This window comes from Chroicocephalus ridibundus, chromosome 1, assembly GCF_963924245.1.
Source record: "Chroicocephalus ridibundus chromosome 1, bChrRid1.1, whole genome shotgun sequence".
Lineage (NCBI taxonomy): Eukaryota > Metazoa > Chordata > Aves > Charadriiformes > Laridae > Chroicocephalus > Chroicocephalus ridibundus.
The window spans coordinates 10,727,297-10,839,902 of record NC_086284.1 but is presented as its reverse complement, the minus strand read 5'-3'; the positions used below and the strand labels follow the sequence as shown (position 1 = coordinate 10,839,902).

At 55.6% G+C, this 112,606-nt stretch overlaps 2 protein-coding genes, 1 long non-coding RNA gene and 1 pseudogene across 3 annotated transcripts; 1 reads left to right on the top strand and 3 right to left on the bottom strand.

The window, feature by feature from the left end:
- Nucleotides 1–2,063: 2,063 nt before the first annotated feature.
- On the bottom strand, nucleotides 2,064–5,075 carry LOC134512666 (neuronal acetylcholine receptor subunit alpha-10-like). The gene is made up of 4 exons (XM_063328242.1): nucleotides 5,052–5,075; nucleotides 3,222–3,373; nucleotides 2,651–2,858; nucleotides 2,064–2,543 (listed from the first exon to the last, which is right to left on the bottom strand). Exons 1-4 carry the CDS (start codon nucleotides 5,073–5,075, stop codon nucleotides 2,064–2,066), a joined length of 864 nt encoding a protein of 287 aa, XP_063184312.1.
- Nucleotides 5,076–24,133: 19,058 nt separating this feature from the next.
- On the bottom strand, nucleotides 24,134–34,582 carry LOC134515064 (neuronal acetylcholine receptor subunit alpha-10-like; the record flags this gene model as incomplete). The annotated part of the gene is made up of 6 exons (XM_063333664.1): nucleotides 24,134–24,618; nucleotides 24,775–24,952; nucleotides 26,687–26,771; nucleotides 28,716–28,720; nucleotides 33,801–34,065; nucleotides 34,431–34,582. Coding segments are annotated over 6 exons (1,170 nt in total), but the record flags the coding sequence as incomplete, so codon positions are not given.
- A 9,135-nt stretch (nucleotides 34,583–43,717) lies between these two features.
- On the top strand, nucleotides 43,718–87,656 carry LOC134512654 (F-box only protein 39-like; annotated as a pseudogene).
- On the bottom strand, nucleotides 79,474–80,612 carry LOC134515023 (uncharacterized). The gene is made up of 3 exons (XR_010070862.1): nucleotides 80,324–80,612; nucleotides 79,987–80,190; nucleotides 79,474–79,828 (listed from the first exon to the last, which is right to left on the bottom strand). It is a non-coding gene; the product is annotated as an uncharacterized LOC134515023 (long non-coding RNA).
- Nucleotides 87,657–112,606: the final 24,950 nt, after the last annotated feature.

Sequence of the window (112,606 nt, the reverse complement as noted above, 5' to 3'; positions counted from 1 at the left end):
ATTCTCTCAGGTACTGGATACCTCTTTCCATGGTAGTCCACTTGCTTGGTTGACATACAACATCTTCACTGAAGGGGTACCTCTCCCTCACGCCTGACAGGAGTCGTTGCCAGAGGCTGAGGGCTTGGGTCTTCTTTCCAATTGCCTTGTCAATGCCGCCTTCCCTAGACAGGGATTCCAGCTGCCTGGCTTCCCTACCCTCTAATTCCAGGCTACTGGCCCCGTTATCCCAACACCGAAGCAGCCAGGTGACAATGTGCTCGCCTGAAAGTGGGCTAAAATCTTCTCGCATATCCCACGGCTCACTCAAGGATAGGGATCGGGTAATTATCTCTGGTTCTGCCCCTTCCTCCTCTTCTCATGATGGCCCTGGTTCATCATCATCTCTTACTAAGCGAACTGATTTCTTCATGTACTTCTTCTGTATGGGGGCAACTGATACTGGCACGGGTTGGTTCCCTGGTTCAGCGTCAGTGTCTGCCACAGGGCTTGCAGTAGCCACAGTGTCTGCCACAGGGCTTGCAGTAGCCACAGTGTCTGTCACGGAATCGCGGAATCTTCAGAGTTGGAAGGGACCTCTAGAGATCATCTAGTCCAACTCCCCTGCTAGAGCAGGATTGCCTAAAGCACATCCCTCAGGGCTGCATCCAGGCGGGTCTTGAAAATCTCCAGAGAAGGGGACTCCACACCCTCCCTGGGCAGCCTGTTCCAGTGCTCTCTCACCCTCACCGTAAAGAAGTTTTTCCGTGTATTTGAACGGAACTTCCTATGTTCTAGCTTGTGCCCATTGCCCCTTGTCCTGTCACTGGGAACCATTGAAAAGAGCCTGGCTCCGTCCTCCTTAAACCCACCCTTTAGGTACTTGTAAACATTAATCAGGTCCCCCCTCAACCTTCTCTTCTCCAGGCTAAAGAGTGCCAGCTCTTTCAGCCTTTCCTCATAAGGGAGATGCTCCAGTCCCATAATCATCTTGGTTGCCCTACGCTGGACTCGCTCCGGTAGTTCCCTGTCCCTCTTGAACTGGGGAGCCCAAAACTGGACACAATACTCCAGTTGTGGCCTCCCCAGTGCAGAGTAGAGGGGGAGAATGACCTCCCTCGACCTACTGGCCACAGTCTTCAATATGCAGCCCAGGATGCCATTGGCCTTCTTGGCGACAAGGGCACACTGCTGGCTCATGGATAGTTTGCTGTCTACTAGGACCCCCAGGTCCTTCTCCTCAGAGCTGCTTCCCAGCATGTCCGCCCCTAACCTATACTGGTGCTGTCGGTCTGGTCTCCATCTCTTTCCCCTGAGGGTGCTGCATAACACTGAGCAGTGCCTGGTAGATAGTGGCCAGGGCCCCGCACAGTGCAGTGAGTTGTGCCTCGCTAGAAGAGCCCCGGTATTTCCCCTGCAGATATTCTACTCCTCTCTCAGGGTCCTGTAATTGTTCAGGGGTGAAGTCCCAGAGCATTGGAGGCGAGAAGTTCTCTAGGTACCTGCCCCTGTTCTCCCACATGCCATGCCACCCCTGCCTGTCCAGCCTCAGAGCTGGGGAGGGACTCTGGATGAGGGAGGGGAGCCATGGGACGAGGGGGAAGGGGTTTCCACTGCAAGAGGGGAGACTGAGCTGAGATCTTGGGCAGAAATTCTTGGCTGTGAGGGCGGTGAGCCCCTGGCCCAGGTTGCCCAGAGAAGCTGTGGCTGCCCCATCCCTGGAGGGGTTCAAGGCCAGGTTGGACGGGGCTTGGAGCAAGCTGGGCTGGTGGGAGGTGTCCCTGCCCAGGGCAGGGGGGTGGAATGAGATGATCTTTAAGGTCCCTTCCCACCCAAACCATTCTGTGATTCTATATCTATATGTCACCACCGAGACAACTGCTCGGGGGGCCGTGACCCCTCAACCCTGCAGCTGCGGCAGCCCCGGCCGAGTCAGGTTCCCGCTCTCAGGCTCCTCTTCCTTGGCGCTGGTGGATCTTCCACCCTGCAGGTCCATGAAGGGCCAAGGGGGGCTCAGGACGAGCCACCCTCATGGGGCACCGGTGGCCACCACTGTCCCTAGGGGCAGTGAGTCCACGGGGCCATCATGCAGCATTGCCCAGGACCAGCACACTCATGAGGAAGACCATGAGGAAGAAGACCCACATGAAGAAGCGGTCCATCACCTTGGCCACCTTCTTCCACTTGCCGGTCCGGCGCTGGGAGGCTTGGTGATGCCGGATGCAGCCGGCGACATAGCCCACGTTCCTCAGCAGGCCATCGTGGTGGCACAGGCAGTGGTCCCGGGGACAGCCCCCTGCCTCGGCACCCACCTCTCTCTCCGTGGGGCTCTCCCCCGGCCCCCCAGCGTCCTCCCTGCCCGCCCGCCTGCCCAGCACCCGCTGGGGGCTCTTGCAGCTCTCGCCCACCTCGAAGACACAGCAGAGCCGGGCCATGTGGTGGAGGATGAGCCACCTGGCCCAGGGGGGCACGGGCCGGGGCCCCGGGCCGCAGTGGTGGACGTTCATGATGAAGATGGTCAGCGCGGTGGAGGCCGTGATCATGGTCATGGTGGCGATGTAGTACTTCCCTGCGTGGGTAATGGGTGGTGACGCCGCGGCGGGGTGGGGAGAGACCCCTGCCCACCTCCCCGCATCGAAACCTCCCCTGGCATGGAATCCATCGGGTCCCCGGTGTGCAGCCGGTTGTGGAGGTCGATCTGGTTCCCGTTGTAGGTCCAGGAGCCGAAGGTGAGGCGGCACCGCTGCCCGTCGAAGGGCAAGTAGGAGACATCCACCTTGCAGGAGCTCTTGGTGATGGCGGGCGAGTCCCACGTGATGTGCCCGTCGGAGCGCAGCACCACGTTGGTCTCCACCGAGCCGCCAAAGCCGTCGTCGGCGCTGGGGGAGGGATCGCTGTGGGGCCAGGATGGCCCCGAGCCCCACGTGGGGCAAGGGTCTGCGGGGCCGGGGCCGAGCACTGGTCCCCAACCCCGTGTCCCCTCCCCACGTCACCCCCAGGAAGAGGGGGCTCGCTGCCCCTGGTCACCCCCGGGGTGGCACATCCCAGCTGCCAGGTGGGTGGCACACCAGGCTGATGCCAGCACCTCCTGCCGCCGCCTTCTCACCCAGTCGAGGTGACCGTCTCCCCACATCCCCCACACCAGGACCCCCCTGCTCCCCGTTGGCAACACCCCCAGCCCCAGCCTCAGCCCCCCCAGCTCCGGGAGCAGCTGGGGGTGGGGGAGGGCGAGCAGCACCCACTCGTTGTAGAGGATGATGATGTCCGGCCGCCAGACGTAGCTGCTGGGGATGCGGATGCTGTCGATGCCGCCGTAAGCGTCCTTGTCCCACGCGAGGTGGGCGTCCAGCCAGGCCTGACGGACCCACAGGTAGGAGGTGAGGACCTGGTTCACCTTGTCCTGCCGAGGGCAGAGGGTGGGGGACGGGGACAGGGACAGACCTCGCTGCCCCCCTGTGGAATAAATACTACATTGGCTAAAAACACAAAAGTACAGCATTGTTCACACAGGAAGGAAAAGTAGAAAATCAAGAGGCTTCTGAGGGAGAAAACAGCCGCAGCTGGCATGAAGAATACAACACCTGTGGTTCCCTGATAAACTACATGAGGTACGGGACGGGATGCAATTATTCCGCGGCTTTACCTTAGGATGTATAGCGGATACGGGAATGGGATGATACCAGGAAACAGATAAGCTGCCAATTAGCTGCCCGCTCCATACTCGGAGCCAACATTTTTCCAAATTTTAATGAAATGCTGTCCTTTGTGTGAACTTTGCTCGTTAGAATGTCATTATAATACCAAAACACACCTCCACCCCGAAGGCTACCCGCCTCCAAGGTGCGACCGCTCCTTCTTGAGCCTGCGCCCTGAGCTTCTCGTAAACTAGACCTTTAACTGTGAAGCGAGAAAAGTTTACACCACTCATGGTAAAAGTATGTACGACTAAAGTCACTCAAACTCCACCTCGAAGATAATAAATACAAAAACAGCCCGAGAGAGGGGGGATACCCAGGGAAGACACCATCGCAAAGAATTCCATCACTGGCTTCTGGGAGCAGGCGACGGGCTGAGCCTCCCTTCCCCCCCATAGGGACACCTTTGGGTAAGACCTAGATTATACCGAGGGCTCCCTCGGGAAACTCAGAAATTTCTCTAGAGACTCTCTTTTCTACATGTATAGCCAGGCTGTATCGTTAGAACTTTGTCCCGCGTTTTGTAGATGTAACAATACTTTCATTTGCACGTGCTTTGCAGACAGTGTATTTATCACCGGCTGCCCTAAGAACCTATCTATCTGTTGCTTAAATAAACTGCACTTTTTGAAGCAGCTCGTCCTTTTGGTTTCTCACCGAACGCGACCAAAGTGGCCGTGCTAGTTCATGAGCACGACTAGACGGAAGGTGCAGTCCACTATTACTGTGCCCAAATCGTAACACTTTAATACCTATTAAACGCCATTGGGCTGATAGTGCTGAATTGGGCATCCCTCAGGATTTAAACCCGGCCACACCTGGCCTCCCACCTCGGTGAGGAGTGTTAGAACACAAGGGGGTTCCTTTTCTGCCAAAACCGCTTTGCCCCTTTTCACGCGACACCCCCGACCCGCCCCCTGGGCCCCAGCCTGGCGGCCTCTGCAAGGGTCCCGAGGGCTGGGCTGCCTTTGCGGGGTTGCGCTGGTCTGGGGGGGCTGGGCAGGGTTGAGCTGGACGCCAGCGGTCCCAGCTCATTTTGGGGAGGGCTGTGCTGCTTTGGGGGGGGTTGGAGAGAGCTGAGCCGGTTTCCAGTGATCCCAGCTCATCTGGGGGAGGACTGGCTCATGTTAAGCTGGCCGGCCACCAGCACCCCCGGGTCCTTTTCTGCGGGGCAGCTTTCCAGCCACTCTTCCCCAAGCCCCTGGCGTTGCTTGGGGTTGTTGTGACCGAAATGCAGGACCCGGCCCTTGGCCTTATTAAACCTCATCCCATTGGCCTTGGCCCATCCCTCCAGCCTGTCCAGGGCCCTCTGTAGAGCCTTCCTTCCCTCAAGCAGATCGACACTCCCTCCTAGCTTGGTGTCATCTGCAAACTCACTGAGGGTGCATTATTGTTACACATAATAACAGATGATCTGAGATAAAGATAGTAAACACAATAATAGACGTTGTCTCTCTCTTCGGGTGGGGTGTAATGCACAAGGGGCAAGGGCCCCCCCATCTCCACAGGAGAGTCGGCATTACTGTAGCACATACTGCTGTCATTACACAAAACTGATTCTCTGCTCCTGTCAAGGGACAAAACTGATCTGCTGACAGTCACAGGGATAGAGAAAATATTGACTTTTTTATTGGATCAGAAGTGGGGCACCCCAGGGGGTTCCCGGCCCCACACCTCCCAGCCATTAGGGGAAATTTCTGAAGCAGATGCAGCGCGGCCGGCAGCCGGCTCTCGCCATGGGCTGTCTGGCCATGGCAGTCTGGCCATGGGCTCGCCGCGCTGCTGCCTCTCCCCCCACGCCTTGAAAATGTGCAAGAGGTCAAGTAGACCTCTTGCGTGGTCCTTGTTGGCAGTTCCTGTGGGGGCTCCTCGCAGAGGGCTGGCCCTGGCTCCTGCACCCTCCCCTTGACAGCCCTGGGGGGATGGCGGGGTCCTGAGCAGTTGAGTGCTGCCAGTTCCGCCATCCCACCAGGACAGGCCTCCGGGAAGGGTAAAGGAAGCTGAGGAAGAGCAGCCTCTGTCTGTCATGGAGTCCATGGTGGCCAGCGGGGCCCGTGGGGAGAGGGGCTTCCGGCTCAAGGCCTCCGCACTCGCCCTGCAGAGGAGGAGAAAGAGACCCCGCTGCACCCCAGACCCCAGCGGGACCCGCAGGCAGCACCCCCCTTGGCTGGCCGTCAGGGCTGCCCAGCGCAGGCAGGGGCAGGGCATGGGGTGAGGGTCTGGGGAGCATCTGGGGTCTCCCCCACACTCACCGCTTCTCCTGCTTGGGCCAGGATTTCTCCACTTCTCCATCCACTGGCTGAGAAGCTGCAGAGGGAGGAGACAGAGTGAGCGGCCAGCAGCTGCCGGCACAGCCCCGGCTCAGGGCTGCCATGGGGTGTAGGCCGTTTGTAGGGTGGTCGGTGCTGGGGCCACTCACCGCTCTGCTTCTCCGGCTGGGCTCTTGTCTTGCTTGCCTGACGCTTCTTCTTCTCCTTCACTTCTGCAAGGTCCCCAGGAGCTGGGTGAGACGGGAGCCCCACCCAGTCCCACACCACAGCCACCCACACCACTCCACGCCATCCCTCGCCACCCCATGCCACAGCACAATGTGCTGCAACAGTCAAGTCACCAACCTGAAGCAGCTTCCTCCACAGCACAGATGAGAATACCCTGAGCCCCATCACAATCAGGAGGAGAGGGCCCAGGGGAGACAAGGCATCAGAGCGCCCATGGCACGGACTCCAGTGTGGCTGCAGTGCTCCAAGTCACCATCACAGAACCGCAATGTAGCTCCCCAGTGTCCTCCTGGGTCCTTGTTTTTCCCCCAGTTCCCCTTCCCGGTTGGGGAGGGGTCATCGGTTGAGAGAGTAGTTCTCTAAAGGACAAGAAATTGTGGTGGGTTTCTCAAACCATAAGGAGAAGGAGAAAAGGAGGGGGAGAAAAGGAGGGGGAGAAAAGGAGGGGGAGAAAAGGAGGGGGAGAAAAGGAGGGGGAGAAAAGGAGGGGGAGAAAAGGAGGGGGACAAAAGGAGGGGGACAAAAGGAGGGGGACAAAAGGAGGGGGACAAAAGGAGGGGGACAAAAGGAGGGGGACAAAAGGAGGGGGACAAAAGGAGGGGGACAAAAGGAGGGGGACAAAAGGAGGGGGACAAAAGGAGGGGGACAAAAGGAGGGGGAGAAGGGCCCCACCCCTTCAGGGAATGGTTTGGGTAGGAACGGACCTTAAAGCCCACCCAGTGCCACCCCCTGCCCTGGGCAGGGACACCTCCCACCAGCCCAGCTTGCTCCAAGCCCCGGCCAACCTGGCCTTGAACCCCTCCAGGGATGGGGCAGCCACAGCTTCTCTGGGCAACCTGGGCCAGGGGCTCACCGCCCTCACAGCCAGGAATTTCTGCCCGAGATCTCAGCTCAGTCTCCCCTCTTGCAGTGGAAACCCCTTCCCCCTCGTCCCATGGCTCCCCTCCCTCATCCAGAGTCCCTCCCCAGCTTTCCTGGAGCCCCTTGAGGGGCTGGAAGGGGCTCCAAGGTCTCCGCGGAGCCTTCTCTTCTCTTCTCCAGGCTGAACGTTTCATGGACTCACAGAATTTCAGAGTTGGAAGGGACCTCTAGAGATCATCTATCCAACTCCCCTGCTAAAGCAGCATTGCCCACAGCACATTACTCAAGACTGCAGCCAGGCACGTCTTGAAAGTCTCCAGAGAAGGAGACTCCACAACCTCCCTGGGCAGCCTCTTCCAGTGCGCTCTCACCCTCACCGTGAAGAAGTTTTTCCTCAGGTTTGATCGGAACTTCCTATGTTCCACCTTGTGCCCGTTACCCCTCGTCCTCTTACTGGCAGCCACTGAAAAGAGTCTGGCTCCATCCTCCTTCAGCCCACCCTTCAGATACTTGTAAACATTAAGAAGGTCTCCCCGCAGCCTTCTCTTCTCCAGGCTGAACAACCCCAACTCTCTGCTGCTCTGCCCTCTCCCTGACGCTCCGCAGCCTTTCTGCTCCCTCTTTGACCTCTGCCGCCAGGCCGAGCGCATCAGCCGCCTGCTCGCACCTCACGCACCCGCCATCCCTTCTACCCTCCGCTACCCGGGAGAGGTGAAGGCGCTCCCTGCAGACACAGCCCGGGGGGGCTGCAGGCGTCCAGGGGGGCTCTGTCTGCGTGGCCGCGTCTCCTCTGGAAAGTGCGCAACACGCGGGAGGCTGCGCCTTTCGGGCACAGGCCATGGCTGAGCTCCCCCGCCTCGCCCTGCCTCGGCGTCCCGCGCGAGCTCAACTCCCGCGCGAAATCCCGCGCGAGCTCAACTCTCGCGTGACCTCCCGCGCCCTGGCTGCTCGCCCCGCTCCCGCTCCCGCTCGCCGCCCTCCCCGGGGCCGCCTTTGACGGGGGTGGGGTCTGGCCGCGGCGGCTGCAGGCCCCGCCCCCGCCTCGCCCCCCGCCCTCGCGCCAGCTGCGGCCGAGCTGCGGGTGCCCGCGGGCGAGCTGCGCTTCCCCGCCGCTGCCCGGGCTTGTGCCGGCCTCAGCACAAGCCGCCTGGGTGATGCTGCCTCTGAGGGAGCCGGGAGAGACCTGGGAGCCGCCCCCCCCCGGCACTGCCTGGTGGCCCCCGCAGCCCCCGCCCTCTCTCCCCAGCTGTGGCTGAGCCCGTCCCCGCCGGACCGGGGCTGAGATGGGGCTGGGGACCCCCCTGCCGCTGCCGGGACCTGGCTGTGCCTGGGGGCCCTGCTGGGACCCCCCTGTGAGAAATAAGTTCCGGTACGAGTGAAATAGGCTCAGGCAGAATCCTCTGGGAGGCACATTTTCATTCACGCTCTTGCAAGAGCGGGTGACCTAGCAAGTAGGCACACTTTCCGTTCTTGAAACACCACACCTTTTTATTTCCTAATCCCGGCCCAATTTTTCCCTCCCCCCTTTCCCGTTGGTTGGGTACTCCAGGGTTCACGGCCTGTGCGAGGCGCCTAAAATTCTTCCCGCATGTCCTGCTGCTGTTTGCTTTGTATGGGGGAGGGTCTACTTCCATTCGTTTCGTTAGGGCAGTTTCAATTAATCGTTGAACTAATCCTCGCACACAGGGAATGATACAGCGTCCGACAGCCGCTAACATTCCCGCTACCATTATAAGAGAAGTCAATATTGATACCACCATACCTTTCCGTTTCCCAAACCGGGAATCCAGCCCACTTGTCAGTGAGGTGTCTATTCCAGAGTTCTCAGCTAACTCATCAGCTAGACTGGTGAGCCCTCGAAGGGCTTTAGTTATAGCACCATCTGGAGCTGTATTGTTGGGGATGAAGGTGCAGCACCGGTTCCCTAACATTACACACACACCTCCCTTCTCTGCTAAGATCACGTCCGGGGCAATCCTATTTTCCCATGCCATCCGCTGGTTGCATCCAATCGTTCAGCTATTCCTTTCAATGCATCTCTGGTATAATTAATAAACCTCTGTTGGTTATAGTACATATAATTTATCCAATCTACATTTTTGCTTATAGTTATCCACCAGAAAAAGACAGACTCGAATCCTGCTCCTGTCTGATTCCTTGCTTTGTGTTCATCTGGGACTCCTCTAGGGACTCCAATGGGATCTATATATATCCGTTCATCAAAGGATACACCCACACTTCTTTTTACGCTACTGCCTGAGCTCAGGGTTCCTGTTCCTTTTTCAAATGCTAGGGTGAATGGTATTGCCAATTGTACCATTCCACATGTACCTTTCCAGTTAGCCGGCAACACAGATCGCAAGGTCTTCCCTCCACAATACCACCAGAGATCCACCCAAGGCACTCGTATCGCTGAGTAGTTTCCTTTTACATCCTTGGTCCCATTCAGAGTTTCAGTGCACAGGGTAAATCCCCCCCCAGGTTTGGTAGCATTCACACCCTGCCGTGAGAGGCACGCTGGATGGTTACCAATTGCTGTGGAAAATGCTGGTGGCACTTTAACATCTCTAGATTCCAAGGCAGGAAACAGTAAGGAAAGTGAATGACAAGCCTCGTTTCCCCAGGCCGTCCTTTCTTGGTATAATGCTATCATACACCACATCCCTAGGGAATCTTTCGTCCACCCTAAGGGAAAAGGGACAATCTGTGCTGTGGGCCTTCCTGAGGCACAAGCAGAGCAATTGCTTTGGTTCAAACTATTAACAGTATATTTTACCCATTCTACCCAAGCATTCGTCTCACCGTACCCTGTCTCAATCTCAAATGTTTGTCTAAGATCTGTAATCTCAGCAACCGTTACCAAAGCTGGGTCATTCAGTGGTTCCCACTGTTGTATTACTGGGAGTTTTAGTAGTCATAGCTGTCCCTTCTGCTTAACTGCTATTTTCCAGTAGGTCTATTCTAAATCTTCCCCTTGGCTCTCTTCCAGACACATCTGCTCCTATTCCATACCTCAGGTTAGCTGTATCGTCCCTCTGGGTTATAGTTATCAACCGAGGAGTCCATTCAAAAAGGCCACACTCTGGGGAAGGTGATCCTTTGTAAAAATGTATTTTCTTTTTGAGAGGGTAATAATAAGAAGACTTGAACCACTTGTCATCAATGGCCCACCCTCCAATTTGGGTGGTCCACCACGCTTCACTCCATCGGTCACAAGGTGCAGCCTCCTGATATCCCTCTGCGACCCTCCAAATTTCTGGGAACAGGTACCTGTTTTCACCACTCAACCGTCTTTGGGCCTCTAGCTTCCCACACTTCAGTACTTGACAGGCATCAAAGCGTACAGTCTGTGGGGTATCTCCTTTAGTGATATTTATGATAAGCCTAACCGGGTAATCTGGGTGTGCACTTCGTAGGTGATCTAAGTGTACACTCCAGCTTCCTAGGGGGAAGCTCAACACCGCCCCTATGACCAGTATCATCGCAAAACGCTTCTTAAAATTCATGGCATGCACAGATTTATGTCTCCCAACTGGATCATCCCGCCCCAACCCACGGCTTATTGTCTCTTTAGGGTTACTCGCAGTGGGCTGTCAGTAGAATGTACAGTCCACCGTTCTACCGGATCTGTTGGCGGGGGTTCAACTGCTCCTTTTTGCTGAGCGTAGTGAGCCCATCCTTTTTCTGCTGTCCTTACTGCGGTTTCAGTAGTGAGGAGGACTTGGAATGGTCCTTCCCACTCCGGTTGTAGCTTACTCTCCGTCCAGGATTTGACTAGTACCCAGTCCCCTGGTTTATACGGATGGACGACAAATTCCAACGGCGGAGTTTGAGCAAGAAATCCTTTATTTCTGAGGCGAGAGAAAGAAGACGACAACCCCAGTGTACGGTTCTTAAGAAACATATCTTTAGTTTCAAAAGTGGGCAAGTCTTCTCTGTTACCCATATAAGGTAGTCCAAAAAGCGTCTCACAGGGCGAGAGACCTGTATCTTTTCTAGAAGTCTGGATCCTCAACAATGCTATGGGCAAACATTTAGTCCGTGGTAATTTCGACAATTGTCTCTTACTGAATTGTCTCTTAATGGTCTGGTTCATCCTCAACTTTTCCTGATGACGGGGGATGCTAGGGGATATGAAATTCCCACACCGTCCCTAAACTTTCCAGAATTCCTTGAAGGATTTTAGATAAAATGACTGCCCCGATCTGAGTTTCTATTCTCCACTAACCCGTATCTGGGAATAATCTGTTCGAGGATTATCTTAATTACCCCTGCTGCAGTAGCTGACACCAAGGGGTAGGCTTCCACCCATCCAGTCAGACGGTCCACTAGGACTAAAAGATCTTTTCATAGAATCATAGAATCATAGAATCATAGAATCATAGGGTTGGAAGGGACCTCTGGAGATCATCTAGTCCAACCCCCCTGCCAGAGCAGGGTCACCTAGAGCAGGTTACACAGGAACACGTCCAGGTGGGTTTTGAATGTCTCCAGAGATGGAGACTCCACCACCTCTCTGGGCAGCCTGTTCCAGTGCTCTGCCACCCTCAGGGTAAAGAAGTTCCTCCTCATGTTTAGGTGGAACTTCCTATGTTCCAGTTTGTGCCCATTGCCTCTTGTCCTGTCCCCGGGCACCACTGAGAAGAGCCTCGCCCCATCGTCCTGACACCCACCCTTTAAGTATTTATAAGCGTTGATAAGGTCACCCCTCAGACGTCTTTTTTCCAGACTGAAGAGACCCAAATCCCTCAGCCTTTCCTCATAAGAGAGGTGTTCCAGTCCCCTAATCATCCTCGTAGCCCTCCGCTGCACCCTTTCCAGCAGTTCCCTGTCCCTCTTGAACCGGGGAGCCCAGAACTGGACACAGTACTCCAGGTGCGGTCTCACCAAGGCAGAGTAGAGGGGGAGGATGACCTCCCTTGACCTGCTGGCCACGCTCCTCTTGATGCACCCCAGGATGCCATTGGCCTTCTTGGCCACAAGGGCACATTGCTGACTCATGGTCATCCTGTTGTCCACCAGGACTCCCAGGTCTCTTTCCACAGAGCTGCTCTCCAGCAGGTCAGCACCCAACCTGTACTGGTGCATGGGGTTGTTCCTCCCCAGGTGCAGCACCCTACACTTGCCCTTGTTGAACTTCATAAGGTTTCTCTCTGCCCAGATCTCCAACCTGTCCAGGTCTCTCTGTATGGCGGCACAGCCTTCCGGTGTGTCAGCCACCCCACCCAGCTTGGTGTCATCAGCAAACTTGCTGAGGGTGCACTCTATCCCCTCATCCAGGTCATTGATGAATATGTTGAACAGGACTGGACCCAGTACTGACCCCTGGGGAACACCACTCGTCACTGGTCTCCAACTAGACTCTGTGCCCCTAATCACAACCCTCTGAGCTCTATCTTTCAACCAGTTTTCTATCCACCCCACTGTCCATTCATCTAACCCACACTTCCTAAGCTTCCCTATGAGGATGCTGTGGGAGACCGTGTCAAACGCCTTGCTTAAGTCAAGGTAGACCACATCTACCGCCCTCCCCTCATCTATCCATCTAGTCATGCCATCGTAGAAGGCTATCAGGTTAGTCAGACATGATTTCCCCCTGGTGAATCCATGCTGAGTACTTCTGATAGCTTTCCTTTCCTCCACGCGCCTTGAGATGACACCCAGAACGAGCTGTTCCATCATCTTTCCAGGGATGGAGGTGAGGCTGACCGGCCTGTAGTTCCCCGGCTCCTCCTTCTTGCCTTTCTTGAAGACTGGAGTGACATTGGCTTTCCTCCAGTCCGCAGGCACCTCGCCTGTTCTCCAGGACTTTTCAAAGATGATGGAGAGCGGCCCAGCAATGACTTCCGCCAGCTCCCTCAGCACTCTCGGGTGCATCCCATCAGGGCCCATGGACTTGTGAATATCTAGATGATCTAATTGGTCCCTCACTCGCTCCTCCTCAACCCAAGGGAAGTCGTCTTCTTTCCCTGTTACTTTATTCAATGCCTGGGACTCCTGAGGGCTGGGCCGAGCAGAAAAGACCGAAGCAAAGAAGGCATTCAGTAACTCTGCCTTCTCCACATCCTCCGTCACCATGACTCCTGCCTCATTCAGCAGTGGGCCTACAACTTCCCTGGTCTTCCTTTTGCTTCCAATATACTTGTAGAAGCTCTTTTTGTTTTGCTTGATGTCCCTAGCCAGGTCTAATTCCAAGGCAGCCTTGGCTTTCCTTGTTTCATCCCTGCACGCTCTGGTGGCATTCTTGTAATCCTCCCAAGGGGTCAGTCCCTTCTTCCACTTATTATAAACTTCCTTCTTCCACTTGAGCTTTTTCTGAAGCTCCCCGCTCAACCATGCAGGTCTCCTGCGTCCCTTGGCCGATTTCTTTCTCTTAGGGATGCATCGATCCTGAGCTTGGAGGAAGTGGTCTTTGAATATCAACCAGCTTTCTTGAGCCCCTTTGCCTTCCAGAGCCCTAGCCCACGGGATCTCTCCAAGCAGTTTCTTAAAGAGGTCGAAGTTAGCCCTCCTGAAATCCAAGGTTGTAATTTTACTTCTTGTTGTTGTTTTGTGGATAGTACCCATGATCCTGAACTCAATCATTTCATGATCACTACAACCTAGGGTGCCCCCAACCTTAATGTCCTCTACCAATCCCTCTGTGTTTGCCAGTACCAGGTCCAGGAGTGCTCCTCTCCTTGTTGGCTCCAAAAAAAAAAATTAGTGCAGGGGATGAGCCTCGCCCTGGGAAAACCACCTGCCTGATCATGGTGTCTCCCCTGCCAGGTAAGTATGCCTGTTGGTGGTAGTTCACTGAAGTCTACCTGTATACTTTGGAATGGTCTCAAGCCGGGCTCTCCTCCTCCCGAAGATTGCTTTCTCAAGGCTTTCTTGTTTACTTTCTTACAAATAGCACATCCCTCACAAATTTGTTTGGCTATTGTGTATATGCCAAAGCACCTGTACTTCCACAAAACTATTCGCACGTTGCATGCGTTCCCCAATGGCTTCCCTGTTGTAACACTGTCACTGTTTCTCTCATTGTTTGTTGACCATTTCCCTTCCGTCAGGCAGAATCCATTTACCACCTTTCTCCACTGCCCCTGCTTCTGTCATTGCTTCTCCTGCCCCAAGGCTGCCTCTTTTGCCACCTTGTCCGCTAATCTGTTTCCCCTTGCGGTGATTGAATTGTCTCTCTGGTGACCTTTAACATGTAAAGCTGCTATTTCACTTGGTATTAATATATTAGCTAACACCTGCTGTGTAAGTTCTTTGTGTAAAAGTTCTTTCCCTTTGCTGTTTATTAGTCCTCGTTCTTCCCAAATTTTACCAAAGGTATGCACTACCCCAACGGCATAGCGAGAGTCTGTGTATATTGTTCCTTCTCCTTTCTCCAGTTAATTTAAGTGCCTGCTTTAAGGTATACATCTCACATATTTGAGCGGACCATGCACTAGGGAATTTTTCAGATGCTTTTACTTGTTGGTGTATTTGTCTGTCAGAGTCCCGGACTTTCACTGATTTACTATCAGAGTCCCACCACAGGACTTTCACTGAATCAGATTCACAAATAATCGAAATTAGTTGTTTTATTGAGAGCGACAGAACAGGCTTGAGATTGCCGTTGATAAATTCACTGACTACAATAGCGCTAATTACTTCAGGTTAACATTGCTAGCAAAAATAATGATAGTACAGCAACCCGGGGTAACATTCACCAGAGGGTGAAAGGCGCAGCGCTTACCCAGAAAGGCGTCCCTGCCTGGGGCGGAGGGAGAGAACACAGCCCGTCGACTGGTCCGTCACGTATCAAGTTTCTTCTCTCCCAATGTAACAGTCATTTTCTCCATCCTTTTATCCCCAGACTTACAAGGTTTATAGGATTTATTTTTTCGACTCCCTTCACTGACTACATGTCCCAAGTACTTCACTTCTGTTTCCACCTATTGCAATTTTTTTTTTATTTTTTTTTTGAGACCCTCAAACCTTACTGTCCCAAAAAGTTCAGTAACTCATTCGTGGCTTCTTTTACCCTGCCTTCTTCCTCCCCAGATACCAATAATCATCCACATACTGAAGCAGGGCTACTCCCGATGGAGGGCTGGATTGTTCAAGCACTTGTTCTAACACTCGCCAAGCGAATTAGGGGATGCTGTAAATCCCACAATGATAACACCCTACCGGTGAACCTCGAGCTGCTGGTAGGAGCGGTCGGGGCAGTCCTCGTCCCCTGTTATTCACCCCTCTCCCTCGCCCCCAAGTAACAGCCTAAGGGGTCCCACTTCGGGGATTCAATTTCTTTGTCGATTGAAACATCACCGACGGTCTGGGCTGCGAACATATAAAATGGATTTGGGCGTTCCTGAATCTATTCATCTTGACCCAGCAAAAAGCATATTCACCTTCTTTGACTTCCTTATTAGTCCTTATTATTCACATACATGTTTAAAGTCTGACAGACCCAGTGTTCATCAGATCCTAATTTGGGCCAAAATACACTAGGAGGTCTTATGGGTTCTTTGGTCCAAACAAATTCAAATGCAAATGCAAACGTGTCCCACCTGGGACACCTCTGGGATCCTCTAAGACAGACACAGGACCCCTAGGACACCCCTGAGACCCTTCCCAGGATGTCCACGGCCCCCCCGGCCGCCCCCGGCCCCTCCGGGATGCGGTCCGAACAAAACAAATCATTTTCTTTTTATCTTTATCCCTTGTACAAGAAGAATCATTCCGAAACCTCAGCATTCTCCCCTAAAGGACTGTCTGGGGGAATGTTCCCGGGGTCTTTCTTAGTATCCCCTTCTTCATCCCTAGGCCTAGAATCCTTATTTCCCATTCTGAACAGAGACTTTTCTTACACCCCTTCCTTTCGCTTCGTCCTTCTCCGGCTGCGCCCCTCGCGGGACTACAGAACCGCGGATCCCGACTCCACACTCGCTTCGTACCGCAGTACGTCTCAGTCACTCACACACAAGTCCCTTAGAATGTCCCGACCATCAAGGCAATACTTTAACGGTCCGATTTTTCTTACCTTGGTCCGTGCACGGACTTGCCTGGTCGTACTCTCTGTGCCGACTGCACCTATCCCTTTTCCCCCTGTGGTTCACAGAGTCTGCTGCACAACTGGGTCTCGAGATCTTAGTCGATTCCTCCCGGAATCCCTGCCGACGATCCACGAGACCGTTGAAATCAACGGGACGCGTCTTCCCATCCTTCGGCAACACGGACTCCCAAAAAGATGACTTCTGCTCCCGGACGAGCCCCCAAATTGTGAGAAATAAGTTCCGGTCCGAATGAAATAGGCTCAGGCAGAATCCTCTGGGAGGCACATTTTTATTCACGCTCTTGCAAGAGCGGGTGACCTAGCAAGTAGGCACACTTTCCGTTCTTGAAACACCACACCTTTTTATTTCCTAATCCCGGCCCAATTTTTCCCTCCCCTCTTTCCCGTTGGTTGGGTACTCCAGGGTTCACGGTCTGTGCGAGGCGCCTAAAATTCTTCCCGCATGTCCTGCCACTGTTTGCTTCTCTTTATGCTACACCTAAAGAGATTATCTGACTAGTTTATTTCCTTCCTTTTTGGTAACAAAAAAATTGCTCAATGTCATTAGCCCTGGTTAAATGTATGACTACCCTTCCAGACGCCAATCCAGTAGGAATCAGTTTGTCCTTTTGTCTGTGTGATAAGAGATGTTCTACAAGCCTTTGCTGGAGCCTCTTTGTCTCAGTCATTCCCTTATCGTGTCACGTCTGATGGAAACGGCTTTTCTCCTCTGCAAAAGCAACACCTGCCTTTCTTACACCCCTGAGCGGAGTCGGCGCAGGGCTGGGGTCTCGGTGGGACCCCCGTCCGCGCTGCTCTGCGCTTTCCATGCTGCCTGGCCCCTTTGCCTTCCTCCTCGGCCCCTGGGTCTGCCCTGGCCGGGCTCCCTCCTCGCCCCGGGGCTCCCCGCGGGGACAGCGGCTCCTTCCCCTCGCCATGTGCCCCCAGCCGGGTCCCTGCACTCAGCCGGGGGCGGTGCTGCTGGCCCCCCGCGCTCCCCTCGCTACGGCCATCCCTGCTGCCAGCGTCTGTGCGCCATCCCAGCCAGCCCGAGGGCACTCCGTGTCCCCCGCACCCTGTTCCGGCTGCCCCAGCGCCTCCGGCTCTCATCCCCCAGTTCCCCCATCACCCACGGGTGTCCCCCCGGGTTTGGCCACGCTCCCCCTCCCCACCAGCTGATCGGTCCCCTCCACCGGTGACAAGATGGCATGAGCCCCGAGGCCTCCGACAGCCACTCTGTGGGGTGTGGGGCAGGGATGGGGACGAGGGGCCCAGCCCCCCCCGGCACAGGCTGTCGGGCAGGGTGAGCGTGGACCAGCCGCCGTCGCTGTCGCAGGAGAAGAGCCAGAGGTCACTCAGCCAGAGCTGATGGAGTCGTTATTTTATTGAGGACGGATCAGTAAATGCAGTGGTGTAAGATATTCCGTAAGGCCAGATGTATCGGCAGGAAATGCTCCGCTATTTACTGCACGCGGGGTTTGGGTGGGATACAAAGGTCATGGCGTCGGTTTCCCGTATGTATCTTAAATGTCACAGGTATGCAAAGGTACGGTGTCTCTCAGCCTCGAGGGGTCCCCTTGAGAGGGGTCCCTGCTCCAGGGGACAGTCCCCACCTGGGCAGGGGGAGCTCCACAGACCCCGATGGCTGCGGGTATTTAGAGCATCGAGGGGTTGAGTCGTAGTCGGGTTTTCTGCTGCGTTCAGGCTGTTTCAGCCACTTACCAGCCCGATCTCCAGCCGAAACAGGGCTGGTTTTTGGTTTTGGTGCTGAGCTCTCGCTGACGGCCTCATGCAAGAGCATTAACTTGGGTTTGGCTGAGCATCTGCCTGCACCCAAGTGCGGTTCGCTCACACAGCAGGGCTGCACCCCTCACTGTCCCCTACCCGCGCAACAACCTGCACCCGCCCCTGAACGTGGCGGCTTCCCCTTGTGCGGCTCCAACGGCAGCTTCCCCTTCAAATTCCCCCACTCCAACCCGGCGAGAGCCCTGCAGCTGCTGCGGGACCCTGCCAGCCACCCGCGGCACCCAAGTGCTGCCCCACACCCGCCATGGGTGCTATGGTGGTGCACTGACCTGCCCTGCCCTGGGTGGGCAGCAGCCCCAGAGCTCCACGAGCCCCGCGCTCTGTCACCAAAGGCGTCGAGGGCCAGACCCCTCCGTCCCTCCTGGGCACCATCCTGGCCCCAGCCAGCACCCGGAGGGGCCATGGGGGGCTGCCCTACTCCCCTGGGACCCTCACCAGGGCTGCCGGACACTGGAGTGGCGTCTCGGGGGGCTGCAGCAGACCCGGCCCCTGGCCAGGCAGGGTGGCAGGCACTGGTGGGGACACAGGAGGAGCGGAAGGTGTCTCTTTATATATATATATAAATATATATATATGGTCCAGAGGAGGCCCCGGAGATGCTGGGAGGGCTGGAGGCCCTCTGCTGTGAGGACAGTGAAGCAGTGAAGGTTGGAGGCTGTCTTGGGAACAGTGACCATGAAATGATAGAGTTTTCAATTCTGCGAGAAGCAAGGAGAGGGGTCAGCAGAACTGCTACCTTGGACTTCCGGAGGGCGGACTTTGGGCTTTTCAGGAGCCTGGTTGACAAAGTCCCCTGGGAGGCAGTCCTCCAGGGCAAAGGAGCCCAGGAAGCCTGGGTGATTTTCAAGAAGGAAGTCTTAAAGGCGCAGGAGCAGGCTGTCCCCATGTGCCAGAAGACAAGCCGTCGGGGAAAAAGGCCGGCCTGGTTAAACAGGGAGCTAGTGTTACAACTTCGGGAAAAAAAGAGGATCTATGGCCTCTGGAAGGAAGGGCAGGCCACTCAAGACGACTACAAAGAGGTAGTGAAGCTATGTAGGTAAAAAATCAGGAGGGCTAAAGCCCAGCTGGAGCTAAACCTGGCTTCTGTTGTCAAGGACAACAAAAAAAGCTTCTATAAATATATTAGCAATAGGAAGAGGACTAAGGATTATCTCTGTCCTCTAGTAGATGGGGCCGTCAACATAGTGACCAAGGATGAGGAAAAGGCTGAGGTACTTAATGAAGTCTTTGCCTCAGTCTTCAGCAGTAGGACCAGTTGTTCCCTGAGCACCCAGACCCCTGAACTAGAAGACAGGGATGGGGAGCAGACTGAAGCCCCTCTAATCCAAAGGGAAATGGTGAGGGACCTGCTTCAGCACCTGGAGCTGCACAAATCTATGGGGCCGGATGGGATCCACCCAAGGGTATTGAAAGAGCTGGCGGAGGTGCTCGCCGGGCCACTTGGTATCATTTATGAGCAGTCCTGGACAACCGGGGAGGTCCCAGCTGACTGGAGGTTAGCAAATGTGACACCCATCCACAAGAAGGGCCGGAAGGAGGATCCGGGGAACTACAGGCCAGTCAGTCTGACCTCGGTGCCTGGGAAGGTCATGGAACAGATCCTCCTCAGTGCCATTACACGGCACATGCAGGAGAACAGGGTGATCAGGCCCAGTCAGCATGGGTTTGTGAAGGGCAGGTCATGCCTATCAAACCTAATATCCTTCTATGATAAGGTGACCCACTTAGTGGATGAGGGAAAAGCTGTGGATGTTATCTACTTGGATTTTTGCAAAGCTTTTGACACCGTTTCCCACAGCATTCTCCTGGAGAAACTGGCTGCTCATGGCCTGGACAGGTGTACTCTGCGCTGGGTAAAAAACTGGCTGGATGGCCGTGCCCAGAGAGTGGTGGTAAATGGAGTTAAATCCAGTTGGTGTCCAGTCACAAGTGGTGTCCCCCAGGGTTCGGTGCTGTGGCCGGTTCTCTTTAATATCTTTATCAATGATCTGGATGAAGGGATTGAATGCACCCTCAGTAAGTTCGCAGATGACACTAAACTGGGCGGGCGTGTTGATCTGCTTGAGGGTAGGTTAGCTCTGCAGAGGGATCTGGACAGGCTGGACCGATGGGCTGTGACCAATGGTATGAGGTTCAACAAGGCCAAGTGCCGGGTCCTGCACTTGGGTCACAACAACCCCATGCAGCGCTACAGGATTGGGGCAGAATGGCTCGAAAGCAGCTCGACAGAAAAGGACTTGGGAGTGTTGGTTGACAGCCGGCTGAATATGAGCCAGCAGTGTGCCCAGGTGGCCAAGAAGGCCAACAGCATCCTAGCCTGTATCAAGAATAGTGTGGTGAGCCGGACTAGGGAAGTGATCATCCCCCTGTACTCGGCACTGGTGAGGCCCCACCTCGAGTACTGCGTTCAGTTTTGGGCCCCTCGCTACAGGAGGGACATTGAGGTGTTGGAGCGTGTCCAGAGAAGGGCTACAAAGCTGGTGAGGGGCCTGGAGGACAAACCTTATGAGGAACGACTGAGGGAGCTGGGGTTGTTTAGCCTGGAGAAGAGGAGGCTGAGGGGAGACCTTATCACCCTCTACAACTACCTGAAAGGAGGTTGTAGAGAGATGGGGGCTGACCTCTTCTCCCTGGTGACAAGTGATAGGACGAGGGGAAATGGGTTCAAGTTACGTCAGGGGAGGTTTAGATTAGATATTAGGAGACATTTTTACACTGAAAGGGTTATTAAACATTGGAATAGACTGCCCAGGGAGGTGGTGGATTCACCATCTCTGGAGGTGTTTAAAAAAAGGGTAGATGGGGCACTGAGGGACATGGTTTAGAAGTGGCTCTTGTCAGGGTAGGCTAAAGGTTGGACTCGATGATCTTAAAGGTCCCTTCCAACCTCAACAATTCTATGATTCTATTCTATGATTCTATGACAGGCTGAGAGAGTTGGGCGCGTTCAGGCTGGAGAAAGAAAGGTCCGTGGAGACCTTGGAGCCCCTTCCAGTCCCTCAAGGGTCTCCAGGAAAGCTGGGGAGGGACTCTGGATGAGGGAGGGGAGCCATGGGACGAGGGGGAAGGGATGAAGGGGGGACGAGGGGTGAAGGGGACGAGGGGGGAAGGGGGGGGCCGTGACCTCTCAACCCTTCAGCCGGGGCAGCCCCGGCCGAGTCAGGTTCCCGCTCTCAGGCTCCTCTTCCCTGGCGCTGCTGGATCTTCCATGCTGCAGGACCACAAAGGGCCAAGGGGGGCTCAGGACGAGCCACCCCCATGGGGCACCCGTGGCCACCACTGCCCCTGGGGGCAGTGAGTCCCCAGGGCCATCATGCAGCATTGCCCAGGACCAGCACACTCATGAGGAAGACCATGAGGAAGAAGACCCACATGAAGAAGCGGTCCATCACCTTGGCCACCTTCTTCCACTCGCCGGTCCAGCGCTGGGAGGCTTGGTGATGCCGGCAGCAGCTGGCGACGTAGCCCATGTTCCTCAGCAGGCCATCGTGGTGGCACAGGCAGCAGTCCCGGGGACAGCCCCCTGCCTCGGCACCCACCTCCCCCTCCATGGGGCTCTCCCCCAGCCCCCCAGTGTCCTCCCTGCACGCCTGCCTGCCCAGCACCCGCCGGGGGCTCTTGCAGCTCTCGCCCACCTCGTAGACACAGCAGAGCCGGGCCATGTGGTGGAGGATGAGCCACCTGGCCCAGGGGGGCACGGGCCGGGGCCCCGGGCCGCAGTGGTGGACGTTCATGATGAAGATGGTCAGCGCGGTGGAGGCCGTGATCATGGTCATGGTGGCGATGTAGTACTTCCCTGCGTGGGTAATGGGTGGTGATGCCGCGGTGGGGTGGGGAGAGACCTGTGCCCACCTCCCCCCATCGAAACCCCCCCTGGCATGGGGGGGTGCCCACCACCCCGGTGCAGACGCCCTGGTCCCATGGGAGGGTCCTGGGTGCCATCAAGGCTCACCGATGAACGGGACGCTCTCCGAGGGCTGCGTGCTCTCCACCACCAGCAGCTGGAAGACGGTGAGGGCCAGCAGCACTGTCACCCCCAGTGAGACCTTCTCCCCGGAGTCGGCCGGCAGGTAGAAGCCAAGGGGTGCCAGGAAGGAGACCATGATGCAGGGCAGGAGCAGGCTGAAGATGTGAACATAGTGACCAAGGATGAGGAAAAGGCTGAGGTACTTAATGCAGTCTTTGCCTCAGTCTTCAGCAGTAGGACCAGTTGTTCCCTGAGTACCCAGACCCCTGAGCTAGAAGACAGGGATGGGGAGCAGAATGAAGCCCCTGTAATCCAAAGGGAAACGGTGAGGGACCTGCTTCAGCACCTGGAGCTGCACAAATCTATGGGGCCGGATGGGATCCACCCAAGGGTATTGAAAGAGCTGGCGGAAGTGCTCGCCAGGCCACTTTGCATCATTTATGAGCAGTCCTGGACAACCGGGGAGGTCCCAGCTGACTGGAGGTTAGCAAATGTGACACCCATCCACAAGAAGGGCCGGAAGGAGGATCCGGGGAACTACAGGCCAGTCAGTCTGACCTCGGTGCCTGGGAAGGTCATGGAACAGATCCTCCTCAGTGCCATTACACGGCACATGCAGGAGAACAGGGTGATCAGGCCCAGTCAGCATGGGTTTGTGAAGGGCAGGTCATGCCTATCAAACCTAATATCCTTCTACGATAAGGTGACCCACTTAGTGGATGAGGGAAAAGCTGTGGATGTTATCTACTTGGACTTTTGCAAAGCTTTTGACACCGTTTCCCACAGCATTCTCCTGGAGAAACTGGCTGCTCATGGCCTGGACAGGTGTACTCTTCGCTGGGTAAAAAACTGGCTGGATGGCCGTGCCCAGAGAGTGGTGGTAAATGGAGTTCAATCCAGTTGGTGTCCGGTCACAAGTGGTGTCCCCCAGGGCTCGGTGCTGGGGCCGGTTCTCTTTAATATCTTTATCAATGATCTGGATGAGGGGATCGAATGCACCCTCCGTAAGTTTGCAGATGACACTAAGCTGGGCGGGCGTGTTGATCTGCTTGAGGGGAGGTTGGCTCTGCAGAGGGATGTGGACAGGCTGGACCGATGGGCTGAGACCAATGGTATGAGGTTCAACAAGGCCAAGTGCCGGGTCCTGCACTTGGGTCACAACAACCCCATGCAGCGCTACAGGATTGGGGCAGAATGGCTCGAAAGCAGCTCGACAGAAAAGGACTTGGGAGTGTTGGTTGACAGCCGGCTGAATATGAGCCAGCAGTGTGCCCAGGTGGCCAAGAAGGCCAACAGCATCCTAGCCTGTATCAAGAATAGTGTGGTGAGCCGGACTAGGGAAGTGATCATCCCCCTGTACTCGGCACTGGTGAGGCCCCACCTCGAGTACTGCGTTCAGTTTTGGGCCCCTCGCTACAGGAGGGACATTGAGGTGTTGGAGCGTGTCCAGAGAAGGGCTACAAAGCTGGTGAGGGGCCTGGAGGACAAACCTTATGAGGAACGACTGAGGGAGCTGGGGTTGTTTAGCCTGGAGAAGAGGAGGCTGAGGGGAGACCTTATCACCCTCTACAACTACCTGAAAGGAGGTTGTAGAGAGATGGGGGCTGACCTCTTCTCCCTGGTGACAAGTGATAGGACGAGGGGAAATGGGTTCAAGTTACGTCAGGGGAGGTTTAGATTAGATATTAGGAGACATTTTTACACTGAAAGGGTTATTAAACATTGGAATAGACTGCCCAGGGAGGTGGTGGATTCACCATCTCTGGAGGTGTTTAAAAAAAGGGTAGATGGGGCACTGAGGGACATGGTTTAGAAGTGGCTCTTGTCAGGGTAGGCTAAAGGTTGGACTCGATGATCTTAAAGGTCCCTTCCAACCTCAACAATTCTATGATTCTATTCTATGATTCTATGACAGGCTGAGAGAGTTGGGCGCGTTCAGGCTGGAGAAAGAAAGGTCCGTGGAGACCTTGGAGCCCCTTCCAGTCCCTCAAGGGTCTCCAGGAAAGCTGGGGAGGGACTCTGGATGAGGGAGGGGAGCCATGGGACGAGGGGGAAGGGATGAAGGGGGGACGAGGGGTGAAGGGGACGAGGGGGGAAGGGGGGGGCCGTGACCTCTCAACCCTTCAGCCGGGGCAGCCCCGGCCGAGTCAGGTTCCCGCTCTCAGGCTCCTCTTCCCTGGCGCTGCTGGATCTTCCATGCTGCAGGACCACAAAGGGCCAAGGGGGGCTCAGGACGAGCCACCCCCATGGGGCACCCGTGGCCACCACTGCCCCTGGGGGCAGTGAGTCCCCAGGGCCATCATGCAGCATTGCCCAGGACCAGCACACTCATGAGGAAGACCATGAGGAAGAAGACCCACATGAAGAAGCGGTCCATCACCTTGGCCACCTTCTTCCACTCGCCGGTCCAGCGCTGGGAGGCTTGGTGATGCCGGCAGCAGCTGGCGACGTAGCCCATGTTCCTCAGCAGGCCATCGTGGTGGCACAGGCAGCAGTCCCGGGGACAGCCCCCTGCCTCGGCACCCACCTCCCCCTCCATGGGGCTCTCCCCCAGCCCCCCAGTGTCCTCCCTGCACGCCTGCCTGCCCAGCACCCGCCGGGGGCTCTTGCAGCTCTCGCCCACCTCGTAGACACAGCAGAGCCGGGCCATGTGGTGGAGGATGAGCCACCTGGCCCAGGGGGGCACGGGCCGGGGCCCCGGGCCGCAGTGGTGGACGTTCATGATGAAGATGGTCAGCGCGGTGGAGGCCGTGATCATGGTCATGGTGGCGATGTAGTACTTCCCTGCGTGGGTAATGGGTGGTGATGCCGCGGTGGGGTGGGGAGAGACCTGTGCCCACCTCCCCCCATCGAAACCCCCCCTGGCATGGGGGGGTGCCCACCACCCCGGTGCAGACGCCCTGGTCCCATGGGAGGGTCCTGGGTGCCATCAAGGCTCACCGATGAACGGGACGCTCTCCGAGGGCTGCGTGCTCTCCACCACCAGCAGCTGGAAGACGGTGAGGGCCAGCAGCACTGTCACCCCCAGTGAGACCTTCTCCCCGGAGTCGGCCGGCAGGTAGAAGCCAAGGGGTGCCAGGAAGGAGACCATGATGCAGGGCAGGAGCAGGCTGAAGATGTGAACATAGTGACCAAGGATGAGGAAAAGGCTGAGGTACTTAATGCAGTCTTTGCCTCAGTCTTCAGCAGTAGGACCAGTTGTTCCCTGAGTACCCAGACCCCTGAGCTAGAAGACAGGGATGGGGAGCAGAATGAAGCCCCTGTAATCCAAAGGGAAACGGTGAGGGACCTGCTTCAGCACCTGGAGCTGCACAAATCTATGGGGCCGGATGGGATCCACCCAAGGGTATTGAAAGAGCTGGCGGAAGTGCTCGCCAGGCCACTTTGCATCATTTATGAGCAGTCCTGGACAACCGGGGAGGTCCCAGCTGACTGGAGGTTAGCAAATGTGACACCCATCCACAAGAAGGGCCGGAAGGAGGATCCGGGGAACTACAGGCCAGTCAGTCTGACCTCGGTGCCTGGGAAGGTCATGGAACAGATCCTCCTCAGTGCCATTACACGGCACATGCAGGAGAACAGGGTGATCAGGCCCAGTCAGCATGGGTTTGTGAAGGGCAGGTCATGCCTATCAAACCTAATATCCTTCTACGATAAGGTGACCCACTTAGTGGATGAGGGAAAAGCTGTGGATGTTATCTACTTGGACTTTTGCAAAGCTTTTGACACCGTTTCCCACAGCATTCTCCTGGAGAAACTGGCTGCTCATGGCCTGGACAGGTGTACTCTTCGCTGGGTAAAAAACTGGCTGGATGGCCGTGCCCAGAGAGTGGTGGTAAATGGAGTTCAATCCAGTTGGTGTCCGGTCACAAGTGGTGTCCCCCAGGGCTCGGTGCTGGGGCCGGTTCTCTTTAATATCTTTATCAATGATCTGGATGAGGGGATCGAATGCACCCTCCGTAAGTTTGCAGATGACACTAAGCTGGGCGGGCGTGTTGATCTGCTTGAGGGGAGGTTGGCTCTGCAGAGGGATGTGGACAGGCTGGACCGATGGGCTGAGACCAATGGTATGAGGTTCAACAAGGCCAAGTGCCGGGTCCTGCACTTGGGTCACAACAACCCCATGCAGCGCTACAGGATTGGGGCAGAGTGGCTCGAAAGCAGCCCGTCAAAAAAGGACCTGGGGGTGTTGGTTGACTGCCGGTTGAATACGAGCCAGCAGTGTGCCCAGGTGGCCAAGAAGGCCAACAGCATCCTAGCCTGTATCAGGAATAGTGTGGTGAGCCGGACTAGGGAAGTGATCATCCCCCTGTCCTCGGCACTGGTGAGGCCCCACCGCGAGTACTGCGTTCAGTTTTGGGCCCCTCGCTACAAGAGGGACATTGAGGTGTTGGAGCGTGTCCAGAGAAGGGCTACAAAGCTGGTGAGGGGTCTGGAGGACAAACCTTATGAAGAACGACTGAGGGAGCTGGGGTTGTTTAGCCTGGAGAAGAGGAGGCTGAGGGGAGACCTTCTCGCTCTCTGCAACTCCCTGAAAGGAGGTTGTAGAGAGATGGGGGCTGACCTCTTCTCCCTGGTGACAAGTGATAGGATGAGAGGAAACGGGTTCAAGTTATGTCAGGGGAGGTTTAGATTGGATATTAGGAAACATTTTTTCACTGAAAGGGTTATTAAACATTGGAATAGGCTGCCCAGGGAGGTGGTGGATTCACCATCCCAGGAGGTGTTTAAAAAAAAGGGTAGATGGGGCACTTAGGGACATGTTTAGAAGTGGCTTTTGTCAGGGTAGGTTAAAGGTTGGACTTGATGATCTTAAAGGTCCCTTCCAACCTCAACGATTCTATGATTCTATGTAGAAGGAGGCGCGGCGGCGGAGGAGCAGCGTGTAGGTGACGTCAGGGTAGGGCTCGGAGCAGCAGCCGTAGGTGATGACGTTCCTCGTGGCCGGTGTTATAGATTGTGGCCCAATAATTGACAGAAACCAGTCCAATTAATCAAATTAGTTTATTAAGCAAGCGGCAGCAAGCAAAACAGTGCTGGGCGGCCGGGGAGTCTTTGCTCCGCCAACGGTGCACACCCACTTCCCAAAAGTAGTTGATTATATACTCTTCTGGTTCCCGTATATGTGTCAATCCTGGTATATTCTGTGTCTGAGCGACGTGTTGCTAGGGGGTCGGTCTTGTCCCGCCTCCTGATGGTGGTGGGGCTGAAGGCTCCTCATCTTTATCAGTGTCCTTGGGGAGACTCTTTTCAGCTTATCTCACAACTTAGCTCTTCCCTTTGAAGTGTTAAAACACACCAGATGCCTGTGATTTAGGCCTTGAGGTATCAAAGTGCCCCAGACAGAACGCTGGATGCCTGCGATTTAAGTATGTGAAGAGTCGAAACACTGTAAGTTTTCACCAGCCTTTAAGAAAGCCTGATTTGATTAACAAACATGATTCTATTTATTACAATCCCCCCCCCCTTTTTTTTTTTTTATTTACCATTTTGTTCATCAAATCTTTGGAGTTCAGCGTGACTTAAAGCTAATGTTTCTTCTATTGCTGGTTCCTGATCTAATGACTCGTATTTAGCCCTGAGAAGCATTAAATGGGCAGCTTCCAGTCTGCCCTTTACAATTTCAATTACTCTGTTCAATATACAAGGGCCAAATGTTAATCCCAAAATTAATAGTAGCATAGGTCCCGCAATGGTAGACAATAGCGTAGTCATCCATGGGGAATAATTGAACCAGGATTCATACCAACTTTGCTGTGCTTCTCTTTCTTTCTTTCTTTTTTCTAATCCTTCTCGTAGTTTTGTCATGGTGTCTCTAACTACTCCAGTGTGATCTGCATATACGCAGCATTCCTCATCCAGAGCAACACACAACCCCCCTTGCTGTGCAAACAATAAGACACCTACAAGATTTAGTAAAATTAAAATTAGAGTGTGGCGAGAAGGGTGGAAACCCGGCCGGCTAATAAGTTTAGTTTGAACACTCACTCCAATTACCCAGTCCTTTTCTGGGTACCCTATCACTCCTCCCGGGGCATTTCGTGCGATTCCCTTGGTTAACACTGAGGCAGTCCTCCCAGTGTCTTTGTACAGTCCCACTCTTTGGGTTCTGTTCTCCACAGCTTTGTACTCCTCTGCCTCGCTCGTCAACTCGGTTGCTTCGAGCCACGAGGGGTATCATCTTCTCGGCAGCAGGGGTAGTCTTCAGGAGAATAAATGCAATTTTTAGTCGCTTGCTTCTGTGCATTTCAGGTGAATCGCACTGAACCCCTTTAAGTGTCTTGCGACAACACACTTTAATAATGTCAATTACAAATGGAGCAGGTTCGCTAGGGTGATAGCAATAGTACTCGGGTTTAATACCCCGTGCAAATATCTCCCGCCATTCACTAGATTGCTCCTGGATTTCACCATTAAATATTTTTATGTTTAGAGCCAATTTGGTGAGCTCACGCTCTTTGTCCCCACAAGGTTGGCAAACCCCTCGAGGGGGTATCCCGTAACGGCAATGGGTCCCCCTCCGTTCTCGACACCCTTTACAAATAAAACAAATAAGAAGGATAACAATTACAGCTCAGAATGTCACACTTGATTCTTATGTCCCCTGTATCACCGTAACCGTACCCCACCGATATGCTGTAGTCGCTCACTTGTACCACAGTTATATGTGTGTCCATTTACAACCTCCGGAAGGCCATCTTCAGATCTCCAGGCGGGCTTGTCACTTCCCAAGAATAGTTTTTTTAATGGTCCTTTTACGCGGCTCGCATGAGTCCAGCCTCTCTCTGCTGTCCGGATGGCTGTTTCTGTGGTGAGTAAAACGAGATAGGGCCCTTCCCAACGGGGGTTAATGAGGACTCTTTCCATGATTTGATTAACACTTTGTCTCCTGGCTTTATGTTATGCATGGCTACATCCAAGGGGGGTCTCTGTACTACTAAGCCCTTATTCCGCAGCTTTACTCTCCTAGCCATGAGTTGAATTATATAAGGTCTAATTTGTGAATTTTCAAGTTGGGGGTGGTCCTGCGGAATTTCTAAATCGTATGGCATCCCATATAACATTTCAAAGGGGGAAATTCCTACATCAGTTTGGGGCTGTGTTCTTATATTCAATAGTGCTAAGGGGAGGCACTTTACCCATGACATCTTAGTTTCTAACATCAATTTTGTGAGCTGTTTCTTTATTTCCCCATTTACTCTTTCTACCTTTCCCGAGCTTTGTGGATGCCAGGGAGTATGATATTCCCATTTTGTCCCCAAAGAGGAGAGAGCTTCCCTTGCTATTTTTGAAACAAAATGGGAGCCCCTATCAGAGTCTATTACCTCAATGGATCCATACCTAGGGATTATATTTTCCAGCAAAGTCTTCACTACGGTTTGAGCGGTGGCTCTAGCTGTCGGGAAAGCTTCCACAAAATGGGTTAGGTGGTCTATGATTACTAATAAGTATTTATGTCGTCCCACCTTTGGAAGTTCAGTGAAGTCTAGCTGGATTTTAGCAAATGGTCTGTGAGCCAGTTCCCTTCCCCCCAGGGCTTTTTCCCCGTAACTGATGTTTATTGACCCTTTTGCATGTCATACATTCGCTAACTATTCTCTTTGCTATATTGTATATACCAATGCACACATACTTTGTGGCAAACTGACCCACTAACGCCTGAGTTCCCCAATGGGTGTTCTCATGGAATTTTTGCATGATTTTCAAAGCCAGAGGTTTGGGGAGAACTTCCCGGCCATCCGGGAGTTTCCACTTTCCTTTTTCTGTCTCCCTGATTCCCATCTGAGTCAGCTTATCTTTTTCCTGCACTGTAAAACTCAGGATTGAGTGAATTTTTCCATGTAGATGGCAATGGCTATACTTGGGGTTGTCACACTCATCATAAATTAGACATCTGCAAGGGACTGCATCGATTCCAAAATCCTTCCAACACTCATAACATGGGAATTCGTCTGATTCCTTTCCACAAGTTATACAGTCCTCCCGAGTTCTTTTAGTCTGGATCACCATTAATGCCGCTCTTTTTGCTTCTTGATCAGCAAGATTGTTTCCTCTGACTAATGGGCTTAATCCTTTTTGGTGTCCTTTTAAATGTACTACGGCTATTCCCGCTGGTCCTCGTAATGCTTGTAAGACCTGGATTATTAATTCCTGGTGTATTAATCCTTTTCCTTGAGAATTTATTAAACCCCTTTCTTCCCAAATTTTTCCAAAAGTATGCACTACGCCAAAGGCATATTTTGAATCCGTATATGTGGTTCCAATTTTACCTTTTAAAAGTTGCAAGGCTCTTAATACAGCACATAGTTCACAAGCCTGTGCAGACCAACTAGGACTTAGAGGTCCTGATTCTATTACACTAAATGTTTTCCCATCAATGATTGCAAATCCTGATTTTCTCTTTCCTTCAACTACCCGGGATGATCCATCTACAAATAGCTTTTCTCCTTCTCCAAGTTCTTCCTCATCTAAATCTGGTCTGATTTTTGTTTGCTCCTCAATGTTGTAAAGACAATCATGACTTATTTTGTCACTCGGCTCCCCATACAAAAACTGTGCTGGATTCTGCACGCTTGTTACCTGGAGTTCCAGTTTGGGAGAGGAAATTAGGATGCCTTTATATTTTAGGAGCCGGGGCATCTGTTATCCGTTTGTCAGCTTTTTGTTGCAAAATTCCCCTGATGTTGTGAGGTGATAATACCCTCAATTCTCCTCCAAAGGTAATTTTATGGGCTTCCTCTACCAAAAGGGCTGCGGCTACTACCACTTGAAGGCAGGCAGGCCAACCCCTACTTACAGGGTCCAGGAGTTTAGATAAGTATCCCACAGGTTTCTTTCTTCCTGCCCATTCTTGTGCTAATACCCCAAATGCGGTCCCTTCATCAACATTGATAAATAGATAAAATGGTTTCTTTACATCTGGCAGGCTCAAGACTGGGGCATTTACTAAATCAGTTTTTAGTGTTTCTAATTGTTTATCATCATCCTCCGACCATTTCAATAATCCATCCTTAGTTAATTTGGTATAGAGGAACTTCACCTTTTTGCTATAGTTCTCAATCCATTGCCTGCAATAGCCAAAGAGACCTAATAATTGCCTAAGCTGTCTTTTAGTTCTAGGAGCCGGTAATGACAATATGCCATTCACCCTTTCGGGGTCTAATTTCTTAGTTCCCTTGCTTAGTCTGTGTCCCAGATATTTTACTTCTTTCTCAACAAATTGTAGTTTTGATTTTGATACCTTCAATCCTTGTAAACTCAAAAAATTTAGTAACTTAATACTTTCCTGCCTCACTTTTTCTTCGCTATCACCAGCTAGGAGCAAATCATCCACATATTGGACCAGTGTGACTCCTTCGCTTAACTCATACCCCTTCAGGATTTGTTCTAAGGCTTGTCCGAACAAGTTCGGAGATTCGGTAAAGCCTTGGGGCAATACCGTCCGCCGTAATTGTTTCCGATGGTTATCTGGGTCTTCCCATTCAAAAGCAAAGTAATCTCGGCAATCTTCTTTGAGAGGGCATGCCCAGAATGCATCCTTCAGATCTATTACACTATACCATTGATTATCGGGCCCTGTTTGACTCAGGAGGGTGTGTGGATTCGCCACCACCGGGAATCTAGCTATTGTTCTCTGGTTAATTTCTCATAAGTCATGTACTAACCTATATTTTCCATCCGGCTTTTTTTTTTTTTTTTTTTTTTACAGGCAGGATGGGAGTATTAAAAGGAGACATACAGGGTTCTAGCAACCCCTTTTCAAGTAATCTTTGGATCTCAGGTTTCAAACCTAGCCTCCCTTCTCTAGGAAGGGGGTATTGTTTTATTCTGACTGGTATTTCTGGGTTCCTTATTGTTACTGAAAAGGGTTCAATATCTAACTTACCTACTGTTTCCGGGGTGTACCAGACTTCAGGATTTATTTTCTCTTCATCTATTACTCGTAAGGGACACAGTTTAATTTTTTTTAGTGTTTCATTTTTTACTTCTAAGCCAATTCCTAATTCAATCATCAAATCTCGGCCCAATAAATTATAGTCTGCTTCAGGCATGAGTAGCAGGGACCCCACCCCTACCTTAGAATGGGTTTCAAAAAACACATCCTTTATTACGGGTATTCCAAAAGGTTCTCCTTTTGCTCCAATAACCTGTATAGTCGCCGAGGATATTTTACATCCTTGGGGCAATTTTTGAACGGTAGATCTTTCTGCTCCCGAGTCCACTAGGAACTCAATTTCTTGTTGCTGGGGACCCACTTTTAGTTTTATCAAGGGCTCTCGTGTTGTTTTTTTTTTTTTTTTTTTCCCTCGGGTTCCCAGCAAATAGAGCCCCTGACACCCGTAGTCTTTGAACATTTTCTCATCCATCATTCTCTTTCTGCAGTCCTTTTTAACATGCCCTTTTCCTCCACAATAGAAACAAACCACAGTTTCCCATTCTCTCCCTCTTAAAGGTTTTTGGGTCTCCTGTCTTATCTGGCGAACTTCAAACCCTTTTCCAGGGGTTGACGTCCTTTGCCCTTCTCTGACTGCAGCTACCAACATTCTGGCTTGTTTCTTATGTATTTCCTCCTCCCTGCGGACATACACTTTCTGGGCTTCCCTTAACAATTCATCCAAACCCCTATCCTGCCAATCCTCCACTTTCTCCAGCTTCTTTCTAATGTCCGTCCATGATTTAGCTACAAATTGGGTTTTTTCCTACCCCCCTGTTTCTTCTCTCTCAAGTGATATAGATTTACTCTAGTCTCTGACCTTATCCACAAGTGTGCATATTCACTCTCCTCCAGGCTAAAGGGTTCCTTAGAATTAACATAAATATGTAAAGCCTGGCATATCCAATCTTCAAAGGACCCAAAAACGGGCCAATACAGGTGGTCACTTCTAATTTGTTTCCCACCCCAAACTTCCATACAATAACGTATCATTTTTGCTTTATCCTTACCCTGCCTAGAAGGGTAATCATCCCAATATTTAATCATTAATCCTAACGAACTGTCTGGCGGTATCTGGGGTAACCTAACCTTAGGCACCGACCCACCCATGGGATCAGAAGGCTTGCTTTTCTTCTGTCCCATCTTCCGGAGTGCCTTCACACACACACACAATCTTTTCCCCCTGTTCCTGGCCCAGTCCCTCGCGGGAGATGGGAACCGCACTACTAAGGGGTCCGCACTTGCTTCGTCCTCAAGTGGACGTCTCACACAGGCACACTCCAGGATACCCAACCCCAACCGAACGGATCACCGGCCTATACTTACTCACTCCTGAGTCTTCGTTCGGGTCTTCGTGCACAAAGTTTACGGGGTTGCCGGCTTTTATTTGCTTGCTGCCGAATTTCGAGTTCGTCGGTAGAGGTTTTGGGTGTAAAAACCCCCAACAGGGGCCGTTTACTCAGCGGGGCGCCCCCCCTGTGAGGTTTACAGCCAAATTGCCTCTATCCGAGTCACGGCACCAAATTTGTTATAGATTGTGGCCCAATAATTGACAGGAACCAGTCCAATTAATCAAATTAGTTTATTAAGCAAGCGGCAGCAAGCAAAACAGCGCTGGGCGGCCGGGGAGTCTTTGCTCCGCCAACGGCGCACACCCACTTCCCGAAAGTAGTTGATTATATACTCTTCTGGTTCCCGTATATGTGTCAATCCTGGTATATTCTGTGTCTGAGCGACGTGTTGCTAGGGGGTCGGTCTTGTCCCGCCTCCTGATGGTGGTGGGGCTGAAGGCTCCTCATCTTTATCAGTGTCCTTGGGGAGACTCTTTTCAGCTTATCTCACAACTTAGCTCTTCCCTTTGAAGTGTTAAAACACACCAGATGCCTGTGATTTAGGCCTTGAGTTATCAAAGTGCCCCAGACAGAAGCCTGGATGCCTGCGATTTAAGTATGTGAAGAGTCGAAACACTGTAAGTTTTCACCAGCCTTTAAGAAAGCCTGATTTGATTAACAAACATGATTCTATTTATTACAGCCGGCATGCCCAGCGCCTCCCACTCCATGTTCTCCACGAAGTCCGTCAGGTCCCCGGTGTGCAGCCGGTTGCGGAGGTCGATCTGGATCCCGTTGTAGGTCCAGGAGCCGAAGGTGAGGCGGCACCGCTGCCCGTCGAAGGGCAAGTAGGAGACATCCACCTTGCAGGAGCTCTTGGTGATGGCGGGCGAGTCCCACGTGATGTGCCCGTCGGAGCGCAGCACCACGTTGGTCTCCACCGAGCCGCCAAAGCCGTCGTCGGCGCTGGGGGAGGGATCGCTGTGGGGCCAGGATGGCCCCAAGCCCCACGTGGGGCAAGGGTCTGCGGGGCCGGGGCCGAGCACTGGTCCCCAACCCCGTGTCCCCTCCCCACGTCACCCCCAGGAAGAGGGGGCTCGCTGCCCCTGGTCACCCCCGGGGTGGCACATCCCAGCTGCCAGGTGGGTGGCACACCAGGCTGATGCCAGCACCTCCTGCCGCCGCCTTCTCACCCAGTCGAGGTGACCGTCTCCCCACATCCCCCACACCAGGACCCCCCCTGCTCCCCGTTGGCAACACCCCCAGCCGCAGCCTCAGCCCCCCCAGCTCCGGGAGCAGCCGGGGGGTGGGGGAGGGCGAGCAGCACCCACTCGTTGTAGAGGATGATGATGTCCGGCCGCCAGACGTAGCTGCTGGGGATGCGGATGCTGTTGATGCCGCCGTAAGCGTCCTTGTCCCAGGCGAGGTGGGTGTCCAGCCAGGCCTGACGGACCCACAGGTAGGAGGTGAGGACCTGGTTCCTCTCCTCCTGCTAAGGGCAGAGGGTGGGGTGGGGGACGGGGACGGGGACAGGGACAGACCTCACTGCCCCCCTGTGGAATAAATACTACATTGGCTAAAAACACAAAAGTACAGCATTGTTCACACAGGAAGGAAAAGTAGAAAATCAAGAGGCTTCTGAGGGAGAAAACAGCCGCAGCTGGCATGAAGAATACAACACCTGTGGTTCCCTGATAAGCTACATGAGGTACGGGACGGGATGCAATTATTCCGCGGCTTTACCTTAGGATGTATAGCGGATACGGGAATGGGATGATACCAGGAAACAGATAAGCTGCCAATTAGCTGCCCGCTCCATACTCGGAGCCAACATTTTGCCAAATTTTCATGAAATGCTGTCCTTTGTGCGAACTTTGCTTGTTAGAATGTCATTATAATACCAAAACACACCTCCACCCCGAAGGCTACCCGCCTCCAAGGTGCGACCGCTCCTTCTTGAGCCTGCGCCCTGAGCTTCTCGTAAACTAGACCTTTAACTGTGAAGCGAGAAAAATTTACACCACTCATGGTAAAAGTATGTACGACTAAAGTCACTCAAACTCCACCTCGAAGATAACAAATAGTAGAGAAATAGCCCGAGAGAGAGGGGAAACCCAGGGAAGACACCATCGCAAAGAATTCCATCACTGGCTTCTGGGAGCAGGCGACGGGCTGAGCCTCTCTTCCCCCCCATAGGGACACCTTTGGGTAAGACCTAGATTATACCGAGGGCTTCCTCGGGAAACTTAGAAATTTCTCTAGAGACTCTCTTTTCTACATGTATAGCCAGGCTGTATCGTTAGAACTTTGTCCCGCGTTTTGTAGATGTAACAATACTTTCATTTGCACGTGCTTTGCAGACAGTGTATTTATCACCGGCTGCCCTAAGAACCTATCTATCTGTTGCTTAAATAAACTGCACTTTTTGAAGTAGCTCGTCCTTTTAGTTTCTCACCGAACGCGACCAAAGACTCGAGAGTGGCCGTGCTAGTTCATGAGCACGACTGGACTGAAGGTGCAGTCCAGTAGTAGTGTATCCATCCAGCCAGCCAGCCAGCCTGTCCAGGGCCCTCTGTAGAGCCTTCCTTCCCTCAAGCCAATCAACACTCCCACCTAGTTTGGTGTCGTCTGCCAACTTACTGAAGGTGCACACAATCCGCTCATCCAGATCATTGATAAAGATATTAAACAAAACTGGCCCCAAAACTGAGCCCTGAGGGACACCACTGGTGACCGGCCACCAAGAGGATTTCACCCCACTAATCACAACTCTCTGGGCATGGCCATCCAGTCAGTTTTTAACCCAGCAAAGAGTACACTTGTCTATGCCACGATTCGCCAGCTTCTCCAGGACAATGCTGTGGGGGACGGTGTCAAAGGCCTTACCAAAGTCCAGAGAGACAACGTCCACAGCCTTCCCCGCATCCAGCAGGCGGCTCACATGGTCATAGAGAGAGATCAGGTTGTTAAGCAGGACCTCCCTTTCCTAAACCCATGCTGGCTGGCCCTGATTCCGTGGCTGCCCTGCACTTGCCGTGAGAGCTCACTCAAGATGATCCTCTCCACGATCTTCCCTGGTACCGACGTCAGGCTCACAGGCCCGTAGTTCCCCGGATCCTCCTTCCGACCCTTCTTGTAGATGGGCGTCACATTAGCCACCCTCCAGTCATCTGGTACCTGCCCTGTTGACCAGGATTGTTGATAAATGATGGAGAGAGGCGTGGTGAGCTCTCTCGCCAGCTCCCTGAGTACTCTTGGGTGAATCAGTCGGGACGGACGAACGACAAGACTCTCCTTGAAGAGTTAAGTTAAGCTCTCTCTTTATTACAAACTTGGCTTTCTTATATATCTAATCTTTTGTTCATGTGTTCTTTCTACGCATTAGCGTAGCTTCCTCAAATAATGTCTGCCCTAGGTTCGTCCATTGCGTTACACTAAATGCCGTAACCGACGTTACTTCTCCTCCCTCTTCCTTTCCCCACAATAGCATTTTTCGCAAGGTCACTTCAGGGAGGATTACGCCCTGCCGCTTTAACAGCAGCGTCCATGTGGAGAGTACAGTCTGCTCTTCCTTAGTTAACTTCTCTCCCATGTCCCCAGTGGCTCACCTACTACAGGTGTCTTCTGAAATATGATCCGGATCCGTCAACAGCTCTGCCCGCTGTCTTCAGCTTCACTGGGCTCCGTCCCCACGACTATTTCCAGTCGTCTTCTTCCTCAGTATCACGTCGGGGTCACCAATTGTCGTTTCAGTCGGGACGGACAAACGACAAGACTCTCCTTGAAAAGTTAAGTTAAGCTCTCTCTTTATTACAAACTTGGCTTTCTTATATATCTAATCTTTTGTTCACGCTCCGTTCACGTGTTCTTTCTACGCTTTCAATTGGTTAGGTTACATAGCACACGCGCTCGTAGCTACAATACGATTGGTTATTGAAATCCTGTTCGCATTGCTCAAAATCTGGCTTCCTCACAGCCTAACTCTCCTTGTTCTCTGAAGCGATCTTCTTCTTTCTCCTTTTTGTTACTTTGCCCTTATATGACGCAACTCGCGGCCTTCTTACGGCTACACTGCAATCTCTATCTCTTCTGTCAAAGGGTCTACGGGCCCGCCGCATCCCCCAACATGTATGTTATTGCATGCCTTAGTAGATTGCTCTGTGTTATGCCCTGTGAGACTAAAATGAACCCAGCAGAAGCGGTCTCTTGAGCAAGGGGGTGGAATATGGGAAAGCAACGGCAGATCGGCGAGGAGGATTGTAAATACACTCAAGGGACTCGCACCTGGGTGCTGGAAAACACATATATCACACCAATCGTTATTCAGTCTCGGGTGCTGGCAAGAAAAACGTTTGGATGACATAAGCCTGTGATGGACTCACAGACACCTCATCTAGCTGCTTGAGGATCTTGGCCTGTTGTGGAAGAAGATCAAAGCACAGTACCAGCAAGAACAGGGAGTCCGCATGCGCTCTTGCTAACGAGGACTCTTTTGCTGCCAAGGATTCGTGATAACAAGGACTCTCTTGCTGCCAAGGATAAGTTTAACAATGCTACTAGTACCGCTATTTCTGAGTTGTTGCTGGATGTAGATAGTATTCGATATGCGATGTTGCAAAACAGAACTGCTACTGATTTTTTGCTTTCAGCTCACAGACACGGTTGTCAAGATTTTAAAGGACTGTATTGTATGAATCTAAGTGACCACTCCAAATCCATCCATGCCCAGTTGCAGGAACTGCACCGACCGAACCAGCAACTTGTGGAGACCACTGGGTGAAATCTCTTTGCTGGATGGACTTGGGGGTGGGGTTGGTTGAAGCAAATTATACTCATTGCCTGTGTGGAAGGAATTTGTCTGTTATGTTTAGTATGCTGTTTGCCGTGTTTAATAAGCATCATACGATCAGTTGTAAATGCCGCTTTGCATCGTACCCTCGTACGAGTTGTAGAATATGTTGCTCTAAAAACTATGTGTGTATCCATGAGAACCCGACCTTCACAGAAGAAGCTAAGACGGGATTACAACAATGGAGTCACGTATCAGACAGCCGCTGTTAGCAAAGCTGGATCATGAGTTTGGTGAGACTCGCTGCATACGCTGGCCACGCGTGCAGCGACTCTGGCCTGTACTTTTCTACTCAGTCCAGTGCAGGAGAGTCTGGTGGGACTTGCTGCGTGCACTGGCCACGCGTGCAGCGGCTCGAGCCTGTACTTCTCCACTCAATCCAGTGCAGGATATAAGGGGGCTGTCTCGGGTCAGAGACGGGGAGAGAGACATGAGCGAGGGGGAGAGAGACATGAGCGCACTTTGAAGATACAGGGGATGCCCTGAAGCACTGTGTCTGCCCCCGCCCCCCCCCCCATAAGTTCTATGTTCATTAACCCCAACAGCTCCGAAGGCATTACAGCATGTTGCAAGATAAGATATAGTCTACTACTGCTGCAAGACGCATTGAACACCTTCCTACAAGAATTTCAACTTTATGCCCTGATAGGACAGTGGGATGATGCACTCGCAAAGAGCCTGACTGCACTAGAGTGGGTATTTTTGCCACATACCTTTTCAAAACCAGTAACTACGATGATTGAAATGTTACCGCGATTGTTTTTCCAGGGTCGTTTGTGCTGTCAGCAGCTTTCTGGAATGGATCCAAGCCACATACATGTCCCCACCAGAAAGGATGACCTTGACCCTTGGTTATCACAAAGTCTTAACCTCCTTAGTACATTATATTGGGCAAATAAATTATTCTTTCCCCTGGCACAGACTATTACAGTCACTTTCACAAATTCCTTTACAGCCGCGCATCCTGCTAGCACCAAAGCCTCTTGATGGCACCTGTTCGGTGTTTGCAGATGGTTCAGGGACACAGTAAAGGCTTTGGACTTATTTCAACAGGAACTGCTAAATGTAGGCAGAATCTCAATGTGTTACTGGTATTGTTCAAAGACTTGAAGGAGCATTTATAAAACAAGTAGAGAACCAATGGTTATTTAGTCTCTTACTGCAATTACTGTTGCTTTTATGAAAAAGACAGTTTCCTTATTTTATTGTCCACATACGCTCTCATAGCTGTTTACTTGGCCCGTTAACTGAGGGAAACACAGTTGCGGATTATCACACTGTTGGTAACAACTCCCAACATTATGCAGCAAGCTAAAATGTCGCATGATTTTTTTTCATCAACATGCGAAGGCATTGAGGAAGCAATTTTCTTTGACACAACAAGAAGCACGTGATACTGTGTGAACGTGTGCCGGTTGTCAGCAGCTGGCTCCTCTGCCATCCTTTGCGGGGGTTAACCCGCGAGGGCTTACACCTGATGAACTTTGGCAATCCGATGTTACGCGCATTATGGAATTTGGACATGTTTCAGTTGATTTGTTTTCACACTTTGTTGTAGCTACTGCTCATACAGGAGAGAAGGCTTGTGATGTTATTCGACATTGGTTGCAATGCATCGCAGTCGTGGGAGTACCGAAAACTATAAAAACTGATAATGAACCAGCTTATGTGTCCGCTAAAGTACAGGTCTTTTTTTTTTTACAGATACGAGGTATTAAACATGTCACCAGTATTCCTCATTCCCCGACTGGGCAAGCAATTGTGGAGCGTATGCATCATACTTTAAAAACCATGCTTGCTAAACAAAAAAGGGGGAATCCCGTAGGTATGACACCTCAAGAGTGAGTGTATAAAGCAACTCATGTTTTAAGTTTTCTAAACATGTCTTCTTTGTCATCCACAGCAGTAGAGCGACATTTTGTAAGAAGTGTTGAATGGCCTGAACAACCGAAGGTGTATTATAAGCACCCTAAATCGGGGTGCATGCTAACCACAGATAATACTGCAACAAATAGAAGTTGTGAGCAAGACAATTCTGTAATGATTTGTACTTCTCATCCGTCTGTTTGCTTCGGCTCAAAATGCAAGTATACAAGAATGTAATCAATCTTGTTGTGTAAAGTTAACGCTAGTAAGGTATAAAACAGCAGTAATATGGACAGGGAATCGGCAAAACGCATTAAAAACACGTCTTTCTCTGTATTGTGATTGGGAGTACAACTCTCAAAGACTTTGTGTTACATCTCTCCCCTGGAATACGTTGCTACATGGCTGAGAAATGGTTAAACACCATCTTCAAGGTGCTTTTGACATGTCGTTGCAAGACAATATTCGTCCTTTACATGACCAGCTAAAAGCTCAAATACTAAACATTCAAGACTTAATGAACCGCAATGTATTTGAAATATTACAAAAGGATTTCTCGTGGGTAAATCCAAAGAAATTGGCTTTCTGGGCTAAATTTAGGAATCTGGGTATTTATTGCCTTAGCAGGGTTCTTCTTGATTCTGTTTTTAATTGTGTTTAGTATGATATATAACCTGCTAAGAGCATCACAACGAGTAGAAGCACAAGTCATGGCCACCTTGTTAATAAATGGTCTGGTGTTAAACAAAAAAGGGGGAGATGGGGCAGATCTACGAGCAGAGGCCTGCGTACGGCCAAAGACACAGTGAGCAGCGCACACAGTAAACACAGAGCCAAGAGAACAGTTCGTACCTTCACTCCATCCTGTGACGACCATATAACGTTCCCGAATCTCAGACAAAGAATAGGGCTAAGTATTCTTCCTTCGCTGGGAACAGCCATGGCATTGAATATGTTGAATAAGATAGGGTGTTGGGCAAGTAAACAGATAAACCTTGCAACTGAAATCATATCTAGCTTGCTCACTGATGTTGATAGCATTCAGCATGCTACGTTGCAAAATCGAGCGGCTATTGATTTTTTGCTGTTAGCTCAGGGTCATGGATGTGAAGATTTTGAAGGTATGTGTTGCATGAACCTTTCCAACCACTCATCATCCATTCATAAGCAGTTGCGGGATCTGAAGGATAACATGTCCAAATTAAAAGTGGTCAAAAAGGTTTCGATGATTGGTTAAGCTCATGGGGTATAACGGGATGGTTATCAGATTTACTAAAGCAAGGGCTCATGCTGTTGTTGGTTATATTACTATTGGTTATGGTAGCCTCGTGTGTTCTCCGCAAAGTGACTGACATGATAGAAAATGCCATGCATAAGGTCTGGCTGGCTCAAGAAGAAAAAGGGGGGATTGTAGGAATGTGTCTGAGAGAAAATGGTCATGTGAGCCAGCCTCCCTACTATGAGAGATTAGAGTAAGAGCAAAACAGGTGGTAGAAGATGGAATTAGTACATGGCAAAAACGGGAACTGAGAAGGCAGAAAACATGTTGTGCTAATGACTAAGCAATTTACTATGCGAATTCTTGTAACCAATCTGCTGTGTGAACGAACTGCATGGACAGCGCGTGGACAGCGTAACTAGCTAATCAGAAATAAGCGAGTCGCATGTACGGCGACAACACAGGGTATAAAAGGTGATGATCTGTGCTTAATAAATGGCTTCTGTTGGTTCACATTGGATCGTCTGGAGGCCAGTTATTTCTCCTCACCTAGCCAGCCTCGGAGCAGATCTCTGGGCGGTAGTCTTAAATAGTCGTTTAGCCCTAAAAAGGACCTGCAACGTATTCAGGAGACATAACACTAGGAACATGCTGGTTTGAGCATCCCAAGGATATTCAAAATTCTCAAAAGCTGTCACGCCTGACCCGAAGGAGAAAAGCCGTTTCCATCAGAGGTGACATGATAAGGGAATGACTGAGACAAAGGGGCTCCAGCAAAGGCTTGTAGAACATCTCTTATCACACAGACAAAAGGACAAACTGATTCCTACTGCATTAGCGTCTGGAAGGGTAGTCATACATTTAACCAGGGCTAATGACATTGAGCAATTTTTTTACCAAAAAGGAAAGAAATCAACCAGTCAGATAATCCCTTTAGGTGTACCATAAAGAGAAGTAAACAGCGGCAGGACATGCGGGAAGAATTTTAGGCGCCTCGCACAGACCGTGAACCCTGGAGTACCCAACCAACGGGAAAGAGGGGAGGGAAAAATTGGGCCGGGATTAGGAAATAAAAAGGTGTGGTGTTTCAAGAACGGAAAGTGTGCCTACTTGCTAGGTCACCCGCTCTTGCAAGAGCGTGAACAAAAATGTGCTTCCCAGAGGATTCTGCCTGAGCCTATTTCATTCGGACCGGAACTTATTTCTCCCACCATTCTGTGTGTCCAGAGAAGGGCAAGGGAGCTGGTGAGGGCTCTGGAGCACAGGCCACGGCGCCGGGCCCTCAGCCGCCCCACAGCCGGGCGCAGCCCCGCCGCAGGCCCCGGCCCCGGCCCCGACCCCGGCCCACAGCGTTGGCCGATGGCGGCGCTCGGGGGTTCCCTCACAGGACGCAGCGGTGTTCCCCCCCTCCGATTATTAACCACTCCTCATTTTTCAGACAGGCAGAGATGATCTGTTACCGAGAATCCCAAGGGAGATCAAGAGAGACTTCTGGGCCTTGGGATGACTAGGAAAGGGCTCAGGAGCGCAAGTCGTGCTCTCCTCTGTCGTTGCAGGCACAGGGAAGGATGAGGAAAGCAACAGGAAGAGCCAGCAGATCAATACCTGGCTGCGAGCCTGGTGTCAGCGGCAGGACTTTGGGGTTTTTGATCACAGCATGGTTTGACAGGACAGCAGGCCTGTTGGAGACCGATGGGATACACCTGCCTCAAAAGGGGAAAAGGATCCTTGCACAGGAGTTGGCAGGGCTCATCAAAGGGGCTTTCAAGTAGATTTGAAGGGGGAAAGGCATGAATCCGGCAGCAGAGACACAAGGGTCGTTGATGGGTTAGAAGCTACGGCTGCGCCTGGGAATGGTCAGGTAGGAGTGAAGCCTTCTTCCAGCAAAAAGGTGTCAGGATCAGCAGGCCAGCTGAAGTGCTTCCACACTCATGCCTGCAGCATGGGCAAGAAAGAGGAGGAGCTGGAAGCCATTGTGCAGCAGGACAGCTATGACGTAGTCGCTGTCACGGAAAGGTGGTGGGCTGACCCGCACGACTGGAGTGCTGCATTAGATGGCTACAAACCCTTCAGAATGGACAGGCAAGGAAGGAGAGGAGGTGGGGTGGCCCTGTATGTTGGGGAGTGTTGTGAACATTGAGACCTTAATGATGGTAAACACTGGGGTTGAGTGTTTCTGGGTAAGAATGAGGGGGAGGGCCAAGAAGGCTGATATGACGGTCTGTTATAGACTGCCCAACCAGGACGGAGAGGCAGGTGAAATATTCTGTAAGCAGGTGGGAGAAATCTCACGATCACTGGCCCTTGCCCTGCTGGGAGACTTCAACCTACCAGGTATCAGCTGGGAACACAATAGAGCTGAGAGGGAAGAGTCTTGGAGGTTTCTGGGGTGTGTGGGGATAAATTCCTGACACAGCTGGTGAGGGAACGCACTAGGGAAGGAGCCCTGCTGGACCTGCTGTGTGTGAAGAGAGAAGGACTTGTGGGGGATGTGATGTTGGAGGCCGTCTTGGGCACAGTGACCATGAAATGACAGAGTTTTTGATTCTTAGAGAAGCAAGGAAGGGCGTCAGCAGAACTGCCACCATGGACTTCCGGAGGGCAGGCTTTGGTCTTTTCAGGAGCCTGCTGGAGAGAGTCTTCCTCTAGGTTTGGCTCAACACCCAGAAGAGAAGTGAAAAACTGTCTTCTCAATGGAAGACGACAGCGAAGCTGAGCAGAATCGCTGGGCTCACCTACCTGATGTCTGTCTGAGACGTGTCTTCTATCGGTCAGACGACAGGGACAGATGTAATGCTGTCTTGCTCTGTAAAAATGGAATGGGGCCCTGCACTCGGGATCCCTCCCTCCTCCACGAAAGATGAAACTGGAATTTGGACTACTGGGGGAAGCCCCGTCTTACGAAGAAAATACTCAATGGCTTTGGCTAGGCGGTTTTGTGATAAAACACATGGAGGGATGACAATTTTTAATCTGATTGAGAAAATGTGGACAGCCCCCGGAAGACATGTGGCAGTAAAGGGGATTGTGAGTTCTTGGCCCACATGTTGGAAGTTTTCCGGTGCAAAACCCAAGAAGGAGGCTGGAGGGCAACCATGGTCATACTTCCCATTCCAAAGGCTGCAGATGGGTTAGGCTGACGTGCCTCCTGTGGGAGGCGTTAAGCACCTGCTGGTAATCATGGATCAACCCTCAGGAGGAGTAGAAGCTTTTCCTACCAGGAAAGCTGATCCCCCAGGAATGGTCAAAGCACTTTTGTGGGAAATCATTCCCAGATACTGACTGAAATGAAAACAGAGGATCAGACAGGGGTTCTCATTTTTCAGCAGGAATACTAAATAATATCTATAAAAGTTCAGCCTGGAGAAGAGAAGGCTCTGCGGAGACCTTCCAGCCCCTTCCAGCCCCTCAGGGGGCTCCAGGAAAGCTGTGGAGGGACTCTGGATGAGGGAGGGGAGCCATGGGACGAGGGGGAAGGGGTTTCCACTGCAAGAGGGGAGATTGAGCTGAGATCTTGGGCAGAAATTCTTGGCTGTGAGGGCGGTGAGCCCCTGGCCCAGGTTGCCCAGAGAAGCTGTGGCTGCCCCATCCCTGGAGGGGTTCAAGGCCAGGTTGGCCGGGGCTTGGAGCAAGCTGGGCTGGTGGGAGGTGTCCCTGCCCAGGGCAGGGGGTGGCACTGGGTGGCCTTTAAGGTCCCTTCCCACCCAAACCATTCCCTGAAGGGGTCGGGCCCTTCTCCTTCTCCCTCCCTTCTTGTTATGATTTGAGAAACCCACCACAATTTCTTGTCCTTTAGACAACTACTCTGTCGCCCGATGACCCCTCCTCACCGGGGAAGAGGAATTGGGGAAAAACAAGGAAACATGAGGGTTGCAATAGAAATCGATTTAATAGGATAAAATTAAAGAATTAACATTAATAATGCTAAAGAAGCAGTGTCAATCCCGATATCAATATCAAATACCCAAGGACTACACCCAGCCCATTCCATCAGCAGGAAGCCGTGCACTCCCAGCAGGGGACAGCCAATGGGGGACACCGTGAGCGCTGCGGCTTTGGGAGGAAGGGAGGGGCTCAGGGCTCCGGCACCGCAGCAAGGAGTTCTCTGCACCGCCGCCATCAAGGGAGAGTGGAACTACACAGCAGACTTTATAATTTGTACTGAATGTGATGTTCGTTCTATGAAATAGACCTGTTGTCAGCCTGGGGCAAGTGCCCTCCTTGTCTTGCTCTTCCTCATCCCCTGCTGCATGTCACCAAGGGGGGCTCTGACTGGCTGTGATGTCACAAAGGGGGGCTCTGACTGCCCCATGATGTCACAAAGGGGAGACGTGCCCCCCTGCCACACTATAAAAGGGGGACGCGGTCCCCACTGGAGCCGTCAGCGGATGCTGGGCACCGCAGTCTGGCATTGTCTGGGCAGACTGCAGCCTCGGCCTCTGACACCCCAGCAGTCTTGCGGGTCCCGTCACTGGGGACCCAGGAGGACACTGGGGAGCCGCATCGCGGTTCTGTGCTGGTGACTGGGAGCACCGCAGCCACACCGGAGTCGGTGCCATGGGGCGCTCTGACGCCGTGTCTCCCCTGGGCCCTCTCCTCCTGATTGTGATGGGGCTCAGCATATTCTCATCTGTGCTGCAGAGCAAGCGGCTTCAGGTAGGTGACTGTTGCACCACACTGTGCTGCGGCGTGGGGTGGCGAGGGATGGCATGGGGTGGTGTGGGGTGCTGTGGGGGGCTGTGGTGTGGGACTGGGAGGTGCTCCCGTCTCACCCAGCTCCTTGGGACCTTGCAGAAGTGGTGGAAGAAGAAGAGTAAGGAGAAGCGTCAAACAAGCAAGACAGGAGCCCGGCCAGAGAAGCAGAGCGGTGAGTGGCCCCAGCACTGAGCACCCTGCAAACGGCCGACACCCCACGGCAGCCCTGAGCCGGGGCTGTGCCGGGGGCGGCGGCCGCTCAATCTGTCTCCTCCCTCTGCAGCTTCTCGGGCAGTGGATGGAGGAGTGGAGAAATCCCATTCGAAGCAGGAGAAGCGGTGAGTGTGGGGGAGACCCCAGATGCTGCCCCAGACCCTCACCCCGTGCTCTGCCCCTGCCTGCGCTGGGCAGCCCTGCCCACCGGCCAAGGAGGGGTGCTGCCCGCAGGTCCCGCTGGGCTCCGGGGTGCAGCGGGGTCTCTTTCTCCTCCTCTGCAGGGCGAGTGTGGAGGCCGTGAAGAGGAAGCATCGCTCCCCACGGGCCCCGCTGGCCACCATGGACTCTGTGACTGACAGAGGCTCCTCTTCCCTCAACTCCCTCTACTCCTTCCCGGAGCCCCGGCCTGGTGCGATGGCGGAGCTGGCAGCACTCGACCGCTCAGGACCCCGCCATCCCCCAAGGGCTGTCAACGGGAGGGTGCAGGAGCCAGGGCCAGCCCTGTGCCAGGATCCCCCACTGGAACTGCCTACAAGGACCAAGCAAGAGCCGGTCCCCAGGGAAAGCAGGGACAGGGCGCAGAGCCCTCTGCACACGCAGCCTTCACCCTGCAGCCCCCCAGCCATGGCCTCGGACCAAGGGGAGCTGATCATGGAGCTCCTCCACTGTTTCGAGTGCACCCAGGAGATGGCCAGGCAGTGCTGTGAAATGCTGAAGGTGCTGCAGGCCCGTTGGCAAGGGGCAGCGGGGGCCTGTGATCGGAACCTCCCCGGGGAGCCCTTCCATCCCCTGGGCAGGATGGAGGCGCAGCAGGAGCTGGGGGCCACAGTGAAGCCCCAGCACCTGGAAGCGGAGCGGCCGTGGGTGGATGCAAACACAGATAAGGCTGAGGATGGGGACATGGACAAGGAGAAGGACACGGGACCAGACACAAGTGTGAAGGAGAAGGAAAGGAGCAGCCCTGTGGAGCTCGGCAGGGGGAGCCTGGCGGAAGTGAAGAGAAACAGCAAGACGGGGCCGGGCGAGAACAACTCCACGGGGCCAAGCACCAGCAGCCCCCCAGGCTCAGGCAGGAGCACCCCCATGGATGCAGAAGGGAGGAGGGACAGGGCGCAGAGCCCCATGAATGTGCTTCCGCCGCCCAGCAGCCCCCCAGCCAAGGCCACGGACGACAAGTTGCTCTACTTGGAGCTCTTGGACACTGTCAAGATCTTGGAGGAGGAGAGGCAGCAGCACGGCGAGGTCATGGACAGGGAGTGTGACCAGGCGTCCCCAGGGCTGTGCCCGCTAGGACGGTGCCTGTGTCAGTGCTGCACCCGGCTCTGGCACCGCCTGAAGGACTGCTGGAGACGCTGCTGCCGGCCACGCCGCGTTGCTTCAGCAGTTTCCCGCAATGGGTGGGAAGGGTGGGGCCGGGAACCCCCTAGAATGCCCCTCTTCTGAACCAATAAAAAAGTCAATATTTTCTCTATCCCTGTGACTGTCAGCAGATCAGTTTTGTCCCTTGACAGGAGCAGAGAATCAGTTTTGTGTAAGGACAACAGTATATGCTACAGTAATCCCAACTCTCCCATGGAGATCATAGAATCGTAGAATCTTCATGGTTGGAAACGACATTTGAGATCATGGAGTCCAGTCATTGTGCAGCAGGACACCTATGACGTAGTTGCCGTCACGGAAACTTGGTGGGCTGACTTGCACACCCTGCGGGAGCACAGCGCTCATTCCCTGTGCACCTTGAATATCCAATGTCATACCCACAACCCTCATGGGCAAGTGGTCCGGGGAACGTCGTGGGCCAACTTGGCCAAGAGAGCCCCAAAACTGTGCGTGAACCTCTTCTTTGAAAGAGTCACGAAGCACGATCACCTAGCCAGGATCCTGCTAGCGGAGATGCCAGTCAGCAGCATAAGAGTCTGCGGAGCTACAGTTTCAGAGACCCAGGCTGGAGAATGAGACGCACCCTCACCAACCTCCTCCCAGCCTCCTGGCGTGTTCTGCAGGTACGGGAACCCAGAGTGACATCTCACCGCGGTATCACAAAGCTAAGCAAAGTGATCCTCCAGGCCTTCTGCATAGCAGCGCTCAGCAGGAGGAATTCCTGACCACTTCAGTGTTATGGCCAGAGGGTCATTTTCATAAGCGAGCCACTGCGGTGTTCCACTCTAGCCTGGTTGAGGTCGTTGTCCTTGTCCAGTTGCGATGCCCGTTATGCCAGTCTTCACTGTCAGGCTGATGTCAGGTTGCCCTCATAAAAAGCTAAAACACCCAAAATACTGGTGCTGGGATGTCAGCTGTGAGCAAAAAGAGCTTTTCAGGCAGGAAAACCTCAGTTTGGTGAAACCGCTTTAGGCTTCTTCTAGTTAGACATGTTCACGTTTAGTAACTGGTAACTTGCTTATCCTTTCCGATGTTTCTGAACCCCACCCTTTTGCAGGGAAATCTGCGTATGAGGAGAAGAGTCTGTACACCCTGTTTGCTTGCGGAGCTGTAGCCTGCATCAGCCTGCACTCGTGGTTCTGCTCCCTTTTGGCAATACACAAACGTCTAGAGCGGATGTAAATTAACTGGTGCCCATGTCACAGCCCTGTGGTGTCACGCAGGATGTGCCACCAAAGGTGTGCGACAGCCTTGACCCGCGTCAAGGAGCATCAGGTCTTTGCACGCCTGAGGGAAGCACACGGCCTGATGGTTGCTGACAGCGCTCTTTAGGTTCTGTTGCGCTGCAGAGCTTCCAATGAACAGGCGGGATCTGCAAAGCTTTCTAGAAATTGTCTTTGGATCTACTCTCGTACCGGGGATAATTTCCAATATGTCAAATAAGATCATGGCATGAGCTGAGGGTGCAGCATCTTCTAACGGTAACAGAAGTTGTCTATCTCTTAGGGTGGGGTGCAATGCTCAAGGGCCCCCCCATGTCCACAGGAGAGTTGGGATTACTGTAGCATCTACCGTTGTCGTTACCCAAAACTGATTCTCTGCTCCTGTCAAGGGACAAAATTGATCTGCTGCCAGTCCCTTCTGTTGGTAGTATTGGGAAACTTGTTTATTGAATTCTAGTTACTGCGCTCACCAGTTCTGTTGAGCAGCACTAACAGCTTTTGTTCTTTTTGGAAGGAATTAACACTTCAGTGGAACAATGACCGTGAGCTGCTGGACGATGAGCTGCTACAGCTCACCTTGTCATGCCACAGGCTGTTCTTTCTGGAAGTGTGGGCCTTTCTAAGTGTCACCCCCGTGGAGAGGCTGCTCCAAAACCGGGCAGAAAGGAAATGCAGTTTGGCTACTCTAAAGGTAAGACTTTGTGCTTCAAAACTCCCATTCCCTTCCTCTCTCCAATAGCCAGAGAAAGGTGAGGTCCCCAGGCCCAGAGAAAGGGCGCTTACGGAAATGCTAACATAACTACCTTCCCTAAATTACGTTTTAGCATTGTAACGAGCCTGAGAACCACTCGCAGAAACGGGGCTTTCCGACCTCCTCAGCCAGGTACAGAATGCTGCAGAGGCTGAACAACAAGCCCCAGCAGTTCCACGAGTCCTTCCTAGGCTGGGGGTCCCTCTGTCTCCTCTAGTTCAAGCTGGGGATTCTGAGTCACCTGCCAGCCCCGGCGCTTACGTCTACGCTTAAGTCGAGGCCGGGGGGTTGAATCCCACTAAACTGCAAAAAGATGGAAGCACATCTCACTCTTTAGGGATGCTGTGTTGAACTGGGCCAGACCACGACTGTGGCTGGTGTACACCATGCTGTCATGCTGCTTTGCATGCCAGATGCTGAATTCAGTGGATCCTCCCCGATGTGTGCAGCTCCCAGGGGTGCCTCGCTTCTGGGGGTAAAAGGAACCTGGCTCTCCCCAGAGATTCTTCAGCAGGAGATGGTGTTTTCCGTCAGTTTGGAGTGAAAACAGTCACACCTCAACATTTTACTCCAAGCCAAGGCATTTGGCTTCTCTGGGTTCCTCATTAGTCACAGAGGCTTCTTGTTGTCATGAAATTTAACGGGCTGAGCGTGCTCCGTGTATCTGAGAGACACGACCGTCATTCATTCGTACAGGTCGGGATTTACACAGCCCGACAAGAGCCTAGTGAAGAGGCCCACAGAATCACAGAATGGTAGGGTTGGAAGGGACCTCTGGAGACCCTCCAGTCCAACCCCCTGCCAGAGCAGGGTCACCCGGAGCAGGTTGCACGGGAACGCGTCCAGGTGGGTTTGGAATGTCTCCAGAGACGGAGACTCCACCACCTCTCTGGGCAGCCTGTGCCAGGGCTCTGCCACCCTCACAGGAAAGAAGTTCCTCCTCATGTTTAGGTGGAACTTCCTATGCTCAAGTTTGTGCCCGTTACCTCTTGTCCTGTTGCTGGACACCACTGAAAAGAGCCTGGCCCCATCCTCCTGACAACCCCGCTTTCAGTATTTCTAAGTGTTGATAAGATCCCCCCTCAGTCGTCTTTTTTCCAGACCAAAGAGACACAAGTCCCTCAGCCTTTCTTCATCAGAGAGGTGTTCCAGTGCCCTCATCACCCTGGTAGCCCTTTGCTGTCCCCTCTCCAGCAGTTCCCTGTCCTTCTGGAACTGGGGAGCCCAGAACTGGACCCAGTGCTCCAGACGCAGCCTCCCCAGGGCCGAGCAGAGGGGGAGGATGGCCTCCCTCCACCTGCTGGCCACACTCTTCTTGTTGCCCCCCAAGATGCCATTGGCCTCCTTGGCCACAAGGGCACATTGCTGGCTCATGGTCATCCTGTTGCCCACCAGGACTCCCAGGTCTCTTTCCACAGAGTTGCTCTCCAGCAGGTCAGCCCCCAACCTGGACTGGTGCAGGGGGTTATTCCTCCCCAGGTGCCGCACCCTACGCTTGCCCTTATTGAATTTCATAAGGTTCCTCTCTGCCCAACTCTCCAACCTGTCCGGGTCTCTCTGTATGGCGGCACAGCCTTCTGGTGTGTCAGCCACCCGCCCCCCCAGCTTTGTGTCATCAGCAAACTTGCTGAGGGTGCACTCTATCCCTTCGTCCAGGTCATTGATGAATATATTGAAGAGGACTGGACCCAGTACTGACCCCTGGGGAACACCACTCGTCACTGACCTCCAACTAGACTCTTTGCCCCTAATCACGACCCTCTGAGCTCTGTCTTTTAACCAGTTATCTGTCCACCTTATCTATGTCCATTTATCTAACCCACACCTCCTAAGCTTCCCTATGAGGATGCTGTGGGAGACCGTGTCGAACGCCTTGCTCAGCTCTTGCACGCTAGTTAGAGGAGGTTCAAATACCTGATTGACTCAGAGATTAATCATTTTGCTGTCGTCTACCCAATGGTATAAGCCAGAGGAAGCGAGAAGAACACCCAGTGCCATCTGCACGCAATGAATGCATCCTTTGGAGGGCTCTAGGAAGGGATTTGAATCTCGACAGCAGTGCCTCTGAATGAGAGAGACCTTTACAGCAAGACAGAGGCAAGGGACAAGGTTGCGCTCCACGCGTTAAAATGTTGGACTTGGGAACGGGCCTCCTACATCTCCAGCATCATTTCTTCTTACCCTTGCTTTGTTTTTCCTCGCCAGAACCAAAGGAAGCAGCGAGCCCTTTTCCACCCTTACGGGCATCTCTAGGAAAAATAAGGCCCCCTCTTTCTTCAGCACCTCTCATTGTAGAGCTTCAAACACCTTACCAATGAAGCCCAGCGCGCTGTTTCCAATTTACAAAGAGGGAAACCGAGACGTGGGGTGATGTCCTGGTTTAACTTCAGCCACCAACAAAGAAACAGGCGGCCGCTCGCTCGCTTCCCCCCTGCCACGGGAGAGGGGTAGAATGGGAAGAAAAAGGCAAAACTTGTGGGTTGAGATCAAGGCAGTTTAACAGAACAGCGAAGGAAAGCAGAAAACCACAACAATAACGCTGTTAGAGGAATGTACAAAACACCATGAATGTACTGCTGCTCACCGACCGGACCCGGGAAGTACCGCTGTCCCGTGACAGCTCCTTGGGAAAACTGACCCTATTCCTGCCAGAACCGGGTGTTTTCAACCCTTTGTTCTATACCTTCAACGTCATGCCCAGATCTTACACTTTACAATGAATTACCACCGCTTTTCCCTGTCTTTGATATATACACACATCTATAGACATACAGCTATCATAGAACGGTCGAGGTTGGAAGGGACCTTTCAGATCATCAAGTCCAACCATCAACCCAACACTGACAAAAACCACCGCTAACCCACGTCCCTCAGCACCACGTCTGCCCGGCTTGTAAATCCCTCCCGGGACGGTGACTCCACCACTGCCCTGGGCAGCCTCTTCCAATGACAACCCTGTTGGTGAAAACGTTTTTCCTAATATCCATCCTAAACCTCCCCTGGTGCAACTTGAGGCCGTTTCCTCTTGTCCTGTCGCCTGTTCCTTGAGAGAAGAGACCGACCCTTAGTCTCTGGGCCATCCCTCGACAATGTCCGTTGAGGTTGAGTTCATTTAACCCATGGCTTTGGGCTCCCTCTGTCAGAGCCGTCTCTCAGGGCAGGGGAGATGGTGTGTGGTGCTGGACTCCTGCATGCTGTATCCAGAGCTCGCCGCTGGTGTAGCTGGTGCGGACCCTGCCCAGGTTCCGCAGGTTGAAGATGTCAATCTTCAGGAAGTTGCTGGGCGCCAGTTGCTGAGGTCAGGTGTGATCCCATCACCGCTGCGCTTTACTCACGTTCATCAAAGTCCATCTGCCATTGTTTTGGGTGATTCTTACTCGAGTCCCATTGGTATGGCATCTAGCAATTCTAATAATGATGACACAGAGTGGCAGGGCTATATAGCAATTAACATCACACAAATGGATTCATTGCCTTGTCTCACCCACAGTCAGATCACCATGACCATGTGAGCCGCCTTCTGGATGCAGGGAAGGCTGTGGACGTTGTCTCTCTGGACTTTGGTAAGGCCTTTGACACCGTCCCCCAGAGCGTTCTCCTGGAGAAGCTGGCGAATCGCGGCATAGACAAGTGTACTCTTTGCTGGGTAAAAAACCGGCTACATGGCCGTGCCCAGAGAGTGGTGATTAGTGGGGTGAAATCCTCTTGGCGGCCGGTCACCAGTGGTGTCCCTCAGGGCTCAGTTTTGGGGCCAGTTTTGTTTAAAATCTTTATCAATGATCTGGATGAGGGGACTGAGTGCACCCTCAGTGAGTTTGCAGATGACACCAAGCTAGGAGGGAGTGTTGATCTGCTTGAGGGAAGGAAGGCTCTACAGAGGGCCCTGGACAGGCTGGAGGGATGGGCCAAGGCCAATTGGATGAGGTTTAATAAGGCCAAGGGCCGGGTCCTGCATTTTGGTCACAACAACCCCAAGCAACGCCAGGGGCTTGGGGAAGAGTGGCTGGAAAGCTGCCCCGCAGAAAAGGACCTGGGGGTGCTGGTGGCCGGCCAGCTTAACATGAGCCAGTCCTCCCCCAGATGAGCTGGGATCACTGGAAACCGGCTCAGCTCTCTCCAACCCCCCCAAAGCAGCACAACCCTCCCCAAAATGAGCTGGGACCGCTGGCGTCCAGCTCAACCCTGCCCAGCCCCCCCAGACCAGCGCAACCCCCCAAAGGCAGCCCAGCCCTCGGGACCCTTGCAGAGGCCGCCAGGCTGGGGCCCAGGGGGCGGGTCGGGGGTGTCGCGTGAAAAGGGGCAAAGCGGTTTTGGCAGAAAAGGAACCCCCTTGTGTTCTAACACTCCTCACCGAGGTGGGAGGCCAGGTGCGGCTGGGTTTAAATCCTGAGGGATGCCCAATTCAGCACTATCAGCCCAATGGCGTTTAATAGGTAGTAAAGTGTTACGATTTGGATACACTACTAGTGGACTGCACCTTCAGTCCAGTCGTGCTCATGAACTAGCACGGCCACTCTCGAGTCTTTGGTCACTTTCGGTGAGAAACCAAAAGGACGAGCTACTTCAAAAAGTGCAGTTTATTTAAGCAACAGATAGATAGGTTCTTAGGGCAGCCGGTGATAAATACACTGTCTGCAAAGCACGTGCAAATGAAAGTATTGTTACATCTACAAAACGCGGGACAACGTTCTAACGATACAGCCTGGCTATCCATGTAGAAAAGAGAGTCTCGAGAGAAATTTCTGAGTTTCCCGAGGGAGCCCTCGGTATAATCTACGTCTTACCCAAAGGTGTCCCTATGGGGGGGAAGAGAGGCTCAGCCCGTCGCCTGCTCCCAGAAGCCAGTGATGGAATTCTTTGCGATGGTGTCTTCCCTGGGTATCCCCCCTCTCTTGGGCTGTTTTTCTACTATTTGTTATCTTCGAGGTGGAGTTTGAGTGACTTTAGTCGTACATACTTTTACCATGAGTGGTGTAAATTTTTCTCGCTTCACAGTTAAAGGTCTAGTTTACGAGAAGCTCAGGGCGCAGGCTCAAGAAGGAGCGGTCGCACCTTGGAGGCAGGTAGCCTTCGGGGTGGAGGTGTGTTTTGGTATTATAATGACATTCTAACGAGCAAAGTTCGCACAAAGGACAGCATTTCATGAAAATTTGGCAAAATGTTGGCTCCGAGTATGGAGCGGGCAGCTAATTGGCAGCTTATCTGTTTCCTGGTATCATCCCATTCCCGTATCCGCTATACATCCTAAGGTAAAGCCGCGGAATAATTGCATCCCGTCCCGTACCTCATGTAGCTTATCAGGGAACCACAGGTGTTGTATCCTTCATGCCAGCTGCGGCTGTTTTCTCCCTCAGAAGCCTCTTGATTTTCTACTTTTCCTTCATGTGTGAACAATGCTGTACTTTTGTATTTTTAGCCAATTTAATATTTATTCCACACCCTGCAATCAAGCGAGTCAGGTGGTGAAAGCCTCTGTGGTATGGAGGCCGATGGCTGAAATATCAATATGGGGAGGCCTGGCAGATTGACGATACCACACTGCCACAAACCCACCAAGGTAAGGACCATGTGCTCACAGTGGTGGAAGCAAGCACTGGATGGCTGGAAACGTACCCTGTGCCCCGTGCCGCTGTGGGACCTTAAAACAATGGGATACACAGTTAGCAAAGGCCACCTGGCTAGTTAACACCTGGGAATCTAATAATTGAGCTGGTCCTGCCCAATCAGAACTTCCACGTACCGTAGAAGGGGATAAAGTCTCAAACTGAAGGAGGGTAGATTTAGATTGGCTCTCAGGAAGAAATTCTTGACTGTGAGGGTGGTGAGGCACTGGCACAGGTTGCCCAGGGAAGTTGTCAGTGCCCCATCCCTGGAGGTGTTCGAGGCCAGGCTGGGTGAGGCTTTGGGCGGCCTGGTCTAGTGGGAGGTGTCCCTGCCCAGGGCAGGGGGGTTGGAACTGGATGATCTTTAAGGTCCCTTCCAACCCGAACCATTCTGCAGTTCTGTGATGTCGTCTACCTTGACTTGAGCAAGGCTTTTGACACTGTCTGTCATAACATCGTCCTTAGGAGACTGAGGAAGTGTGGACTAGACGAGGGGACAGTGAGGTGGATGGAGAGCTGGCTGCGTGACAGGACTCAGAGGGTCGTCATTAATGGAGCAGGGTCGAGTTGGAGGCCTCTAACCAGTGGTGTCCCGCAGGGGTCAATACTTGGACCAGTATTGTTTAAAGTATTCATCAACAGCCTGGACGAGGGGAGAGAGTGTATGCTCAGCAAGGTCGCTGATGATACCAAACTGGGGGGGTGGCTGAGACCCCAGAGGGCCGTGCTGCCATCCAGCGTGAGCCAGACAGGCTGGGGAGCTGGGCAGAGAAGAACCTAATGAGGTTCAACAAGGACAAGGGCAGGGTCCTGCAGCTGGGGAGGAAGAGTGTCAGGCAGCAGTATGGGTTAGGGGTGGACCTGCCGGAAAGCAGCTCTGAAGAAAAGGATCTGGGGGTCTTGGTAGACAGTAAATTATCCATGAGCAAGCCATGTGCCCTTGTCGCCAAGAAGGCCAGCGGAATTCTGGGCTGCACAGGGAAGAGCGTGGCCAGCAGGTCAAGGCAGGTCATTCTCCCCCTCTGCTCTGCACTGGTGAGGCCACAACTGGAGTACTGTGTCCAGCTCTGGGCTCCCCGGATCAAGAGAGACGGGGAGGTTCTGGAGAGAGTCGAGCGTAGGGCAGCAAAGATGACTGAGGGATTAGAGCATCTCCCTTATGAGGAAAGGCTGAGAGAGCTGGGACTCTTTAGCCCGGAGAAGAGAAGGCTGAGGGGGGACCTTATTAATGTTTACAAGTATCTGAAGGGTGGGCTGAAGGAGGATGGAGCCAGACTCTTTTCAGTGGTTGCCAGTAAGAGGACAAGGGGTAACGGGCACAAGGTGGAACATAGGAAGTTCCGATCAAACCTGAGGAAAAACTTCTTCACGGTGAGGGTGAGAGCGCACTGGAAGAGGCTGCCCAGGGAGGTTGTGGAGTCTCCTTCTCTGGAGACTTTCAAGACGTGCCTGGCTGCAGTCTTGAGTAATGTGCTGTGGGCAATGCTGCTTTAGCAGGGGAGTTGGATAGATGATCTCTAGAGGTCCCTTCCAACTCTGAAATTCTGTGAGTCCATGAAAAGTTCAGCCTGGGGAAGAGAAAGCTCCACGGAGACCTTGGAGCCCCTTCCAGTCCCTCAAGGGGCTCCAGGAAAGCTGGGGAGGGACTCTGGATGAGGGAGGGGAGCCATGGGACGAGGGGGAAGGGGTTTCCACTGCAAGAGGGGAGACTGAGCTGAGATCTCGGGCAGAAATTCTTGGCTGTGAGGGCGGTGAGCCCCTGGCCCAGGTTGCCCAGAGAAGCTGTGGCTGCCCCATCCCTGGAGGGGTTCAAGGCCAGGTTGGCCGGGGCTTGGAGCAAGCTGGGCTGGTGGGAGGTGTCCCTGCCCAGGGCAGGGGGTGGCACTGGGTGGCCTTTAGAGGTCCCTTCCCACCCAAACCATGCCCGGAAGGGGTGGGGCCCTTCTCCTTCTCCTTTTCTCCTTCTCCTTCTCCCTCCCTTCTTGTTATGATTTGAGAAACCCACCACAATTTCTTGTCCTTTAGACAAGTACTCTCTCACCCGATGACCCCTCACCACCCGGGAAGGGGAATGGGGGAAAAACAAGAAAACAGGAGGGTTGAAAGAGAAATAGATTTACTAGGATGAAACTAAAGAATTTACACTAATAATGCTAAAGAAGCAGTGTCAATCCCGATAACGATATAAAATACCCAAGGACTACACCCAGCCCATTCCATCAGCAGGAAGCCGTGCACTCCCAGCAGGGGACAGCCAATGGGGGACACCGTGAGCGCTGTGGCTTTGCGAGGAAGGGAAGGGCTCAGGGCTCCGAGACTTCGGCAAGGAGTTCTCTGGACCACCGCCATCAAGGGAGAGTCGTACTACACAGCAGACTTTATAATTTGTACTGAATGTGATGTTCGTGCTATGAAATAGTCCTGTTGGCAGCCTGGGGCAAGTGCCCTCCTTGTCTTGCTCTTCCTCATCCCCTGCTGCATGTCACCAAGGGGGGCTCTGACTGCCTGTGATGTCACCAAGGGGGGCTTTGACTGCCCCACGATGTCACAAAGGGGGATGTGCCCCCCTGCCACACTACAAAAGAGGGACGTGGTCCCCACTGGAGCCGTCAGCGGATGCTGGGCACCGCAGTCTGGCATTGTCTGGGCAGACTGCAGCCTCGGCCTCTGACACCCCAGCAGTCTTGCGGGTCCCGTCACTGGGGACCCAGGAGGACACTGGGGAGCCGCATCGCGGTTCTGTGCTGGTGACTGGGAGCACCGCAGCCACACCGGAGTCGGTGCCATGGGGCGCTCTGACGCCGTGTCTCCCCTGGGCCCTCTCATCCTGATCGTGATGGGGCTCAGCGTATTCTCATCTGTGCTGCAGAGCAAGCGGCTTCAGGTAGGTGACTGTTGCACCACACTGTGCTGCGGCGTGGGGTGGCGAGGGATGGCATGGGGTGGTGTGGGGTGCCGTGGGGGGCTGTGGTGTGGGACTGGGAGGTGCTCCCGTCTCACCCAGCTCCTTGGGACCTTGCAGAAGTGGTGGAAGAAGAATAAGAAGAAGCGTCAGACAAGCACGACAGGAGCCCAGACAGAGAAGCAGAGCGGTGAGTGGCCCCAGCACTGAGCACCCTGCAAACGGCCGACACCCCACGGCAGCCCTGAGCCGGGGCTGTGCCGGGGGCTGCCGGCCGCTCAATCTGTCTCCTCCCTCTGCAGCTTCTCGGGCAGTGGATGGAGAAGTGGAGAAATCCCATTCGAAGCAGGAGAAGCGGTGAGTGTGGGCGAGACCCCAGATGATGCCCCAGACCCTCACCCCGTGCCCTGCCCCTGCCTGCGCTGGGCAGCCCTGACCGCCAGCCAAGGGGGGTGCTGCCCGCGGGTCCCGCTGGGCTCCGGGGTGCAGCGGGGTCTCTTTCTCCTCCTCTGCAGGGCGAGTGCGGAGGCCTTGAGCCGGAAGCCCCTCTCCCCACGGGTCCCGCTGGCCACCATGGACTCCATGACAGATGGAGGCTCCTCTTCCTTCAGCTCCCTCTACTCCTTCCTGGAGCCCTGGCCTGGTGCAATGGAGGAGCTGGCAGCACTCGACCGCTCAAGACCCCGCCATCCCCCCAGGGCTGTCAAGGGGAGGGTGGAGGAGCCAGGGCCAGCCCTCTGCCAGGAGCCCCCACAGGAACTGCCAACAAGGACCAAGCAAGAGCCGGTCCCCAGGGAAAGCAGGGACAGGGTGCAGAGCCCTGTGCACACGCAGCCTTCACCCTGCAGCCCCCCAGCCATGGCCACGGACCAAGGGGAGCTGATCATGGAGCTCCTCCACTGTTTCGAGTCCACCCAGGAGATGGCCAGGCAGTGCTGTGAGATGCTGAAGGTGCTGCAGGCCCGTTGGCAAGGGGCAGCGGGAGCCTGTGACCAGAACCTCCCCGGGGAGCCCTTCCATCCCCTGGGCAGGATGGAGGCGCAGGAGCAGCTGGGGGCCACAGTGAAGCCCCAGCACCTGGGAGTGGAGTGGCCATGGGTGGATGCAGACACGGATGAGGCTGAGGATGGGGACATGGACAAGGAGGAGGACACAGGACCAGACAGAAGTGTGAAGGAGAAGGAAAGGAGCAGCCCTGTGGAGCTCGGCAGTGGGAGCCTGGCGGAAGTGATGAGAAACAGCAAGACGGGGCCGGGCGAGAACAACTCCATGGGGCCAAGCACCAGCAGCCCCCCAGGCTCAGGCAGGAGCACCCCCATGGATGCGGAAGGGAGGAGGGACAGGGCGCAGAGCCCCATGAATGTGGTTCCGCCGCCCAGCAGCCCCCCAGCCAAGGCCACGGACGACAAGTTGCTCTACTTGGAGCTCTTGGACACTGTCAAGACCTTGGAGGAGGAGAGGCAGCAGCGCGGCGAGGTCGTGGACAGGGAGTGTGACCAGGCGTCCCCAGGGCTGTGCCCACGAGGATGGTGCCTGTGTCAGTGCTGCACCCGGCTCTGGCACCGCCTGAAGGACTGCTGGAGACGCTGCTGCCGGCCGCGCCGCGTCTGCTTCAGCAGTTTCCCCTAATGGGTGGGAAGTGTGGGGCCGGGAACCCCCTGGGGTGCCCCTCTTCTGAAACAATAAAAAAGTCAGTATTTTCTCTATCCCTGGTGCTGTGGTTCATCCACCCTTCCCGCAGCTGGGGGTGTTACCCCCTCAGTTCCCAACCCCAGTGCGACAGGCTGGCACCCACAAAACTCGGGGGGAGGTGGTGGCTGATACACCCCGACGGGTGTGTTGGCACCTGCCCCCTGTCCCAGCTGAAGTGGCTGCAGGTCCCCCTGGACAGAGGGAGATGGCCAGGAGAAGGACCCAGAGGGAGACAGCCGGGACAGGGACCCCGGCGCAGCTGGGGATGCTGAGGATCGGGCCCTGCTCCTGGCTTAAGGATGCGGAGGAGAAGTGATCCCCCCGTCAGGTGCTGCCCGTGGGTCCTGCTGGGGTCCAGGGTGCAGAGGGGTCTCTTCTCTCCTCCTCTGCAGGACGAGTGCGGAGGCATTGAGCAGGGACAGGGTGCAGAACCCTGTGTACATGAAGCGTTCACCCCAGAGCGCCCCACCCCACCCCACCGCCCCCCAGCCATGGCCTCGGACCAAGGGGAGCTGGTCGTGGGGCTCCTCGGCTCTTTCGAGTCCACCCAGGAGATGGCCAGGCGGTGCTATGAGATGCTGAAGGTGCTGCAGGCCCGTTGGCAAGGGGCACCGGGAGCCTGTGATCGGAACCTCCCCGGGGAGCCCTTCCATCCCCTGGGCAGGATGGAGGCGCAGCAGCAGCTGGGGGCCACAGTGAAGCCCCAGCACCTGGGAGCGGAGCGGCCGTGGGTGGAGCTCCACAGACCCCGATGGCTGCGGGTGTTTAGAGCATCGAGGGGTTGAGTCGTAGTCGGGTTTTCTGCTGCGTTCAGGCTGTTTCAGCCACTTACCAGCCCGATCTCCAGCCGAAACAGGGCTGGTTTTTGGTTTTGGTGCTGAGCTCTCGCTGACGGCCTCACGCAAGAGCATTAACTTGGGTTTGGCTGAGCATCTGCCTGCACCCAAGTGTGGTTCGCTCACACAGCAGGGCTGCACCCCTCACTGTCCCCTACCCGCGCAACAACCTGCACCCGCCCCTGAACGTGGCGGCTTCCCCTTGTGCGGCTCCAACGGCAGCTTCCCCTTCAAATTCCCCCACTCCAACCCGGCGAGAGCCCTGCAGCTGCTGCGGGACCCTGCCAGCCACCCGCGGCACCCAAGTGCTGCCCCACACCCGCCATGGGTGCTATGGTGGACCCCAGCACTGACCTGCCCTGCCCTGGATGGGCAGCAGCCCCAGAGCTCCACGAACCCCACGCTCTGTCACCAAAGGCGTCGAGGGCCAGACCCCTCCGTCCCTCCTGGGCACCATCCTGGCCCCAGCCAGCACCCGGAGGGGACGGGGTGGGGGCTGCCCCACTCCCCTGTGACCCTCACCAGGGCTGCCGGACACTGGAGTGGCGTCTCGGGGGGCTGCAGCAGACCCGGCCCCTGGCCAGGCAGGGTGGCAGGCACTGGTGGGGACACAGGAGGAGCGGAATGTGTCCATGTGACCAGAGGAGGCCCCGGAGATGCTGGGAGGGCTGGAGGCCCTCTGCTGTGAGGACAGGCTGGGAGAGTTGGGGGGTTCAGCCTGGAGAAGAGAAGGCTCCACGGAGACCTTGGAGCCCCTTCCAGTCCCTCAAGGGGCTCCAGGAAAGCTGGGGAGGGACTCTGGATGAGGGAGGGGAGCCATGGGACGAGGGGGAAGGGGTTTCCACTGCAAGAGGGGAGACTGAGCTGAGATCTCGGGCAGAAATTCTTGGCTGTGAGGGCGGTGAGCCCCTGGCCCAGGTTGCCCAGAGAAGCTGTGGCTGCCCCATCCCTGGAGGGGTTCAAGGCCAGGTTGGCCGGGGCTTGGAGCAAGCTGGGCTGGTGGGAGGTGTCCCTGCCCAGGGCAGGGGGTGGCACTGGGTGGCCTTTAGAGGTCGCTTCCCGCCCAAACCATGCCCGGAAGGGGTGGGGCCCTTCTCCTTCTCCTTTTCTCCTCCTTCTCCCTCCCTTCTTGTTATGGTTTGAGAAACCCACCACAATTTCTTGTCCTTTAGAGAACTACTCTCTCACCTGATGACCCCTCCCCACCAGGGAAGAGGAATTGGGGAAAAACAAGGAAACAGGAGGGTTGCAATAGAAATCGATTTACTAGGATAAAACTAAAGAATTAACATTAATAATGCTAAAGAAGCAATGTCAATCCCGATATCAATATAAAATATCCAAGGACTACACCCAGCCCATTCCATCAGCAGGAAGCCGTGCACTCCCAGCAGGGGACAGCCAATGGGGGACACTGCGAGCGCTGCGGCTATGGGAGGAAGGGAAGGGCTCAGGGCTCCGAGACTTCGGCAAGGAGTTCTCTGGACCACCGCCATCAAGGGAGAGTCGAACTACACAGCAGACTTTATAATTTATATTGAACGTGATGTTCATGCTATGAAATAGTCCTGTTGGCAGCTTGGGGAAAGTGCCCTCCTTCTCTTGCTCTGCCTCATCCCCTGCTGAGTGTCACCAAGGGGGGCTCTGACTGCCCCACGATGTCACAAAGCGGGGCTCTGACTGCCCCATGATGTCACAAAGCGGGCACGTAAACCCCTGCGACACTATACAAGGGGGACGCGGTCCCCACTGGAGCCGTCAGCGGATGCTGGGCACCGCAGTCTGGCATTGTCTGGGCAGACTGCAGCCTCGGCCTCTGACACCCCAGCAGTCTTGCGGGTCCCGTCACTGGGGACCCAGGAGGACACTGGGGAGCCGCATCGCGGTTCTGTGCTGGTGACTGGGAGCACCGCAGCCACACCGGAGTCGGTGCCATGGGGCGCTCTGACGCCGTGTCTCCCCTGGGCCCTCTCCTCCTGATTGTGATGGGGCTCAGCGTGTTCTCAGCTGTGCTGCAGAGCAAGCGGCTTCAGGTAGGTGACTGTTGCACCACACTGTGCTGCGGCGTGGGGTGGCGAGGGATGGCGTGGGGTGGTGTGGGGTGCTGTGGGGGGCTGTGGTGTGGGAGTGGGAGGTGCTCCCATCTCACCCAGCTCCTGGGGACCTTGCAGAAGTGGTGGAAGAAGAAGAGTAAGGAGAAGCGTCAGACAAGCAAGACAGGAGCCCGGCCAGAGAAGCAGAGCGGTGAGTGGCCCCAGCACTGAGCACCCTGCAAACGGCCGACACCCCACGGCAGCCCTGAGCCGGGGCTGTGCCGGGGGCGGCGGCCGCTCAATCTGTCTCCTCCCGCTGCAGCTTCTCGGGCAGTGGATGGAGGAGTGGAGAAATCCCACTCGAAGCAGGAGAAGCGGTGAGTGTGGGGGAGACCCCAGATGCTGCCCCAGACCCTCACCCCGTGCCCTGCCCCTGCCTGCGCTGGGCAGCCCTGCCCACCAGCCAAGGAGGGGTGCTGCCCGCGGGTCCCGCTGGGCTCCGGGGTGCAGCGGGGTCTCTTTCTCCTCCTCTGCAGGGCGAGTGCGGAGGCCTTGAACAGGAAGCCCCTCTCCCCATGGGCCCCACTGGCCACCATGAACCCAATGACAGACAGAGGCTGCTCTTCCTTCAGCTCCCTCTACTCCTTCCCAGAGCCCTGGCCTGGTGCAATGGCGGAGCTGGCAGCACTCGACCGCTCAGGACCCCGCTGTACCCCCAGGGCTGTCAAGGGGAGGGTGGAGGGTGGAGGAGCCAGGGCCAGCCCTCTGCCAGGAGTCCCCACAGGAAATGCCTACAAGGACCAAGCAAGAGCCGGTCCCCAGGGAAAGCAGGGACAGGGCGCAGAGCCCTGTGCACACACAGCCTTCACCCTGCAGCCCCCAAGCCATGGCCACGGACCAAGGGGAGCTGATCATGGGGCTCCTCCACCCTTTTGAGTCCACCCAGGAGATGGCCAGGCAGTGCTGTGAGATGCTGAAGGTGCTGCAGGCCCGTTGGCAAGGGGCAGCGGGAGCCTGTGACCAGAAATTCCCCGGGGAGCCCTTCCATCCCCTGGGCAGGATGGCGGCGCAGGAGCAGCTGGGGGCCACAGTGAAGCCCCGGCACCTGGGAGTGGAGTGGCCGTGAGTGGATGCAAACACGGATAAGGCTGAGGATGGGGACATGGAGAAGGAGAAGGACACGGGACCAGACACAAGTGTGAAGGAGAAGGAAAGGAGCAGCCCTGTGGAGCTCGGCAGGGGGAGCCTGGCAGAAGTGTAGAGAAACAGCAACGTGGGGCCAGGCGAGAACAACTCCATGGGGCCAAGCACCAGCAGCCCCCCAGGCTCAGGCAGGAGCACCCCCATGGATGCAGAAGGGAGGAGGGACAGGGCGCAGAGCCCCATGAATGTTCTTCCGCCGCCCAGCAGCCCCCTAGCCAAGACCACAGACGAGAGGGAGCTCTTCTTGGAGCTCTTGGACACTGTCAAGACCTTGGAGGAGGAGAGGCAGCAGCGTGGCAAGCCTGTGAATAGGGAGTGTGACCAGGCGTCCCCAGGGCTGTGCCCGCTAGGACGGTGCCTGTGTCACTGCTGCACCCGGCTCTGGCACCGCCTGAAGGACTGGTGGAGACGCTGCTGCCGGCCGCGCCGTGTCTGCTTCAGAAATTTCCCCCAATGGCTGGGAAGTGTGGGGCCAGGAACCCCCTGGGGTGCCCCTCTTCTGAACCAATAAAAAAGTCAGTATTTTCTCTATCCCTGTGACTGTCAGCAGATCAGTTTTGTCCCTTGACAGGAGCAGAGAATCAGTTTTGGGTAACGACAACAGTAGATGCTACAGTAATGCCCACTCTCCCGTGGACATGGGGGGGCCCTTGAGCATTACACCCCACCCAGAGAGATAGACAACTTCTATTACCGTTAGAAGATGTCGTACCCTCAGCTCATGCCATGATCTTATTTGACATATTGGAAATTATCCCCGGTACGAGAGTAGATCCAAAGACAATTTCTAGAAAGCTTTGCAGATCCCGCCTGTTCCTTGGAAGCTCTGCAGCGCAACAGAACCTAAAGAGCGCTGTCAGCAACCATCAGGCCGTGTGCTTCCCTCAGGCGTGCAAAGACCTGATGCTCATTGACGTGGGTCAAGGCTGTCGCACACCTTTGGTGGCACATCCTTCGTGATACCAAAGGACTGTGACATGGGCACCAGTTAATTTACATCCGCTCTAGATGTTTGTGTATTGCCAAAAGGGAGCAGAACCACGAGTGCAGGCTGACGCAGGCTACAGCTCTGCAAGCAAACAGGCCGCACGGACTCCTCTCCTCATAAGCACATTTCCCTGCAAAAGGGTGGGTTTCAGAAACATCGGAAAGGATAAGAAAGTTCCCAGTTACTAAACGCCTAAAAAAACCCCAACAAAACAACCAAAACCAGCCCAACGAGTGAAAAAGAATCACGGTACAAGCACAGGCCACATCCTTTAACTTTTTGGCCTTCGGTCTAGCTAAACAGTGAAATGGTCTCCGCTGCTGAAGTTCAAGTGCCCAGTCTGGGCAGGGCTGGGAGTGCTCAGCCTGGAGAAGAGGCGGCTCAGGGGGATCTCCTCCACGCACATCAATACCTGCAGGGAGGGTGCCAAGAGGACGGAGGCTGGAGCTGGTCATCACCACCGTGAGCAGTGGCAGCAGCTCGGGGCGCTGCTGAGTTCATGGGAGGTTTTGGGATGGTGTGAGACCCGTGAAGGGGTAATCCCAAGTCCTCCTGTCCCTTTGCTGAACATCTCCTTCTCTCCCTTTGGGGCGCACAGGCCTCAGACTTGTGCTCCCACACTTTTCTGTGGGCCCAGAAGGCAAATGTGTGGAGCCTCTGAAAGCATTTTGCCTGGAAGGGATCGACTCAAAGGTGTGTCTTCTCAGGGATGCCCGCACCTCCCCTTCTATCCCTTGCTGACCCTCCACCCCCTTCCCTTTCTGTCCGCAAGCCTTCCCTCTTGTGTCTGCTCTTCCCCAGGCTGCTCCTGCCTGCTCCTGTGTCCGCGTCCCTGTCCTTGTTCACGTCTGCATCTGCGTCCATGTCCCTGTCTGCCCCCAGCCCCAGTTGCTCCCTCCCAAGGCACTGGGGTGTCACGCTTTCGGCTGGGGTGGGGATGACTTCCTTGCGAGCAGGTGGTGTAGTGCTGTGTTTTGGATTTGGGATGAAAACAGTGTTGGTAGCGCACTGGTGGTTTTAGCTGTTGCTGAGCTCTCAAGGCCTTTTCTGCTCCTCACGCTGCCCGACCGACAGTGGCCTGGGGGGCACAGGGAGTTGGGAGGGGACAGAGCCAGGACAGCTGACCCCGACTGAGCAAAGGGACATTCCGTGCCATTTGACGTCACGCTCAGTATATAAAGCCGGGGAAAGAAGAAGGAAGGGCTGATGTTCAGAGTGATGGCGTTTGTCTTCCCAAGTCCCCCTCACGCTGCCGGAGCCCGGCTTTCCTGGAGACGGCTGAACCCCCGCCTGCAATGGGAAGCAGCCAACGGGTTCCTTGTTTGGCTTTGCTTGTGCGCGCGGCTTTTGCTTTGCGTATTAAACTGCCTTTCTCTCACGCCACGACTTTCCTCCCTTTCCCACTTCCCATTCTGTGTGTCCAGAGAAGGGCAAGGGAGCTGCTGAGGGCTCTGGAGCACAGGCCACGGCGCCGGGCCCTCAGCCGCCCCACAGCCGGGCGCAGCCCCGCCCCAGGCCCCGGCCCCGGCCCCGGCCCCGGCCCCGACCCCGGCCCCGACCCCGGCCCGGCCCGGCCCGGCCCGGCCCGGCCCGGCCCACAGCGGCGGCCGATGGCGGCGCTCGGGGGTTCCCTCCCAGGAGGCGGCGGTGTTCCCCCCGCATATCCCTGCAACGTGATCAGGAACTAGTGCTGAAGGGCCGTCTGTGTCTTCTCGCGAATTCTCACTCGCCAAGGGACAGCTTCGGGGCAGGTACGTCCGCAAGGGAGCGGGGGTTGGTGGCGAAAAAAGGCAAAAAAGGGGCTATTCCGGAGCTGCCCGGGGCCGGGGAAAGGCCGGGAGGGCGCAGGCCGGCCGCGAGGGCCGGCAGCTGGCGGGGGGGCGCTGACGGGCCGGGCCGGGCCGGGGCGAGCAGGAACGGCGCTCAATTTAAACGGGGTGTAACGGCCCCCACCGGTCGCTTCCCGAGGGACAGCTTCGGGGCAGGTACGTCCGCAAGGGAGCGGGGGTTGGTGGCGAAAAAAGGCAAAACAGGGGCTTTTCCGGAGCTGGGGAAAGGCCGGGAGAGCGCAGGCCGCCCAGCAGAGCCAGCAGCTCCCAGGGGGGCTGCTGACAAGATGGGGGACACAGCAGATTCCCCGCCCTCCCTCTGCCTAGCTGAAGAAGGTAACGAAGAGGACAGGGGGCTGTGGGAACATGTTCCTGCCCGGCGAAGCAGGCGTGTCTCCCCAGTAACTCCCTGGCCTTCCAGGTACCCTGAAAAACCAGGTACGAGGCTCTGCGAGGGGAACCTAATGCTGACGAGGAAGATAATGCAGTGTCCACAGAGGTGTTGCCAAGGTTAAGCCAAACCACACCTCGCATCAAAACGTCTTCAGTTAAGAAGAAAAGACGGGTCACTGTTGTAGGCGACTCCATCCTGAAGGGAGCGCAAGGCCCGATATGCAGACCAGACCCACTTCTCAGGGAAGTGTGCTCAGGGAAGGGGCCCGGGTTAAAGATACCAGAAGAAAACTTCTCTCCCTGGTAAGCCCCTCCGATTATTAACCGCTCCTCATTTTTCAGACAGGCAGAGATGATCTGTTACCGAGAATCCCAAGGGAGATCAAGAGAGACTTCTGGGCCTTGGGATGACTAGGAAAGGGCTCAGGAGCGCAAGTCGTGCTCTCCTCTGTCGTTGCAGGCACAGGGAAGGATGAGGAAAGCAACAGGAAGAGCCAGCAGATCAATACCTGGCTGCGAGCCTGGTGTCAGCGGCAGGACTTTGGGGTTTTTGATCACAGCATGGTTTGACAGGACAGCAGGCCTGTTGGAGACCGATGGGATACACCTGCCTCAAAAGGGGAAAAGGATCCTTGCACAGGAGTTGGCAGGGCTCCTCAAAGGGGCTTTCAAGTAGATTTGAAGGGGGAAAGGGATGAATCCGGCAGCAGAGAGGCAAGGGTCGTTGATGGGTTAGAAGCTACGGCTGCGCCTGGGAATGGTCAGGTAGGAGTGAAGCCTTCTTCCAGCAAAAAGGTGTCAGGATCAGCAGGCCAGCTGAAGTGCTTCCACACTCATGCCTGCAGCATGGGCAAGAAAGAGGAGGAGCTGGAAGCCATTGTGCAGCAGGACAGCTATGACATAGTCGCCGTCACGAAACGTGGTGGGCTGACTAGCACACCCTGCGGGAGCACAGCGCTCGTTCCCTGTGCACCTTGAATATCAAATGTCATATCCACGACCCTCATGGGCAAGCGGTCAGGGGAATGTCATGGGCCAACTCGGCCAAGAGAGCCCCAAAACTGCGCGTGAACCTCTTCTTTGAAAGAGTCACGAAGCACGATCACCTAGCCAGGATCCTGCTAGCGGAGATGCCAGTCAGCAGCATTAGAGTCTGCGGAGCTACAGTTTCAGAGACCCAGGCTGGAGAATGAGACGCACCCTCACCAACCTCCTCCCAGCCTCCTGGCGTGTTCTGCAGGTACGGGAACCCAGAGTGACATCTCACCGCGGTATCACAAAGCTAAGCAAAGTGATCCTCCAGGCCTTCTGCATAGCAGCGCTCAGCAGGAGGAATTCCTGACCACTTCAGTGTTATGGCCAGAGGGTCATTTTCATAAGCGAGCCACTGCGGTGTTCCACTCTAGCCTGGTTGAGGTCGTTGTCCTTGTCCAGTTGTGATCCCCGTTATGCCAGTCTTCACTGTCAGGCTGATGTCAGGTTGCCCTCATAAAAAGCTAAAACGCCCAAAATACTGGTGCTGGGATGTCAGCTGTGAGCAAAAAGAGCTTTTCAGGCAGGAAAACCTCAATTTTGTGAAAAAGCTTTAGGCTTCTTCTAGTAACTGACAACTTTCTTATCCTTTCCGATGTTTCTGAACCCCACCCTTTTGCAGGGCAATCTGCTCATGAGGAGAGGAGTCCGTGCACCCTGTTTGCTTGCAGAGCTGTAGCCTGCGTCAGCCTGCACTCATGGTTCTGCTCCCTTTTGGCAAAACACAAACGTCTAGAGCAGATGTAAATTAAGTGGTGCCCATGTCAGAGCCCTTTGGTGTCACGGAGGATGTGTGTTCCTGGACCCACACTTCCCAGCCATTGGGGGAAATTGCTGAAGCAGACGCGGTGTGGCCGGCAGCAGTGTCTCCACCAGTCCTTCAGGCGGTGGCAGAGCCGGGTGCAGCAGTGACACAGGCACCGTCCTAGCGGGCACAGCCCTGGGGACGCCTGGTCACACTCCCTGTCCACGGGCTCGCTGTGGTGCTGCCCCTCCTCCTCCAAGGTCTTGACAGTGTCCAAGAGCTCCAAGTAGAGCTCCCTCTCGTCTGTGGCCTTGGCTGGGGGGCTGCTGCATGTTCACGGGGCTCTGCGCCCTGTCCCTCCTCCCTTCCACATCCATGGGGGTGCTCCTGCCTGAGCCTGGGGGGCTGCTGGTGCTTGGCCCCATGGAGTTGTTCTCGCCCGGCCCCATCTTGCTGTTTCTCTTCACTTCTGCCAGGCTCCTCCTGCCGAGCTCCACGGGGCTGCTCCTTTCCTTCTCCTTCACACTTGTGTCTGGTCCCGTGTCCTTCTCCTTGTCCATGTCCCCATCCTCAGCCTTATCTGTGTTTGCATCCACTCACGGCCACTCCACTCCCAGGTGCTGGGGCTTCACTGTGGCCCCCAGCTGCTCCTGCACCACCATCCTGCCCAGGGGATGGAAGGGCTCCCCGGGGAGGTTCCAATCACAGGCTCCCGCCCTTGCCAACGGGCCTGCAGCACCTTCAGCATCTCACAGCACTGCCTGGCCATCTCCTGGGTGGACTCAAAAGGCTGGAGGAGCTCCATGATCAGCTCCCCTTGGTCCGTGGCCATGGCTGGGGGGCTGCAGGGTGAAGGCTGCGTGTGCACAGGGCTCTGCGCCCTGTCCCTGCTTTCCCTGGGGACCGGCTCTTGCTTAGTCCTTGTTGGCAGTTCCACTGGGGATTCCTGGCAGAGGGCTGGCCCTGGCTCCTGCACCCTCCCCTTGACAGCCCTGGGGGTACAGCGGGGTCTTGAGCGGTTGAGCGCTGCCAGGTCCACCATCACACCAGGCCAGGGCTCTGGGAAGGAGTAGAGGGAGCTGAAGGAAGAGGAGCCTCTGTCTGTCAGAGAGTCCATGGTGGCCAGCGGGGCCCATGGGGAGAGGGGCTTCCTGCTTGAGTCCTCCACACTCGCCCTGCAGAGGAGGAGAAAGAGACCCCGCTGCACCCCGGAGCCCAGCGGGACCCGCGGGCAGCACCCCTCCTTGGCCGGTGGGCAGGGCTGCCCAGCGCAGGCAGGGGCAGGGCACGGGGTGAGGGTCTGGGGCAGCTTCTGGGGTCTCCCCCACACTCACCGCTTCTCCTGCTTGGGCCGGGATTTCCTAACTCCTCTATCCACTGGCTGAGAAGCTGCAGAGGGAGGAGACAGAGTGAGCGGCCAGCAGCTGCCAGCACAGCCCCGGCTCAGGGCTGCCGTGGGGTGTCGGCCGTTTGCAGGGTGCTCGGTGCTGGGGCCACTCACCGCTCTGCTTCTCTGTCTGGGCTCTTGTCTTCCTTTTCCGACGCTTCTTCTTGTTCTTCTTCCACCACTTCTGCAAGGTCCCTAGGAGCTGGGTGAGACGGGATCACCTCCCAGTCCCACACCACAGCCCCCCACGGCACCCCACCCCACCCCACGCCATCCCTCGCCACCCCACGCTGCAGCACAGTGTGGTGCAACAGTCACCTACCTGAAGCCGCTTGCTCTGCAGCACAGATGAGAACACGCTGAGTCCCATCACAGTCAGGAGGAGAGGGCCCAGGGGAGACACGGCGTCAGAGCGCCCCATGGCACCGACTCCGGTGTGGCTGCGGTGCTCCGAGTCACCAGCACAGAACCGCGATGCGGCTCCCCAGTGTCCTCCTAGGTCCCCAGTGACGGGACCCGCAAGACTGCTGGGGTGTCAGAGGCCGAGGCTGCAGTCTGCCCAGACAATGCCAGACTGTGGTGCCCAGCATCCGCTGACGGCTCCAGTGGGGACCACGTCCCTCTTTTGTAGTGTGGCAGGGGGGCACATCCCCCTTTGTGACATCGTGGGGCAGTCAAAGCCCCCCTTGGTGACACTCGGCAGGGGATGAGGCAGAGCAAGAGAAGGAGGGCACTTGCCCCAAGCTGCCAACAGGACTATGTCATAGCATGAACATCACGTTCAATATAAATTATAAAGTCTGCTGTGTAGTTCGACTCTCCCGTGATGGCGGTGGTCCAGAGAACTCCTTGCCACAGTCTCGGAGCCCTGAGCCCTTCCCTTCCTCCCGAAGCTGCAGCGCTTGCAGTGCCCACCATTGGCTGTCCCCTGCTGGGAGTGCACGGCTTCCTGCTGATGGAATGGGCTGGGTGTAGTCCTTGGGTATTTTATATTTATATCGGGATCGACACTGCTTCTTTAGCATTATTAATGTTAATTCTTTAGTTTTATCCTATTAAATCGATTTCTATTGCAACCCTCTTGTTTCCTTGTTTTTCCCCAATTCCCCTTCCCGGGTGGGGAGGGGTCATCGGGTGAGAGAGTAATTGTCTAAAGGACAATAAATTGTGGTGGGTTTCTCAAACCATAACAAGAAGGGAGGGAGAAGGAGGAGAAAAGGAGAAGGAGAAGGGCCCCACCCCTTCTGGGCATGGTTTGGGTAGGAACCGACCTTAAAGGCCACCCAGTGCCACCCCCTGCCCTGGGCAGGGACACCTCCCACCAGCCCAGCTTGCTCCAAGCCCTGTCCAACCTGGCCTTGATCCCCTCCAGGGATGGGGCAGCCACAGCTTCTCTGGGCAACCTGGGCCAGGGGCTCACCGCCCTCACAGCCAAGAATTTCTGCCCGAGATCTCAGCTCCATCTCCCCTCTTGCAGTGGAAACCCCTTCCCCCTCCTCCCATGGCTCCCCTCCCTCATCCAGAGTCCCTCCCCAGCTTTCCTTGAGCCCCCTGACGGACTGGAAGGGGCTCCAAGGTCTCCGCGGAGCCTTCTCTTCTCCAGGCTGAACTTTTATAGATATTATTCAGTATTCCTGCTGAAAAATGAGACCCTTGTCTGACCTTCTGGTTTCATTTCAGTCAGTATCTGGGAATGATTTCCCACAAAAGTGCTTTGACCATTCCTGGGGGATCAGCTTTCCTGGTAGGAAAAGCTTCTACTCCTCCTGAGGGTGGATCCATGATTACCAGCAGGTGCTTAACGCCTTCCACAGGAGGCATGTCAGCATAACCCATCTGCAGCCTTTGGAATGTGTTTCTTTCCCATCTACAAGAAGGGTCGGAAGGAGGATCTGGGAAACTACAGGCCTGTGAGCCTGACGTCGGTACCAGGGAAGATCGTGGAGAGGATCATCTTGAGTGAGCTCTCACGGCAAGTGCAGGGCAGCCACGGAATCAGGGCCAGCCAGCATGGGTTTAGGAAAGGGAGGTCCTGCTTAACCAACCTGATCTCTTTCTGTGACCATGTGAGCCGCCTGCTGGATGCGGGGAAGGCTGTGGACGTTGTCTCTCTGGACTTTGGTAAGGCCTTTGACACCGTCCCCCACAGCATTGTCCTGGAGAAGCTGGCGAATCGTGGCATAGACAAGTGCACTCTTTGCTGGGTTAAAAACTGACTGGATGGCCGTGCCCAGAGAGTTGCGATTAGTGGGGTGAAATCCTCTTGGTGGCCGGTCACCAGTGGTGTCCCTCAGGGCTCAGTTTTGGGGCCAGTTTTGTTTAAAATCTTTATCAATGATCTGGATGAGGGGATTGAGTGCACCCTCGGTAGGTTTGCAGATGACACCAAACTAGGTGGGAGTGTTGATCTGCTTGAGGGAAGGAAGGCTCTACAGAGGGCCCTGGACAGGCTGGAGGGATGGGCCAAGGCCAATTGGATGAGGTTTAATAAGGCCAAGGGCCGGGTCCTGCATTTCGGTCACAACAACCCCAAGCAACGCTAGGGGCTTGGGGAAGAGTGGCTGGAAAGCTGCCCCGCAGAAAAGGACCTGGGGGTGCTGGTGGCCGGCCAGCTTAACATGAGCCAGCAGTGTGCCCAGGTGGCCAAGGCGGCCAACAGCATTCTGGCTTGTATGAGGAATAGCGTGGCCAGCAGGAGTAGGGAAGTGACCGTGCCTCTGTACTCGGCACTGGTGAGGCCTCACCTCGAGTGCTGTGTTCAGTTTTGGGTCCCTCTGTACAAGAGGGACCTTGAAGTGCTGGAGCGTGTCCAGAGGAGAGCTACCAGGCTGGTGAGGGGTCTGGAGACCAAGTCCTATGAGGAGAGGCTGAGGGAGCTGGGCATGTTTAGTTTGGAGAAGAGGAGGCTGAGGGGAGACCTCATTGCCCTCCACAAGTCCCTGAAAGGAGGCTGGAGAGAGGTGGGTGTTGGCCTCTTCTCCCAGGTGAATAATGACAGGACCAGAGGAAATGGTCTGAAGCTGCAGCAGGGGAGGTTTAGATTAGATAGTAGGAAGAATTACTTCACTGAAAGAGTGGTCAGGCACTGGAATGACCTGCCCGGGGAGGTGGTTGAGTCACCATCCCTAGAGGTGTTTAAGAAACGCCTAGATTTGGCACTTCAGGGCATGCTCTAGTGACAGAGATTGTAGGGGGGGTTTGTGTGTGTGTATGGTTGGACTCGATGATCTCAAAGGTCCTTTCCAGCCATGAAGAGTCTCTGATTCTATGATTCCCAGTTAGGCTTACTTCCGCCTCCAGTACAGTCAACTCTTGGGATCCCCCTGTGACCCCAGAAATACAAATGGGTTCTGACCCTCTATAGCTTGACGGTATTAGAGCGCACTGTGCACCTGTGTCCGCTAGAGCCTTATACTCCTGAGGGTCTGATGTGCCAGGCCATCGAGCCCACACCGTCCAATAAACCCGGTTGTCCCTTTCTTCCACCTGGCCGGAGGCAGGGCCCCTCTAATACCAGTCATAGTATCCGTTACTCACTCACTTCTTGCAGAAAAGACTTGGAAGTTCCTTCAAGAGGATCAGAAGCAAGATCAGGCCTTCTGCTCTGTCTGGGGAACTGCCCGCTGGAAAGTGGGGCGGCACTTTTCCTGGAGGGATCCCCTTTTGTGGTTGTCCTTCCTTGCAACTCCTGTACCCGTGTCCGCAGGATCCAAGTAGGTTGTCCATCCCACTTCCTCATGTCCTCCCCGTGGTCACGCAGGTAGAAGAACCACAGGGTGCCTCGTGGTGTGTACCTGAGATGCTGGCCCGTACAGGTGGGGAGTAGGACATATTCTCTTCAAGTTGCTGGACCTTTCGGGACAGTTTCTCCACAGCTGGGACAAGGCGGGAAGAGAGACTTTCTTCATATCGCTGGAGCCGGCCAGCCACCTCATCCACCGTTGGTCCCTCTTCGCCTTTCCATTCCGTTACTGCCAGTGAGTTGGCATATGACGACGGTGCGCTTCGTACAAACTTCCGCCACATGGGCCTTGTGCATTGCACCTCATCAGGGTCTGTGGGTAAGTCTGCATTGTCCGAGTCATAATAAATCATCTCCCGCACGGCTAATTCTCTCAGGTACTGGATCCCTCTTTCCATGGTAGTCCACTTGCTTGGTTGACATACAACATCTTCACTGAAGGGGTACCTCTCCCTCACGCCTGACAGGAGTCGTTGCCAGAGGCTGAGGGCTTGGGTCTTCTTTCCAATTGCCTTGTCAATGCCGCCTTCCCTAGACAGGGATCCCAGCTGCCTGGCTTCCCTACCCTCTAATTCCAGGCTACTGGCCCCGTTATCCCAACACCGAAGCAGCCAGGTGACAATGTGCTCGCCTGAAAGTGGGCTAAAATCTTCTCGCATATCCCACAGCTCACTCAAGGATAGGGATCGGGTAATTATCTCTGGTTCTGCCCCTTCCTCCTCTTCTCATGATGGCCCTGGTTCATCATCATCTCTTACTAAGCGAACTGATTTCTTCGTGTACTTCTTCTGTATGGGGGCAACTGATACTGGCACGGGTTGGTTCCCTGGTTCAGCAGCAGTGTCTGCCACAGGGCTTGCAGTAGCCACAGTGTCTGCCACAGGGCTTGCAGTAGCCGCAGTGTCTGTCACGGAATCACGGAATCTTCAGAGTTGGAAGGGACCTCTAGAGATCATCTAGTCCAACTCCCCTGCTAGAGCAGGATTGCCTAAAGCACATCCCTCAGGGCTGCATCCAGGCGGGTCTTGAAAATCGCCAGAGAAGGGGACTCCACAACCTCCCTGGGCAGCCTGTTCCAGTGCTCTCTCACCCTCACCGTAAAGAAGTTTTTCCGTGTATTTGAACGGAACTTCCTATGTTCTAGCTTGTGCCCATTGCCCCTTGTCCTGTCACTGGGAACCATTGAAAAGAGCCTGGCTCCGTCCTCCTTAAACCCACCCTTTAGGTACTTGTAAACATTAATCAGGTCCCCCCTCAACCTTCTCTTCTCCAGGCTAAAGAGTGCCAGCTCTTTCAGACTTTCCTCATAAGGGAGATGCTCCAGTCCCATAATCATCTTGGTTGCCCTACGCTGGACTCGCTCCGGTAGTTCCCTGTCCCTCTTGAACTGGGGAGCCCAAAACTGGACACAATACTCCAGTTGTGGCCTCCCCAGTGCAGAGTAGAGGGGGAGAATGACCTCCCTCGACCTACTGGCCACAGTCTTCAATATGCAGCCCAGGATGCCATTGGCCTTCTTGGCGACAAGGGCGCACTGCTGGCTCATGGATAGTTTGCTGTCTACTAGGACCCCCAGGTCCTTCTCCTCAGAGCTGCTTCCCAGCATGTCCGCCCCTAACCTATACTGGTGCTGTCGGTCTGGTCTCCATCTCTTTCCCCTGAGGGTGCTGCATAACACTGAGCAGTGCCTGGTAGATAGTGGCCAGGGCCCAGCACAGTGCGGTGAGTTGTGCCTCTCTAGAAGAGCCCCAGTATTTCCCCTGCAGATATTCTACTCCTCTCTCAGGGTCCTGTAATTGTTCAGGGGTGAAGTCCCAGAGCATTGGAGGCGAGAAGTTCTGTAGGTACCTGCCCCTGTTCTCCCACATGCCATGCCACCCCTGCCTGTCCAGCCTCAGAGCTGGGGAGGGACTCTGGATGAGGGAGGGGAGCCATGGGACGAGGGGGAAGGGGTTTCCACTGCAAGAGGGGAGATTGAGCTGAGATCTCGGGCAGAAATTCTTGGCTGTGAGGGCGGTGAGCCCCTGGCCCAGGTTGCCCAGAGAAGCTGTGGCTGCCCCATCCCTGGAGGGGTTCAAGGCCAGGTTGGCCGGGGCTTGGAGCAAGCTGGGCTGGTGGGAGGTGTCCCTGCCCAGGGCAGGGGGGTGGAATGAGATGATCTTTAAGGTCCCTTCCCACCCAAACCATTCTGTGATTCTATATCTATATGTCACCACCGAGACAACTGCTCGGGGGGCCGTGACCCCTCAACCCTGCAGCTGGGGCAGCCCCGGCCGAGTCAGGTTCCCGCTCTCAGGCTCTTCTTCCCTGGCGCTGGTGGATCTTCCACCCTGCAGGTCCATGAAGGGCCAAGGGGGACTCAGGACGAGCCACCCTCATGGGGCACCGGTGGCCACCACTGTCCCTAGGGGCAGTGAGTCCACAGGGCCATCATGCAGCATTGCCCAGGAGCAGCACACTCATGAGGAAGACCATGAGGAAGAAGACCCACATGAAGAAGCGGTCCATCACCTTGGCCACCTTCTTCCACTCGCCGGTCCGGCGCTGGGAGGCTTGGTGATGCCGGAAGCAGCCGGCGACATAGCCCACGTTCCTCAGCAGGCCATCGTGGTGGCACAGGCAGTGGTCCCGGGGACAGCCCCCTGCCTCGGCACCCACCTCTCTCTCCGTGGGGCTCTCCCCCGGCCCCCCAGTGTCCTCCCTGCCCGCCCGCCTGCCCAGCACCCGCTGGGGGCTCTTGCAGCTCTCGCCCACCTCGTAGACACAGCAGAGCCGGGCCATGTGGTGGAGGATGAGCCACCTGGCCCAGGGGGGCACGGGCCGGGGCCCCGGGCCACAGTGGTGGACGTTCATGATGAAGATGGTCAGCGCGGTGGAGGCCGTGATCATGGTCATGGTGGCGATGTAGTACTTCCCTGCGTGGGTAATGGGTGGTGACGCCGCGGCGGGGTGGGGAGAGACCCCTGCCCACCTCCCCGCATCGAAACCTCCCCTGGCATGGAATCCATCGGGTCCCCGGTGTGCAGCCGGTTGTGGAGGTCGATCTGGTTCCCGTTGTAGCTCCAGGAGCCGAAGGTGAGGCGGCACCGCTGCCCGTCGAAGGGCAAGTAGGAGACATCCACCTTGCAGGAGCTCTTGGTGATGGCGGGCGAGTCCCACGTGATGTGCCCGTCGGAGCGCAGCACCACGTTGGTCTCCACCGAGCTGCCAAAGCCGTCGTCGGCGCTGGGGGAGGGATCGCTGTGGGGCCAGGATGGCCCCGAGCCCCACGTGGGGCAAGGGTCTGCGGGTCCGGGGCCGAGCACTGGTCCCCAACCCCGTGTCCCCTCCCCACGTCACCCCCAGGAAGAGGGGGCTCGCTGCCCCTGGTCACCCCCGGGGTGGCACATCCCAGCTGCCAGGTGGGTGGCACACCAGGCTGATGCCAGCACCTCCTGCCGCCGCCTTCTCACCCAGTCGAGGTGACCGTCTCCCCACATCCCCCACAGCAGGACCCCCCTGCTCCCTGTTGGCAACACCCCCAGCCGCAGCCTCAGCCCCCCCAGCTCCGGGAGCAGCCGGGGGTGGGGGAGGGCGAGCAGCACCCACTCGTTGTAGAGGATGATGATGGCCGGCCGCCAGACGTAGCTGCTGGGGATGCGGATGCTGTCGATGCCGCCGTAAGCGTCCTTGTCCCACGCGAGGTGGGCGTCCAGCCAGGCCTGACGGACCCACAGGTAGGAGGTGAGGACCTGGTTCACCTTGTCCTGCCGAGGGCAGAGGGTGGGGGACGGGGACAGGGACAGACCTCGCTGCCCCCCTGTGGAATAAATACTACATTGGCTAAAAACACAAAAGTACAGCATTGTTCACACAGGAAGGAAAAGTAGAAAATCAAGAGGCTTCTGAGGGAGAAAACAGCTGCAGGTGGCATGAAGAATACAACACCTGTGGTTCCCTGATAAACTACATGACGTACGGGACGGGATGCAATTATTCCGCGGCTTTACCTTAGGATGTATAGCGGATACGGGAATGGGATGATACCAGGAAACAGATAAGCTGCCAATTAGCTGCCCGCTCCATACTCGGAGCCAACATTTTTCCAAATTTTAATGAAATGCTGTCCTTTGTGTGAACTTTGCTCATTAGAATGTCATTATAATACCAAAACACACCTCCACCCCGAAGGCTACCCGCCTCCAAGGTGCGACCGCTCCTTCTTGAGCCTGCGCCCTGAGCTTCTCGTAAACTAGACCTTTAACTGTGAAGCGAGAAAAGTTTACACCACTCATGGTAAAAGTATGTACGACTAAAGTCACTCAAACTCCACCTCGAAGATAATAAATACAAAAACAGCCCGAGAGAGGGGGGATACCCAGGGAAGACACCATCGCAAAGAATTCCATCACTGGCTTCTGGGAGCAGGCGACGGGCTGAGCCTCTCTTCCCCCCCATAGGGACACCTTTGGGTAAGACGTAGATTATACCGAGGGCTCCCTCGGGAAACTCAGAAATTTCTCTAGAGACTCTCTTTTCTACATGGATAGCCAGGCTGTATCGTTAGAACTTTGTCCCGCGTTTTGTAGATGTAACAATACTTTCATTTGCACGTGCTTTGCAGACAGTGTATTTATCACCGGCTGCCCTAAGAACCTATCTATCTGTTGCTTAAATAAACTGCACTTTTTGAAGTAGCTCGTCCTTTTGGTTTCTCACCGAACGCGACCAAAGACTCGAGAGTGGCTGTGCTAGTTCATGAGCACGACTAGACGGAAGGTGCAGTCCACTATTACTGTGCCCAAATCGTAACACTTTAATACACATTAAACGCCATTGGGCTGATAGTGCTGAATTGGGCATCCCTCAGGATTTAAACCCAGCCGCACCTGGCCTCCCACCTCGGTGAGGAGTGTTAGAACACAAGGGGGTTCCTTTTCTGCCAAAACCGCTTTGCCCCTTTTCACGCGACACCCCCGACCCGCCCCCTGGGCCCCAGCCTGGCGGCCTCTGCAAGGGTCCCGAGGGCTGGGCTGCCTTTGGGGGGTTGCGCTGGTCTGGGGGGGCTGGGCAGGGTTGAGCTGGACGCCAGCGGTCCCAGCTCATTTTGGGGAGGGCTGTGCTGCTTTGGGGGGGGTTGGAGAGAGCTGAGCCGGTTTCCAGTGATCCCAGCTCATCTGGGGGAGGACTGGCTCATGTTAAGCTGGCCGGCCACCAGCACCCCCGGGTCCTTTTCTGCGGGGCAGCTTTCCAGCCACTCTGCCCCAAGCCCCTGGCGTTGCTTGGGGTTGTTGTGACCGAAATGCAGGACCCGGCCCTTGGCCTTATTAAACCTCATCCAATTGGCCTTGGCCCATCCCTCCAGCCTGTCCAGGGCCCTCTGTAGAGCCTTCCTTCCCTCAAGCAGATCGACACTCCCTCCTAGCTTGGTGTCATCTGCAAACTCACTGAGGGTGCATTATTGTTACACATAATAACAGATGATCTGAGATAAAGATAGTAAACACAATAATAGACGTTGTCTCTCTCTTCGGGTGGGGTGTAATGCACAAGGGGCAAGGGCCCCCCCATCTCCACAGGAGAGTCGGCATTACTGTAGCACATACTGCTGTCATTACACAAAACTGATTCTCTGCTCCTGTCAAGGGACAAAACTGATCTGCTGACAGTCACAGGGATAGAGAAAATATTGACTTTTTTATTGGATGAGAAGTGGGGCACCCCAGGGGGTTCCCGGCCCCACACCTCCTAGCCATTAGGGGAAATTTCTGAAGCAGATGCAGCGCGGCCGGCAGCCGGCTCTCGCCATGGGCTGTCTGGCCATGGCAGTCTGGCCATGGGCTCGCCGCGCTGCTGCCTCTCCCCCCACGCCTTGAAAATGTGCAAGAGGTCAAGTAGACCTCTTGCGTGGTCCTTGTTGGCAGTTCCTGTGGGGGCTCCTGGCAGAGGGCTGGCCCTGGCTCCTCCACCCTCCCCTTGACAGCCCTGGGGGGATGGCGGGGTCCTGAGCGGTTGAGTGCTGCCAGCTCCGCCATCCCACCAGGACAGGCCTCCGGGAAGGGTAAAGGAAGCTGAGGAAGAGTAGCCTCTGTCTGTCATGGAGTCCATGGTGGCCAGCGGGGCCCGTGGGGAGAGGGGCTTCCGGCTCAAGGCCTCCGCACTCGCCCTGCAGAGGAGGAGAAAGAGACCCCGCTGCACCCCAGACCCCAGCGGGACCCGCGGGCAGCACCCCCCTTGGCTGGCCGTCAGGGCTGCCCAGCGCAGGCAGGGGCAGGGCACGGGGTGAGGGTCTGGGGCAGCATCTGGGGTCTCCCCCACACTCACCGCTTCTCCTGCTTGGGCCAGGATTTCTCCACTCCTCCAGCCACTGTCTGAGAAGCTGCAGAGGGAGGAGACAGAGTGAGCGGCCAGCAGCTGCCGGCACAGCCCCAGCTCAGGGCTGCCTTCTCAGCTTTCTCAGAGCTCAGCTCTGCTTCTCCGGCTGGGCTCTTGTCTTCCTTGCCTGACGCTTCTTCTTCTCCTTCACTTCTGGAAGGTCCCCAGGAGCTGGGTGAGACGGGAGCCCCACCCAGTCCCACACCACAGCCACCCACACCACCCCACGCCATCCCTCGCCACCCCATGCCACAGCACAGTGTGCTGCAACAGTCAAGTCACCTACCTGAAGCAGCTTCCTCCACAGCACAGATGAGAATACGCTGAGCCCCATCACAATCAGGAGGAGAGGGCCCAGGGGAGACAAGGCATCAGAGCGCCCATGGCACGGACTCCAGTGTGGCTGCAGTGCTCCAAGTCACCATCACAGAACCGCAATGTAGCTCCCCAGTGTCCTCCTGGGTCCTTGTTTTTCCCCCAGTTCCCCTTCCCGGTTGGGGAGGGGTCATCGGGTGAGAGAGTAGTTCTCTAAAGGACAAGAAATTGTGGTGGGTTTCTCAAACCATAAGGAGAAGGAGAACAGGAGGGGGAGAACAGGAGCGGGAGAACAGGAGCGGGAGAACAGGAGCGGGAGAACAGGAGCGGGAGAACAGGAGCGGGAGAACAGGAGCGGGAGAACAGGAGCGGGAGAACAGGAGCGGGAGAACAGGAGCGGGAGAACAGGAGCGGGAGAACAGGAGCGGGAGAACAGGAGCGGGAGAAGCGCCCCACCCCTTCAGGGAATGGTTTGGGTAGGAACGGACCTTAAAGCCCACCCAGTGCCACCCCCTGCCCTGGGCAGGGACACCTCCCACCAGCCCAGCTTGCTCCAAGCCCCGGCCAACCTGGCCTTGAACCCCTCCAGGGATGGGGCAGCCACAGCTTCTCTGGGCAACCTGGGCCAGGGGCTCACCGCCCTCACAGCCAAGAATTTCTGCCCGAGATCTCAGCTCAATCTCCCCTCTTGCAGTGGAAACCCCTTCCCCCTCGTCCCGTGGCTCCCGTCCCTCATCCAGAGTCCCTCCCCAGCTTTCCTGGAGCCCCTTGAGGGGCTGGAAGGGGCTCCAAGGTCTCCGCGGAGCCTTCTCTTCTCTTCTCCAGGCTGAACGTTTCATGGACTCACAGAATTTCAGAGTTGGAAGGGACCTCTAGAGATCATCTATCCAACTCCCCTGCTAAAGCAGCATTGCCCACAGCACATTACTCAAGACTGCAGCCAGGCACGTCTTGAAAGTCTCCAGAGAAGGAGACTCCACAACCTCCCTGGGCAGCCTCTTCCAGTGCGCTCTCACCCTCACCGTGAAGAAGTTTTTCCTCAGGTTTGATCGGAACTTCCTATGTTCCACCTTGTGCCCGTTACCCCTCGTCCTCTTACTGGCAGCCACTGAAAAGAGTCTGGCTCCATCCTCCTTCAGCCCACCCTTCAGATACTTGTAAACATTAAGAAGGTCTCCCCGCAGCCTTCTCTTCTCCAGGCTGAACAACCCCAACTCTCTGCTGCTCTGCCCTCTCCCTGACGCTCCGCAGCCTTTCTGCTCCCTCTTTGACCTCTGCCGCCAGGCCGAGCGCATCAGCCGCCTGCTCGCACCTCACGCACCCGCCATCCCTTCTACCCTCCGCTACCCGGGAGAGGTGAAGGCGCTCCCTGCAGACACAGCCCGGGGGGGCTGCAGGCGTCCAGGGGGGCTCTGTCTGCGTGGCCGCGTCTCCTCTGGAAAGTGCGCAACACGCGGGAGGCTGCGCCTTTCGGGCACAGGCCATGGCTGAGCTCCCCCGCCTCGCCCTGCCTCGGCGTCCCGCGCGAGCTCAACTCCCGCGCGAAATCCCGCGCGAGCTCCACTCTCGCGTGACCTCCCGCGCCCTGGCTGCTCGCCCCGCTCCCGCTCCCGCTCGCCGCCCTCCCCGGGGCCGCCTTTGACGGGGGTGGGGTCTGGCCGCGGCGGCTGCAGGCCCCGCCCCCGCCTCGCCCCCCGCCCTCGCGCCAGCTGCGGCCGAGCTGCGGGTGCCCGCGGGCGAGCTGCGCTTCCCCGCCGCTGCCCGGGCTTGTGCCGGCCTCAGCACAAGCCGCCTGGGTGATGCTGCCTCTGAGGGAGCCGGGAGAGACCTGGGAGCCGCCCCCCCCCGGCACTGCCTGGTGGCCCCCGCAGCCCCCGCCCTCTCTCCCCAGCTGTGGCTGAGCCCGTCCCCGCCGGACCGGGGCTGAGATGGGGCTGGGGACCCCCCTGCCGCTGCCGGGACCTGGCTGTGCCTGGGGGCCCTGCTGGGACCCCCCTGTGAGAAATAAGTTCCGGTCCGAATGAAATAGGCTCAGGCAGAATCCTCTGGGAGGCACATTTTCATTCACGCTCTTGCAAGAGCGGGTGACCTAGCAAGTAGGCACACTTTCCGTTCTTGAAACACCACACCTTTTTATTTCCTAATCCCGGCCCAATTTTTCCCTCCCCTCTTTCCCGTTGGTTGGGTACTCCAGGGTTCACGGTCTGTGCGAGGCGCCTAAAATTCTTCCCGCATGTCCTGCCGCTGTTTGCTTCTCTTTATGCTACACCTAAAGAGATTATCTGACTAGTTTATTTCCTTCCTTTTTGGTAACAAAAAAATTGCTCAATGTCATTAGCCCTGGTTAAATGTATGACTACCCTTCCAGACGCTAATGCAGTAGGAATCAGTTTGTCCTTTTGTCTGTGTGATAAGAGATGTTCTACAAGCCTTTGCTGGAGCCCCTTTGTCTCAGTCATTCCCTTATCGTGTCACCTCTGATGGAAACGGCTTTTCTCCTCTGCAAAAGCAACACCTGCCTTTCTTACCATGGGAAGTGGGAAAGGGAGGAAAGTCGTGGCGTGAGAGAAAGGCAGTTTAATACGCAAAGCAAAAGCCGCGCGCACAAGCAAAGCCAAACAAGGAACCCGTTGGCTGCTTCCCATTGCAGGCGGGGGTTCAGCCGTCTCCAGGAAAGCCGGGCTCCGGCAGCGTGAGGGGGACTTGGGAAGACAAACGCCATCACTCTGAACATCAGCCCTTCCTTCTTCTTTCCCCGGCTTTATATACTGAGCGTGACGTCAAATGGCACGGAATGTCCCTTTGCTCAGTCGGGGTCAGCTGTCCTGGCTCTGTCCCCTCCCAACCCCCTGTGCCCCCCAGGCCATTCAAGAAGCAAACTTTCATGCGTTTGCTTGGAAGCCTATGCTGTTGGGAATGGCAAGAAATCTACCCACACCTTTCTTCATCTAGGTTTGCTCAACACCCAGAGGAGAAGTGAAAAACTGTCTTCTCAGCGAAAGACGACAGCGAAGCTGAGCAGAGCCCCTGGGCTCACCTACCTGATGTCTGAGACGTGTCTTCCAGTGGTCAGACGACAGGGACAGATCTAACACTGCCTTGGTCAGCAAAAAAATGGAATTGGGCCCTGCACTTGGGATCCCTCTGGAAAAGCAGAACCAGCACCTTCTACGGCCAGCCCTGAAGGGAGGACACATTGGAGTTGCAGAGTGTACTGTGGTACCTCAGGAAATTTGGCAAGTAGCTGGAGCGACTTGAGATCAAGTTATGGAATCCTTGCAATACTGGCTTTACCCCAAAATGTCACGGGACTATGAGAGATCTTCTTTCATGCCTGGGCGAGTGTAACAGTTGCCTACTGTCCCTGAGCATCGGGTACCTGGGATTAGACCCCTTGATTCGGGAAAATGTGATGAGGGCTCAGTTTCTCAAGAACTTCTCTACCTTCCTGAAAAGAATGAGCAAACGGCTTGATTCTCTCAACTTGAAAGGAGCCAGAGTAACCTTGGAAGAAGGCTGTGAGCTTCTGCATTCTCTCAGCTGCTTGACAAATGAAAGCTCTCTGTCTGAAATCGGTGTCGACAATTTCTTCAGCCTCCACCGTCCTGTCTTCAGCAGCGCCTTGTTCCACCAAACTATGGCCAAGTTCCACAGCCTGGTCATCCTGACTTTCAATTACAACTGCATCTCTGACGAGCTGATGAACACCCTGCGGGAGCACAGCGCTCATTCCCTGTGCACCTTGAATATCCAATGTCATACCCATGACCCTCATGGGCAAGTGGTCAGGGGAACGTCGTGGGCCAACTTGGCCAAGAGAGCCCCAAAACTGCGCGTGAACTTCTTCTTTGAAAGAGTCACGAAGCACGATCACCTAGGCAGGATCCTGCTAGCGGAGATGCCAGTCAGCAGCATAAGAGTCTGCGGAGCTACAGTTTCAGAGACCCAGGCTGGAGAATGAGACGCACCCTCACCAACCTCCTCCCAGCCTCCTGGCGTGTTCTGCAGGTACGGGAACCCAGAGTGACATCTCACCGCGGTATCACAAAGCTAAGCAAAGTGATCCTCCAGGCCTTCTGCATAGCAGCGCTCAGCAGGAGGAATTCCTGACCACTTCAGTGTTATGGCCAGAGGGTCATTTTCATAAGCGAGCCACTGCGGTGTTCCACTCTAGCCTGGTTGAGGTCGTTGTCCTTGTCCAGTTGCGATGCCCGTTATGCCAGTCTTCACTGTCAGGCTGATGTCAGGTTGCCCTCATAAAAAGCTAAAACGCCCAAAATACTGGTGCTGGGATGTCAGCTGTGAGCAAAAAGAGCTTTTCAGGCAGGAAAACCTCAGTTTGGTGAAAAAGCTTTAGGCTTGTTCTAGTAACTGACAACTTTCTTATCCTTTCCGATTTTTCTGAACCCCACCCTTTTGCAGGGAAATCTGCGTATGAGGAGAAGAGTCTGTACACCCTGTTTGCTTGCGGAGCTGTAGCCTGCATCAGCCTGCACTCGTGGTTCTGCTCCCTTTTGGCAACACACAAACGTCTAGAGCGGATGTAAATTAACTGGTGGCCATGTCACAGGCCTTTGGTGTCACGCAGGATGTGCCACCAAAGGTGTGCGACAGCCTTGACCCGCGTCAAGGAGCATCAGGTCTTTGCACGCCTGAGAGAAGCACACGGCCTGATGGTTGCTGACAGCGCTCTTGAGGTTCTGTTGCGCTGCAGAGCTTCCAATGAACAGCCGGGATCTGCAAAGCTTTCTAGAAATTGTCTTTGGATCTACTCTCGTACCGGGGATAATTTCCAATATGTCAAATAAGATCATGGCATGAGCTGAGGGTGCAGCATCTTCTAACGGTAACAGAAGTTGTCTATCTCTTAGGGTGGGGTGCAATGCACGAGGGCCCCCCCATCTCCACGGGAGAGTTGGGATTACCGTAGCGTCTACCGTTGTCGTTACCCAAAACTGATTCTCTGCTCCTGTCAAGGGACAAAATTGATCTGCTGCCAGTCCCTTCTGTTGGTAGTATTGGGAAACTTGTTTATTGAATTCTAGTTACTGCGCTCACCAGTTCTGTTGAGTAGCACTAACAACTTTTGTTCTTTTTTGAAGGAATTAACACTTCAGTGGAACAATGACCGTGAGCTGCTGGACGATGAGCTGCTACAGCTCACCTTGTCATGCCACAGGCTGTTCTTTCTGGAAGTGTGGGCCTTTCTAAGTGTCACCCCCGTGGAGGGGCTGCTCCAAAACCGGGCAGAAAGGAAATGCAGTTTGGCTACTCTAAAGGTAAGACTTTGTGCTTCAAAACTCCCATTCCCTTCCTCTCTCCAATAGCCAGAGAAAGGTGAGGTCCCCAGGCCCAGAGAAAGGGCGCTTACGGAAATGCTAACATAACTACCTTCCCTAGATTACGTTTTAGCATTGTAACGAGCCTGAGAACCACTCGCAGAAACGGGGCTTTCCGACCTCCTCAGCCAGGTACAGAATGCTGCAGAGGCTGAACAACAAGCCCCAGCAGTTCCACGAGTCCTTCCTAGGCTGGGCTTCCCTCTGTCTCCTCTAGTCCAAGCTGGGGATTCTGAGTCACCTGCCAGCCCCGGCGCTTACGTCTACGCTTAAGTCGAGGCCAAGGGGTTGAATCCCACTAAACTGCAAAAAGATGGAAGCACATCTCACTCTTTAGGGATGCTGTGTTGAACTGGGCCAGACCACGACTGTGGCTGGTGTACACCATGCTGTCATGCTGCTTTGCATGCCAGATGCTGAATTCAGTGGATCCTCCCCGATGTGTGCAGCTCCCAGGGGTGCCTCGCTTCTGGGGGTAAAAGGAACCTGGCTCTCCCCAGAGATTCTTCAGCAGGAGACGGTGTTTTCCGTCAGTTTGGAGTGAAAACAGTCACACCTCAAGATTTTACTCCAAGCCAAGGCATTTGGCTTCTCTGGGTTCCTCATTAGTCACAGAGGCTTCTTGTTGTCATGAAATTTAATGGGCTGAGCGTGCTCCGTGTATCTGAGAGACACGACCCTCATTCATTCGTACAGGTCGGGATTTACACAGCCTGATAAGAGCCTAGTGAAGAGGCCCACAGAATCACAGAATGGTCGGGTTGGAAGGGACCTCTGGAGACCCTCCAGTCCAACCCCCTGCCAGAGCAGGGTCACCCGGAGCAGGTTGCACGGGAACGCGTCCAGGTGGGTTTGGAATGTCTCCAGAGACGGAGACTCCACCACCTCTCTGGGCAGCCTGTGCCAGGGCTCTGCCACCCTCACAGGAAAGAAGTTCCTCCTCATGTTTAGGTGGAACTTCCTATGGTCAAGTTTGTGCCCGTTACCTCTTGTCCTGTTGCTGGGCACCATTGAAAAGAGCCCGGCCCCATCCTCCTGACACCCCCCCTTTCAGTATTTCTAAGCGTTGATAAGATCCCCCCTCAGTCGTCTTTTTTCCAGACCAAAGAGACACAAGTCCCTCAGCCTTTCTTCATCAGAGAGGTGTTCCAGTCCCCTCATCATCCTGGTAGCCCTTTGCTGTCCCCTCTCCAGCAGTTCCCTGTCCTTCTGGAACTGGGGAGCCCAGAACTGGACCCAGTGCTCCAGCTGTGGCCTCCCCAGGGCCGAGCAGAGGGGGAGGATGACCTCCCTCCACCTGCTGGCCACACTCTTCTTGATGCCCCCCAAGATGCCATTGGCCTTCTTGGCCACAAGGGCACATTGCTGGCTCATGGTCATCCTGTTGCCCACCAGGACTCCCAGGTCTCTTTCCACAGAGTTGCTCTCCAGCAGGTCAGCCCCCAACCTGGACTGGTGCAGGGGGTTATTCCTCCCCAGGTGCCGCACCCTACGCTTGCCCTTATTGAATTTCATAAGGTTCCTCTCTGCCCAACTCTCCAACCTGTCCGGGTCTCTCTGTATGGCGGCACAGCCTTCTGGTGTGTCAGCCACCCGCCCCCCCAGCTTTGTGTCATCAGCAAACTTGCTGAGGGTGCACTCTATCCCTTCGTCCAGGTCATTGATGAATATATTGAAGAGGACTGGACCCAGTACTGACCCCTGGGGAACACCACTCGTCACTGACCTCCAACTAGACTCTTTGCCCCTAATCACGACCCTCTGAGCTCTGTCTTTTAACCAGTTATCTGTCCACCTTATCTATGTCCATTTATCTAACCCACACCTCCTAAGCTTCCCTATGAGGATGCTGTGGGAGACCGTGTCGAACGCCTTGCTCAGCTCTTGCACGCTAGTTAGAGGAGGTTCAAATACCTGATTGACTCAGAGATTAATCATTTTGCTGTCGTCTACCCAATGGTATAAGCCAGAGGAAGCGAGAAGAACACCCAGTGCCATCTGCACGCAATGAATGCATCCTTTGGAGGGCTCTAGGAAGGGATTTGAATCTCGACAGCAGTGCCTCTGAACGAGAGAGACCTTTACAGCAAGACAGAGGCAAGGGACAAGGTTGCACTCCACGCGTTAAAATGTTGGACTTGGGAACGGGCCTCCTACATCTCCAGCATCATTTCTTCTTACCCTTGCTTTGTTTTTCCTCGCCAGAACCAAAGGAAGCAGCGAGCCCTTTTCCACCCTTACGGGCATCTCTAGGAAAAATAAGGCCCCCTCTTTCTTCAGCACCTCTCATTGTAGAGCTTCAAACACCTTACCAATGAAGCCCAGCGCGCTGTTTCCAATTTACAAAGAGGGAAACTGAGACGTGGGGTGATGTCCTGGTTTAACTTCAGCCACCAACAAAGAAACAGGCGGCCGCTCGCTTGCTTCCCCCCTGCCACGGGAGAGGGGTAGAATGGGAAGAAAAAGGCAAAACTTGTGGGTTGAGATCAAGGCAGTTTAACAGAACAGCGAAGGAAAGCAGAAAACCACAACAATAACGCTGTTAGAGGAATGTACAAAACACCATGAATGTACCGCTGCTCACCGACCGGACCCGGGAAGTACCTCTGTCCCGTGACAGCTCCTTGGGAAAACTGACCCTATTGCTGGCAGAACCGGGTGTTTTCCACCCTTTGTTCTATACTTTCAACGTCATGCCCAGATCTTACACTTTCCAATGAATTACCACCGCTTTTCCCTGTCTTTGATATATACACACATCTATAGACATACAGCTATCATAGAACGGTCGAGGTTGGAAGGGACCTTTCAGATCATCAAGTCCAACCATCAACCCAACACTGACAAAAACCACCGCTAACCCACGTCCCTCAGCACCACGTCTGCCCGGCTTGTAAATCCCTCCCGGGACGGTGACTCCACCACTGCCCTGGGCAGCCTCTTCCAATGACAACCCTGTTGGTGAAAACATTTTTCCTAATATCCATTCTAAAACTCCCCTGGTGCAACTTGAGGCCGTTTCCTCTTGTCCTGTCGCCTGTTCCTTGAGAGAAGAGACCGACCCTTAGTCTCTGGGCCATCCCTCGACAATGTCCGTTGAGGTTGAGTTCATTTAACCCATGGCTTTGGGCTCCCTCTGTCAGAGCCGTCTCTCAGGGCAGGGGAGATGGTGTGTGGTGCTGGACTCCTGCATGCTGTATCCAGAGCTCGCCGCTGGTGTAGCTGGTGCGGACCCTGCCCAGGTTCCGCAGGTTGAAGATGTCAATCTTCAGGAAGTTGCTGGGCGCCAGTTGCTGAGGTCAGGTGTGATCCCATCACCGCTGCGCTTTACTCACGTTCATCAAAGTCCATCTGCCATTGTTTTGGGTGATTCTTACTGGAGTCCCATTGGTATGGCATCTAGCAATTCTAATAATGATGACACAGAGTGGCAGGGCTATATAGCAATTAACATCACACAAATGGATTCATTGGCTTGTCTCACCCACAGTCAGATCCCCATGACCATGTGAGCCGCCTTCTGGATGCGGGGAAGGCTGTGGACGTTGTCTCTCTGGACTTTGGTAAGGCCTTTGACACCGTCCCCCACAGCATTGTCCTGGAGAAGCTGGCGAATCGTGGCATAGACAAGTGTACTCTTTGCTGGGTAAAAAACCGGCTACATGGCCGTGCCCAGAGAGTTGTGATTAGTGGGGTGAAATCCTCTTGGCGGCCGGTCACCAGTGGTGTCCCTCAGGGCTCAGTTTTGGGGCCAGTTTTGTTTAAAATCTTTTATCAATGATCTGGATGAGGGGACTGAGTGCACCCTCAGTGAGTTTGCAGATGACACCAAACTAGCTGGGAGTGTTGATCTGCTTGAGGGAAGGAAGGCTCTACAGAGGGCCCTGGACAGGCTGGAGGGATGGGCCAAGGCCAATTGGATGAGGTTTAATAAGGCCAAGGGCCGGGTCCTGCATTTCGGTCACAACAACCCCAAGCAACGCCAGGGGCTTGGGGAAGAGTGGCTGGAAAGCTGCCCCGCAGAAAAGGACCTGGGGGTGCTGGTGGCCGGCCAGCTTAACATGAGCCAGTCCTCCCCCAGATGAGCTGGGATCACTGGAAACCGGCTCAGCTCTCTCCAACCCCCCCCAAAGCAGCACAGCCCTCCCCAAAATGAGCTGGGACCGCTGGTGTCCAGCTCAACCCTGCCCAGCCCCCCCAGACCAGCGCAACCCCCCAAAGGCAGCCCAGCCCTCGGGACCCTTGCAGAGGCCGCCAGGCTGGGGCCCAGGGGGCGGGGCGGGGGTGTCGCGTGAAAAGGGGCAAAGCGGTTTTGGCAGAAAAGGAACCCCCTTGTGTTCTAACACTCCTCACCGAGGTGGGAGGCCAGGTGCGGCTGGGTGTAAATCCTGAGGGATGCCCAATTCAGCACTATCAGCCCAATGGCGTTTAATAGGTAGTAAAGTGTTACGATTTGGATACACTACTAGTGGACTGCACCTTCCGTCTAGTCGTGCTCATGAACTAGCACGGCCACTCTCGAGTCTTTGGTCGCGTTCGGTGAGAAACCAAAAGGACGAGCTACTTCAAAAAGTGCAGTTTATTTAAGCAACAGATAGATAGGTTCTTAGGGCAGCCGGTGATAAATACACTGTCTGCAAAGCACGTGCAAATGAAAGTATTGTTACATCTACAAAACGCGGGACAAAGTTCTAACGATACAGCCTGGCTATACATGTAGAAAAGAGAGTCTCTAGAGAAATTTCTGAGTTTCCCGAGGAAGCCCTCGGTATAATCTAAGTCTTACCCAAAGGTGTCCCTATGGGGGGGAAGAGAGGCTCAGCCCGTTGCCTGCTCCCAGAAGCCAGTGATGGAATTCTTTGCGATGGTGTCTTCCCTGGGTATCCCCCCTCTCTCGGGCTGTTTTTCTACTATTTGTTATCTTCGAGGTGGAGTTTGAGTGACTTTAGTCGTACATACTTTTACCATGAGTGGTGTAAATTTTTCTCGCTTCACAGTTAAAGGTCTAGTTTACGAGAAGCTCAGGGCACAGGCTCAAGAAGGAGCGGTCGCACCTTGGAGGCGGGTAGCCTTCGGGGTGGAGGTGTGTTTTGGTATTATAATGACATTCTAATGAGCAAAGTTCGCACAAAGGACAGCGTTTCATCAAAATTTGACAAAATGTTGGCTCTGAGCATCGAGCGGGCAGCTAATTGGCAGCTTATCTGTTTCCTGGTATCATCCCATTCCCGTATCTGCTATACATCCTAAGGTAAAGCCGCGGAATAATTGCATCCCGTCCCGTACCTCATGTAGCTTATCAGGGAACCACAGGTGTTGTATTCTTCATGCCAGCTGCGGCTGTTTTCTCCCTCAGAAGCCTCTTGATTTTCTACTTTTCCTTCATGTGTGAACAATGCTGTACTTTTGTATTTTTAGCCAATTTAGTATTTATTCCACACCCTGCAATCAAGCGAGTCAGGTGGTGAAAGCCTCTGTGGTATGGAGGCCGATGGCTGAAATATCAATATGGGGAGGCCTGGCAGATTGACGATACCACACTGCCACAAACCCACCAAGGTAAGGACCATGTGCTCACAGTGGTGGAAGCAAGCACTGGATGGCTGGAAACGTACCCTGTGCCCCGTGCCGCTGTGGGACCTTAAAACAATGGGATACACAGTTAGCAAAGGCCACCTGGCTAGTTAACACCAGGGGATCTAATAATTGAGCTGGTCCTGCCCAATCAGAACTTCCACGTACCATAGAAGGGGATAAAGTCTCAAACTGAAGGAGGGTAGATTTAGATTGGCTCTCAGGAAGAAATTCTTGACTGTGAGGGTGGTGAGGCACTGGCACAGGTTGCCCAGGGAAGTTGTCAGTGCCCCATCCCTGGAGGTGTTCGAGGCCAGGCTGGGTGAGGCTTTGGGCGGCCTGGTCTAGTGGGAGGTGTCCCTGCCCAGGGCAGGGGGGTTGGAACTGGGTGATCTTTAAGGTCCCTTCCAACCCGAACCATTCTGCAGTTCTATGATGTCTACCTTGACTTGAGCAAGGCTTTTGACACTGTCTGTCATAACATCGTCCTTAGGAGACTGAGGAAGTGTGGACTAGACGAGGGGACAGTGAGGTGGATGGAGAGCTGGCTGCGTGACAGGACTCAGAGGGTCGTCATTAATGGAGCAGGGTCGAGTTGGAGGCCTCTAACCAGTGGTGTCCCGCAGGGGTCAATACTTGGACCAGTATTGTTTAAAGTATTCATCAACAGCCTGGACGAGGGGAGAGAGTGTATGCTCAGCAAGGTCGCTGATGATACCAAACTGGGGGGGGTGGCTGAGACCCCAGAGGGCCGTGCTGCCATCCAGCGTGAGCCAGACAGGCTGGGGAGCTGGGCAGAGAAGAACCTAATGAGGTTCAACAAGGACAAGGGCAGGGTCCTGCAGCTGGGGAGGAAGAGTGTCAGGCAGCAGTATGGGTTAGGGGTGGACCTGCTGGAAAGCAGCTCTGAAGAAAAGGATCTGGGGGTCTTGGTAGACAGTAAATTATCCATGAGCAAGCCATGTGCCCTTGTCGCCAAGAAGGCCAGCGGAATTCTGGGCTGCACAGGGAAGAGCGTGGCCAGCAGGTCAAGGCAGGTCATTCTCCCCCTCTGCTCTGCACTGGTGAGGCCACAACTGGAGTACTGTGTCCAGCTCTGGGCTCCCCGGATCAAGAGAGACGGGGAAGTTCTGGAGAGAGTCGAGCGTAGGGCAGCAAAGATGATTGAGGGATTAGAGCATCTCCCTTATGAGGAAAGGCTGAGAGAGCTGGGACTCTTTAGCCCGGAGAAGAGAAGGCTGAGGGGGGACCTTCTTAATGTTTACAAGTATCTGAAGGGTGGGCTGAAGGAGGATGGAGCCAGGCTCTTTTCAGTGGTTGCCAGTAAGAGGACGAGGGGTAACGGGCACAAGCTGGAACATAGGAAGTTCCGATCAAACCTGAGGAAAAACTTCTTCACGGTGAGGGTGAGAGCGCACTGGAAGAGGCTGCCCAGGGAGGTTGTGGAGTCTCCTTCTCTGGAGACTTTCAAGACGTGCCTGGATGCAGTCGTGAGTAATGTGCTGTGGGCAATGCTGCTTTAGCAGGGGAGTTGGATAGATGATCTCTAGAGGTCCCTTCCAACTCTGAAATTCTGTGAGTCCATGAAAAGTTCAGCCTGGGGAAGAGAAAGCTCCACGGAGACCTTGGAGCCCCTTCCAGTCCCTCAAGGGGCTCCAGGAAAGCTGTGGAGGGACTCTGGATGAGGGAGGGGAGCCATGGGACGAGGGGGAAGGGGTTTCCACTGCAAGAGGGGAGACTGAGCTGAGATCTCGGGCAGAAATTCTTGGCTGTGAGGGCGGTGAGCCCCTGGCCCAGGTTGCCCAGAGAAGCTGTGGCTGCCCCATCCCTGGAGGGGTTCAAGGCCAGGTTGGCCGGGGCTTGGAGCAAGCTGGGCTGGTGGGAGGTGTCCCTGCCCAGGGCAGGGGGTGGCACTGGGTGGGCTTTAAGGTCCCTTCCCACCCAAACCATGCCCGGAAGGGGTGGGGCCCTTCTCCTTCTCCTTTTCTCCTTCTCCTTCTCCCTCCCTTCTTGTTATGATTTGAGAAACCCACCACAATTTCTTGTCCTTTAGACAAGTACTCTCTCACCTGATGACCCCTCCCCACCCGGGAAGGGGAATGGGGGAAAAACAAGAAAACAGGAGGGTTGAAAGAGAAATAGATTTACTAGGATGAAACTAAAGAATTTACACTAATAATGCTAAAGAAGCAGTGTCAATCCCGATAATGATATAAAATACCCAAGGACTACACCCAGCCCCTTCCATCAGCAGGAAGCCGTGCACTCCCAGCAGGGGACAGCCAATGGGGGACACCGTGAGCGCTGTGGCTTTGCGAGGAAGGGAAGGGCTCAGGGTTCCGGCACCGCAGCAAGGAGTTCTCTGCACCGCCGCCATCAAGGGAGAGTTGAACTACACAGCAAACTTTATAATTTGTACTGAATGTGATGTTCGTGCTATGAAATAGTCCTGTTGTCAGCCTGGGGCAAGTGCCCTCCTTGTCTTGCTCTTCCTCATCCCCTGCTGCATGTCACCAAGGGGGGCCCTGACTGCCCTGTGATGTCACAAAGGGGGGCTCTGACTGCCCCATGACGTCACAAAGCGGGGATGTGCCCCCCTGCCACACTATAAAAGGGGGACGCGGTCCCCACTGGAGCCGTCAGCGGATGCTGGGCACTGCAGTCTGGCATTGTCTGGGCAGACTGCAGCCTCGGCCTCTGACACCCCAGCAGTCTTGCGGGTCCCGTCACTGGGGACCCAGGAGGACACTGGGGAGCCGCATCGCGGTTCTGTGCTGGTGACTCGGAGCACCGCAGCCACACCGGAGTCGGTGCCATGGGGCGCTCCGACGCCGTGTCTCCCCTGGGCCCTCTCATCCTGATCGTGATGGGGCTCAGCGTATTCTCATCTGTGCTGCAGAGCAAGCGGCTTCAGGTAGGTGACTGTTGCACCACACTGTGCTGCGGCGTGGGGTGGCGAGGGATGGCATGGGGTGGTGTGGGGTGCTGTGGGGGGCTGTGGTGTGGGACTGGGAGGTGCTCCCGTCTCACCCAGCTCCTGGGGACCTTGCAGAAGTGGTGGAAGAAGAATAAGAAGAAGCGTCAGACAAGCAAGACAGGAGCCCGGCCAGAGAAGCAGAGCGGTGAGTGGCCCCAGCACCGAGCACCCTGCAAACGGCCGACACCCCACGGCAGCCCTGAGCCGGGGCTGTGCCGGGGGCTGCCGGCCGCTCACTCTGTCTCCTCCCTCTGCAGCTTCTCGGGCAGTGGATGGAGAAGTGGAGAAATCCCATTCGAAGCAGGAGAAGCGGTGAGTGTGGGCGAGACCCCAGATGCTGCCCCAGACCCTCATCCCGTGCCCTGCCCCTGCCTGCGCTGGGCAGCCCTGACCGCCAGCCAAGGGGGGTGCTGCCCGCGGGTCCCGCTGGGGTCTGGGGTGCAGCGGGGTCTCTTTCTCCTCCTCTGCAGGGCGAGTGCGGAGGCCTTGAGCCGGAAGCCCCTCTCCCCACGGGTCCCGCTGGCCACCATGGACTCCATGACAGATGGAGGCTCCTCTTCCTTCAGCTCCCTCTACTCCTTCCCGGAGCCCTGGCCTGGTGCGATGGCGGAGCTGGCAGCACTCGACCGCTCAGGACCCCGCCATCCCCCCAGGGCTGTCAAGGGGAGGGTGGAGGAGCCAGGGTCAGCCCTGTGCCAGGAGCCCCCACAGGAACTGCCTACAAGGACCAAGCAAGAGCCGGTCCCCAGGGAAAGCAGGGACAGGGCGCAGAGCCCTGTGCACACGCAGCCTTCACCCTGCAGCCCCCCAGCCATGGCCACGGACCAAGGGGAGCTGGTCATGGAGCTCCTCCACTGTTTTGAGTGCACCCAGGAGATGGCCAGGCAGTGCTGTGAGATGCTGAAGGTGCTGCAGGCCCGTTGGCAAGGGGCAGCGGGAGCCTGTGACCAGAACCTCCCCGGGGAGCCCTTCCATCCCCTGGGCAGGATGGAGGCGCAGGAGCAGCTGGGGGCCACAGTGAAGCCCCAGCACCTGGGAGCGGAGTGGCCATGGGTGGATGCAGACACGGATGAGGCTGAGGATGGGGACATGGACAAGGAGGAGGACACAGGACCAGACAGAAGTGTGAAGGAGAAGGAAAGGAGCAGCCCTGTGGAGCTCAGCAGGGGGAGCCTGGCGGAAGTGAAGAGAAACAGCAAGACGGGGCCGGGCGAGAACAACTCCATGGGGCCAAGCACCAGCAGCCCCGCAGGCTCAGGCAGGAGCACCCCCATGGATGCGGAAGGGAGGAGGGACAGGGCGCAGAGCCCCGTGAATGTGCTTCCGCCGCCCAGCAGCCCCCCAGCCAAGGCCACGGACGACAAGTTGCTCTACTTGGAGCTCTTGGACACTGTCAAGACCTTGGAGGAGGAGAGGCAGCAGCGCGGCGAGGTCGTGGACAGGGAGTGTGACCAGGTGTCCCCAGGGCTGTGCCCACGAGGATGGTGCCTGTGTCAGTGCTGCACCCGGCTCTGGCACCGCCTGAAGGACTGCTGGAGACGCTGCTGCCGGCCGCGCCGCGTCTGCTTCAGCAATTTCCCCTAATGGGTGGGAAGTGTGGGGCCGGGAACCCCCTAGAGTGCCCCTCTTCTGAACCAATAAAAAAGTCAGTATTTTCTCTATCCCTGGTGCTGTGGTTCATCCACCCTTCCCGCAGCTGGGGGTGTTACCCCCTCAGTGCCCAACCCCAGTGCGACAGGCTGGCACCCACAAAACTCGGGGGGAGGTGGTGGCTGATACACCCCGACGGGTGTGTTGGCGCCTGACCCCTGTCCCAGTTGAAGTGGCTGCAGGTCCCCCTGGACAGAGGGAGATGGCCAGGAGAAGGACCCAGAGGGAGACAGCCGGGACAGGGACCCCGGCGCAGCTGGGGATGCTGAGGATCGGCCCTGCTCCTGGCTTAAGGATGCGGAGGAGAAGTGATCCCCCCGTCAGGTGCTGCCCGTGGGTCCTGCTGGGGTCCAGGGTGCAGAGGGGTCTCTTCTCTCTCCTCCTCTGCAGGACGAGTGCGGAGGCATTGAGCAGGGACAGGGTGCAGAACCCTGTGTACATGAAGCCTTCACCCAGAGCGCCCCACCCCACCCCACCGCCCCCCAGCCATGGCCTCGGACCAAGGGGAGCTGGTCGTGGGGCTCCTCGGCTCTTTCGAGTCCACCCAGGAGATGGCCAGGCGGTGCTATGAGATGCTGAAGGTGCTGCAGGCCCGTTGGCAAGGGGCACCGGGAGCCTGTGATCGGAACCTCCCCGGGGAGCCCTTCCATCCCCTGGGCAGGATGGAGGCGCAGCAGCAGCTGGGGGCCACAGTGAAGCCCCAGCACCTGGGAGCGGAGCGGCCGTGGGTGGAGCTCCACAGACCCCGATGGCTGCGGGTGTTTAGAGCATCGAGGGGTTGAGTCGTAGTCGGGTTTTCTGCTGCGTTCAGGCTGTTTCAGCCACTTACCAGCCCGATCTCCAGCCGAAACAGGGCTGGTTTTTGGTTTTGGTGCTGAGCTCTCGCTGACGGCCTCACGCAAGAGCATTAACTTGGGTTTGGCTGAGCATCTGCCTGCACCCAAGTGTGGTTCGCTCACACAGCAGGGCTGCACCCCTCACTGTCCCCTACCCGCGCAACAACCTGCACCCGCCCCTGAACGTGGCGGCTTCCCCTTGTGCGGCTCCAACGGCAGCTTCCCCTTCAAATTCCCCCACTCCAACCCGGCGAGAGCCCTGCAGCTGCTGCGGGACCCTGCCAGCCACCCGCGGCACCCAAGTGCTGCCCCACACCCGCCATGGGTGCTATGGTGGACCCCAGCACTGACCTGCCCTGCCCTGAGTGGGCAGCAGCCCCAGAGCTCCACGAACCCCGCGCTCTGTCACCAAAGGCGTCGAGGGCCAGACCCCTCCGTCCCTCCTGGGCACCATCCTGGCCCCAGCCAGCACCCGGAGGGGACGGGGTGGGGGCTGCCCCGCTCCCCTGTGACCCTCACCAGGGCTGCCGGACACTGGAGTGGCGTCTCGGGGGGCTGCAGCAGACCCGGCCCCTGGCCAGGCAGGGTGGCAGGCACTGGTGGGGACACAGGAGGAGCGGAAGGTGTCCATGTGTCCAGAGGAGGCCCCGGAGATGCTGGGAGGGCTGGAGCCCCTCTGCTGTGAGGACAGGCTGGGAGAGTTGGGGGGTTCAGCCTGGAGAAGAGAAGGCTCCACGGAGACCTTGGAGCCCCTTCCAGTCCCTCAAGGGTCTCCAGGAAAGCTGGGGAGGGACTCTGGATGAGGGAGGGGAGCCATGGGACGAGGGGGAAGGGGTTTCCACTGCAAGAGGGGAGATTGAGCTGAGATCTCGGGCAGAAATTCTTGGCTGTGAGGGCGGTGAGCCCCTGGCCCAGGTTGCCCAGAGAAGCTGTGGCTGCCCCATCCCTGGAGGGGTTCAAGGCCAGGTTGGCCGGGGCCTGGAGCAAGCTGGGCTGGTGGGAGGTGTCCCTGCCCAGGGCAGGGGGTGGCACTGGGTGGGCTTTAAGGTCCCTTCCCACCCAAACCATGCCCGGAAGGGGTGGGGCCCTTCTCCTTTTCTCCTCCTTCTCCCTCCCTTCTTGTTATGGTTTGAGAAACCCACCACAATTTCTTGTCCTTTAGAGAACTACTCTCTCACCTGATGACCCCTCCCCACCGGGGAAGAGGAATTGGGGAAAAACAAGGAAACAGGAGGGTTGCAATAGAAATCGATTTACTAGGATAAAACTAAAGAATTAACATTAATAATGCTAAAGAAGCAATGTCAATCCCGATATCAATATAAAATACCCAAGGACTACACCCAGCCCATTCCATCAGCAGGAAGCCGTGCACTCCCAGCAGGGGACAGCCAATGGGGGACACTGCGAGCGCTGCAGCTTCACGAGGAAGGGAAGGGCTCAGGGCTCCGAGACTTCGGCAAGGAGTTCTCTGGACCACCGCCATCAAGGGAGAGTCGAACTACACAGCAGACTTTATAATTTATATTGAACGTGATGTTCATGCTATGAAATAGTCCTGTTGGCAGCTTGGGGCAAGTGCCCTCCTTCTCTTGCTCTGCCTCATCCCCTGCTGAGTGTCACCAAGGGGGGCTCTGACTGCCCCACGATGTCACTCCCCCAGGCTCAGGCAGGAGCACCCCCATGGATGCGGAAGGGAGGAGGGACAGGGCGCAGAGCCCCATGAATGTTCTTCCGCCGCCCAGCAGCCCCCTAGCCAAGGCAACGGACGAGAGGGAGCTCTTCTTGGAGCTCTTGGACACTGTCAAGACCTTGGAGGAGGAGAGGCAGCAGCATGGCAAGCCTGTGAATAGGGAGTGTGACCAGGCGTCCCCAGGGCTGTGCCCGCTAGGACGGTGCCTGTGTCACTGCTGCACCCGGCTCTGGCACCGCCTGAAGGACTGGTGGAGACGCTGCTGCCGGCCACGCCGTGTCTGCTTCAGAAATTTCCCCCAATGGGTGGGAAGTGTGGGGCCAGGAACCCCCTGGGGTGCCCCTCTTCTGAACCAATAAAAAAGTCAGTATTTTCTCTATCCCTGTGACTGTCAGCAGATCAGTTTTGTCCCTTGACAGGAGCAGAGAATCAGTTTTGGGTAACGACAACAGTAGATGCTACAGTAATGCCCACTCTCCCGTGGAGATGGGGGGGCCCTTGTGCATTGCACCCCACCCAGAGAGATAGACAACTTCTATTACCGTTAGAAGATGTCGTACCCTCAGCTCATGCCATGATCTTATTTGACATATTGGAAATTATCCCCGGTACGAGAGTAGATCCAAAGACAATTTCTAGAAAGCTTTGCAGATCCCGCCTGTTCATTGGAAGCTCTGCAGCGCAACAGAACCTAAAGAGCGCTGTCAGCAACCATCAGGCCGTGTGCTTCCCTCAGGCGTGCAAAGACCTGATGCTCCTTGACGCGGGTCAAGGCTGTCGCACACCTTTGGTGGCACATCCTCCGTGATACCAAAAGACTGTGACATGGGCACCAGTTAATTTACATCCGCTCTAGATGTTTGTGTATTGCCAAAAGGGAGCAGAACCACGAGTGCAGGCTGACGCAGGCTACAGCTCTGCAAGCAAACAGGCCGCACGGACTCCTCTCCTCATAAGCACATTTCCCTGCAAAAGGGTGGGGTTCAGAAACATCGGAAAGGATAAGAAAGTTCCCAGTTACTAAACGCCTAAAAAAACCCCAACAAAACAACCAAAACCAGCCCAACGAGTGAAAAAGAATCACGGTACAAGCACAGGCCACATCCTTTAACTTTTTGGCCTTCGGTCTAGCTAAACAGTGAAATGGTCTCCGCTGCTGAAGTTCAAGTGCCCAGTCTGGGCAGGGCTGGGAGTGCTCAGCCTGGAGAAGAGGCGGCTCAGGGGGATCTCCTCCACGCACATCAATACCTGCAGGGAGGGTGCCAAGAGGACGGAGGCTGGAGCTGGTCATCACCACCGTGAGCAGTGGCAGCAGCTCGGGGCGCTGCTGAGTTCATGGGAGGTTTTGGGATGGTGTGAGACCCGTGAAGGGGTAATCCCAAGTCCTCCTGTCCCTTTGCTGAACATCTCCTTCTCTCCCTTTGGGGCGCGCAGGCCTCAGACTTGTGCTCCCACACTTTTCTGTGGGCCCAGAAGGCAAATGTGTGGAGCCTCTGAAAGCATTTTGCCTGGAAGGGATCGACTCAAAGGTGTGTCTTCTCAGGGATGCCCGCACCTCCCCTTCTATCCCTTGCTGACCCTCCACCCCCTTCCCTTTCTGTCCGCAAGCCTTCCCTCTTGTGTCTGCTCTTCCCCAGGCTGCTCCTGCCTGCCCCTGTGTCCGTGTCCCTGTCCTTGTTCACGTCTGCATCTGCGTCCATGTCCCTGTCTGCCCCCAGCCCCAGTTGCTCCCTCCCAAGGCACTGGGGTGTCACGCTTTCGGCTGGGGTGGGGATGACTTCCTTGCGAGCAGGTGGTGTAGCGCTGTGTTTTGGATTTGGGATGAAAACAGTGTTGGTAGCGCACTGGTGGTTTTAGCTGTTGCTGAGCTCTCAAGGCCTTTTCTGCTCCTCACGCTGCCCGACCGACAGTGGCCTGGGGGGCACAGGGAGTTGGGAGGGGACAGAGCCAGGACAGCTGACCCCGACTGAGCAAAGGGACATTCCGTGCCATTTGACGTCACGCTCAGTATATAAAGCCGGGGAAAGAAGAAGGAAGGGCTGATGTTCAGAGTGATGGCGTTTGTCTTCCCAAGTCCCCCTCACGCTGCCGGAGCCCGGCTTTCCTGGAGACGGCTGAACCCCCGCCTGCAATGGGAAGCAGCCAACGGGTTCCTTGTTTGGCTTTGCTTGTGCGCGCGGCTTTTGCTTTGCGTATTAAACTGCCTTTCTCTCACGCCACGACTTTCCTCCCTTTCCCACTTCCCATTCTGTGTGTCCAGAGAAGGGCAAGGGAGCTGCTGAGGGCTCTGGAGCACAGGCCACGGCGCCGGGCCCTCAGCCGCCCCACAGCCGGGCGCAGCCCCGCCCCAGGCCCCGGCCCCGGCCCCGGCCCCGGCCCCGACCCCGGCCCCGGCCCCGACCCCGGCCCGGCCCGGCCCACAGCGGCGGCCGATGGCGGCGCTCGGGGGTTCCCTCCCAGGAGGCGGCGGTGTTCCCCCCGCATATCCCTGCAACGTGATCAGGAACTAGTGCTGAAGGGCCGTCTGTGTCTTCTCGCGAATTCTCACTCGCCAAGGGACAGCTTCGGGGCAGGTACGTCCGCAAGGGAGCGGGGGTTGGTGGCGAAAAAAGGCAAAAAAGGGGCTATTCCGGAGCTGCCCGGGGCCGGGGAAAGGCCGGGAGGGCGCAGGCCGGCCGCGAGGGCCGGCAGCTGGCGGGGGGGCGCTGACGGGCCGGGCCGGGGCGAGCAGGAACGGCGCTCAATTTAAACGGGGTGTAACGGCCCCCACCGGTCGCTTCCCGAGGGACAGCTTCGGGGCAGGTACGTCCGCAAGGGAGCGGGGGTTGGTGGCGAAAAAAGGCAAAACAGGGGCTTTTCCGGAGCTGGGGAAAGGCCGGGAGAGCGCAGGCCGCCCAGCAGAGCCAGCAGCTCCCAGGGGGGCTGCTGACAAGATGGGGGACACAGCAGATTCCCCGCCCTCCCTCTGCCTAGCTGAAGAAGGTAACGAAGAGGACAGGGGGCTGTGGGAACATGTTCCTGCCCGGCGAAGCAGGCGTGTCTCCCCAGTAACTCCCTGGCCTTCCAGGTACCCTGAAAAACCAGGTACGAGGCTCTGCGAGGGGAACCTAATGCTGACGAGGAAGATAATGCAGTGTCCACAGAGGTGTTGCCAAGGTTAAGCCAAACCACACCTCGCATCAAAACGTCTTCAGTTAAGAAGAAAAGACGGGTCACTGTTGTAGGCGACTCCATCCTGAAGGGAGCGCAAGGCCCGATATGCAGACCAGACCCACTTCTCAGGGAAGTGTGCTCAGGGAAGGGGCCCGGGTTAAAGATACCAGAAGAAAACTTCTCTCCCTGGTAAGCCCCTCCGATTATTAACCGCTCCTCATTTTTCAGACAGGCAGAGATGATCTGTTACCGAGAATCCCAAGGGAGATCAAGAGAGACTTCTGGGCCTTGGGATGACTAGGAAAGGGCTCAGGAGCGCAAGTCGTGCTCTCCTCTGTCGTTGCAGGCACAGGGAAGGATGAGGAAAGCAACAGGAAGAGCCCGCAGATCAATACCTGGCTGCGAGCCTGGTGTCAGCGGCAGGACTTTGGGGTTTTTGATCACAGCATGGTTTGACAGGACAGCAGGCCTGTTGGAGACCGATGGGATACACCTGCCTCAAAAGGGGAAAAGGATCCTTGCACAGGAGTTGGCAGGGCTCATCAAAGGGGCTTTCAAGTAGATTTGAAGGGGGAAAGGGATGAATCCGGCAGCAGAGACGCAAGGGTCGTTGATGGGTTAGAAGCTACGGCTGCGCCTGGGAATGGTCAGGTAGGAGTGAAGCCTTCTTCCAGCAAAAAGGTGTCAGGATCAGCAGGCCAGCTGAAGTGCTTCCACACTCATGCCTGCAGCATGGGCAAGAAAGAGGAGGAGCTGGAAGCCATTGTGCAGCAGGACAGCTATGACATAGTCGCCGTCACGGAAACGTGGTGGGCTGAGTTGCACACCCTGCGGGAGCACAGCACTCGTTCCCTGTGCACCTTGAATATCCAGTGTCATATCCACGACCCTCATGGGCAACTGGTCAGGGGAATGTCATGGGCCAACTTGGCCAAGAGAGCCCCAAAACTGTGCGTGAACCTCTTCTTTGAAAGAGTCACGAAGCACGATCACCTAGCCAGGATCCTGCTAGCGGAGATGCCAGTCAGCAGCATAAGAGTCTGCGGAGCTACAGTTTCAGAGACCCAGGCTGGAGAATGAGACGCACCCTCACCAACCTCCTCCCAGCCTCCTGGCGTGTTCTGCAGGTACGGGAACCCAGAGTGACATCTCACCGCGGTATCACAAAGCTAAGCAAAGTGATCCTCCAGGCCTTCTGCATAGCAGCGCTCAGCAGGAGGAATTCCTGACCACTTCAGTGTTATGGCCAGAGGGTCATTTTCATAAGCGAGCCACTGCGGTGTTCCACTCTAGCCTGGTTGAGGTCGTTGTCCTTGTCCAGTTGCGATGCCCGTTACGCCAGTCTTCACTGTCAGGCTGATGTCAGGTTGCCCTCATAAAAAGCTAAAACGCCCAAAATACTGGTGCTGGGATGTCAGCTGTGAGCAAAAAGAGCTTTTCAGGCAGGAAAACCTCAATTTTGTGAAAAAGCTTTAGGCTTGTTCTAGTAACTGACAACTTTCTTATCCTTTCCGATTTTTCTGAACCCCACCCTTTTGCAGGGCAATCTGCTCATGAGGAGAGGAGTCCGTGCGGCCTGTTTGCTTGCAGAGCTGTAGCCTGCGTCAGCCTGCACTCATGGTTCTGCTCCCTTTTGGCAAAACACAAACGTCTAGAGCAGATGTAAATTAAGTGGTGCCCATGTCAGAGCCCTTTGGTGTCACGGAGGATGTGTGTTCCTGGCCCCACACTTCCCAGCCATTGGGGGAAATTGCTGAAGCAGACGCGGCGTGGCCGGCAGCAGCGTCTCCACCAGTCCTTCAGGCGATGGCAGAGCCGGGTGCAGCAGTGACACAGGCACCGTCCTAGCGGGCACAGCCCTGGGGACGCCTGGTCACACTCCCTGTCCACGGGCTCGCTGTGGTGCTGCCTCTCCTCCTCCAAGGTCTTGACAGTGTCCAAGAGCTCCAAGTAGAGCTCCCTCTCGTCTGTGGCCTTGGCTGGGGGGCTGCTGCATGTTCACGGGGCTCTGCGCCCTGTCCATCCTCCCTTCCACATCCATGGGGGTGCTCCTGCCTGAGCCTGGGGGGCTGCTGGTGCTTGGCCCCATGGAGTTGTTCTCGCCCGGCCCCATCTTGCTGTTTCTCTTCACTTCTGCCAGGCTCCTCCTGCCGAGCTCCACGGGGCTGCTCCTTTCCTTCTCCTTCACACTTGTGTCTGCTCCCGTGTCCTTCTCCTTGTCCATGTCCCCATCCTCAGCCTTATCCGTGTTTGCATCCACTCACGGCCACTCCACTCCCAGGTGCTGGGGCTTCACTGTGGCCCCCAGCTGCTCCTGCACCACCATCCTGCCCAGGGGATGGAAGGGCTCCCCGGGGAGGTTCCAATCACAGGCTCCCGCCCTTGCCAACGGGCCTGCAGCACCTTCAGCATCTCACAGCACTGCCTGGCCATCTCCTGGGTGGACTCAAAAGGGTGGAGGAGCTCCATGATCAGCTCCCCTTGGTCTGTGGCCATGGCTGGGGGGCTGCAGGGTGAAGGCTGCGTGTGCACAGGGCTCTGCGCCCTGTCCCTGCTTTCCCTGGGGACCGGCTCTTGCTTAGTCCTTGTTGGCAGTTCCACTGGGGATTCCTGGCAGAGGGCTGGCCCTGGCTCCTCCACTCTCCCCTTGACAGACCTGGGGGTACAGCGGGGTCTTGAGCGGTTGAGCGCTGCCAGGTCCACCATCCCACCAGGCCAGGGCTCTGGGAAGGAGTAGAGGGAGCTGAAGGAAGAGGAGCCTCTGTCTGTCAGAGAGTCCATGGTGGCCAGCGGGGCCCATGGGGAGAGGGGCTTCCTGCTTGAGTCCTCCACACTCGCCCTGCAGAGGAGGAGAAAGAGACCCCGCTGCACCCCGGAGCCCAGCGGGACCCGCGGGCAGCACCCCTCCTTGGCCGGTGGGCAGGGCTGCCCAGCGCAGGCAGGGGCAGGGCACGGGGTGAGGGTCTGGGGCAGCATCTGGGGTCTCCCCCACACTCACCGCTTCTCCTGCTTGGGCCGGGATTTCCTAACTCCTCTATCCACTGGCTGAGAAGCTGCAGAGGGAGGAGACAGAGTGAGCGGCCAGCAGCTGCCGGCACAGCCCCGGCTCAGGGCTGCCGTGGGGTGTCGGCCGTTTGCAGGGTGCTCGATGCTGGGGCCACTCACCGCTCTGCTTCTCTGTCTGGGCTCTTGTCTTCCTTTTCCGACGCTTCTTCTTGTTCTTCTTCCACCACTTCTGCAAGGTCCCTAGGAGCTGGGTGAGACGGGATCACCTCCCAGTCCCACACCACAGCCCCCCACGGCACCCCACACCACCCCACGCCATCCCTCGCCACCCCACGCTGCAGCACAGTGTGGTGCAACAGTCACCTACCTGAAGCCGCTTGCTCTGCAGCACAGATGAGAATACGCTGAGCCCCATCACAATCAGGAGGAGAGGGCCCAGGGGAGACACGGCGTCAGAGCGCCCCATGGCACCGACTCCAGTGTGGCTGCGGTGCTCCCAGTCACCAGCACAGAACCGCGATGCGGCTCCCCAGTGTCCTCCTGGGTCCCCAGTGACGGGACCCGCAAGACTGCTGGGGGGTCAGAGGCCGAGGCTGCAGTCTGCCCAGACAATGCCAGACTGCGGTGCCCAGCATCCGCTGACGGCTCCAGCGGGGACCGCGTCCCCCTTTTATAGTGTGGCAGGGGGGCACATCCCCCTTTGTGACATCATGGGGCAGTCAGAGCCCCCCTTGGTGACACTCAGCAGGGGATGAGGCAGAGCAAGAGAAGGAGGGCACTTGCCCCAAGCTGCCAACAGGACTATGTCATAGCATGAACATCACGTTCAATATAAATTATAAAGTCTGCTGTGTAGTTTGACTCTCCCGTGATGGCGGTGGTCCAGAGAACTCCTTGCCACAGTCTCGGAGCCCTGAGCCCTTCCCTTCCTCGTGAAGCTGCAGCGCTTGCAGTGCCCACCATTGGCTGTCCCCTGCTGGGAGTGCACGGCTTCCTGCTGATGGAATGGGCTGGGTGTAGTCCTTGGGTATTTTATATTGATATCGGGATTGACACTGCTTCTTTAGCATTATTAATGTTAATTCTTTAGTTTTATCCTATTAAATCGATTTCTATTGCAACCCTCTTGTTTCCTTGTTTTTCCCCAATTCCCCTTCCCCGGTGGGGAGGGGTCATCGGGTGAGAGAGTAATTGTCTAAAGGACAATAAATTGTGGTGGGTTTCTCAAACCATAACAAGAAGGGAGGGAGAAGGAGGAGAAAAGGAGAAGGAGAAGGGCCCCACCCATTCCGGGCATGGTTTGGGTAGGAACCGACCTTAAAGGCCACCCAGTGCCACCCCCTGCCCTGGGCAGGGACACCTCCCACCAGCCCAGCTTGCTCCAAGCCCCGGCCAACCTGGCCTTGAACCCCTCCAGGGATGGGGCAGCCACAGCTTCTCTGGGCAACCTGGGCCAGGGGCTCACCGCCCTCACAGCCAAGAATTTCTGCCCGAGATCTCAGCTCCATCTCCCCTCTTGCAGTGGAAACCCCTTCCCCCTCGTCCCATGGCTCCCCTCCCTCATCCAGAGTCCCTCCCCAGCTTTCCTTGAGCCCCCTGACGGACTGGAAGGGGCTCCAAGGTCTCCGCGGAGCCTTGTCTTCTCAAGGCTGAACTTTTATAGATATTATTCAGTATTCCTGCTAAAAAATGAGACCCTTGTCTGACCGTCTGGTTTCATTTCAGTCAGTATCTGGGAATGATTTCCCACAAAAGTGCTTTGACCATTCCTGGGGGATCAGCTTTCCTGGTAGGAAAAGCTTCTACTCCTCCTGAGGGTGGATCCATGATTACCAGCAGGTGCTTAACGCCTTCCACAGGAGGCATGTCAGCATAACCCATCTGCAGCCTTTGGAATGTGTTTCTTTCCCATCTACAAGAAGGGTCGGAAGGAGGATCTGGGAAACTACAGGCCTGTGAGCCTGACGTCGGTACCAGAGAAGATCGTGGAGAGGATCATCTTGAGTGAGCTCTCACGGCAAGTGCAGGGCAGCCACGGAATCAGGGCCAGCCAGCATGGGTTTAGGAAAGGGAGGTCCTGCTTAACCAACCTGATCTCTTTCTGTGACCATGTGAGCCGCCTGCTGGATGCGGGGAAGGCTGTGGACGTTGTCTCTCTGGACTTTGGTAAGGCCTTTGACACCGTCCCCCACAGCATTGTCCTGGAGAAGCTGGCGAATCGTGGCATAGACAAGTGCACTCTTTGCTGGGTTAAAAACTGACTGGATGGCCGTGCCCAGAGAGTAGCGATTAGTGGGGTGAAATCCTCTTGGTGGCCGGTCACCAGTGGTGTCCCTCAGGGCTCAGTTTTGGGGCCAGTTTTGTTTAAAATCTTTATCAATGATCTGGATGAGGGGATTGAGTGCACCCTCGGTAGGTTTGCAGATGACACCAAACTAGGTGGGAGTGTTGATCTGCTTGAGGGAAGGAAGGCTCTACAGAGGGCCCTGGACAGGCTGGAGGGATGGGCCAAGGCCAATTGGATGAGGTTTAATAAGGCCAAGGGCCGGGTCCTGCATTTCGGTCACAACAACCCCAAGCAACGCTAGGGGCTTGGGGAAGAGTGGCTGGAAAGCTGCCCCGCAGAAAAGGACCTGGGGGTGCTGGTGGCCGGCCAGCTTAACATGAGCCAGCAGTGTGCCCAGGTGGCCAAGAAGGCCAACAGCATTCTGGCTTGTATGAGGAATAGCGTGGCCAGCAGGAGTAGGGAAGTGACCGTGCCTCTGTACTCGGCACTGGTGAGGCCTCACCTCGAGTGCTGTGTTCAGTTCTGGGCCCCTCTGTACAAGAGGGACCTTGAAGTGCTGGAGCGTGTCCAGAGGAGAGCTACCAGGCTGGTGAGGGGTCTGGAGACCAAGTCCTATGAGGAGAGGCTGAGGGAGCTGGGCATGTTTAGTTTGGAGAAGAGGAGGCTGAGGGGAGACCTCATTGCCCTCCACAAGTCCCTGAAAGGAGGCTGGAGAGAGGTGGGTGTTGGCCTCTTCTCCCAGGTGAATAATGACAGGACCAGAGGAAATGGTCTGAAGCTGCAGCAGGGGAGGTTTAGATTAGATAGTAGGAAGAATTACTTCACTGAAAGAGTGGTCAGGCACTGGAATGACCTGCCCGGGGAGGTGGTTGAGTCACCATCCCTAGAGGTGTTTAAGAAACGCCTAGATTTGGCACTTCAGGGCATGCTCTAGTGACAGAGATTGTAGGGGGGGTTTGTGTGTGTGTATGGTTGGACTCGATGATCTCAAAGGTCCTTTCCAGCCATGAAGAGTCTCTGATTCTATGATTCCCAGTTAGGCTTACTTCCGCCTCCAGTACAGTCAACTCTTGGGATCCCCCTGTGACCCCAGAAATACAAATGGGTTCTGACCCTCTATAGCTTGACGGTATTAGAGCGCACTGTGCACCTGTGTCCGCTAGAGCCTTATACTCCTGAGGGTCTGATGTGCCAGGCCATCGAGCCCACACCGTCCAATAAACCCGGTTGTCCCTTTCTTCCACCTGGCCGGAGGCAGGGCCCCTCTAATACCAGTCATAGTATCCGTTACTCACTCACTTCTTGCAGAAATGACTTGGAAGTTCCTTCTAGAGGATCAGAAGCAAGATCAGGCCTTCTGCTCTGTCTGGGGAACTGCCCGCTGGAAAGTGGGGCGGCACTTTTCCTGGAGGGATCCCCTTTTGTGGTTGTCCTTCCTTGCAACTCCTGTACCCGTGTCCGCAGGATCCAAGTAGGTTGTCCATCCCACTTCCTCATGTCCTCCCCGTGGTCACGCAGGTAGAAGAACCACAGGGTGCCTCGTGGTGTGTACCTGAGATGCTGGCCCGTACAGGTGGGGAGTAGGACGTATTCTCTTCAAGTTGCTGGACCTTTCGGGACAGTTTCTCCACAGCTGGGACAAGGCGGGAAGAGAGACTTTCTTCATATCGCTGGAGCCGGCCAGCCACCTCATCCACCGTTGGTCCCTCTTCGCCTTTCCATTCCGTTACTGCCAGTGAGTTGGCATATGACGACAGTGCGCTTCGTACAAACTTCCGCCACATGGGCCTTGTGCATTGCACCTCATCAGGGTCTGTGGGTAAGTCTGCATTGTCCGAGTCATAATAAATCATCTCCCGCACGGCTAATTCTCTCAGGTACTGGATACCTCTTTCCATGGTAGTCCTCTTGCTTGGTTGACATACAACATCTTCACTGAAGGGGTACCTCTCCCTCACGCCTGACAGGAGTCGTTGCCAGAGGCTGAGGGCTTGGGTCTTCTTTCCAATTGCCTTGTCAATGCCGCCTTCCCTAGACAGGGATCCCAGCTGCCTGGCTTCCCTACCCTCTAATTCCAGGCTACTGGCCCCGTTATCCCAACACCGAAGCAGCCAGGTGACAATGTGCTCGCCTGAAAGTGGGCTAAAATCTTCTCGCATATCCCACGGCTCACTCAAGGATAGGGATCGGGTAATTATCTCTGGTTCTGCCCCTTCCTCCTCTTCTCATGATGGCCCTGGTTCATCATCATCTCTTACTAAGCGAACTGATTTCTTCATGTACTTCTTCTGTATGGGGGCAACTGATACTGGCACGGGTTGGTTCCCTGGTTCAGCGGCAGTGTCTGCCACAGGGCTTGCAGTAGCCACATTGTCTGCCACAGGGCTTGCAGTAGCCGCAGTGTCTGTCACGGCATCGCGGAATCTTCAGAGTTGGAAGGGACCTCTAGAGATCATCTAGTCCAACTCCCCTGCTAGAGCAGGATTGCCTAAAGCACATCCCTCAGGGCTGCATCCAGGCGGGTCTTGAAAATCGCCAGAGAAGGGGACTCCACAACCTCCCTGGGCAGCCTGTTCCAGTGCTCTCTCACCCTCACCGTAAAGAAGTTTTTCCGTGTATTTGAACGGAACTTCCTATGTTCTAGCTTGTGCCCATTGCCCCTTGTCCTGTCACTGGGAACCATTGAAAAGAGCCTGGCTCCGTCCTCCTTAAACCCACCCTTTAGGTACTTGTAAACATTAATCAGGTCCCCCCTCAACCTTCTCTTCTCCAGGCTAAAGAGTCCCAGCTCTTTCAGCCTTTCCTCATAAGGGAGATGCTCCAGTCCCATAATCATCTTGGTTGCCCTACGCTGGACTCGCTCCGGTAGTTCCCTGTCCCTCTTGAACTGGGGAGCCCAAAACTGGACACAATACTCCAGTTGTGGCCTCCCCAGTGCAGAGTAGAGGGGGAGAATGACCTCCCTCGACCTACTGGCCACAGTCTTCAATATGCAGCCCAGGATGCCATTGGCCTTCTTGGCGACAAGGGCACACTGCTGGCTCATGGATAGTTTGCTGTCTACTAGGACCCCCAGGTCCTTCTCCTCAGAGCTGCTTCCCAGCATGTCCGCCCCTAACCTATACTGGTGCTGTCGGTCTGGTCTCCATCTCTTTCCCCTGAGGGTGCTGCATAACACTGAGCAGTGCCTGGTAGATAGTGGCCAGGGCCCCGCACAGTGCGGTGAGTTGTGCCTCTCTAGAAGAGCCCCGGTATTTCCCCTGCAGATATTCTACTCCTCTCTCAGGGTCCTGTAATTGTTCAGGGGTGAAGTCCCAGAGCATTGGAGGCGAGAAGTTCTCTAGGTACCTGCCCCTGTTCTCCCACATGCCATGCCACCCCTGCCTGTCCAGCCTCAGAGCTGGGGAGGGACTCTGGATGAGGGAGGGGAGCCATGGGACGAGGGGGAAGGGGTTTCCACTGCAAGAGGGGAGACTGAGCTGAGATCTTGGGCAGAAATTCTTGGCTGTGAGGGCGGTGAGCCCCTGGCCCAGGTTGCCCAGAGAAGCTGTGGCTGCCCCATCCCTGGAGGGGTTCAAGGCCAGGTTGGCCGGGGCTTGGAGCAAGCTGGGCTGGTGGGAGGTGTCCCTGCCCAGGGCAGGGGGGTGGAATGAGATGATCTTTAAGGTCCCTTCCCACCCAAACCATTCTGTGATTCTATATCTATATGTCACCACCGAGACAACTGCTCGGGGGGCCGTGACCCCTCAACCCTGCAGCTGGGGCAGCCCCGGCCGAGTCAGGTTCCCGCTCTCAGGCTCCTCTTCCTTGGCGCTGGTGGATCTTCCACCCTGCAGGTCCATGAAGGGCCAAGGGGGGCTCAGGACGAGCCACCCTCATGGGGCACCGGTGGCCACCACTGTCCCTAGGGGCAGTGAGTCCACAGGGCCATCATGCAGCATTGCCCAGGACCAGCACACTCATGAGGAAGACCATGAGGAAGAAGACCCACATGAAGAAGCGGTCCATCACCTTGGCCACCTTCTTCCACTCGCCGGTCCGGCGCTGGGAGGCTTGGTGATGCCGGAAGCAGCCGGCGACGTAGCCCACGTTCCTCAGCAGGTCATTGTGGTGGCACAGGCAGCGGTCCCGGGGACAGCCCCCTGCCTCGGCACCCACCTCCCCCTCCATGGGGCTCTCCCCCGGCCCCCCAGTGTCCTCCCTGCCCACCCGCCTGCCCAGCACCCGCTGGGGGCTCTTGCAGCTCTCGCCCACCTCGTAGACACAGCAGAGCCGGGCCATGTGGTGGAGGATGAGCCACCTGGCCCAGGGGGGCACGGGCCGGGGCCCCGGGCCGCAGTGGTGGACGTTCATGATGAAGATGGTCAGCGCGGTGGAGGCCGTGATCATGGTCATGGTGGCGATGTAGTACTTCCCTGCGTGGGTAATGGGTGGTGACGCCGCGGCGGGGTGGGGAGAGACCCCTGCCCACCTCCCCGCATCGAAACCTCCCCTGGCATGGAATCCATCGGGTCCCCGGTGTGCAGCCGGTTGCGGAGGTCGATCTGGTTCCCGTTGTAGCTCCAGGAGCCGAAGGTGAGGCGGCACCGCTGCCCGTCGAAGGGCAAGTAGGAGACATCCACCTTGCAGGAGCTCTTGGTGATGGCGGGCGAGTCCCACGTGATGTGCCCGTCGGAGCGCAGCACCACGTTGGTCTCCACCGAGCCGCCAAAGCCGTCGTCGGCGCTGGGGGAGGGATCGCTGTGAGGCCAGGATGGCCCCGAGCCCCACGTGGGGCAAGGGTCTGCGGGGCCGGGGCCGAGCACTGGTCCCCAACCCCGTGTCCCCTCCCCACGTCACCCCCAGGAAGAGGGGGCTCGCTGCCCCTGGTCACCCCCGTGGTGGCACATCCCAGCTGCCAGGTGGGTGGCACACCAGGCTGATGCCAGCACCTCCTGCCGCCGCCTTCTCACCCAGTCGAGGTGACCGTCTCCCCACATCCCCCACAGCAGGACCCCCCTGCTCCCTGTTGGCAACACCGCCAGCCCCAGCCTCAGCCCCCCCAGCTCTGGGAGCAGCCGGGGGTGGGGGAGGGCGAGCAGCACCCACTCGTTGTAGAGGATGATGATGGCCGGCCGCCAGACGTAGCTGCTGGGGATGCGGATGCTGTCGATGCCGCCGTAAGCGTCCTTGTCCCACGCGAGGTGGGCGTCCAGCCAGGCCTGACGGACCCACAGGTAGGAGGTGAGGACCTGGTTCACCTTGTCCTGCCGAGGGCAGAGGGTGGGGGACGGGGACAGGGACAGACCTCGCTGCCCCCCTGTGGAATAAATACTACATTGGCTAAAAATACAAAAGTACAGCATTGTTCACACAGGAAGGAAAAGTAGAAAATCAAGAGGCTTCTGAGGGAGAAAACAGCTGCAGGTGGCATGAAGGATACAACACCTGTGGTTCCCTGATAAACTACATGACGTACGGGACGGGATGCAATTATTCCGCGGCTTTACCTTAGGATGTATAGCGGATACGGGAATGGGATGATACCAGGAAACAGATAAGCTGCCAATTAGCTGCCCGCTCCATACTCGGAGCCAACATTTTTCCAAATTTTAATGAAATGCTGTCCTTTGTGTGAACTTTGCTCATTAGAATGTCATTATAATACCAAAACACACCTCCACCCCGAAGGCTACCCGCCTCCAAGGTGCGACCGCTCCTTCTTGAGCCTGCGCCCTGAGCTTCTCGTAAACTAGACCT

Bases quoted from the DNA above. Each gene is read 5' to 3' on its own strand.
- LOC134512666 (XM_063328242.1), bottom strand. From the start codon at position 5,075: ATGTGTAACAATAATGCACCCTCA. The intron at 3,374-5,051 runs GTGAGTTTGCAG...CGGCAGGACAAG, and splicing joins GTAACAATAATGCACCCTCA to GTGAACCAGGTCCTCACCTC. The intron at 2,859-3,221 runs GTGGGTGCTGCT...TCCCTCCCCCAG, and splicing joins ATCATCATCCTCTACAACGA to CGCCGACGACGGCTTTGGCG.